Raw genomic sequence first — 144179 nt, forward strand, 5'->3', positions numbered from 1 at the left:
TTACCGGACTCTGCTACATCACCCGATCACTGTCTTGCTTGTGCCTCTTCTCCCGACATTGTTCGTGCAGGGAGATCGACAAGGATTTGGATGCGAGTATAAGTAGAACATGGTGAGCATTTGTGCCTCTGTCCTGTTTCCCATTTGATTTCTGACGATGGTATTCATTTGATCTCTATATGGAGCCTAGATCTGATTCATAGTATTTTAGCATTTTGAATTCTTGTCAAATTGATCAAGAAGTGTTTATTGATAGGGTGGCTGCAGTATGGTGGGAGATTTTTGGATAAACTTAAGGATAGGGTAAGCATTGATTACCTAAATTATGATCTGATCTAAGTCTTGCTACTGGGAATTTGGACTTGAATCGGATACTAATATAGATCATATCGAATGATGGAATAATTAGGGTTCCGGGTAAATGAAGAATTAGGTTTAGCGATTTTGGTTTACAATAAAACTTAGCTAAACCATATGATTTATTACAGGATTCGGATTCAGGACAAGCACTTCGACATAGAGGTTGATTAGCTCGATCTACATCGGAAGGCGGGTACCTCTTGACTTATCATTTATGATATTGTCTTTGGATATGCATAGTACTTTATAACTACAAGCAATGAACATGTTTGTCTTTGGTATGTCACTGTTTGATATCCATAGCATGTTAGGTTTGTCGCCTGTGATGTATTCGTGCTTATATCACATGATTTGTTGCCATGAGTATCTTATTGCCATGAGTACTTTATTACCTTATATATCTTAGTTTCTAGAGTAACTGACATACCATGCTTTACCGAGGTTAGGACTAGGCTCTGGATTTTTGTTTCTGGCATGTGTATCCAAATTATCTGATACTTAGGTTTTTAATGTCATGCCTGGATGGTGTATTTCTATTGGTATTATCATATATGATTCGTGTACCTAGACCTTGTGACTTTGAACCGTGCATATTGTTGGTACATATGCTATGGAAGGGGGATATGTTTAGGATCTAGGTTGTTATATCATAGAGGACCTCTATACCCTAGATCTGTGGATTTGACCTACTGATACTGTGGTACCCATATTATATATATATGAATTTTTCTATGCTGATCAGGATATACCATACTTGTTATGTTCGGGACATATGTTTTGATATTCTATCTGACCTGTGTACTCTAGATTTTGGTATGTGACCATCGCTTTTACAGTACCCATTTTGTATATATGGATATGGTTATGTGGATCAGTTTTTGCTATGTATAGTGACATGCATCATGATTGCATGCTGTGCGATTGTCGGCTCCACTATTGTTGAGCTCATCGCCAGTTACATGTACTGCACACACCCCCACTCATGGTTTAGTGGTATATCATGCGGGTGTGTGGCGGTTCTGCTGTTTGGCTCCGTTGGTCATATGACTCAGCGTGGTAGCCGGCAGTCAGTTCCGCTCTGTTTGGCTCCGCTGGCATTTAGTGTAGCAGCGTGGTAGCCGGCAGATGGTGGACTCTGTTTGGCTCCGTTGGTCAGGTGACTCAGCGTGGTAGCCGGCAGAGATTTCCTCCCCGTCATCGTGTACCGGGAGATGAGAGCATTGAGCTCCCCCATTTATGATTTAGGGTCACAGGACAGGAGTACTCCGACAGCATCCCGTCCACTCGGTCACTCATCAGGAGCAGTGACGACAGAGTGCACGGTTGTCACAGCCCTACCCACTCGGTCTCGCCATTTGTGTGTGAGAGGACTGACTGGCGTCAGGGGTGACCAGGATGCATCATTAGCATCATATGCATTGATTGCCTTTATTTGTTTGTGTTTGCTGCACTTATATGCTGCATTTTGGTGGATGCATTTGTTTGACATGCATACAGGAGACATATTGATACCCTTTAGATCAGGATAGAAGTTCCTGGTGAGTACAGCTTCCTCAGTTATTTTTTCAGTTTTGCATCTTTCCTATATATATGATTAGGAAGCTGTATTCCATGTTTATTGTTGTTAGATATATCTTACTAGGCATGTCTATTGGTATTCGCTGTGTTGTTGAACTCACCCCCGTGGACACTATCTTTTCAGGTACCAGGTTATTTATGGTGTCGCTTGGAGCATCCTGTCTGCTGGTCCCCGCGTCTCATCAGAGACATATCGCTGCCTTTCTGTTGTTTTATCTTGGTATATGAAATTTCTGTATTTCGATTTGTGTTCTGATTTTGTTTCCGGGTGTTATGTTGTTGGTTGTGTAAGCCTAGCCGGCTAGCAGTTTTGTGTTTGGTTGTATTTGGTTTCTGTCAGTTTTTGTTGTGTTTTGGTTTTGGTGCAGCCGAGTGGGCTGCTTTACTTTTAACTGCGTGGTTGTGTCAGCCAGAGGCTGAATTTGATATTAACTGCGTGGTGTTTGTTTTCTTTTATTGTTATGATTCCAGCCGCATGTGGCTGAGGTATATTATGCCTATAGAAGTGCTTCAGATTGTCACCCGTACAGGGGAGGTGCTGTCGAAATTTCTTCGGACAGAGACTCACTCGGGGCGTGACAATTTAGTGGTATCAGAGCAGGTATACGATACTTGCTTTGTGTTTTGGATTTTCGAGATTTATCTAATACCAATTTATTTGGTATCAGAGCTCGGCTTACGAGTCTTATTTTCCCTGTGTTTCGGATTTCGTGATTTGGTTTTCTCGATGTGACTTTTCGGGTTTTGGGACCTGGCAGCAGCAGGACATCTCCAAGCTATAGGAGGTATGTTGGTATACTGCTATCCTACCTTTTTGTTAGTATATGCACCGTTGACTATTACAGTTTATGACATGTATTAACACTCTTTACTTGTACCTGTTTAGTTGAGATAGCATATATTTTATGTATTAGGTAAAACTCTGATGATGATCGACCTTGATAGAGATTAAGGGTTACAGATTCTGGTGATTTATCATATCATACACCAGTAGTTTTTTTAGCTGCTGTTACTATTAGTTGGTTAGCAGATTGAGGCACATACCAGCCTCTGCTATTATTAGCTGTGTAGTGGGTAGTATCTACATATTCATGTTGACTTAGCCAGTAGTATATCATTTTATCTTAGTTAATTTTTTCAGTAGATAATTGATTTACTTTTGTTAGATCGGTCAGTAGGAGACTGATTTACGTTTGTCGACTTGAGTAGTCGTGGATTGATATACTTTAGCTGCTGGTAGAGAATTAATGTAATCTTGATTAGTTAGTAGATGACTGATTTAGTTTTGTTGGTTTGATCAGTAGGGGACTGTCATACTCTATTTTTAGAGGTTCGAATCTTTTGATTATTTGTGCTTAGTTAGATATCTAGAGTACATTTGGGTACATGACTTGTACTGATGTGGAAAAGACTGAATTAGCCATATACCATTATCGGTTTGGTCAGTCTATAGAGGATCGATGTATCCTATTCCATGTGGACTTTTATTTTAGACTGTATGCACCTAGTTGGATAACATAGAAGGTAGCATATGGAATATCAAGTTGATTGGATTAAATATGCTGATTCTGCATATCTATGTGATGTACATATGATTATTATGTGTTGTAGGAGTGTTATGATGGATGGTTTAAATTGCATGTAGTGGGTGTATATTTGTCCAGATGATGATTATTGTGGGTATACTTTTCCAGTCTGATTGTTGTGGGGTTCTAGTAGATTGTACCCGTGTCTGATTGTTTTACTGGAGGTATCTTATCGTTTTAAATCTGTGTCGTGGTATGTGCACATGGGTGTGAGTGTCTTATTGGAAGTATTTTGTTGATTAGGTTTGATTTGTGAGTGCACCTGAGTTTAGTATGCTTTACTGGAAGTATATGTTGATTATACTCTTGGCATAGGTGTATATATGTCAAGTGAATGTTGTTTGAGGTGTATTCTCGATTATACCTATATTGATATGTGCACACGGGTTCGGTATGCATTGTTGGAGGTATCACGATGGTTTATACCTTTGTTATGAGTATGTTTGGTGTGTACTAAAAGGAGGATTATGTCGATCATACATATGTTGTGTGTGCACGTGTGCCAGGTGTATGGTAGGTAGCATCATGATGAGTCTACTTATGTGGAATGTAGAATGTTAAATGTCTATATTATGACATTGGTTGTATTACCTTGTCAACTAATTCTCCTATTAGTGGGTGACCGACCCACTAGGAGGATGATAGAGTTGACTATGGATTTGATTTGCTTACTGGGTGGTTATACCCTAGGCTACCCACAGTGATCTGTGGTAGAGAGATCTTGTGCAGTCTCTAGCTAGATAGTTAGGTGCTTTGGGCACTTAAGTATTGTTGTGGTAGAGCGTAGCTCCCACATGTTATGGATCGTTTGTGGTAGAGCGTAGCTTCCACATATTCTGGATTCCCACATATTTAGGGATTGTTTTGTAGTGGAGCGTTGCTCCTACATATTGCGGATTGTTTGTAGCGGAGCATTGCTCCCATATTTATTGTGGATACATATTTTGGATTATTTGTGGTGGAGCGTTGCTCCCACATATGGAGGATTTCTTGTGGTAGAGCGTTGCTCCCACATATGTGGTATTTCGTGTGATAGAGCATTGCTCTCACACTGGAGGTTCAATTCTTTGGTGATTATATATCGTTGGTGATTAGATCTGTTTATTGTTCAGGATCTTATGGTTAGGAATGTCTGTGATACGGACATTATGTGTCTTGGTTTTACCATTAGTGCTTGTGGTGCCCTAGATGTTATCATGGACTCAATGATTTGGGTATCCCTAGAATGTTTGGATCGGTTTCCATTGTCTTTGTTGACGATGTTGTGATTTATTACGGATCTGAGGTGAGTCACGTGCACCACATTTGCATAGATCTAGAGATGATTCGACGAGAATATCTATATGTGATTATCAGTAGTGCTGATTTGGATTATCTTTTGTGATGATGTTTGGGACACACGGTCACCAGTAGGAGTGTACCGTGGATCCACAGGAGATAGAGGTTGTTACCGTTGGGAACAGCCGAAATCAGTGTAGGAGATCCGCAGTCTTTTGTGACTCACAGGATATTATAGACCTTTCGTCGAGGGTTTCTTCCGCATAGCTATGCTACTTTCACGCGTGACCATGAAAGGCGTGAAGTTTACTTGGACTGAGGATTTCAAGACCAGCTTCTAGGAGCTGAAGCGGAGACTAGTGTCGGCTTCGATTTTTGGATTTTATCTTCTGGGGAGGACGGATTTGTCCTCTACACCGACGCATCTATTCAGGGTTTGAGCGCTGTTCTATTGCAGCACGATAGAGTAGACTCCTATGCTTCTCGTCGGTTGAAGGAACATGAGAAGAACTACTCTGTACATGATCTGGAGCAAGTCGTCATTATGTTTGCCATGAAGATTTGACGACATTATTTATATAGCGTTACATTTGAGATTCTCATTGACCATAAGAGTCTCAAATATCTATTCACTTAGAAAGAAATTTAATCTCCGACTGAGGAGAAGGATGGAATTCCTGAAAGATTACTATTTGTACCATTAGCTATCACACATGGGGAAAAGCTAATGTGGTTGCCGATGCACTTAGCCGGAAGTCTAGAGGGACTTTAGCTTGCCACCGAGTTGTGGTCACAGACTTGATTCAAGGTTTCTCCGATTTGGGCCTTGAGGGGATAGGACAGACAAAGCAGGGTACTCTGGTTACCATGGTTGCTCAGTCGTCGATCAGGACGAGGATCCGAGAGCCTTAGGCTGCTGATCAGTATTTGCAGTTTATTTGCAGCCAGATAGCTTCCGGGTAGCAGACCGAGTTCACACGAGACGAGGAGGGTGTTATACACTTCGGAGGCAGATTATGCGTACTTCAGTCTCATCCGGTCTTATAGGAGTTACTTCCGGAGGCTCATCGCTCATGGTTTGCTGTCCATCCAGGCGGTACCCGTGTATACCAAGATTTGAGGCGTTCCTATGGTGGGACGGTATGAAGGGAGACATCGCGGATTTAGTAGCTAGATGTCTTGTTTGTTAGCAGGTGAAGGTTGAGCACTAAATACCTGCCGGATTGTTTCAGCAGGTTCTTGTTCCTGAGTGGAGATGGGAACACATTACCATGGACTTTGTGGTAGGATTGTCGAGGACACGACGAGGCATGACGCGATTTGGGTTATCGTCTATCGATTAACTAAATCAGCGCACTTCTTAGCGATCCGGAGGACTGATTCCCTAGATCGATTGGCAGACCTGTATTGTCGGGAGATCATCAGATTACATGATGTTCCTTTGACTATCATTTCAGATGGAGACCCCGGATCACATCTCGTTTCTGGCAGAGTTTGTAGCAGGCCTTAGGCACACAGCTCCAATTCAGTACAGTTTTCCATCCGCGGACAGATGGACAGTCGGAGCGGACTATTCAGACTCTAGAGGACTTGCTGAAGTCTTGTGTATTGGATTTTGGAGGCAGTTGGGAGGACCATTTGTCATTGGTAGAATTCACCTACAACAACGGTTTGCATTTGGCTGTCCAGATGGCACCATTTGAAGCGTTGTATGGTAGGCCTTGTCGGACACCCACTCTCTGAGATGAGGTTGGGGAGGCCCAATTGTTGGGACCTCATAGAGCTCAGCATGAGACAGAGTTGGACCGTACTATCAGACGGAGGATGTCAGGGTCGCAAGACGGCCAGAAGGGTTATGTTGATCAGAGACGTAGACCCTTAGAGTTCTTTATTGGCGACCATGTATTTCTGTGAGTTTCACCCACGAAAGGGGTGAAGAGATTTGGCCTCAGAGGTAAGCTAGCTCCGCGGTACATTGGCCCTTTTGAGATCTTGGAGAGGATCGGAGCGGTAGCTTACCGGTTAGCACTACCACCGTCCCTGTCAGGCGTACATGATATATTCCACGTATCGATGCTGAGGAGATACGTACATGACCCGATACATGTACTGACAGATATTCCAGTTTCCTTTTTAGCCTGGTGTTACCTATGAGGAGGTTCCGGTACAGATTTTAGACCGGAAAGAGCGTTAGTTGTGGAACAAGACTATCCGGCTGGTTAAAGTCGGATGGCAGCATCATACGGATGAGGAGGCTGCTTGGGAGCTCGAGGTTACTATTCGAGCTCGATACCCCCATATGTTCATATGAGGTATGTGGTTAAATTTACCGTTCAGTATCTATACTCTTTGCCTGTTGTTAGTATTTGCTGATGGTAGATAATAAAATTTGGGGACCAAATTTTTATTAGTGGGGGAGAATGTAAAATACCGAAAAATGGCGAACAACGATAGGGGAATTTTCCGGTATTTTTAGGAATTTTCTGGGAATTTTTCGGAGCACGTACGTCAGGTTTAGAGGGGACAAATTTATGGGTACGAATAAAGCCTGTTTAGGATACCCGTTTAAGTGAGGAAATGTTTTATTTATAAATACATTTTCTTTGTTTTTTCTTATTTCCTCTAAACGCCGTTTCCTTTCCCCAAACCCGCGCCCCTTTTCCTCACTGATCCATGCCCTACGGCGCCGCCGTCGCCCAATCGGCGCCGCAAACCCACTGCCACCCTCTCCTCTGCCGACGCCGACGACGCCACTGCCGCTGCCCTCTCCGGCCACTCCTTCCGTGTGCCCTAGATCCACCGCCGGCCACAGGAACCCCGGACCCGATCGCTCCTCTTCTCGCCGACACTCAAGTTGTCGCGTGACCTAGCCTCTCCACCGTCGCATACTTTCCTTTCCTCTCTTCCCCTCTGCCCTAGCCTCCAGGACGTGCCCTAGTTTGGGTTCACAATCACCGACGCCGAAGACTCCCTTCCTCCTCTGACGGTGGACCTGATCGGAGGCTGACAGAGGTGCTGGCTGGTTGTAGGTTTCCTTTTCTCGAGCCTAGACTTGATCTTCTGTCACGTCTCTGTACGTCGCAACTCCTATTACCGGACTCTGCTACATCACCCAATCAATGTCTTGCTTGTGCCTCTTCTCCCGACATTGTTCGTGCAGGGAGATCGACAAGGATTTGGATGCGAGTATAAGTAGAACATGGTGAGCATTTGTGCCTTTGTTCTATTTCCCATTTGATTTCTGACGATGGTATTCATTTGATCTCTATATGGGGCCTAGATCTGATTCATAGTATTTTAGCATTTTGAATTCTTGTCAAATTGATCAAGAAGTGTTTATTGATAGGGTGGCTGCAGTATGGTGGGAGATTTTTGGATAAACTTGAGGATAGGGTAAGCATTGATTACCTAAATTATGATCTGATCTAAGTCTTGCTACTGGGAATTTGGACTTGAATCGGATACTAATATAGATAATATCGAATGATGGAATAATTAGGGTTCCGGGTAAATGAAGAATTAGGTTTAGCTATTTTGGTTTACAATAAAACTTAGCTAAACCATATGATTTATTACAAGATACGGATTCAGGACGAGCACTTCGACATAGAGGTTGATTAGCTCGATCTACATCGGAAGGCGGCTACCTCTTGACTTATCATTTATGATATTGTCTTTGGATATGCATAGTACTTTATAACTACAAGCAATGAACATGTTTGTCTTTGGTATGTCACTGTTTGATATCCATAGCATGTTAGGTTTGTCGCCTGTGATGTATTCGTGCTTATATCACATGATTTGTTGCCATGAGTGTCTTACTGCCATGAGTACTTTATTACCTTATATATCTTAGTTTCTAGAGTAAGTGACATACCATGCTTTACCGAGGTTAGGACTAGCCTCTGGATTTTTGTTTCTGGCATGTGTATCCAAATTATCTGATACTTAGGTTTTTAATGCCATGCCTGGATGGTGTATTTCTATTGATATTATCATATATGATTCGTGTACCTAGACCTTGTGACTTTGAACTGTGCATATTGTTGGTACATATGCTATGGAAGGGGGATATGTTTAGGATCTAGGTTGTTATATCATAGAGGACCTGTATACCCTAGATCTGTGGATTTGACCTACTGATACTGTGGTACCCATATTATATATATATGGATTTTTCTATGCTGATCAGGATATACCATACTTGTTATGTTCGGGACATATGTTTTGATATTCTATCTGACCAATGTACTCTAGATTTTGGTATGTGACCATCGCTTTTACAGTACCCATTTTGTATATATGGATATGGTTATGTGGATCAGCTTTTGCTATGTATAGTGACATGCATCATGATTGCATGCTGTGCGATTGTCGGCTCCACTATGGTTGAGCCCATCGCCAGTTACATGTACTGCACACACCCCCACTCATGGTTTAGTGGTATATCATGCGGGTGTGTGGCGGTTCTGCTGTTTGGCTCCGTTCGTCATATGACTCAGCGTGGTAGCCGGCAGTCAGTTTCGCTCTGTTTGGCTCCGCTGGCATTTAGTGTAGCAGCGTGGTCAGCGTGGTAGCCGGCAGAGATTTCCTCCCCGTCATCGTGTACCGGGAGATGAGAGCATTGAGCTCCCCCATTTATGATTTGGGGTCACAGGACAGGAGTACTCCGACAGCATCTCGTCCACTCGGTCACTCATCAGGAGCAGTGACGACAGAGTGCACGGTTGTCACAGCCCTACCCACTTGGTCTCGCCATTTGTGTGTGAGAGGACTGACTGGCGTCAGGGGTGACCAGGACGCATCATTAGCATCATATGCATTGATTGCCTTTATTTGTTTGTGTTTGCTGCACTTATATGCTGCATTTTGGTGGATGCATTTGTTTGACATGCATACAGGAGACATACTGCGTATCGGTTTGATGACCCTTTAGATCAGGATAGGAGTTCCTGGTGAGTACAGCTTCCTCAGTTATTTTTCAATTTTGCATCTTTCCTATATATATGATTAGGAAGCTGTATTCCATGTTTATTGTTGTTAGATATATCTTACTAGGCATGTCTATTGGTATTCGCTGAGTTGTTGAACTCACCCCCGTGGACACTATCTTTTCAGGTACCAGGTTATTTATGGTGTCGCTTGGAGCATCCTGTCTGCTGGTCCCCGCGTCACATCAGAGACATATTGCTGCCTTTCTGTTGTTTTATCTTGGTATATGAAATTTCTGTATTTCGATTTGTGTTCTGATTTTGTTTCCGGGTGTTATGTTGTTGGTTGTGTAAGCCTAGCCGGCTAGCAGTTTTGTGTTTGGTTGTATTTGGTTTCTGTCAGTTTTTGTTGTGTTTTGGTTTTGGTGCAGCCGAGTGGGCTGCTTTACTTTTAACTGCGTGGTTGTGTCAGCCAGAGGCTGAATTTGATATTAACTGCGTGGTGTTTGTTTTCTTTTATTGTTATGATTCCAGCCGCATGTGGCTGAGGTATATTATGCCTGTAGAAGTGCTTCAGATTGTCACCCGTACAGGGGAGGTGCTGTCGAAATTTCATCGGACAGAGACTCACTCGGGGCGTGACATTTTTTCTAACAAAATTAAACAAATAAACTACCCTAAATAACCTAATCAAATTTAAAATTTTAATTAAATTACTTTAAAATTCATCTAAGAAAACATCAATTTATTCAATTCTAATTTTAAAATTTCTTATTCAAAAACTGTAAATAATAATTAAATCATTAAAAAAAATCCATAATTTTTATGTGTTTTGTATTTATTTTTAAATATATAAAATTTTAAGATTTAATTTCATGGACTGTAATTAATAATTTAAAAATAAACTTAATTTAATATAAAAAATTAATTTAACTTGGTCGGGTGCGTCAAACCCCTACAAAAGTGCAACACAGGGATAACACGTGAAGGATCCAGTAGCAAGCTATTGTAATGATCCCTCCCCAAAACAAAAATTAATTTAATATCATAGTGAACCAATGGTCCACGTATCAGATATTAAACTGACAAAAACAGATACTACACTTGATCTTAGCCAAAAGGACGAGAAAGGTATGAATAAAATAGAACCATAACCTTTTCTTTTATTGCACTAGTTCCACTCCGTCAATAAAAACAAACGATATGAGACTAAATTCTAAACCCTAAACTCTAAACTTCATTTAGTATAAAAGGCCATTACAGTAGTTTTTTTTTTTTGCAAGAAGAGGCGAGAGTACAAGTCCACCTGGTCTAAATGGCCATTAGAGTTGTTTTTAAGAAGAGGCGAGACTACATTGCAAACCGTGATATTTCTCAAGTCTCCTTCTCCTTGGTCGCGGAAAAGAAAGGAGAGTCTTGTTGCTTTCGATTTTGTTTTGGAGGCAGTTAAGGTTTGTTGCTTCGCCACTGCAACTGCGTCGACGAGCAGGACCTCTCCTCCGTCGCTCACCCTCTCATCGCCTCGCTCCCTCATAAGCTGATCGAATTTTCCGCCGAAGCCGTTTGTGGACCTCTCCTCCGTCGCTCACCCTCTCTCCGCCTCGCTCCTTCATATGGTGATCCAATTCTCCGCCAAAGCCGTTTGTGGGTTTGATCCCCTGATTCGCTCGGCTCGTCACTAGGAGTTGCATAACAACAATTTAGGTATGTGCTACAAATATTTTTAAATGATTTTAATAATTTAAATTAATTTTAATAAAATTTAAATGATTTTGACCAAGTAATATTTTAATATAAGAGTATTATATAAATAATAAATTTGATTAAAATTAAATAATTGATTAGGTTGTAGTAGATATAAGAGGAGCTTATATACTCTTATGTGATTGTTGAGATATGTCTCTCGATAACCATGTGACACACTATACTTCACTATGGACATACAATCTGAATGTACATTGATCACATGCAAATTTTTTTACTCAAGATATGCATGTGTCACGAACAATCATAACAAACAAGAAAAAAGTCACTTAGCAATGATAACAATGCTCAATGATCATGGGAGATTACAAGAAAAGATGAACTAAAAGTATTACTATCTAAATCAACACATCAACATATTTTTCACTGCTTGTTCTCAGGGCAAGCTCATGTGATTTTTCTTGCAGAATAGATGAATGTAGTTTTTTTTCTTGTATAATGTAAACAAAACATCATGAGATTTTCATATGTCCTCTAAGACTATAGAGATCATCTGAGCAGACCAACCAACGAATATCATTTGATATTATCGAACCTTGTGGAAGACACCTCGGTACAGGAGAGGTATTCTTTATATGTTCAAAAGTATTATGTAGCCTATAAAATCCAAATAATAAAGGAAATTTTCATTTCTTCTTCTTGAAGTTTACCTCCCTTTTCAAAATGCTCTGGGAATATCCAAGGGTGGGTTTTCAAACTATGGCATTTCACACTAGTCATTAATATCATCAATGGAAAAGAGGTGTGGCACACACATGGCATGTCAACCAAGATAAAGTGATGGTGGTAATGATTAAGGAATGAATCGATAAGAGTTTGAAAATCTCTAAGATATTTTGAAACTATAAGGGGGATTTCAATTCCTTCTCATGTTATTATGAGGCACTCCATGTAATGCCCGAAAATTCTCAAAATAATTATTAGAAATATCCTAGTATTTTTCTGGAATTTTAGTATATTTTTACAGAATTTTTAGAATAGCAGAGGTAGCAAAAATAAATGGAATCATAAAATAGCCTACGCGGGAATTGAACCCGAGACCTATTGGATCCTACGACTTTTAGCGGACTCCAGTAACCAAGTGAACCCAGTAGGGTCGTGCTGAAAGAAAAGGGAGGCAATTAAATTTATATTAGAGTTGGGCGAAATTAACCACTTAATATAAATATGGAATTAATAAGTGAAGAGTTATTTTTAACGTAACTTTTCCTCACCCTCACACTAGCCACGCCGCCCCCCCCCTTCTCCTCTTCTTCTCTCGGCGCTAACCACAAGCACACCTAGGGTTCCGTCCCTAGGGCCATAGGGGTACTTTCCGGCGACGACTCCGACACGAGGACGCTCCCCTCCGCGAGAGGAATGCATAGACGTGAGAAGAACGTCGAAGAGATCTCTCCTCCGGAAAACCTAGCGATTAGATTTGTAAGAAAGTCCGAACAGGAGGTAAGAAACCCCTCACCTGCAGTATAAGTAGCTTTCGTATGAATTTATGCTTCAGTTTAATAGTATGTAGATTTCCGGCACAAAGGATGCGAATTAGCGCACACCAGGTGTCCGATTAAATTGTTAGCACAGTTAAAATGCAACTTAGGCATTTTGGTAGCTTAGATAAATGCCATAGCAGCATTTTTATAGCTCATTTAGTCTTGCTACAACTATTACAGGACTAGATGTCCAATGGGTGGGCTCCCACAGTCGCCTCTAGGTTTAGATAACCTAGTTTTGGGTTTAGACAACCTAGTAAAAGCAATACAAGAATTATTAGCTTATGTTCAGTATTTTACTTTCTTAGTGGCACTGTACTGGATTAGATATCCATTGGGCTGGGCTCCCATAGTCATCCCTAGGTTCAGATAACCTAGTAACCCTACTAAATTCGGGACTTGCAAACCCGGGTCTAGTTAGGGATGCGCGTATAGCACGTACAGTTGTCGGGCCCAAACAGTAGCATGATTATTATTTTAATCTATTTATGAAAATAGTTTTCAAAACTTCACAAATAGTTATGTTGATTCAGTACAGCTTTAGCATTAGTTTAGAATTAACTTAGTTCAGTTTGTGTATCAGTTCAGTTTTCTATTGATACAATATGCTAGTTTATGTTAGCACTTATTGCCATGACTAGTTTGTTTGTATGCCATGCTATGCCCTTACATGTTCAGTATTCGTATGTTTCAAATTGCATGTTTTAAAAACATAAATTGCATCGTATGCATGTTTTAGTGAGGTAGATGGTTTCTTACTAAACTCTCAAGCTTACAAATACAATTTTCCTTATACTGTAAATAAAGGTAAAGGGAAGATGGACTAGCGGAGGCTGGAGGTCAATGCAACGATGAAGATGTGTGTGGATGGAACCTGGAATAAAGATCTTGGAGAAATTAGCAAACTAAGACTTTAGTTTTCATATAATGTTATTTTCTGCATTTCTAGTTATTTTAATGCCTTGACTCATGAAAGACTTGCTTAGATTGTTAGTATTTATGCTCATAATCCTAGTTATGTGTTATTAGTATGTTTCCCAGTTGTTTTAGAACTTGTATGTGTGATTGAGGCACGAAACAGTGCTGAAATCAGACTTCTGGTACGAAATCAGAAACCCCAATCGATCGGCCGATCGATTGAGAAGTTCGTACCGCGAACAGTAAGCTCCTGGATCGATCAGCCGATCGATCCGGATGCCTTCTGTCGCGAACAGAAAGCCCTGGGATCGATCACTGGATCGATTGGCCAGTTTGGATCGATCAGCCGATCGATCCAGAATATTGCCCCGAGCACAGTAGCGTGCTGGATCGATCACTGGATCGATCCAACCTAAGTTCCGCATACAGTAGCATGCTGGGTCGATCACTGGATCGATTAGACCATTCCAATCGATCCATGGATCGATTGGGAGGCCTGACAACAGCCGGAAGACCCTTAGTTCAGTTCCTTGACCATGGGGGATGTAAAATATGTCATGAATAGTTAGATTACACCCCTTAGCACATATAGAATAAAGAAATGATAAGAGCTTAGCAAAGTTTTAATTAGTACAGCTTCCGCATCTAGATTTAGTGATAGTCATGGATATAGTTTAGCACAGCATAATGTGACGGTCCGACCTTACAGCTTAGTTAGAAGGCGGGTCTTTACAGAGTGGTATCAGAGCTGGAAGTTCCATACTCCCTTCACATACATCAGCATTGAACCTGCAGCTTCTAAGTAAGAACGCCTCTCCTCTTACTTATGTTTTCTTACTGTCATGTTTATAGATAGCTAAAACATGTTGATATATGATAGTGTTTAACATGGTTGATTATAGTAAATAGTTAAATGTGATAGTATTAGTTATCTATGTCCTCTTTTCCCGTATAAATGGCAAGAGGACGCCCAGCTAGAAGGGCACCAGCTACTGAGCCCCAGCATGAGGCAGGCAGTTCAGTGCCTCCCCCAGACCTTACAGCATTAGTGGCTCAGTTACAGCAACAGCTAGCTGAACAGCAACAGGAAGAATACTCCCACAGTCACCTCGGAACCAAACTTAGCAACGCCAGAAGTCTTAGAGGTTCCACCAGTCCAGCCTACAGCACCAGTAGCCCCAGCAATAGAGGCAAGAAGAGAAGTCTATCTGAACCAGTGGCAGAGAGTCAAGACAGAGAATTTCTCAGGAACTAGTGAACCATGGGATGCTCAGGCCTGGTTCAAAACACTAGAGAGTACGATGGAGCTTCTGGACTGGCCAGAACATGAGAAGGTGAAGTGCGCCTCCTTCTGCTTGACAGGAGATGCACGTATGTGGTGGGAGAGAATTAGAGCGAAGCGCCCAGTAAACCAGATGACATGGGCTGACTTCGAGAAAGAATTCTTCGAGGAGTTCTTTCACATGCGGGTCACGAACCGCCACTACGACGAGTTCACTGAGTTTCGTCAGGGCAACCTATCAGTTGAGGAAGCCGTGAAGAAATTCAATAGATTGGCTCGTCTATGCCCTGAACTAGTCAGCATAGAAAAAGAACGAGTTCGGTTGATGCTTAAGATGCTGAGGCCGGAAATAGCAATGAACGTGGCTGGCGGCGTTCATAGGCCGCAAACCACCGAGGAACTAGTCAGCAGTGCTCTGACCACCGAGCACTACCAGAATAATATCAAGCAGCAGAAGCAAGTCCTCTCAGAGTCCAAAGGGCAAGGAGGCTCAAGTACTCAGAAACAACAGGGCCATAGCTCTAACTGGAAAGGGAACTCCAGCAACAAACGCAAACCAGGGAGTTATCTAAAGGGAGGACCAGCCAGCAAATAGCCTAGTTATCCCAAATGTGCTACTTGTGGGAAATTTCACCCAGGAGTTTGTCGCAAGGGAACACGAGGATGCTTTGAATGTGGACAAGAAGGGCATATGGCTAAGCAATGCTCGAACAAGACAAGTCTTCCTCAACCACAGCCGATACAGTATGGAGGCCAGCCAGCACAGCTACATCAGATGCAGGTCGTTTTAGATGGTCCACACATCAGCCAGGGCAGACTAGAAGCCCCTCCAGCTACGACCAATGCGAGGATTTACCCACTCACCAGAGAGGACGTAGCGAATGCCTCGACAGTTGTTACAGGTCAGATTAGTATACTACAGCAAAGTACAACTGTCTTATTCGATACTGGGGCAACCCATTCTTATATATCCAGGGCATTTGTCGAGAAGTTAGCGATACCTCCAGAGGTACTCAGTAGCCAATTTTTGACGATGCTACCTTCAGGAGAAATTATGACATCCACGCACTGGCTCAGAGCAGTGCCAGTCATTATAGCAGACAGAGAACTCTTTTGTGATCTGATAGTGCTAGAAATGACTGATTATGATGTCATCTTTGGAATGGACTTCCTGATCAGATACAGTGCCTCTATAGAGTGCCGTAAACAGAAAGTCGTATTCCAACCGGAAGCAGAAGTACAGTTCGAGTACATCGGAGAACCAAAGAGAAAGGCCAAGAAGTTTCTCTCAGCTCTAAGAGCACAGAAATTAATGGATTCAGGATGTACGGGATTCCTAGCACATGTAGTCAATACCAGACATGACAAGGACCAACAGCTAGCAGAGGTCTGAGTCGTATGTGACTACCCAGCAGTCTTCCCTGAGGAGTTACTAGGTCTAGCACCAGACAGGGAGATTGAATTTGAGATAGAACTCATTCCCGGTACAAATCCTATCTCCAAGGCACCCTACTGCATGGCTCCAGCAGAACTGAAGGAACTTCATGAACAACTACAAGAGCTACTTGACAAAGACTTCATACGTCCTAGTCACTCACCATGGGGGGCGCCTGTATTGTTCGTGAAGAAGAAGGACGGGAGCATGCGCCTGTGTATAGATTACCGGGCACTGAATCAAGTCACAATCAAGAACAGGTATCCTCTTCCCATAATTGATTACCTGTTTGATCAGCTAAAGGGAGCAGCAGTGTTTTTGAAAATAGACATCAGATCAGGTTATCATCAGGTGAAAGTTAAAGAAGGGGATATACCCAAGACAGCATTCAGGACTAGATACGGACACTACGAGTTCGTAGTCATGCCCTTTGGCGTGACAAATGCTCCAGCTACTTTCATGGACCTCATGAACAGGGTATTTAGAGAATACCTAGATAAGTTTGTTATCGTATTCATCGATGACATCCTTATCTATTCAGGAACTCAGGAAGAACACGCCGAGCACCTGAGAATAGTATTGCAGACCCTTCAGCAGAACCAGCTGTACGCTAAGTTCACGAAATGTGAATTTTGGTTAGATCAGGTGTCTTTCCTGGGTCACATCATCTCAATGGATGGTATCAGGGTAGACCCCAGTAAGATAGAAGTTGTGAGTAGTTGGAAAAGACCCAAGAACGCCAGTGAGATCATAAGCTTTCTGGGATTAGCAGGTTATTACAGAAAGTTCGTAGAAGATTTCTCTAGGATAGCCTCCCCACTGACAGCTCTTATCAGAAAGAACAGAAGGTTTCAGTGGACAGAGGACTGTGAGAACAGCTTTAGCGAGCTAAAGAGGAGATTGATCAGTGCACCTATTCTGACTCTACCAGAAAATACAGGCAGCTTTGACATTTATAGTGATGCCTCTAAATTGGGACTAGGAGCAGTGTTGATGCAAAATGGCAAGGTGAACGCCTATGCCTCCAGACAACTCAAAGACTATGAGAGGAACTATCCTACTCATGATCTTGAGCTTACAGCAGTCGTGTTCGCTCTCAAAATTTGGAGGCATTACCTGTATAGAGCTCAGTGTAGAGTGTATACAGATCATCAGAGTCTAAAGTATTTCTTCACTCAGAAGGATCTGAATATGCGACAGCGCAGATGGCTAGAGCTGGTCAAGGACTATGACATAGACATCCTCTACCACCCAGGAAAAGCTAATAAGGTAGCAGATGCACTTAGCAGAAAGTCCAGTGCTACCTTACTATCCCTAGCAGCCATGTCACCACCCCTACAGAAGGAGATCACAGATTTCGGTCTCGAACTCATAGTGGGACAGCTCTCTACTATGACCTTAGCATCTATCCTGCTTGGTGACATCCAGATAGCTCAGGAACAGGATCCTGAAATTCAGAAAATCAAGCAAGGGTTAGCGGAATCAGAAAGTGGAGAGTTCAGAATGACCAATAGTGGGGTATTGTACTTTGGTGACAGACTTTGTGTTCCAGATCAGGAGGAACTACGCATGAAGATCTTAGATGAGGCTCACAGAACTCCTTATGCGATGCATTCTGGCTCCACCAAGATGTACCAAGACCTGAAGAGACGTTTTTGGTGGACTGGGATGAAGAGAGACATCGCTAGATATGTTAGCACCTGTCTGACCTGTCAAAAGGTCAAGGCAGAATACCAGAGACCAGGAGGAGTTCTGCAGCCTAACCAGATTCCAGAATGGAAGTGGGAAGATATTTCCATGGACTTCATAGTGGGACTACCCAGAACCACGAATGGTTTTGATACCATCTGGGTAATAGTCGACAGATTGACTAAATCAGCCCACTTCTTAGCTATCAGGATATCCTACTCCATGGAGCAGCTAGCTCAGTTGTATCTCAAGGAGATCGTTAGATTACATGGAGTCCCACGAACCATCATTTCATACAGAGACAGTAGATTCACATCACACTTCTGGGAGTGTGTACAGTCAGCATTGGGCACTAAGTTGAAATTTAGCAAAGCTTTCCATCCTCAGACAGATAGTCAGACGGAGCGAGTAAATCAGGTACTCGAAGATATGCTCCGAGCATGTGCCCTAGGATTCAAGGGAAGTTGGTGCAAATATCTGAGCTTAGCAGAATTTGCATACAACAACAGCTATTAGGCCACTATCGGCATGACACCTTACGAGGCTCTCTATGGGCGGAGGTGTAGATCTCCAATCTGCTGGTATGAGAGTGGTGAACAGAAGGAACTAGAACTCCAGACAGATCTAGTAGCAGACACCACAGCAGCTATACAGCAGATCCGCCAGAGGATAGAGACAGCTCAAAGCCGCCAGAAAAGCTATGCTGATACACGGCGCAGACCCTTAGAGTTTTCAGTTGGGGATTCAGTGTTCCTCAGAGTGGCTCCCATGAAGGGAGTAATGCATTTTGGGAAGATGGGCAAACTAAGTCCCAGATATGTGGGACCATACCTTATCAGCAGAAGAGTTGGCAAGGTAGCATATGAGCTAGAGCTACCCCAGGAAATGTCAGTTGTTCATAATGTATTTCATGTCTCTATGCTGAAGAAGCATATCCCAGATGCCACCCAGGTGATTGAGCCTCAGTCGGTACAAGTCCGTGAAGACCTCAGCTATGATAGTCGGCCTACTCAGATAGTAGATCGAGCAGTTAAGAAATTGTGGAACAAGGAGGTACCATTAGTAAAAGTCATTTGTCAAAATCACACAGCAGAAGAGGCAACATGGGAGACAGAAGCCAGCATGAGACAGAAGTACCCAGAGTTATTCTAAGTTAGAGGATGAACTTTTAATAAGGTATGGGGGATTGTAATGCCCAAAAATTCTCAAAATAATTATTAGAAATATCCTAGTATTTTTCTGGAATTTTAGGATATTTTTACAGAATTTTTAGAGTAGCGGAGGTAGCAAAAATAAATGGAATCATAAAATAGCCTACGCGGGAATTGAACCCGAGACCTATTGGATCCTACGACTTTTAGCGGACTCCAGTAACCAAGTGAACCCAGCAGGGCCGTGCTGAAAGAAAAGGGAGGCAATTAAATTTATATTAGAGTTGGGCGAAATTAACCACTTAATATAAATAGGGAATTAATAAGTGAAGAGTTATTTTTAACGTAACTTTTCCTCACCCTCACCCTAGCCACGCCGCCCCCCCCCCCCCTTCTCCTCTTCTTCTCTCGGCGCCAACCACAAGCACACCTAGGGTTCCGTCCCTAGGGCCATAGGGGTACTTTCCGGCAACGACTCCGACACGAGGATGCTCCCCTCCGCGAGAGGAACGCATAGACGCGAGAAGATCGTCGAAGAGATCTCTCCTCCGGAAAACCTAGCAATTTGATTTGTAAGAAAGTCCGAACAGGAGGTAAGAAACCCCTCACCTGCAGTATAAGTATCTTTCGTATGAATTTATGCTTCAGTTTAATAGTATGTAGATTTCCGACACAAAGGATGCGAATTAGCGCACACTAGGTGTCCGATTAAATTGTTAGCACAGTTAAAATGCAACTTAGGCATTTTGGTAGCTTAGATAAATGCCATAGCAACATTTTTATAGCTCATTTAGTCTTGCTACAACTATTACAGGACTAGATGTCCAATGGGTGGGCTCCCACAGTCGCCTCTAGGTTTAGATAACCTAGTTCTGGGTTTAGAGAACCTAGTAAAAGCAAGATAAGAATTATTAGCTTATGTTCAGTATTTTACTTTCTTAGTGGCACTGTACTGGATTAGATATCCATTGGGCTGGGCTCCCATAGTCGTCCCTAGATTCAGATAACCTAGTAACCCTACTAAATTCAGGACTTGCAAACCCGGGTCTAGTTAGGGATGCGCGCATAGCACATACAGTTGTCGGGCCCAAACAACAGCATGATTATTATTTTAATCTATTTATGAAAATAGTTTTCAAAACTTCACAAATAGTTATGTGGATTCAGTACAGCTTTAGCATTAGTTTAGAATTAACTTAGTTCAGTTTGTGTATCAGTTCAGTTTTCTATTGATACAATATGCTAGTTTATGTTAGCACTTATTGCCATGACTAGTTTGTTTGTATGCCATGCTATGCCCTTACATGTTCAGTATTTGTATGTTTCAAATAGCATGTTTTAAAAATATAAATTACATCGTATGCATGTTTTAGTGAGGTAGATGGTTTCTTACTAAGCTCTCAAGCTTACAGATACTATTTTCCTTATACTGCAGATAAAGGTAAAGGGAAGATGGACTAGCGGAGGCTGGAGGTCAATGCAATGATGAAGATGTGTGTGGATGGAACCTGGAATAAAGATCTTGGAGAAATTAGCAAACTAAGACTTTAGTTTTCATATAATGTTATTTTCTGCATTTCTAGTTATTTTAATGCCTTGACTCATGAAAGACGTGCTTAGATTGTTAGTATTTATGCTCATAATCCTAGTTATGTGTTATTAGTATGTTTCCCAGTTGTTTTAGAACTTGTATGTGTGATTGAGGCACGAAACAGTGCTGAAATCAGACTTCTGGTATGAAATCAGAAACCCCAATCGATCGGCCGATCGATTGGAGGCTTCTCAATCGATCGACCGATCGATTGAGAAGTTCGTACCGCGAACAGTAAGCTCCTAGATCGATCAGCCGATCGATCCGGATGCCTTTTGTCGCGAACAGAAAGCCCTGGGATCGATCACTGGATCGATTGGCCAGTCTGGATCGATCAGCCGATCGATCCAGAATATTGCCCCGAGCACAGTGGCGTGCTGGATCGATCACTGGATCGATCCAACCTAAGTTCCGCATACAGTAGCATGCTGGGTCGATCTCTGGATCGATTAGACCATTCCAATCGATCCATGGATCGATTGGGAGGCCTGACAACAGCCGGAAGACCCTTAGTTCAGTTCCTTGACCATGGAGGATGTAAAATATGTCATGAATAGTTAGATTACACCCCTTAGCACATATAGAATAAAGAAATGATAAGAGCTTAGCAAAGTTTTAATTAGTACAGCTTCCGCATCTAGATTTAGTGATGGTCATGGATATAGTTTAGCATAGCATAATGTGACGGTCCGGCCTTACAGCTTAGTTAGAAGGCGGGTCTTTACACTCCATGTCTCATGATATTGGCAAAGTTGCTAACTTATAGGGATCATCGTACTGTCAAATATTTTGAGGAGGAAGTCTTAATTCATGCATCTAACTCTTGCAGTTTTGGTGGTTCTCATATGATATGCATCTTACTCTTGAAGTTTTGGTGGTTTGCCCTATTGAACTCATTTCGTTTCTTTTATATCTACTTGCAATAACCGGAAGGGAAGAGATGTGGAAAGCCGATCTTACTTTGGCCTTTATGCTTCCTTCTCCCATTGCAAAATATATTAAAGAACTTTGTTGCCTACTTTCCCAACTCTGTTGCTTCCTAGTTTGAAAGTGCCTTAACATGTTAGTTAATCTAATCCACAAGCTAATCACCCCTCAAGTTATTCTCCTATAGTTTGGGATCTCCATAGACCATAGGGTTAGGGTTTTCCCATGGTCTTTCATTTGGTTAGTTCTTTTGGTGTGATCAAACAATCTACTTATCAGTTTGACTAAGCGAGTCTGTTTATCCAAAGCATTGGTCTGGAGTTGGTTCAAGATCATCGAGATGGTAACAACATTGTGCTCTCGGTACATATCCCAAGCATATCGGATAGGGCGGTAAATGAACCAATGGTTCAGAAATAAGTTTAGTGTTCTACTAGATACGGAACTATTTATATTCATGCAATACACACGATTTTAATTAATTGGACAAGCTAGAACAACTTACGAATAAACTTGAACATGTATATTGGTGAATAAACATCATCAATAAATTTTTTATAAACTTGTAAAATAAATAAATAAATAAAATAAGTTTGAATTATTAAATTTAACAACTAGTTGAATAAGTTTTAAACAATCAAATAAGGTTGTTCTAGTTGTAATGGTACAACTGTAGGGTACTTTTTTAGTTTCCCAAATATTTAAGGACCGAGTTTCAGTTTTGATGAATTAACAGATGAATTATCTCTAATAGACGGTTGATTTAAGAACGCTGGACTGATGGACCGATGGGAAATTTACATGGGTCAAATTGGTCATCCTAGGATTAGTCGGAGAAAGTTGAATACTTGGTACCAACTAAATTGAAAACTTGATAACATCTAAACGCACCAACCTCAAGCCAAACTTGAACCAAACTCTTCCCCTGCAGTGTAGCCAATTTGGTATTCTGGTAGTATAGGTGTTTCATTCTCCGGGGTTCATTCCCTAAGGATTAAATATCCTCCCTCTTAGAAAGTTGTTCGGTATGTGATTTACTTTTTTTTTCTGGTTCTGGAGTCGATGATGATGTTGGTGCAATATCCCTGGGTTAAGGTTGATCAAGTTGACTAAGCTTGAGTTGGCTCAAGCTTGAGTCTTGATGTTTGAGTTTTGATATTTGGTAATATATGGAAATTGTAGGTGCAATCATCCAATTGGGGAAATTGTTGGTGCAAATCTCCTCTGGTCAAAGTTTGACAAGTTTGATGTGAAAAAGAGTCAAGTAGGTCAATGTTGACTGGTTACTTGACTGGGAAAGTTCTAACTGGAGATTTGGCAAAGACAAGTCCAACAGGAAGGTTGGTAGAAAGGAAAATCCAAGTGAGTCAGTGTTGATCGGACACTTGGTGGTGAAAGTCTTGGTGCGTGAAGCTAGGTAGTTGAAAGTCCTGGTGAGTAAAGCCAAGCAAGTGAAAGTCCCGGTGAGTGAAACCAGGTGAAAATCCTAGTGGGTGAAGCTAGGTGAAAATCCTGGTAAGTGAAGTCAAGCAGATGAAAAGTTCTAGTGAGTGAAGCTAGGCAGATGGAACGACCTGGTGAGTGAAGCCAGGCACGTGGAAATCCAAGTGGGTCAAGGTTGACCGGACACCTGGTGTTGAGAAGTCCAAGTAGGTCAAAGGAGTGATCGGATACTTGGCACAAGGAAATCTAGATGGGTCAAGGGTGACCGGACATCTAGTGGAAGGAAGTCCAAGTGGGTCATGGGGGATCGAACACTTGGCACGAGACGGTAAGTCCAAGTGGGTCAAAGTTGACCTATCACTTGAACGAGGAGAAGAGTTCAAGTGGGTCAAAGAATTGACATGACACTTGGTGAAGAAGTCCCAGTAGGTCAAGGTTGATAGAATGCTAGGCATGAGGAGTCCCAACAGGTCACGGTTGACTGGACGTTGAATTTGGGAACCCTTGGGCTTGAGTTAAGCAAGTCAAGGGTGGTCAATCGATTAGCCAATCAATTGAACCGAAGCCCAATCGATCAACCGATCGATTGGGAAAGTGTTGCGATAAACAGCAGCCCAATCGATCATCCGATCAATTGGGAGCTTGAATCGTGAGTACAGAAGCATCCCCAATCGATCAACCGATCGATTGGGGTTGGAAATCTCACACGACGAGAGAAAGGATGAATCGATCGACCGATCGATTCAAGCCTTTTCGAGTGAGAACACAAAGACGCTCTAAATCAATCAGCTGATCGATTCAAGTCTCCCCAATCGATAGACCAATCAATTGTGATATGACCGTTGCACAAGTAGCAAGCTTTGGACGGCTAGGATGGCGCGGATCTCACATGGCAATCGATTAGGAGCAAGCCTAATCGATTGGGGGCCCTAGAGGCGCAATGTATAAAGCTGTGGCGAGCTTTCTTCTCAGTAGTTCTACTCGAGCCTTCTTCCAGCGCTCACGTGATATTCTTAACTACTCACCGCCGGACTTAGAGCTTGGAAGAGAGGTGTTGTTGCACTTTCCAAAGGGTCCAGAGGCGTCTTCATCAACAAGAGATCAAGCAAGAAGAAGTTTTTCATTTGTATTCTTGTAGTTACTTCTTGCTTAGAGTTGTATCTTGTTGTGTGAGTTTGTACGAGTTTTCTCCACCTCCGGTAGTTACCGAGAAGAAGTATTTTTCATAGTGGAGAGCGTGTCGTGTATGGATTCTTGGATTAGTCACCTCTTCTTGAAGTGGATACCAAGTAAATCCTTGTGTTTGTGTTGTGAGTTTTGCTTAGAGTTCTATCCGCTGCATATCCTCATCACGAATCAAGCCAATGAAGCATGAAGAGCTATTCACCCCCCCTTCCCCCTAGCTATAAATTGACCCTAATAGATGAGAGATGTTTGGGTGGAGTAAAATCACTTTTTCTAACCAAATTCAAAAAATAAACCACCCTAATTGAATAAACTAATCAAATTTAAAATTTTGATTAAGTTATTTCAAAATTTCATTAAAAAAATAATGATTTATTCCATTTATTCAATTCTGAAAATAAATGAAAGCAAAAAATTAAATTGGTTAAAAAATTTGATTATTTAAACACTATTATAAGTTATAGTATGATTTATGTTTATTTTTAATCCTAATTAAAAAAATTCTAAACACTATTATAACTGCAATTTATATTGATTTTTAATCCCAATTAAATTTAACCCAATGCTCATGATTTTGATAAATTTTTATATTTATTGATTTAAAAAAATTATTTTCAAATATTATAATTAATAATTTAATTATTATACTCGTGATAGTATCAAGCTAGAATTTATCTCCGCCTCGCTCCCTTGTAAGCACATCAAATTCTCCACTGAATTCTCTGGGTTTGATCCCCTGATTCGCTCAACTCATCACTAATCGACTTCAGATGTCGATCCTTCGAGCTGCGTAGCAATCGTTACGGGGGGTGTCGATGTGACTGCAACCCGGGATGCCCTTGATGGCGTCCGTGTCTTCACGACGAGCACTAGAGAGTTCGTGTTCCTCATGAGACAATATGAGCAGCAAATCCTAACTACTTGTCAAAGTAACAACCTTATGTTAAAGAATATTCTTCCAAAACCTTTCTGGGGGATTATCATGTTTATCATCAACCGACCACTTATGACAGCATATTCCTTTAACTACCTCATCAATGGCATAAGTTATAAACAACAAAAGAGATACACATGTGGGTAAGGGAAGATTCCTTGGAAAATTATTGCACAAGTTTTTTACTTTCCATTATCAACCTCTGACATTCTTCATCACCTCATGATTACGAGGTTATGAGAGGTGGTATAAAAAGGGAGCCCTCTCCGTTGCCAAAGTATGTTTTGTTCAACATCTCAAGCTTACTCTCACATAAACGTTCTCTACTGTTCTTCACTCACCCATTCGGAATTTTTACTGATTTGAGCGTCGAAGGCCCTTCTCCAAAGACTTCCACTGATTTCTGGGCACTAACATTTTGTTTGTTTGTTTTAGTGTGTGTGGGATCAAAGGAAAACCTTGTCTCAGAGGAAAAAGTCTTATTCAAACCAATAACCAAGTCACCATTGCTAGCACACCCTCCTTTCAATTTTCAGACATGATCAATCGTATTGTCAAATATTTTGAGGAGGCAGTCTCAATTCATGCATCTTACTCTTGAGGTTTTGGTGGTTCTCATTTGATATGCTAGGTTCATCCTATTGAACTCGTTTTGTTTCTTTTATATCAACTTGCAATAGCCTGAAGGGAAGAGATGTGGAAAGTCAATCTTACTTTGGCCCTTCTGCTTCCTTCTCTCATTGCAAAATATATTAAAGAACTTTGTTGCCTACTTTCCCAACTCTGTTTCTTCCTAGTATGAAATCGCATTAACATGTTAGTTAATCTAACCTGGAAGCTAATCACCCCTCGAGTTATTCTCCTATAGTTCGGGCCCTCTGTAGACCGTAGGGTTAGGGTTTTCCCATGGTCTTTCATTTGGCCAATTCTTTCGGTGTGATCGAACAATCTACTTATCAGTTTGATTGAGCGAGCCTGTTTATCCAAAGCATTGGTTTGAAGTTGGTTGAAGATCATCGAGATGGTAACAACATTGTGCTCTCGGTACACTTCCCACGCATGCCCTATCATTGTCTCCTTGTTGCATATCCCAAGCATGCCGGATAGGGCGGTAAATGAACCAATGGTTCAAAAATAAGTTTAGTGTTCAGTTTAATACGGAGTTATTTATGTTCGTTCAATACACACAATTTTAATTAATTGGACATGCTTCAATAACTTACGAATAAATTTGAAAAATTATAATGGTGAATAATGATCATCAATAACTTTTTTATAAACATGCTAAATAAATAAAATTAAATAAGTTTAAATTATTAAATTTAATAACTAATTGAATAAGTTTCAAGCAATAAATAAGTTTGTTCTTGTTTAATAGTACCACGGTAGGGCACTTTTTTTAGTTTCCCAAATATTTAAGGATCGAGTTTAAATCTCGGTGAATTAACGGATGAATTTTCTCTAATGGATGGTTGATCTAAGAAAACTCGATTGATGGACCGGTGGAAAATTTTCATGGCTTGATTGATCAACCCAGGATTAGTCAACGAAAGTTGAATACCAACTAAATTGAGAACTTGATAACATCTAAACGAACCAAACTCTGTCCTCACGGTGTAATCAAATTGGTATTCCCTAAGGATTAAATGTCATCCCACTTAGAAAGTTGTTTGGTATGTGATTTATCTTTCTTGGGCGGAGTAAAATTATTTTTTATAACCAAATTAAAAAAAAAAATAAACTACCCTAATTATGGTTCTTCAATTATATTTGAATAAGCTAATCAAATTTAAAATTTTAATTAAATTAGTAAAAAAAATTCAATTATTTTTGTAATTTTAATTATTTTTAAATATATAAAATTTTAAGATTTAATTTCATGGACTATAATTAATAATTTAAAAATAAACTTAATTTAATATAAAATTTTAATTTAACTTGGTCGGGTGCGCCGAACCCCTGCAAAAGTGCAACACAAGGACGACACGTGAAGGATCTAGTAGCAAGCTATTGTAATGATCCCTCCCCAAAACAAAAATTAATTTAATATCATAGTGAATCAATGACCCGGATCTAGTAGCCAGCTATTGTAATGATCCCTCCCCAAAACAAAAATTAATTTAATATCATAGTGAATCAATGATCCACGTATTAGATATTAAACTGATAAGAACAGATACTACACTTGATCTTAGCCAAAAGGCCGAGAAAGGTATGAATAAAATTGAATCATAGCCTCTTCTTTTATAGCACTAGTTCCACTCCGCCAATAAAAACAAATGATATGGGACTAAATTCTAAACCCTAAACTCTAAACTCCATCTAGTATAAAAGGTCATTACATTAGTTTTTTTGTTTTTTTGCAAGAAGAGGCTAGAGTACAAGTCCACCTAGTCTAAATGGCCATTACAGATTTTTTTTAAGAAGAGGCGAGAGTACATTGCAATCCGTGATCTTTCTCATGTCTCCTTCTCCTTGGCCGCGGAAAAGAAATGAGAGTCTTGTTGCTTGCGATTTTGTTCTGGAGGCTGTTAAGGTTTGTTGCTTCGCCGCTGCAGCTGCGTCGGCGAGCAGGACCTCTCCTCCGTCGCTCACCCTCTCTCCGCCTCGCTCCCTCGTAAGCTGATCGAATTTCCCGCCGAAGTCATATGTGGGTTTGATCTCCCAATTCGCTCGGCTCGTCACTAGGAGTTGTATAACAACTTCTTAGGTAGGTGTTACAAATATTTTAAAATGATTTTAATAATTTAAATTAATTTTAATAAAATTTAAATGATTTTGACCAAGTAATATTTTAATATAAGAGTATTATATAAATAATAAATTTGATTAAAATAAAATAATTGATTAGGTTGTTGTAGATACAATAATATCGAAAAAAGTATATTTTTATATAAAATATCTTTATAGGATGTTTTTTTTTAATATTCATTTGATGATATATTGAATATGGGATCTCCTTTTATTTGTAATTTTAATTATTTTTAAATATATAAAATTTTAAGATTTAATTTAATGGACTATAATTAATAATTTAAAAATAAACTTAATTTAATATAAAAATTTAATTTAACTTGGTCGGGTGAGCCGAACCCCTGCAAAAGTGCAACACAAGGATGACACGTGAAGGATTTAGTAGCAAGCTATTGTAATGAACCCCTGGTATAAATGGCCATTAGAGTTTTTTTTTTAAGAAGAGGCGAGAGTACACTGCAAACCGTGATCTTCCTCACATCTCCTTCTCCTTCGCCACGGAAAAGAAAGGAGAGTCTTGTTGCTTGTGATTTTGTTCTGGAGGCAGTTAAGGTTTGTTGCTTCGTCGCTGCAGCTGCGTCGACAAGCAGGACATCTCCTCCGTCGGTCAACCTCTCTCCGCCTCGCTCCCTCGTAAGCTGATCAAATTCTTTGCCTAAGGTGTCTGTAGGTTTGATCCCCCGATTCGCTCGGCTCATCACTAGTCGGTTTCAGATGTTGATCCTATAGGAAATGGGAACGTAGGAGCATGCCCACGTTCCCCACTACTATTAATGGAAAAGTCCAATATATCCTTGAGTTATTTTCCTTTATAAGGGGTGCGTCCAAGGATCATGGCGGATGATTCACAATGTAGAGAAAGAGACAACGAGAGAGTGAGAAGAATATCTGAGACGGTGAGATTTGGTTCGTGGAATTGTGGAGAGCTTTCCAATCCTATGATTGCTCTTCCGGCAGCAAGTCCAATCGTCGTTGATTGTAGATCTGTGGGAGATTGTTGTAAGTGTTTACCATTTTAATTCGTTTTGATTCGTGCATTTAGAGTATCAACAATGGTATCATAGCACATAGTTAGTTATAAATGCATGACAAATCTCCTGCTTAAAATTTCTACCCCTTCCTTTTGCTCTCTTTTCCTGCCGCTCCGATCGATTTTGTTGCCTGCTGCCAACACATGGAAAAATAGTGTCCATGTCGCAAACTTCCCCAATTGCCGACGTCGTAGGCCTTGTGGAACACCCACAAAGTTTGCTCTGATATTGGCCGGTGGTTGTGCTCATGGCCGTCACTCGTAGAGGCTTTGCGTCATTAGCGTTGGAGGGCTATCGCCAAAGACTTCCCCTAGTTTCTGGTCACTAACATTATTTTTTGCTTGTTTTAGTGTGTGCGAGATCAAAGGAAAACTTTTTCTCATAGTAAAAAGTCTTATTCCAATCAATAACCAAGTAACCATTGCCAGCATGCCCTCTTTTCAATTTTCAAACATAATCAATCGTAACCCAATGCTCATGATTTCGATAAATTTTTAAATTAATTGATTTAAAAAAATTATTTTCAAATATTATAATTAATAATTTAATTATTATACTCGTGATAGTATCAAGCTAGAATTTATCTCCGCCTCGCTCCCTTGTAAGCACATCAAATTCTCCACTGAATTCTCTGGGTTTGATCCCCTGATTCGCTCAACTCATCACTAATCGACTTCAGATGTCGATCCTTCGAGCTGCGTCGCAATCGTTACGGGGGGTGTCGATGTGACTGCAACCCGGGATGCCCTTGATGGCGTCCGTGTCTTCACGGCGAGCACTAGAGAGTTCGTGTTCCTCATCAGACAATATGAGCAGCAAATCCTAACTACTTGTCAAAGTAACAACCTTATGTTAAAGAATATTCTTCCAAAACCTTTCTGGGGGATTATCATGTTTATCATCAACCGACCACTTATGACAGCATATTCCTTTAACTACCTCATCAATGGCATAAGTTATAAACAACAAAAGAGATACACATGTGGGTAAGGGAAGATTCCTTGGACAATTATTGCACAAGTTTTTTACTTTCCATTATCAACCTCTGACATTCTTCATCACCTCATGATTACGAGGTTATGAGAGGTGGTATAAAAAGGGAGCCCTCTCCGTTGCCAAAGTATGTTTTGTTCAACATCTCAAGCTTACTCTCACAAAAACGTTCTCTACTGTTCTTCACTCACCCATTCGGAATTTTTACTGATTTGAGCGTCGAAGGCCCTTCTCCAAAGACTTCCACTGATTTCTGGGCACTAACATTTTGTTTGTTTGTTTTAGTGTGTGTGGGATCGAAGGAAAACCTTGTCTCAGAGTAAAAAGTCTTATTCAAACCAATAACCAAGTCACCATTGCTAGCACACCCTCCTTTCAATTTTCAGACATGATCAATCGTATTGTCAAATATTTTGAGGAGGCAGTCTCAATTCATGCATCTTACTCTTGAGGTTTTGGTGGTTCTCATTTGATATGCTAGGTTCATCCTATTGAACTCGTTTTGTTTCTTTTATATCAACTTGCAATAGCCTGAAGGGAAGAGATGTGGAAAGTCAATCTTACTTTGGCCCTTCTGCTTCCTTCTCTCATTGCAAAATATATTAAAGAACTTTGTTGCCTACTTTCCCAACTCTGTTTCTTCCTGGTATGAAATCGCATTAACATGTTAGTTAATCTAACCTGGAAGCTAATCACCCCTCGAGTTATTCTCCTATAGTTCGGGCCCTCTGTAGACCGTAGGGTTAGGGTTTTCCCATGGTCTTTCATTTGGCCAATTCTTTCGGTGTGATCGAACAATCTACTTATCAGTTTGACTGAGCGAGCCTGTTTATCCAAAGCATTGGTTTGAAGTTGGTTGAAGATCATCGAGATGGTAACAACATTGTGCTCTCGGTACACTTCCCACGCATGCCCTATCATTGTCTCCTTGTTGCATATCCCAAGCATGCCGGATAGGGCGGTAAATGAACCAATGGTTCAAAAATAAGTTTAGTGTTCAGTTTAATACGGAGTTATTTATGTTCGTTCAATATACACAATTTTAATTAATTGGACATGCTTCAATAACTTACGAATAAATTTGAAAAATTATAATGGTGAATAATGATCATCAATAACTTTTTTATAAACATGCTAAATAAATAAAATTAAATAAGTTTAAATTATTAAATTTAATAACTAATTGAATAAGTTTCAAGCAATAAAGAAGTTTGTTCTTGTTTAATATTACCACGATAGGGCACTTTTTTTAGTTTCCCAAATATTTAAGGATCGAGTTTAAATCTCGGTGAATTAACGGATGAATTTTCTCTAATGGATAGTTGATCTAAGAAAACTGGATTGATGGACCGGTGGAAAATTTTCATGGCTTGATTGATCAACCCAGGATTAGTCAACGAAAGTTGAATACCAACTAAATTGAGAACTTGATAACATCTAAACGAACCAAACTCTGTCCTCACGGTGTAATCAAATTGGTATTCCCTAAGGATTAAATGTCATCCCACTTAGAAAGTTGTTTGGTATGTGATTTATCTTTCTTGGGCGGAGTAAAATTATTTTTTCTAACCAAATTTAAAAAAAATAAACTACCCTAATTATGGTTCTTCAATTATATTTGAATAAGCTAATCAAATTTAAAATTTTAATTAAATTAGTAAAAAAAATTCAATTATTTTTGTAATTTTAATTATTTTTAAATATATAAAATTTTAAGATTTAATTTCATGGACTATAATTAATAATTTAAAAATAAACTTAATTTAATATAAAATTTTAATTTAACTTGGTCGGGTGCGCCGAACCCCTGCAAAAGTGCAACACAAGGACGACACGTGAAGGATCTAGTAGCAAGCTATTGTAATGATCCCTCCCCAAAACAAAAATTAATTTAATATCATAGTGAATCAATGATCCACGTATCAGATATTAAACTGATAAGAACAGATACTACACTTGATCTTAGCCAAAAGGCCGAGAAAGGTATGAATAAAATTGAACCATAGCCTCTTCTTTTATAGCACTAGTTCCACTCCGCCAATAAAAACAAATGATATGGGACTAAATTCTAAACCCTAAACTCTAAACTCCATCTATTATAAAAGGTCATTACAGTAGTTTTTTTGTTTTTTTGCAAGAAGAGGCTAGAGTACAAGTCCACCTAGTCTAAATGGCCATTACAGATTTTTTTTAAGAAGAGGCGAGAGTACATTGCAATCCGTGATCTTTCTCATGTCTCCTTCTCCTTGGCCGCGGAAAAGAAATGAGAGTCTTGTTGCTTGCGATTTTGTTCTGGAGGCAGTTAAGGTTTGTTGCTTCGCCGCTGCAGCTGCGTCGGCGAGCAGGACCTCTCCTCCGTCGCTCACCCTCTCTCCGCCTCGCTCCCTCGTAAGCTGATCGAATTTCCCGCCGAAGTCATATGTGGGTTTGATCTCCCAATTCGCTCGGCTCGTCACTAGGAGTTGTATAACAACTTCTTAGGTAGGTGTTACAAATATTTTAAAATGATTTTAATAATTTAAATTAATTTTAATAAAATTTAAATGATTTTGACCAAGTAATATTTTAATATAAGAGTATTATATAAATAATAAATTTGATTAAAATAAAATAATTGATTAGGTTGTTGTAGATACAATAATATCGAAAAAAGTATATTTTTATATAAAATATCTTTATAGGATGTTTTTTTTTAATATTCATTTGATGATATATTGAATATGGGATCTCCTTTTATTTGTAATTTTAATTATTTTTAAATATATAAAATTTTAAGATTTAATTTAATGGACTATAATTAATAATTTAAAAATAAACTTAATTTAATATAAAAATTTAATTTAACTTGGTCGGGTGAGCCGAACCCCTGCAAAAGTGCAACACAAGGATGACACGTGAAGGATTTAGTAGCAAGCTATTGTAATGAACCCCTGGTATAAATGGCCATTAGAGTTTTTTTTTTAAGAAGAGGCGAGAGTACACTACAAACCGTGATCTTTCTCACATCTCCTTCTCCTTCGCCACGGAAAAGAAAGGAGAGTCTTGTTGCTTGTGATTTTGTTCTGGAGGCAGTTAAGGTTTGTTGCTTCGTCGCTGCAGCTACGTCGACAAGCAGGACATCTCCTCCGTCGGTCAACCTCTCTCCGCCTCGCTCCCTCGTAAGCTGATCAAATTCTTTGCCTAAGGTGTCTGTAGGTTTGATCCCCCGATTCGCTCGGCTCATCACTAGTCGGCTTCAGATGTTGATCCTATAGGAAATGGGAACGTAGGAGCATGCCCACGTTCCCCACTACTATTAATGGAAAAGTCCAATATATCCTTGAGTTATTTTCCTTTATAAGGGATGCGTCCAAGGATCATGGCGGATGATTCACAGTGTAGAGAAAGAGACAACGAGAGAGTGAGAAGAATATCTGAGACGGTGAGATTTGGTTCGTCGAATTGTGGAGAGCTTTCCAATCCTATGATTGCTCTTCCGGCAGCAAGTCCAATCGTCGTTGATTGTAGATCTGTGGGAGATCGTTGTAAGTGTTTACCATTTTAATTGGTCTTGATTCGTGCATTTAGAGTATCAACAATGGTATCATAGCACATAGTTAGTTATAAATGCATGACAAATCTCCTGCTTAAAATTTCTACCCCTTCCTTTTGCTCTCTTTTCCTGCCGCTCCGATCGATTTTGTTGCCTGCTGCCAACACATGGAAAAATAGTGTCCATGTCGCAAACTTCCCCAATTGCCGACGTCGTAGGCCTTGAGGAACACCCACAAAGTTTGCTCTGATATTGGCCGGTGGTTGTGCTCATGGTCGCCACTCGTAGAGGCTTTGCGTCATTAGCGTCGGAGGGCTATCGCCAAAGACTTCCCCTGGTTTCTGGTCACTAACATTTTTTTTTTGCGTGTTTTAGTGTGTGCGAGATCAAAGAAAAACTTTTTCTCATAGTAAAAAGTCTTATTCCAATCAATAACCAAGTAACCATTGCCAGCATGCCCTCTTTTCAATTTTCAAACATAATCAATCGTATTGTCAAATATTTTGAGGAGGAAGTCTCAATTCATGCATCTTACTCTTGAGGTTTTGGCGGTTCTCGACTATGTGAAAAACGACTTTTTACTTCGTTGATTACCTGAAGTAAAAGACCTGTTTTTACCGAAGTAGACACGCGTGTAGTAAAAAGATTCATTTTACTTCGGATAAACTCCGAAGTCATAGGCCCAGAAAAAATGAAGTCGTATTGGGTGTCGGGTTCGGACATATTACGAAGTAAAAAGTGCATATAACTTCGTCGGTTTTTAAAAACACCGATGTAATTAATCCTTTTCGACTTCATCGTATAGTATTTGTTGTGAAGTAATATACCTACTTTAACTTCGGTTAAAAATAAAGTAATGGATTACTTTTACTTCGTCATATATCATTAATTTCTGAAGTAATTATCGATTAAATTACATTTAGCTTCGTTCTAGATCGAAGTAATAGATAGATACGACTTTGAAATTTTTGGTAATAACTGAAGTAGTTGATACTATTTTACAGCAACAAATTGTGAATTCAAATTTTGAATTTGAAATGACGTGCCTTGACTGAATTTTGTTGGCTGAATTCAATTTTCGACTTTCAAATGCCGCAAATGCCATGTCTTGACTGAATTTCTTTGACTGAATTCAAATTTCAAAATTTCAAATGTCGTGCCTTGACTGAATTGCTTAGAATGAATTCAAATTTTGTATTTCAAATGTCGTGCCTTGACTGATCTCTACTTTGGAAAATGCCGTGCACAGCTCCAGCGGTGACGTGCCATTCTTGAAACCACCGCCCTCCCTGTTCATTTTGACTTTCGGGGCACAAAATTTGAATGCAACCTCTCTTGCCTTGCTGGCCACGGTTTCCAAGGTTGCCACACTCTTCTTCCCCAAGACTTCACCGGAGAAACCTTTGAAGGTCTGTGGGCCACCAGAAGCAGTTGCCGTCGCCGGAAATTTGTGTTCCTTGCCTTCCCACTGACCAGTGAGGACTATGGCAGCCCCCACCACTGGTCTCATCACGATCCACAACAACAAACCAAATAAAGAACAACCGAAAACAGAAGTATCTACTCCAAAAAAGCATCATGAATCAGCCCTTTAGGTAATGACCTCATAAACATAGAGACTGAAAAAAAAAGCAAAAAAAAAAGTCCAAACACTTGTCTTTGTTGGAAGAATAGCACCAAACCTACAACAAATTGGAGACCGTCTAAAACATGATTTTGCAAAATAAAGGAGGAGAAAAAGAAGAAGAATAAGAAAAAGAAATCGAAGGAAAGAAACCTGGACCTCAGCCTTCCACCAGCTCTATCAAATTGAAAACATACGGTATATCTCAAACACTTGCAACCTAAACCCTGCGTAAGAAAGTTCAAGTTGCCAAACCTTATTTCGGAAGCCCTAACGAGGAAACCTTCATCTCTGTTGCCTAAGACTCCAAATCGGAAGCCCTAACGAGGGGGAACGGAGAGGACTGAAATGAAGGGGAAGGAAGAGGAGGTCCAAAAAATCAATTTCGGCAGAGGGAAGCCCTAACCCAAGAAAACGAAAAAGTGGGGGGAAATAAAAGTGGTCTCAAAATAAAAGTTAACTCTTGTACTATTACTTCAGAGTAAACACTAAAAATTGTATTCACGACGTTACTACTTCGGTATTTAACAACTTTCCGAAGTAATAGCTTTTTTCAGTTTAAAGCGAAGCCCGTGTTTTTAAATCTGCGAAGTCTATATTTGTATATACTTCGTCGGTTTTTTCAGCGAAGTTGCTTATACACTTTTACTTCGTATATTTAAATTGACGAAGTAAATTGTGGCGAAGTAAAAAGTCATTTTTCACATAGTGCTCATTTGCTATGCTGAGTTCATCCTATTGAACTCGTTTTGTTTCTTTTATATCTACTTGCAATAGCCTGGAGGGATGAGATGTGGAATGTCAATCTTAGTTTGGCCTTTGTGCTTCCTTCTCCCATTGCAAAATATATTAAAGAACTTTGTTGCCTACTTTCCCAACTCTGTTGCATCCAGGTATGAAAGCGCCTTAAAATGTTAGTTAATCTAACACACAAGCTAATCACCCCTCGAGTTATTCTCCTATAGTTTGGGCCCTCCATAGACCGTAGGGTTAGGGTTTTCCCATGGTCTTTCATTTTGCATGTTCTTTCAGTGTGACCGAACAATTTACTTGTCAGTTTGACTGAGTGAGACTATTTATCCAAAGCATTGGTCTGGAGTTGGTTCAAGATCATCGAGATGGTAACAATATTGTGCTCTCGGTACACATCCCAAGCGTGCCCTATCATTGTGCCCTCGTTGCATATCCCAAGCATGCCAGATAAGGCAGTAAATGAACCAATGGTTCAAAAATAAGTTTGGTGTTCAATTTAATATGAAATTATTTATGTGCGTTCAATACAACACTATTTTAATTAATTAGACATGCTTCAAAAATTTATGAATAAATTTGAACAAGTATATTGGTGAATGATGATCATCAATAACTTGTTTATAAACATGTTTAAAAAAATAAAATAAAATAAAATAATTAAATTTAATAAATAATTGAATAAGTTTCAAACAATAAATAAGGTTGTTCTTGTGTAATAGTACCATGATAGGACACTTTTAGTTTCCCAAATATTTAAGGATCGAGTTTAAATCTCGGTGAATTAACGGATGAATTTTCCCTAATAGACGATTGATCTAAGAACATTGGATTGATGGACCAGTGGAAAATTTTTATGTCTAGATTGACCATCCCAGGATTAGTCAGCGAAAGTTGAGTACTTGATACCAATTCAATTGAGAACTTGATAACATTTAAACGAACCAACCTCAAGCCAAACTTGAACCAAACTCTACCCCCACGGTGTAGCCAAATTGGTATTCAGGTAATTAAATAATAAATTTGATTAAAATAAAATAATTGATTAGGTTGTTGTAGATACAATAATATTGAAAAAAGTATATTTTTATATAAAATATCTTTATAGGATGTTTTTTTTAATATTCATTTGATGATATATTGAATATGGGATCTCCTTTCATTTGTAATTTTAATTATTTTTAAATATATAAAATTTTAAGATTTAATTTAATGGACTATAATTAATAATTTAAAAATAAACTTAATTTAATATAAAAATTTAATTTAACTTGGTCGGGTGCGCCGAACCCTTGCAAAAGTGCAACACAAGGATGACACGTGAAGGATCTAGTAACAAGCTATTGTAATGATCCCTCCCAAAACAAAAATTAATTTAATATCATAGTGAACCAATGGTCCACGTATCAGATATTAAACTGATAAGAACAGATACTACACTTGATCTTAGCCAAAAGGCCGAGAAAGGTATGAATAAGAAAGTGTCATAGCCTCTTCTTTTATAGCACTAGTTCCACTCCGTCAATCAAAAACAAAAGATATGGGACTAAATTCTAAACCCTAACATGTAAACTCCATCTAGTATAAAAGGTCATTGCAGTTTTTTTTTTGTTTGTAAATAGAGGCGAGAGTACAACTCCACCTGGTCTAAATGACCATTAGAGTTTTTTTTCATAAGAGGCGAGAGTACACTACAAACCGTGATCTTTCTCATGTCTCCTTCTCCTTGGCCGTGGAAAAGAAAGGAGAGTCTTGTTGCTTGCGATTTTGTTCTGGAGCTAGTTAAGGTTTGTGGCTTCGCCGCTGCAGCTGCGTCGACGAGCAGGGCCTCTCGTCCGTCGGTCACCCTCTCTCCATCTCACTCCCTCGTAAGCTGTTCAAATTTTTCACCGAAGCTGTCTGTGGGTTTGATCCCCCAATTCGCTCATCTCGTCAATAGTCGGCTTCAGATGTCGATCCTATAGGAAATGGGAACGTGGGAACATGCCCACGTTCCCCACTACTCATAATGGAAAAGCCCATCATATCCTTGGGTTATTTCCCTTTATAAGGGGTGCGTCCAAGGATCATGGGGGACAATTCACGGTGTAGAGAAAGAGACAGCGAGAGAGTGAGCAGAACATCTGAGACGGTGGGATTTGGTTCGTGGAATTGTGGAGAGCTTTCCAATCCTATGATTGCTCTTCCGACCGCAAATCCAATCTTCGTCGATTGCAGATCTGCGGGAGACCGTTGTAAGTGTTTACAATTTTAATTCGTTTTGATTCATGCATTTAGAGTATCAACAATGGTATTAGAGCACATAGTTAGTTATAAATGCATGACAAATCTCCTGCTTAAAATTGCTACCCCTTCCTTTTGCTCTTGTTTGCTGCCGCTCCGATCGATTTTGTTGCCCGCTGCCAACACATGGAAAGATAGCGTCCATGTCATTAACTTCGCCAATTGCCGACGTCGTAGGCCTTGAGGGACACCCACGGAGTTTGTCTCCGATTTGGCTGGTGGCTTTGCTCATGGCCGCCACTCGCTGAGGCTTTCCGTCATTAACATCAGAGGGCTATCGCCAAAGACTTCCCCTGATTTCTGGGTACAAACATTTTTTTTACTTGTTTTTGTGTTTGCGAGATCAAAGGAAAACTTTTTCTCATAGTAAAAAGTCTTATTCCAATCAATAACAAGTCACCATTGCCAGCATGCCCTCTTTTCAATTTTCAGACACGATCAATCGTACTATCAAATATTTTGAGGAGGAAGTCTCAATTCATGCATCTTACTCTTGATGTTTTAGTGGTTCTCATTTGATATGCTGGGTTCATCCTATTGAACTCGTTTTGTTTCTTTTATATCTACCTACAATAGCCTGGAGGGAAGAGATGTGGAAAGTCAATCTTACTTAATTTGGTCGTTGTGCTTCCTTCTCCCATTGCAAAATATATTAATGAACTTTGTTGCCAACTTTCCCAACTTTGTTGCTTCCTGGTATGAAAGTGCCTTAACATGTTACTTAATCTAACCCGCAAGCTAATCACCCCTCGTGTTATTCTCCTATAGTTCGGGCCCTCCGTAGACTGTAGGGTTAGGGTTTTACCATGGTCTATCATTTGGCATGTTCTTTCAGTGATCCATTTATCAGTTTGACTGAGCGAGCCTATTTATCCAAAGCATTGGTCTGGAGTTGGTTCAAGATCATCAAGATGGTAACAACATTGTGCTCTCGGTACACATCCCATGTGTGCCCTATCATTGTGCCCTCGTTGCATATCCCAAGCGTGCTGGATAGGGCGGTAAATGAACCAATTGTTCAAAAATAAGATTGGTGTTCAATTTAATAAGGAATTATTTTTGTTCGTTCAATACAACACAATTTCAATACCTTACGAATAAATTTGAACAAGTATGTTGGTGAATAATGATCATAAATAACTTTTTTATAAACATGTTAAATAAATAAAATAAAATAAAATAATTAAATTTAGTAAATAGTTGAACAAGTTTCAAACAATAAATAAGGTTGTTCTTGTGTAATAGTACCACAGTAAGGCACTTTTTTTAATTTCCCAAATATTTAAGGATTGAGTTTAAATCTCGATGAATTAACGAATGAATTTTCTCTAATGGACGATTGATCTAAGAACACTGGATTGATGGACCGGTGGAAAATTTTTATGGTTGGATTGACCATCCCAAGATTAGTAAGTTGAATACTTGAATTTTCTCTATTGGACGATTGATCTATGAACACTGGTTTGATGGACCGGTGGAAAATTTTTATGGTTGGATTGACCATCACAGGATTAGTAAGTTGAATACTTGAATTTTATCTATTAGAAAGTGTTAGGATCGATGGTCCTCGGCTAGAGAGGGGGGGTGTGAATAGCCGCCCCAAATCGTTCGTTTCTTTCTACAAACCAGGTTAGCGCAGCGGAAAATAAACCAATAGAAACGAAAATAAGGAAGAGCAAACCTCAAACTCGAACTCGACTATGTAACGAGGCTCGGAGATGAAACTCCTACTCCTCGGCGTGTCCGTAAGGTGGACGAGCCCTTTCAATCCGTCGGTGGATGAGTCCCCGGAAAACCGGCTAAAACAAACTCCTTCTGGGTGGAGAAACCTCGCCACAATACTTTCTTGCAGCAGCAAGATCAGAGTGTACAAGAATACAGCAAGAAACTAAGTACAATACAAAAGTAATAACCCTAGCTTGCCTTCTTGTCGACTGGATGAAGCAGCAACTTCACGAGACGCCTACAACAGCAGGAACCAGCCGATGAAGCTCACACGAAGCTTCAATCAGAAGCGAGCTCAGCAAAACTCAAATTACAACAGTCAGAAGAACAGCAGCTCAAGGAGGAAGAAGAAGTAGCAAGAGCGCACTGTAGAAATCCTTGAACTTCTTTTATAACCTGCGAAGAAGACACAGCAGAAACTAGCCGTTGCTACGCAACGGCTAGGACCTGGACCGATCAGGCTGGGGCCTGATCGGTCCAGGGAACCTCTGATCGGTCTTGGGTACTGATCAGGCCCCAGTCTGATCGGTCCCCGGACCGATCCCACCTCTCTTCCAGAGAGGTGGCTACATCTCTGATCGGTCGTGGAGACCGATCAGACTCCCTGCTGATCGGTCTCCAGACCGATCAGTTCACTCACAGTAGGTTGGCTCAACTCATCTGATCGGTCTCCAGACCGATCAGATGACTTATAGAACCCTTCTGTTTGTTATCTGATCGGTCACCAGACCGATCAGATACTCAGGCGTATCGCTGGATCGGTCACCAGACCGATCCAGGTTTAGAGCTCCAGCCCTAAACCCTAAATGGTCCTGAGAACGAGCTACCGAGCCCTCTCCGACTTCGTCCGGTCCAGAGAACGAGCTACCGAGCCCTCTCTGACCACAGTCCGGAGAACGAGCTACCGAGCCCTCTCCGGCTTTCCGTGCCAAGTCTCCAACTTGGTCTTCTCCGTGCCAAGTCTCCATCCTTGGACTTTTCCCGTGCCAAGCTCCCTGCTTGGACTTTTCACCAGATGTCTGGTCAACCTTGACCCATCTGGATTTCCCTTGCCTGGCTTCACTCATCAGGACTTCCAAACTGCCTAGCTTCACTCACTAGGTCTTTCCCTTGCCTGGCTTCACTCACCAGGACTTTCACCTGGCTTCACTCACCAGGATTTCCACACTGCCTAACATCCCAGTTAGGACTTTCTCACTGCCTGGCTTCACTCACCAGGACTTTCCAACTGCCTAACATCCCAGTTAGGACTTTCCCACTTCCTGGCTTCACTCACCAGGACTTTCCATACTGCCTAACATCCCAGTTAGGACTTTCCCACTGCCTGGCTTCACTCACCAGGACTTTCCACCTGCCTAACATCCCAGTTAGGACTTTCTCTCGTGCCAAGCTCCCTGATTGGACTTTTCGCGTGCCAAGCTCCCTGCTTGGACTTTTCCAGTGCCAAGTTCCCTGCTTGGACTTTTTCCGTTGCCAAGTCTCCATACTTGGACTCTTTCCCGAATTAGGTCAACCAGGTCAACCTTGACCTACGTTGCACCAATAATCTCCCAAACATTTGTCCCATATCAAGAATACAACTCTTCCACGAGTGTCAAACATCAAAATACAACTTAACTAGGTCAACCTTGACCTAAGGTTGCACCATCAATCTTCCTAAGTCAAACATCAAAATACAACTCGAGTCAGGTCAACTCGAGTCAGGTCAACCAGGTCAACCTTGACCTAAGGTTGCACCAACAATCTCCCCCTTTTTGATGTTTGACAAAACCATAATCAAGTTAGGTTAATCCGATAACCTAACTTAGGTTTCCCAATGTTCTTCAATGTTCTTCCTTGAACATTATCTAGAACATTCTCCCATTCTCCAACACTCTCCCCCTTTTTGACACACATCAAAAAGAGAGAGTCAAGGTCAAGAGTTTCCTCCTAATGAAAGTCCCATACCTTTCATTGAAACTCTTAATTTCCCCCTTGATACTAAACTCAACAATCAACTTAGTGACAATCCTATGTCACTAATCCTTAAAAGTCTTAAGGAGTAAAAACTCCCCCTAAGAGTCAACTCCCCTTGACAATTAGGTAAAAACTCCCCCTAAAGGTCAACTCCCCCTTGACCATTGCACCAACAATGTCTTGAAGAGTTTCAAACCTTTAGAAATCCAAAACACCAACTCCCAGCTGAAATTTCAGACAAAACAGTCGAAAAATCAGCATTTGGCACGCCCTGATCAGACCGATCAGGGATTCCCTGGATCGGTCACAGTGACCGATCCAGCATCCCCTGGACCGATCAGGCAACCTCCTGATCGGTCCACAAGTCTGATATCAGATTTCTGATTTCTTCTCCCGAAATTCAGAAACCTCTAGAAAATCACAGAAAATTTCAAAAATTGTAAAATTTTAAGGATACATTCCTCATAACATACACTATCATGGAAAAATAATTTTCGATGAAAATAACTTCCATTTTCAAATCTTGATACAAAGTTTAAAAACTTTTAAATAGTTCAAGTTTAACTCAACTTTGTATCACAATGTTCAATGATGAATGCAATCACTAAGATGTCTTCATCAAGGTTTTCCAAATCAATTTCAAAATGATTTTAAACCTTTTAATTTAGGACCATAATCTTAGGGCTAAATGTACATGACTTGTACACAAGCTTTCCCTATGATCCTCCATTTCTTGAATTAGGCTCATCTAGGTACAAGAACTATGCACCTTGATCCTAATTCATGATCCTAATATCTCACACACATCTAAAGTGTATCAAACACATCCATGGCAATTTTAATGTGAGATATGGGTTTAGGTATCTTAGACTAAGGTCTCATGCATTTTCTAAACATAAATTTGATCTCAATATCAAAATGTGTTTTTCATCCTTAAATCAATTCAATTGATTATTAATGCAAGAGATGATGACATGGCATAAAATGGTATCATAAATGAAAACATGTGCCAAAGTCATGATGTCATGGCATAAAGTTTGAAACTTAAATAAACATGACATAAAAACTAGCCTAAGCATTATCATGACATTTCAAATGATAATAAAACTAAACATGATGTCATGACATGTGAGGGCAAACAATCATGGCAAGATTTAGCATAAATAAATATACCTAGATTACCTATCTAAGTATCCTTAACCACTTGGCTAACTTCAAATTTAATCCTAGATTGCCCCAAAATGCCAAAATCCTAATTTTGACACTTCTTGAACTCTAGATTAATTCATGCCACTTAAAGATCAAATTTATCCTCAAAACTTGGCATGTTTCATTTTTTTTTCGAGAGTTCTCTAGATTTTCCCAAATTATGCCAATTGAGATTAAAAATGAAATTTCCAATCTTTAGGCACATTTAACTCTTCAAAGGAGTAAATGATAATTCCATTTCATTTTCAAAAGTTCTCAAAACCTTGAAAATGCTCCTTGAGTGTCAATTTCCTCAAAGTTGGGTTAACTACCCTTCTAATCGGAGTTGACACTCTCTAACCCATCTATGGGGTAGAGAAGATGCTCCTAGGAACCCAATACCTATTAGAGCTCATTGGGTTCACTAAATATTCACTAGGGATAACTTTCCTAGCAACCCTCCTAATGACCCTCTTAGGCTTTAAAGCCTTGGTCATTTGGGTCTCATCAATGTCAACTATAGGGGTGACTCCCCTTGTGACCTTGGTAATGGTCTTCCTAGCCCTAGGTTTTGTTCCATAATCGAATGAAACATTATGATAAGTGGGCTTGACCAATTGGGACTTAGGTTTGTGACCCAAACCTTTCTTGTCCTTGGACTTGGGTTTTTGACCCCTAGAACCTAGAGTCAAATCCTTAAGAGCCTTTTCTAGAGAGTCAAGTCTTGACCTCAAGACTTGATTTTCTTTCTCTAATACCTCAAGTTTTGATTTATCATTTTTCTTTGAGGTATTCCTAGGCATGTGTCTAGATGATTTGGGATTTCTATCTAGATTTTCCTTAGCCTTAGATGAGTTAATTCTAGGGTTAGCATTTCTAGAATTGTTCTTATCTAGGCTAACATGCTTGGCTCCTAAGCACATGTATCGATTTCTAGTGTTAACATGCTTATCATTATTGACAATGGCAATAAGACTACTAGCATGCATCCTACTAGAATTGCAAGAATGAGCTTTAAATGTTACCTTAGGGTTTGCCTTAGCTCCCCCTTTACACGTGTTTGGCCTCTTGTCCTTGTGAGGTTGCCTCCCCCTTGGACATTGACTCCTATAGTGTCCTCGTTGCTTGCATTGGAAGCACACCACGTGCTTCTTGCTCTTGCATGTCGGGACTCCGGCTTTCTTGACCTTTGGCGCCGGTGGGGTCTTTCTAACCCTCTTTGGACACTTACTCTTGTAGTGCCCAAATTTCCTACACTCAAAGCACATTATGTGTAATTTGCTAGAAATTAAAATGCTTGAGTTACCTAGGTTTGAGGATGGATGGATGCTCTCTTCTTCATCCCTCCTGGAGGTAGAAGCTTCTTCTTCGTACTCCGATCTTGGAGAAGAACTCACCTCCTCTTCTTCTTTAGATGTTGAGTAGCCCTCAACTTCTAATTCCTCACCTCCACGATGTGAGCTACTTGGCTCACTAGGCTCCTCTTCATGGCTTGAAGTGGGGCTCTCCTCATGGAGTTTGGCCAAGTTGTTCCACAACTCCTTGGCATTATTGTATCCTCCTATCTTACACAAAATATCATTAGGTAAAGAAAATTCAATGATTTTCGTTACCTCATCATTGATTTCGGATTGTCGGATTTGCTCTTTCGTCCACTCCTTCTTCTTAATAAGTTTTCCTTCCTCATCCATCGGAGGGGAAAACCCTTCTTGTACACAGAACCAATTTAACATATTAGTCCTAAGAAAATACATCATCCTTACCTTCCAATATGTGAAGTTGTCGTGAGACTCGTAGAAGGGTTGAATCGTGACATCTTCTCCATAGAGATCCATCTCTAGCCCGTGCTCCCCCGGGTGTTGATCCGTCGAAGAGCGGCCTCGCTCTGATACCACTTGTTAGGATCGATGGTCCTCGGCTAGAGAGGGGGGGGGTGTGAATAGCCGCCCCAAATCGTTCGTTTCTTTCTACAAACTAGGTTAGCGCAGCGGAAAATAAACCAATAGAAACGAAAATAAGGAAGAGCAAACCTCAAACTCGAACTCGACGATGTAACGAGGTTCGGAGATGAAACTCCTACTCCTCGGCGTGTCCGTAAGGTGGACGAGCCCTATCAATCCGTCGGTGGATGAGTCCCCGGAAAACCGGCTAAAACAAACTCTTTCTGGGTGGAGAAACCTCGCCACAATACTTTCTTGCAGCAACAAGATCAGAGTGTACAAGAATACAGCAAGAAACTAAGTACAATACAAAAGTAATAACCCTAGCTTGCCTTCTTGTCGACTGGATGAAGCAGCAACTTCACGAGACGCCTACAACAGCAGGAACCAGCCGATGAAGCGAGCTCAGCAAAGCTCAAATTACAGCAGTCAGAAGAACAGCAGCTCAAGGAGGAAGAAGAAGTAGCAAGAGCGCACTGTAGAAATCCTTGAACTCCTTTTATAACCTGCGAAGAAGACATAGCAGAAACTAGCCGTTGCTACGCAACGGCTAGTACCTGGACCGATCAGGCTGGGGCCTGATCGGTCCAGGGAACCTCTGATCGGTCTTGGAGACTGATCAGGCCCCAGTCTGATCGGTCCCCGGACCGATCCCACCTCTCTTCCAGAGAGGTGGCTGCATCTCTGATCGGTCGTGGAGACCGATCAGACTCCCTACTGATCGGTCTCCAAACCGATCAGTTCACTCACAGCAGGTTAGATGACTTACAGAACCCTTCTGTTTTGTTATCTGATCAGTCACCAGACCGATCAGATACTCAGGCGTATAGCTGGATCGGTCACAAGACCGATCCAGGTTTAGAGCTCCAGCCCTAAACCCTAAATGGTCCTGAGAACGAGCTACCGAGCCCTCTCTTGACCTAGTCCGGAGAATGAGCTACCGAGCCCTCTCCGACTTCGTCCGGTCCAAAGAACGAGCTACCGAGCCCTCTCTGACCACAGTCCGGAGAACGAGCTACCGAGCCCTCTCCGGCTTTCCGTGCCAAGTCTCCAACTTGGTCTTCTCCGTGCCTAGTCTCCATCCTTGGACTTTTCCCGTGCCAAGCTCCTTGCTTGGACTTTTCACCAGATGTCTGGTCAACCTTGACCCATCTGGATTTCCCTTGCCTAGCTTCACTCATCAGGACTTCCAAACTGCCTAGCTTCACTCACTAGGTCTTTCCCTTGCCTGACTTCACTCACCAGGACTTTCACCTGGCTTCACTCACCAGGATTTCCACACTGCCTAACATCCCAGTTAGGATTTTCTCACTGCCTGGCTTCACTCACCAGGACTTTCCAACTGCCTAACATCCCAGTTAGGACTTTCCCACTTCCTGGCTTCACTCACCAGGACTTTCCATACTGCCTAACATCCCAGTTAGGACTTTCCCACTGCCTGGCTTCACTCACCAGGACTTTCCACCTGCCTAACATCCCAGTTAGGACTTTCTCTCGTGCCAAGCTCCCTGATTGGACTTTTCGCGTGCCAAGCTCCCTGCTTGGACTTTTCCAGTGCCAAGTTCCCTGCTTGGACTTTTTCCGTTGCCAAGTCTCCATACTTGGACTCTTTCCCGAATTAGGTCAACCAGGTCAACCTTGACCTACGTTGCACCAATAATCTCCCAAACATTTGTCCCATATCAAGAATACAACTCTTCCACGAGTGTCAAACATCAAAATACAACTTAACTAGGTCAACCTTGACCTAAGGTTGCACCATCAATCTTCCTAAGTCAAACATCAAAATACAACTCGAGTCAGGTCAACTCGAGTCAGGTCAACCAGGTCAACCTTGACCTAAGGTTGCACCAACAGAAAGTTGTTTGGTACATGATTTATCTTTCTTCGGCGGAGTAAAATCATTTTTTCTTACCAAATTAAAAAAAAACACTAATTAAGTTATTTCGATTAAATTGAAGGACCTAATTAAATTATTTCAAAATTTAATCTAAGAAAACATCAATTTATTCAATTCTAATTTTAAAATTTCTTATTCATTAACTGAACATTAATAATTAATTCAGTAAAAAAATTCAATTATTTTTATGTGTTTTATATTTATTTTTAAATATATAAAATTTTAAGATTTAATTTCATGCACTATAATTAATAATTTTAAAAAAACTTAATTTAATATAAAAATTTAATTTATCGTGGTCGCGTGCGTCGAACCCCTACAATAGTGCAAAATAGGGATGCCACGCGAAGGATCCAATAGCAAGCTACTGTAATGATCCCTCCCCAAAATAAAAATTAATTTAATATCATAGTGAACCAATTGTCCATGTATCAGATATTAAACTGATAAGAACAGATACTACACTTGATCTTAGCCAAAAGGCCGAGAAAGGTATGAATGAGAAAGTGTCATAGCCTCTTCTTTTATAGCACTAGTTCCACTCTGTCAATTAAAAACAAACGATATGGGACTAAATTCTAAACCCTAAACTCTAAACTCCACCTAGTATAAAAGGTCATTACAGTTTTTTTTTGTTTGTAAATAGAGGCGAGAGTACAACTCCACCTGATATAAATGGCCATTAGAGTTTTTTTTTTAAGAAGAGGCGAGAGTACACTGCAAACCGTGATCTTTCTCACGTCTCCTTCTCCTTGATCGTGGAAAAGAAAGGAGAGTCTTGTTGCTTGCGATTTTGTTCTCGAGGCAGTTAAGATTTGTTGCTTCACCGCTGTAGCTGCGTCGACGAGCAGGACCTCTCCTCCGTCGGTCACCCACTCTCCTCCTCGCTCCCTCGTAAGCTGATCAAATTCTTCGCCGAAGCTGTCTATGGGTTTGATCCCTCAATTCGCTCGGCTCGTCACTAGTTGGCTTCAGATGCTGATCCTACAGGAAATGGGGAACGTGGGAACATGCCCACGTTCCCCACTACTCTTAATGGAAAAGTCCATTATATCCTTGGGTTATTTTCCTTTATAAGGGGTACGCCCAAGGATCATTGGGGGGGGGGGGGTGATTCACGGTGTAGAGAAAGAGACAACGGGAGAGTGAGAAGAACATTTGAGACGGTGGGATTTGGTTCGTGGAATTGTGGAGAGCCTTCCGATCCTATGATTGATCTCCCGACATCAAATCCAATCGTTGTCGATTGTAGATCTGCGGGAGATTGTTACTAAGTGTTTACCATTTTAATTCATTTTGATTCATGCATATTGAGTATCAACAATGGTATCAGAGCATATAGTTAGTTATAAATGCATGACAAATCTCCTGTTTAAGATTGCTACCCCTTCCTTTTGCTCTTGTTTGCTGCCGCTCCGATCGATTTTGTTGCCTATTGCCAACACATAGAAAGATAGTGTCCATGTCGCGAACTTCCCCAATTGCCGACGTCGTAGGCCTTGAGGGACACCCACGGAGTTGTCTTCGATTTGGCCGGTGGCTGTGCTCATGGCCGCCACTCGCAGAGGCTTTGCGTCATTAGCGTCGGAGGGCTATCGCCAAAGACTTCCCCTGGTTTTTGGGCACTAACGTTTTTTTTTCTTGTTTTAGTGTGTGCGAGATCAAAGGAAAACTTTTTCTCATAGTAAAAAGTCATATTCCAATCAATAACCAAGTCACCATTGCCAGCATGCCCTCTTTTCAATTTTCAGACATGATCAATCATACTGTCAAATATTTTGAGGAGGAAGTCTCAATTCATGCATCTTACTCTTGAGGTTTTGGTGGTTCTCATTTGATATGCTGGGTTCATCCTATTGAACTCCTTTTGTTTCTTTTATATCTACTTGAAATGGCCTGGAGGGAAGAGATGTGGAAAGTCAATCTTACTTTGGCCATCGTGCTTCCTTCTCCCATTGCAAAATATATTAAAGAACTTTGTTGCCAACTTTCCCAACTCTGTTGCTTCCTAGTATGAAAGCACCTTAACATGTTTGTTAATCTAACCCGCAAGCTAATCACCCCTCGAGTTACTCTCCTATAGTTAGGGCCCTCCGTAGACCGTAGGGTTAGGGTTTCCCCATGGCCTTTCATTTGGCTTGTTCTTTGAGTGTGACCGAACAATTTACTTATCAGTTTGACTGAGCGAGCATGTTTATCCAAAGCATTGGTCTGGAGTTGGTTCAAGATCATCGAGATGGTAACAACATTGTGCTCTCGGTACATATCCCAAGCGTGCGCTATCATTCTGCCCTCGTTGCATATCCCAAGCATGCCAGATAGGGCAGTAAATGAACCAATGGTTCAAAAATAAGTTTGGTGTTCAATTTAATATGGAATTATTTATGTGCGTTCAATACAACACAATTTTAATTAATTGGGCATGTTTCAATAACTTATGAATAAATTTGAACAAGTTTATTAGTGAATAATAATCATCAATAACTTTTTATAAACATGTTAAATAAATAAAATAAAATAAGTTTAAATTATTAAATTTAATAACTAATTGAATAAGTTTTAAGCAATAAATAAGGTTGTTCTTGTGTAATAGTACCACGGTAGGGCACTTTTTTAGTTTCTCAAATATTTAAGGATCGTGTTTAAATCTTGGTGAATTAACGGATGAATTTTCTCTAATGGACGGTTGATCTAATAACACTGGACTGACAGACCGGTTAAAAATTTTCATGGCTGGAGGATTTGCAAGTTGAATACTTGATACCAATTAAATTGAGAACTTGATAACATTTAAAATTTAAAATGAATAACCTAATCAAATTTAAAATTTTAATTAAATTATTTCAAAATTTCATCTAAGAAAACATCAATTTATTCAATTATAATTTTAAAATTTCTTATTTATTAACTAAAAATTAATAATTAAATCAGTAAAAAAAATTTGATTATTTTTTATGTGTTTTGTATTTATTTTAAAATATATAAAATTTTATGATTTAATTTCATGGACTGTAATAAATAATTTAAAAATAAACTTAATTTAGGTGGTGTTAGAATGAGGAGAGAGAAAGTATAATGAGAGAGAACAAGGAGAGAAAATGAAATGAAAGAAAAATTAAACAAATATACTAAGGGTATTTTTGTCCAAAACTTAATTCCTATTCCTATTCCATCAAAACCTAAGGGAGGGGGTGGGTTTCATCCAGGTTTGGAAATGAATCCATTCCCTTATTTCCAAACCTCTAAACCAAACACCACCTTAATAGAAAAAGTTAATTGAACTTAACACACGAACCCTGCAATAGTACAACACAAGGATAACACACGAAAGATCTAGTAGATGATCTATCCCCAAAAACAAAAATTAATTTAATATCTTAGTGATCCAATGGTCCATGTATTAGATATTAAACTAATAAAAACAAATACTACACTTGATCTTAGCCAAAAAGCTGAGAAAGATATGAATAAATTAGAGCCATAGCCTCTTCTTTTATAGCACTAGTTCCACTCCGTCAATCAAAAACAAATGATATGGGACTAAATTCTAAACCCTAAACTCTAAACTCCATCTAGTATAAAAGGTCATTACAATTTTTTTTTTGTTTGTAAGAAGAGGCGAGAGTACAACTCCACCTGGTCTAAATGGCCATTAGAGTTTTTTTTTTAAGAAGACGCGAGATTACATTGCAAACTGTGATCTTTCTCACGTCTCCTTCTCCTTGACAGCGGAAAAGAAAGGAGAGTCTTGTTGCTTGAGATTTTGTTCTGGAGGTTGTTAAGGTTTGTTGCTTCGCCACTGCAGCTGCGTCGGCGAGCAGGACCTCTCCTCCGTCGCTCACCCTCTCTCCGCCTCGTTCCCTCGTAAGCTGATCGAATTCTCCGTCGAAGCCATCTGTGGGTTTGATCCCCCGATTCACTCGGCTCGTCACTAGTCGGCTTCAGATGCTGATCCTTCAAGTTGCGTCGCATGGTTCCTCTGTCGCAATCGCTACTAGCGGCGTCAATGAGACCGCAACCCGGGATGCCCTAGATGGTATCCGTGTATTCGCAGCGGGGGCACTGGAGAGCCCTGTTCCTCAGCGATCTCTGGGACCAAAACGAAATATCAAATTGCTTCCTTTTTTCCCTTCTCCCGTTCATACTAACTACTGATTTTCTAAATCTTTCTTCTCTAGATCTGATTACCACTTGCTCTTAGTTTGTTCGATTAGGCAATTGTTAGCTGTTCTGTTTCATTGTCCTAGCAGATTGATTGATACATGATCAACTACTTTTGTGTGGATTAGTGTGTTTTAGTGGTTGCACTCTTGAGGCATTTTGGATGTTTTTGTTGGTGAGTTTAGCTCTTCTCTTTTGATACTTGCAAACTCATCCAAATTTGATGCAGCAAGAGTTAAACTAATTGCAGTTGGTGTTGGGACTCCTGGCAAAGCTTGCGTGCTTGTTGAACGGGTAATGATTCAATTTTGCAGTTAACTTTGATTGTAGTAATTTGTTGTTTTACAATAGTGTGTTTGTTCTATGTTTCACAAGAGAATGTATCTCCTGAAACATGGAGATTTCCGGTTTCCTTTGCTTATGATCATTGATCTCCTTCATGAGAAATTTACAAGGATCATTCGCTGCAGAACAATTCACGCGCCTAGAATTGATCCAAGCATCTCAATTTTTTTTTAAAATTTATTCCTTTAAATTGTAAATCCTAAACACCCAAAATATACATATATTATATAACCCATGGGTACTTAAAATTTTTTAATTTTAATTTTTTTAGCTTGAACACTAAAATCCAACTCCTAAACCCTAAAGTTTAAATCTAATCGGCTTAACTCAGGAGCTAAAAGAAATAAATTTTAAAAAATAAATCTAATACAAGATGGGCACCTATATATATATCGTTCGCGGTGGAACAGTCCACAACTCTTTTGTCGGGCTCATAAATTAGGATAGCGAAAATTGTCGACAGAATAACTTTTCCCTCGGTATATATTTACTGACGGAACTAGTTATTCCATCGGTAAATGTACCGACGGAACAGTAATTCGGTCAGAGTATAATTTTCCGACGAATTTTACACCGACACTTTATTTTCCGTCGGTGAATGCCTCTACCAACAGAACTACGACGGAATATTCCGTCGGTAATGCTGTTTTTTTGTAGTGGAACAGTCCACAACTGTGTTGTCGAGCGCATAGAATTGATCCAGACACCCCAATTAAATTACATGTGTTATTTTTTTTTTAAGCTCCGAGTTTAAACTAATTAGATTTTACCTTTAGTGTCTATATATGTTAAATTATAATGTTCAAATTAAACAAAATTAGATACTCACGGGTATAATATATATATATATATATATAGGATATTTTTTTTAGCTCCGATTTATGGATTTTTTTTAATTTTAAAAAATAAAAAAAATTGAGATGCCTTGATCAATTCCAGGTGCCTCTACCAATCAGGCACGGACGATCGCATAACATACTATACACACACGGATGCAAGCCTAGGCGACATTCGTGGGCAGCACATAGAATCAACGAAATATGAATTTTTTTAGCTCCACTTATGTCAATAAGAGTTGGTCTTTTGAGTGTAGGATTTGGATTATAGTATTAAGCATAACAAAAAATTAAATTTAAAAAACAAATTGGATACTCAAGAGATGTGCAGAGTACGGTATGCAGAATATCAAAATTGTATTTATAGTGTTTTGTTATCATGCACACCCATGTATACGCAAATCATGATCATTTAGGGTGTGTTTTGTTGGAAGTATTCTTGATAACCTTGGTTATCGATCCAAGATCATCAACGAAAACCTGTTAAAAAATAATGTTCACTTTTTTAACCTAAACTTTAAAAAAAAATTAACACTATTGTATGTTCATGAATTTCTCATAAATGAGTAGCTAGAATAATAAAATTATATATAAAGAGTTTTATTACTTTCACATACAAAATAAAAAACATAAACTAATAAAATATTTTATGGAGATGTGGGGTATCGATCCCCATATCTCTTGCATGCTAAGCGAGCGCTCTACCATCTGAGCTACATCCCCATTAATAAGTTTTAATGTATATTCTCAAATATCATTACAAAATTAGTTCGTCTCGTAGATTGATGAATTTAGTGAACCACACCTCGGACTCTCACCGTTATGGCGATTCTTCGGTTCCAACGGCACCTCGTCGTATAACTCTTCCTCATCTCTGCCGCTGCCCTCGCGCTCCTTTGGGTTGCCTTCTCCTCTGCGATCCCTGCTTCCTCCGCGTCGTCGAGGGAAGCCGCCAAGGCGGTGGTGGAGAGCAAGTACTTGTATTGGGGCGACCGCATTGATTGCCCCGGAAAGCACTGCGACACCAAGAGTCCAGCCTCTGATGCACCCTCCAAGAAGCCCTCTTCCTCGGAAGGTCCTATCAATTTCTCTTCTGGTCTACTACCTTGCTTTAATATTCCATCACTATTGTTGATGAGTGGCTCATATTTGGATGAAGGGATATCATGGAAGAAAAATCTGTTAAGATTTTTCGTAATAAAATTCTGTTAAGATTTTATATAACAGAATTTTGTTATGTTTTTCATAACAAATTCTGTTACGATTTTACCGGGTCTGGGGGTTTAGCAGTATTTATAGGGATCATTGTAAACCCATTGTAGATGAGACAACACAAGAATCATTAGATGTGATTCTCTTGTGTAGAAGAGAATTCTAATAAAGTTTCGGCCATTTTGTGGAGTAGGCAAGTCGCCGAACCACGGTAACTCTTTTTCTTTCTCTTCTTCTTCTCCTTCCTGGTGTTTGCTCTCTTTTGTGCGTCTTTGTCTTGTTGTTCCGCGCGATCTCTTTTCTCTCTTCCTCTTCTTCCGCGGTTCAGAAAGGTTGAGAGGTATTGCCCTCTCTTTGCACAACAATTGGTATCAGAGCTCCAGGTTTTTGGCAGATTTCTTCAACATGTCGGGGACGACTTCTGCGAAGTTTGATATGGTGAAGTTTGACGGAACCGGAAACTTTGGATTATGGCAGAGAAGGGTCAAGGACTTGTTGGTGCAACAAGGCATGGTGAAGGCGCTAGGAGAAAGAAAACCGGAAAGCATGGAGAAATCAGATTGGGAAGAACTTCAGGCGAAGGCAGTAGCAACAATCAGGCTTTGTCTTACGGATGACGTGATGTACCATGTCATGGACGAGGAGTCACCGGTGACAGTTTGGCAAAAGCTGGAAAGCCGGTACATGTCAAAATCATTGACAAACAAGCTGTATCTCAAGCAGAAATTATTCGGGCTGAAGATGACAGAAGGAACCGATCTGAGCCAGCACATCAACGTATTCAACCAGATTGTAAGTGATCTGAAGCGGATTGATGTGAAGATCGAAGACGAAGACAAGGCGCTGATGTTGTTGAATTCTCTACCTTCATCTCCTACGTACGAGAATTTGGTTACTACTTTGATGTGGGGTAAGGAAACTCTCAAATTGGAGGAGATCACAAGTGCGTTGCTAGGTTTTCACCAAAGGAAGAAAACAAGCGATGAAATTTCTCAAGGAGAAGGACTTGTGGTAAATAGCAACCAAGAGCGTGGTAGGAGCAAATCTCGACATGGATATGACAACAACAACAAGACTCGTTCTAAGTCGAGAAGGAAGAAGGTGATCACGTGCTACAAATGTGGAGGTAAAGGTCATATCAAGAGAAATTGTCCAGAGATAAAGAAATATGTTGCAGAGAACAAAAGTAGTTCGGTAAAGTCTGCAAACATAGTTGAAGAAGAAAATTCAGAAAGCGGTGATGGAGATATGCTATCAGTTATGTCAAGTTCGGAGCAGCTGACGGATGCATGGATTTTAGACTCTGCATGTTCATATCACATGACTCCAAACAAGGATTGGTTTGACACCTATAGGGCAGTGGATTATGGTTCAGTGTTGATGGGAAACGATGCATCATGCAAGGTTATCGGCATAGGGAATGTCAGAATCAAGATGTTTGATGGTGTGATCAGAACTTTATGTGATGTCAGATATATACCAGAGCTAAGGAAGAACTTGATCTCACTAGGCACACTGGATGGTATTGGTTGTAATTACAAATCAGTGAGCGGGGTGATGAAAGTCAGCAAGGGAGCTCTGATGGTAATGAAAGGACAAAAGGTAGCAGGAAACATCTACAAGTTGATAGGGACTACAGTTGTAGGTGGAGTCGCCTCGGTGGAGTCTGAATCAGATAGTACTGTCTTGTGGCATATGCGGCTAGAGCATATGGGTGAACGTGGGATGCTAGAACTTCACAAGAGAGATTTGTTGAAGGGTGTCAAAACGTGAAAGCTTGAATTTTGCAAATTCTGTGTTCTTGGGAAACAGAGCAAAGTGCAATTTAAGACGGCAAAAAACAAGATGGAGGGGATTCTGGACTACGTACATACGGATCTCTGGGGACCGACCAGTGTAGCATCACGTGGAGGGCACTTGTATTTTGTGAGTTTTACTGATGATTTCTCACGAAAGGTATGGGTATACTTTATGCGTCACAAGTCAGAAACTTTTGCAAAGTTTAAATTGTGGAAAACTGAAGTAGAGAACCAGACCGGAAGGAAGATCAAATGCCTTAGGTCAGATAATGGGACTGAGTACACAGATTCAAAGTTTCAGGAATTCTGTGAGCAGCATGGGATAATGAGGCACTTCTCGGTTCGCAGGACACCTCAGCAGAATGGGGTAGCGGAAAGGTTGAACAGGACAATCATTGAGAAGGCAAGATGTCTCAGGCTGAATGCAGGGCTTGTAAAGAATTTCTGGGCGGAAGCAGTTAATATGGCATGTTATCTCATTAATAGATCACCAAGGGCAGCACTAGAAGGTAAAGTATCAGAGGAAGTATGGACAGGGAATCAAGTAGAATACTCTCATCTTCAAGTTTTTGAATGTCCAGTCTATATGCACATATCTAGTGAGGAAAGATCAAAGCTGGATGCAAAGTCAAAGCAATGCATTTTTCTGGGCTATCAGAAAGGAGTTAAAGGCTTCAAGCTTTGGGATCCTAAGGCAAACAAGGTGGTGATCAGCAGAGATGTGGTGTTTGATGAGAAAGCTATGTTACAACGTACTCAGGAAGAAGGAAAGGAAACACCACAAAGCAACAAAGAGAAAGATATTGTGCAGGTGGAGCTAGAGACTCATGACTTCGATGATTCTAGCTCAGAGCACATGGAGCATCGCACTATAGCTAGTGGTAGAACGAGACGAGTCGTAAAACCACCCACTAGATACGGATTCGAAGACTTGGTATCTTATGCACTTACCACTAGTAGCGGAGACCCTACATCTTTTCAGGAGGCAATACATAGCTCTGAGAAGGACAGGTGGACGGGTGTTATGGCAGAGGAGATGGAGTCGTTGCATAAGAACCAAACGTGGGATCTAGTGGAACTTCCTGAAGGAGAGAAAGCTATAGGGTGCAAGTGGATATTCAAGAAGAAAGAAGCAATGTCAGAGGGAGAAGAAGTGAAGTTTAAGGCTCGGTTGGTAGCAAAGGGTATTCACAAAGAAAGGGGATTGACTATGAAGAAATTTTCTCTCCAGTGGTAAGACATACGTCAATTAGAGCGGTATTGGCTTTGGTGGCACATCACGATTTGTATTTGGAGCAAATGGATGTGAAGACGGCATTTCTTCATGGAAATTTGGAGGAGCAGATTTTTATGTCACAACCTGAGGGATTTAGTCAGTCCGGACAAGAGCAGTTGGTTTGTAAGTTGAAGAAATCGCTCTATGGACTGAAACAATCTCCTAGGCAATGGTACAAACGTTTTGATTCATACATGATTCAAAACGGATATAGGAGATGCGAGTATGACTACTGCATATATGTGAAGGGCCTTGAAGATGAATCACTGATTTTCTTACTACTATACGTAGATGACATGCTCATTGTTGCGAAGAAGATGAGAGAGGTTGACAAATTGAAGAGGCTACTGAGCAAGGAATTTGACATGAAAGATTTGGGAGAGGCCAAGAAGATTCTTGGGATGGAGATTCACAGGAATAGAGTTGCAGGGAGATTATGGTTGTCTCAACGTAGCTATGTGGAGAAGGTGTTGGATAGGTTCAACATGAAGAATGCAAAGTCGGTGAGCACACCCCTGGCGCATCACTTCAAGTTATCCAGTACACAGTGTCCAAAGACGGATGACGAGATCCAAGAGATGTCAAAGGTTCCTTATGCCAGTGCAGTTGGTTGTCTGATGTATGCCATGGTTTGCATGAGACCAGATTTGGCGCAAGCAGTTAGTATGGTAAGCAAGTTTCTCTCAAATCCTGGTCGACCACATTGGGATGCAGTGAAATGGATTTTCAGATACTTGAGAAATACAACTAATTATGGCATCATGTTCAGTAGACAATCGGAATATCCTTTAGTTGCTGGGTACGTAGATGCAGACTATGCAGGAGATTTAGATAACAGGAGGTCTACTACAGGATACGTATTCACTGTGGCAGGAGGACCTATTTGTTGGAAATCTATGATACAATCTATTGTTGCATTGTCTACTATGGAATCCGAGTACATGGCAGCAGCTGAAGCAGCGAAGGAAGCTTTATGGCTTACAGGGTTGGTCAGAGAACTGGGTGTTCAGCAAGGTGGAGTCAAGTTGTTATGCGATAGTCAGAGTGCTATCTATTTGGCGAAGAATCAGGTGTATCATGCGAGAACCAAACACATTGATGTGAGGTTTCACAAGATCAGAGAGTTGATTGCTTCCGGGGAAATTCAACTTGAGAAGGTTCACACTGCAGACAATGCTGCAGATATGCTGACAAAGCCAGTGACCACAGAGAAGTTTAAGCATTGCTTGAACTTGATCCATATCTCTAGATCCTAGAGGAAGGACGCCCAGACCCAAAGATCCAGATGGAGTTTTGTCCAGATATTCGTATTCTTCGAAGGGGTGAATATTCGCCAAGGTGGAGATTGTTGACGAGTGGCTCATATTTGGATGAAGGGATATCATGGAAGAAAAATCTGTTAAGATTTTTCGTAATAAAATTCTGTTAAGATTTTATATAACAGAATTTTGTTATGTTTTTCATAACAAATTCTGTTACGATTTTACCGGGTCTGGGGGTTTAGCAGTATTTATAGGGATCATTGTAAACCCATTGTAGATGAGACAACACAAGAATCATTAGATGTGATTCTCTTGTGTAGAAGAGAATTCTAATAAAGCTTCGGCCGTTTTGTGGAGTAGGCAAGTCGCCGAACCACGGTAACTCTTTTTTTTTCTCTTCTTCTTCTCCTTCCTGGTGTTTGCTCTCTTTTGTGCGTCTTTGTCTTGTTGTTCCGCGCGATCTCTTTTCTCTCTTCCTCTTCTTCCGCGGTTCAGAAAGGTTGAGAGGTATTGCCCTCTCTTTGCACAACAACTATTGTGGATGATCTTCTTTGATTCGTTGAATTGGAATTAAGAACACTCCAAGTTTCTGGGATTATGAAGATTTGCCTTTGAGCATTTGATTTGGGTGTTAAAGTTCATTCCTTGCGTATAAAAAATTTGTAGGAAGAATTCTAGATGGAGGAATTAATTAATAGTTGTTTTGTACTGACATTATGCTTGTTTAAAAAATTTGCAGAGTATTTGTGATGCCTTCTAGAATGTGCATCAATCCAACACATAACAAGAAGGGGATCCTGCACCAAAGCGGAAATCCAAATACAGATGGAATGTAAAATTACTCAACTCCTGTTACATTATTTGATAAGTCACAGACATTATTTTTGTGTTTTTCTAAAACTTTAATGAAGCATTGTGCAAATTGTTCCTTTTTTATTTAATCAATAGCGGGTAAACTTATGCTCATATACTCTTTCATGTAGCTTTCTGCATCTTTCCCCTGGATCATATACTCTTTCTGATAGGTTGTGCAGTGGGTTCCATTCCACTTTGTCTAATGTATGTTTTGTTAATATTTAATTTCTTTAGCAATTTGACATAGCTAGATTGTCACTTTGATATCAAATCTACTTGTAACTTGAAAGATATGCACATTCCTCTCTATATTTAAAATCGAATGAAAATTGTGCAGCTGTTTTCGTGTTTTAGTTAGACTAAGAGACTGGAATCTGAGCCAGTCTTTTTGTGCAAGATACCTTAATTTTTTAGTGTATAGTGAATTTAAGAATATTAGAGATGTCATTTCAATGACTCGTATGAAACCTTGTATGGCTTTTTGTTTGAAATGCTTTCATTTATCAAGCTCCCTTTGAATATCTTCTTCATCAAATGCACTTTCTAGATTCATTATCCTTTTCTCTTTATCTTTCAATTAGTGTCCTGGGCCAATTTTCTTTTAGGAATTCTTATCCCGACTATGCTTTATGTGCTTGTCTTTACATTTTTGCACTGATATCGGTTCAATCAATGCAATTGGTTATGGTCACTTGATTTTTTTAGTTGGGCTACAAGTTCTTCTTCTCTTGATTCTTTATAGGATTTGGATCTCATTTCAAGTAAAATAGGAGTGATTTCGGACAACTCAAAGGCATGGTCACACATATTGTCAACAAATTCGAAATTAAGAAGAAAAGGAGTGATTCACGTGAATGGAGTTAGCAGGAGTGATCTCAACGAAAATAATCACTACTCCAATGTGCTACTAATTAACCGCACTGCGAGTCCTCTTGCATGGTAAGTAATCCGCACATGAAATTTTCTTTATTTCCCAAGATGTCGCCATGGTTAAATGGTCCGATACTTTGCTAGGTGATCTTTGAATCTTCAAGCTCTAGTCTTGACCATGATGAACATCCAGGTTTATGGAGTGCAAGGATCAAACCAATCACAGCTCTGTTTTGCTACTGATCCGGCGGTAAGAACAGGGACCCCCCTCTGAGAGAATTCAACGCCACGTGAAGTTAAAGGGTCAAACGGCCGACCGGAAAAGGGGAGACCGGTCGGCCGAACGGAGTCTCAGCGGAATCAAACCCGACGGGGAGTCGGGTCTCCAATGCTCATGGGGAACAAGGTCGCCGGGCCGATCGGGGAGCCCACTCGGCTGAAGGCATAAAGTAGCATTACTGTGAACAGTCAGCAGAGTACACGACCGGGAATCTCCCGAGCGGACCAGCACATACGACCGGCCGGACGTGAGGAGACTGCCGACCGGCCAGACGCTCGGCATGGGTAAGAAGAGACAAAAGGACAAGGGAACATCTTCTGACAGCGGGTATGCTCAACGACCAGGTCATACGCAGGATCTTACGACAGAGGGTTCCGCTGTCCCATCAGAGATGTGCTCGGACTGTAGCAGTATGGTGTCAGGTAATCTCTTCTGATATACCCATACTGAGGTATGGTTAGAGGACACGTATTCGCCTCGGTATGTGTGCGTGAGCCTCTTCACAGCTCTATATAAGGGGCCTCACACTTCGCCAGAGGTACGCATTCGCCCTTATTCGAAGCCACTTGCCTCTTGCCTGACTTGAGCGTCGGAGGGTCGTCGCCGGGAACCCCTTCCCGGCCCGACTTCTTTGCAGGTTCGCTGAAGACTCGTGCGACCGGTCTGAGATCCACGTCAGCAGTTCGGAGGCCGCCACGTGCCCAGCGTCCGTTGAGTCAGCATTCGGACAGGATCAATTTGGTGTCGTCTGTGGAAACGCACCTGCATCCGAGCGGACGCAATGGACGAAGCTGGACGACCGCACTCGGTGATGCTCTCCATAGAGGAGTTCGACGCTCTGATCGAGACAAGAACAGCTAAGCTTGTGGAACAACAAAGGCAGAAGTCGCAAGCCGAGCGGATTGAGCAGCAAGCGACATCAGCATCAGGGGGACGAGCGGAAGCACCGCATGCCACGGTTCCATTTCATCGGGCCCTATTCCGCACGCCTCCTGAAGCCGCAGCAGGTAATCGTGATCGAGAATTTTCATCAGATGAAGTACCAATACGAGACAACAGAAAAGGCAAGGCCCCCCGAGCGGACGCCTCCCCCGAGCGGATCAACCATCAATTCTCAGAGGCCAACCTGTGGGACCCTCTGCCAAAGCACTATGTGCCCCCGGCGATCGGTGAATACAATGGAACCACCGACCCGGACGATCATTTGGGTAAGTTCGACAACACAGCTACCTTCATCAATACACAGATGGAGTGAAGTGTCGGGTTTTCCTTACCACCCTCTCGGGATCGGCTCAACGGTGGTTTCGGAGGCTGCCTGACAGTTTCAAAGACTTCCGCACAACCTTCCTCCACCACTTTGCAAGCAGTCGACGTTATCAGAAAACAAGTGTCAGCCTGTTCGCCATCAAGCAAGAGCCCAGAGAGCCACTCAGAGCTTATATCCAGCGATTCAACCAGGTGGCCATGGACATTCCAACGGCCACCTCAGAGACAATGATGAACGCATTTACGCAAGGCCTCGTGGACGGTGACTTCTTCCGTTCGCTCATTCGGAAGCCACCCCGAGACTACGATCATATGTTACACCGGGCCAATGAATACATCAACGTGAAGGAAGCCCAAGCGGCCTGAAGAAAAGAGGTTCCAACTGAGCGGCCAGCCCCTGCCGAGCGGAAGGCTGTCACTCGCCAGGAGCCACCCAGAGGACCGCGGGCCGAAGCAGTCCTCTCTCACCATGTGAGGTCCCATGTCCAAGAGGTAGCTGCTGAGCGTCCCAAACCAAAGAAAAAGGTATGGACCCCCATGTTCTGCTCATTCCATCGGACCGACACGCATAACACAAGAGATTGCCGAAACCTTCCTATGATCGCTCACCCCGTTCCCCGGAGTGGACGCCGTCGATCGCCATCATCTGACAGGCGACAGCGACATCATGAAGCCGATCGGATGGTATCCGACCGATGACAAAGACAGATTCCCGAGCGGCATCATACTCCGAGGCGTGAGGACAATCCCCGGAGGCCTAGGGAGCAGCCTAGGACGTCCACGCGGGAAGAAGAAAATAGAAGTAATACTTCCCGAGGCAAAATCAACATTATCGCTGGCGGACCGACCGGAGGTGACTCCAACAGAGCAAGGAAAGCAAGCGTCAGGCAGCTTCAGATCCACGCGGTCAGCTACAGCCAAGAACGGGTGAGCGGGTCCGAAATCAGTTTCAGACCCAGGGACTTGGAGGGAGTTGAAGTGCCACATGACGACGCTCTCCTCATCAAAGCGGTAATAGCTAACTACACTATTCACCACGTTTTCATTGGTACAGGAAGCTTGGTCAATATTATATTCAAAAAGGCCTTCGACGAACTACAAATTGATCGAGCCGAGCTGCTGCCCATGACAACCCCCCTCTATGGGTTTACGGGCAATGAGGTTCTGCCGGTCGGACAGGTCTAACTGGCTATTTCGCTGGGAGAAGAGCCGCTCAGGAGGACGCGAACGGCAAACTTCGTAGTGGTCGACTCTCCCTCAGCATACAATGTTATCTTGGGGCGACCGGCGCTCAGCGAGTTCCGAGCGGCCGTCTCCACCTTCCACCAGAAAATCAAGTTCCCGGTGGAAGATAAAGTGGGAGAAGTGTGAGGAGACCAGCTGGCAGCTCGGCGATGCTACGTCGAGATGGTCCGAGCTAAACTAAATTCTGCTCGGAAGGCGCCACGGATCGAGGTAAACGCCATAACCGAGAAACCGCCCTCTTTGGTGTATGAAGAAAAAGAGGAAGTACAGATTCACCCGACCCGATCGAAGGCCACCACATTCATTGCGGTCGATCTGGAGGCGAGCCAGAAAGAGGAAGTGATCAAATGCCTCCAGAGAAACTGTGATGTCTTCGTTTGGTCGACGCACGAGCTGCCCAGAATTTCACCAAGTATAGCGTAGCACGCGCTCCATGTCCGACCGGACGCACGACCGGTGAAGCAAAGGAAGAGAGACTTCAGCGCTGAACAAAATGCTATCATCCGGGCGGAGGTCGAGAAGCTCCTGGAAGCCGGCCACATACACGAGGTCCTGTTCCCGAGCTGGCTGGCGAACGTGGTACTAGTCTCCAAGCCGGGCAACAAGTGGAGAGTGTGCATTGATTTTCGCGATCTCAATAAAGCATGCCCAAAGGATTTTTATCCTCTGCCCCGAATTGATCAACTGGTGGACTCCACAGCCGGCTGCGAGTTGATATGCATGCTCGACACCTATCAGGGCTACCATCAAGTGTCGCTCGCCCGAGAAGATCAAGAGAAGGTCAGCTTCGTTACAGCAGACGTCACTTACTGCTACAATGTGATGCTGTTCGGACTGAAGAACGCGGGGGCAACCTACCAGCGCTTAATGAACAAAGTGTTCAAGGAGCAAATCGGACGCAATTTGGAAGTGTACGTGGACGATATTCTCATCAAGTCCGTCCGATCGGCCGATCTCTTTAAAGACATGGAGGAGACTTTCCGAACGCTGAGGAAGTATGGAGTTAAGCTGAATCCTGGGAAGTGTCTGTTCGGGGCAAAAGGCGGGCATTTCCTGGGCTACATAGTGACCAAGCGGGGCATCGAGGCAAATCCCAGCAAGGTGAAAGCACTACAAGATATGCCGCCCCCAAGAAATCTGAGGGAAGTACAGCGCTTGACCGGTCAGATAATAGCATTGTCCATATTCATCTCAAAGACAGCTGATCGGAGCCTCCCGTTTTTCAAAATCTTGCGCAAAGCCACTAAGTTTCATTGGGATGAAGATTGCGATCGGGCGTTTGAAGAACTGAAGGCATATCTGAACTCTCTGCCTGTGCTAGCCAAGCCAGCTGTGGGTGAGCCGCCCTGTATTTACTTATCTTCGACCGAGCAAGTAGTAGGCTCGGCATTAGTGAGGGCGAGCGGAGAAGAACCCGTGTATTTCTTAAGCCATATTTTAAAAGACACTGAATCTCGCTACACTGGACTCGAGAAGCTGGCTTTTGCTTTGGTCCTCGCCGCTCGGAGACTTCGCCCCTATTTCTTGGCACACACTATCATCGTCCGGACAAATAGCCCTTTGGGAAGAGTGCTGTTGAACTCAGAAGCGTCCGAATGGCTCATCAAATGGACAACAGAGTTGAGCGAATTTGAATTTGACATTCAGTATCAACCTCGCTCGGCGATAAAGGCGCAGTCCTTGGCGGATTTTATCACCGAAGTGCAAAGGCCAGAGCCCGAAGCTATGTGGAAAATATTTGTGGACGGATCATCCACTCGGCTCGGGAGCAGGATTGGCGTGCTATTACTCTCTCCCCAAGAAGAAAGGATGCACTTATCCACTACAAAAATAGTTGCGAATAATGACTGAATATTCCGTCGGCATTCTGTCGGTAAATGAGCTTTCCGACGGAATACCGAAGGAATTTTTGATATCGGGAAGAATTGGGTCGGGGCTCAATTTACCGACGGAAAATATATTCAGTCGGAATTTACCGACGGAATGTATGAATTCCGTCGGTATACGTTAACGACAGAAAACTCACCCGTCGGCAAAGGGCAAACGGCGTGTAACGGAGCTTACCGACTAAACCATATTCCGTCGGTAAATCACCGACGGAATCCAATATTCCGTCGGGAATCACCGACGGAAATTTAAATTTCCGTCGGTGATTACCGACGGAATATTGGATTCCGTCGGTGATTCCCGACGGAATATTGGATTCCGTCGATAATCACCGACGGAATTTAAATTTCCGTCAGTGATTACCGACGGAATTAACATTTCCGTCGGCAATGTATCGTAAATACCCTGATGCAGTTCGATAGATTACCGACAGAATGTGAAATTCCGTCGGTAATTTCCAGTAAAAATTTTGAAATGTCTGCTCTGCATTTCCCTCTTATCATATATACAATTTTTATACAATAAAAACCATCACAAACAATGGTAACACAAACACAAATCATATATAATCACAATACACACAATCAACAACCAACACAACATACAATATGCTCACAAACAAATGATAAAACTGTTTTAAAAACAATACAAAACATACTAACATGTGGTCATATCTCCAAAATTCAATACAAAATAAAACATAACCAAATATCAAGTACTGACAATCACAAACATCCAAAAGTACTGACAAGTCAACGTCAAATACAAAATATCCAAACTTATCATGATACATCACCTACACATATATCCAAATATAATCCTGTAAAAGTCAAATATAAGATATTATAATCAGACTGAATAGATATAAATGTAATATATAACTCAAGAATTGTAATATATAACTAATTTTGCATGTAATAAAATACCTGTATTATATTGTAGATATCCAATGATAATACGGTGGTGAATGTATCAATATGGACTCCTGCAAAATGCAATACAATTTAAGATAAATATCTAAATTTGTTAAGTATCTGAAACCTAATAAGAATCTGAAATTGTAATGGCTACTCTATCTTATAAGAGATAAGGAATCAATGAATCACATTCAAGCATAGGGGAAAGCAAGATGGATGCAACATGCTCATGGTAGTATGAGCTTTATTTTCAGCATGCATTTGGTATTTGGAATATGAAAATACACTAGACGAAACAAAAACTTAGAAGTGCCCAGCAGACATACAATAGTGCAGGAACAAATGATGAGAAGAGAGCAATATAGCAACAAACTGAAAGTTGAAAGTGCACTGTGGGAAAAGATGAGAAGTAGATGGAATGCACAACTCATGCTTTATCTAAAAATGAAACTTAAGTTGTACACTGCACATGAGTAGAACATGAGAAGAAAAATTAAAAATACAATAAAGGAACATTAGAATAAGACAAATGACAGAAAAAAAATAATAAAGTAAATAAGAATGAAATTAAAAATAAACTTGAACAAGTAAAAAATAGAGGACTAGAAAAAACATTAAAAAAATAAGGTAGATGATAAAAAAAATAAAAAAAAAATTATAACAAAAGCAATACAAAAATAATTAAAATAAAGGATGAAAAAGTATGGTGAATTAATAAGAAAAAAATCAAACATATTAGAGAAGAACAAGAGAAAGAGACTAAGCAAAAGTTGTGAGAAGTGTTTTTATAGAAATGTTCATTCTTAATAGTTAATACTAGAATTTAAAAATATAAATAATTAATCCAAATGGTTATGCAATGGTTATGAGAAATTTTATGATGGAGAAAGTAAACCAGATGTAGTACCAGCAATGCAGACTCTTTCTTTAAATTTTTTTGTAATGTATGTGGATACTCGATGGTCGTCAGGAGTAAATCTGCATATAAACAATTTTAAAACATAAGCTATATGTTTAGAAAAAGAACATGAATTACTAATAATGAAAAAATACTTATGACTCTCCAACAACCCTAAGAACTATAGATCCATGAAGTGGTGGTGTTGGATGATCTGCCATGAGATATATATCTACAAAATGACATTACAACACATCATAATAAAGTTTACAAACATGATAATGCGAAACAAGTTACATTTCATAGGAAGAAGAATCTCTAGTACTATGAGATTTCAGCAAAGAGCAATTAAAATTTTGATAAGCCGTTCCTTTATCTTGCCAGAAAACTTGCAGGGTTAATATGATTTGGTTCTGATATCAATTAAAGATTATCTAATCAAGAATTAGAAGTAATGATAAATGTGGTTCCAGGGACCCTAACCTTCACTTTGTCGAATCACCGACACTGGCACCTCCTGAAGTTCAGATTGACTTGGCTGCACAGCAACAATATGTTCAATTATATGTTTCTGTCTAAAATTTTGTTTCCCTATCTACATTGTGATTCCAAGAACTTTTTGATTATTGCTTGCGATATTAAGTTTGGTTTTTATATTTTTGGAGGTTTCTTGGATTTTTTTTGTAGGTGGATGATGATAAATGTATACATTCAATTGCCATATACTCAACTTAGGTTTGCTTATGTTATACAACATAGAGAATGATCCATATGAACTCATTATAGGACCAAATTTACATTGTTATTATTGGCAGATCTGGTTTTCTATTACAAAAAAATTGACTTAGATGTGCAAGTAGTTGATGATCCTTGTTTGTGTAATAAGTAGATAACTGTTGCATCCATGAACTGGCATGTTCTTTGTGCAAACATCAATTGTAATAGCATATCGTTTGATTTATGCCCAATGAAAATAGGGCCCTGCGGCGCCGCCGACCTGCAGTGAACAGGGCCCTGCGGCGCTGGCCAGCAGTAAGCAGGCGCCAACGGTGGACGGCTGCCGCGAGTAGGCGCCTGGGGAGCAGCCACCGGCGGAGCACACGCCTGGGGAGAAGGCGTCGACGTAGCAGGCGGCGTGCGCGTCAAACAGAAGAGAAGAGGGAGGAGAGGAGCATACCAGAGTCGTCTGTTGCTGATCACCGAGAACGGGAGAGGACATGAGGCTAGACGCCGAGATCGCCGGTTGCCGAACGCCGAGGATGCGGAGAGGAGAGGAGAATGAGTTCGCGCGGAGAGGAAAGTCGCACCGTGCCCTAATTTTTACTCTGTTTTACCGACGGAATTCAATTCCGTCGGTAATTACCGACGGAATCACAATTTCGTCGGTAATTACTGACGGAATGTTACAATCCGTCAGTAACCCCTAACACTAATCGGAGCAGCCGAATACTGGTATTTACCGACGGATTTAATATTTCGTCGGTAAACATCAATACCCGAACCCGTTAAAAGATTTGTCGACTAAATATTATATTCAGTCGGTAAATACTGACTGAAATATATATTCAGTCGGAATATTACCGACTGAATTAAATTCAGTCGGAATATTACCGACTGAATTAAATTCAGTCGATAAATACCGATTGAATTAACTTCAGTCGATAAACACCGACTGAATTAAATTTCAGTCGGTATTTCCCGACTGAATTAAATTCAGTCGGTAATGTCGTCGGTATTTACAGGTTTTTTTGTAGTGATCCGTCCGGCTGGATTACAGAGCCACGAATAATGAAGCGGAGTATGAGGCGCTCATAGCCGGATTGCAGGCCGCCCGGCATGTAGGGGTCGGTCGGGTAATACTTCATTCAGACTCTCAGCTTGCCGCCCAGCAGCTCTCAGGCACTTTTGAGATTAACAACGCTTGGCTCAAACACTATGCTGAAGCCTTCGAAAAGCTCAAGACCAATTTCAGAGAAGTCATTATCCAGAAGATACCCCGAGCGGAAAACCAGGCGGCAGATGAGTTAGCCAAACTCGCAAGTTCGATAACGCCGATCGTCATCTAGCAGCCAATTGAACAAGTATCTTTGGTGGCACACGTCGACCGGATGGAGGGCCTCGCGTTTCCGAGCAATTGGAGGACAACCATCATAGAGTTCCTGCGTTCAGGTGCGACACCGTCCGATCGGGAGGCTGCCCAGCTATTAAGAAGGAAAGCCGGTCGGTTCACACTCATTGGAGACCAACTCTACAAGAAGGATTTCTCCCGCCCGCTTTTGAAATGTGTGAGCTCGGAAGACGCGGCGTACATCCTCCAAGAAGTGCATCAAGGATCGTGCGGAGGGCATCCGGGCGGACGATCACTGTCTAGGAAGATCCTGCTGGCCGGATACTATTGGTCAACCCTGCAAGCAGAAGCCGCTCGAACCGTTGCAACGTGCCTTTCCTGTCAGAGGTATCACAACTTCTCCCACCGACCAGCGGAGGAAATGAAAGTAGCTACTGTATCCTGTCCGTTCGATCAGTGGGGAATGGATATTGTGGGTCCATTTCCTATGGCAACCGGACAACGGAAGTTTCTACTAGTGGCGGTCGACTACTTTTCCAAATGGGTGGAGGCCGAGCCACTAGCCAAGATCACCAAGCAGATGGTCAAGAAGTTTATCTGGCAGCATATAATCTGTCGTTTCGGCATCCCTCGCCGGCTCGTATCTAATAACGGACGGCAGTTCTCCGGGAAGCAGCTCGAAGACTGGTGCAAAAGTTATGGCATTGAACAACACTTTACTTCCGTGGCGTATCCCCAAAGCAACGGCCAAGCGGAAGTAACCAACAGAGAAATCCTTAGAATTCTTCGGGCTCGACTTGAGCACATGGGAGGAAGCTGAGTGGACGAGCTGCCAGGCGTTTTATGGGCTATCCGCACGACCCCAAAGGAAGGAACAGGCGTCACGCCGTTCCATTTAGTGTACGGCGGCGAAGCTGTTATCCCAATTGAAGTTGGTGTGGAGTCCGTCCGGATCCAGCACTATGATGATGACAATGCCGAGCGGAGGAACATGGAGTTGGACTTGATCGATGAAGACCGAGACAAGGCGGTCGTCCGGCTGATGGCGTACCGACAGCGGATGAAGTAAAATTACAACCATCGCGTAATCCCCTGAGCATTCAAGGTCGGCGACCTAGTGTGGAAGAAAGTAAAACCGGTCGGGGACATGGGCAAGCTGGAGGCTCCTTGGGTGGGCCCCTTCAAAGTCATTGAAAAGCTCCGCTCGGGTGCTTATTATTTGGAGGATGAAGACGGACGGCGGCTGGATCGACCATGGAGCGCGAATCATCTCCAGCCATACCGAGCTGGGTGAGAGGTGCGCTGATGTAATTTTATATATGTTTTGGTCGCCTATGTCCTTGTAATGCAGGAAGCAAAATGATATAAGATGGCAAATATCTCCGCCGAACAGCTGTGTTAAAATTAGTCTTAAAGGCCGTCGAGCTCCGACGTTAAAAATCGAGAGTCGAGCCGGCGACTATAAACCCTCCGAGCGGAAGACCGTCGAGCTCCGACGTTAAAAATCGAGAGTCGAGCCGGCGACTATAAACCCTCCGAGCGGAAGACCGTCGAGCTCCGACGTTAAAAATCGAGAGTCGAGCCGGCGACTATAAACCCTCTGAGCTGAAGACCGTCGAGTTCCGACGTTAAATATCGAGAGTCGAGCCGGCGACTATAAACCCTCCGAGCGGAAGACCGTTGAGCTCCGATGTTAAAAATCGAGAGTCGAGCCGGCGACTATAAACCCTCCGAGCGGAAGACCGTCGAGCTCCGACGTTAAATATCGAGAGTCGAGCCGGCGACTATAAACCCTCCGATCGGAAGACCGTCGAGCTTTGGCGTTAAAAATCGAGAGTTGAACCGGCGACTATAAACCCTCCGAGCGGAAGACCGTCGAGCTCTGACGTTAAAAATCGAGAGTCGAGCCGGCGACTATAAACCCTCTGACCGGACGAAGGCAATATAGATAGGACTTGTGAGCAAGTACCCAAAAATACTCGCCGTCAACACCCTTTGACCATCTATACTCGCCGATCGGCCAAGTACCCAAAAGTACTTAGTCAACATCCAGCGAACAACCTCTTCTGTCGAAACAAGATATATTCATCCGAGTGGACTAGCTACACAAAATACTTCGTAAAAATCCCTTTCGAACACAAGAAAGGTGGCAGGAAAGGCGAATAACGAGGAGAATTAAGGAAATACAAACAACGGTAGTTGGAAATCCGAGCGGCCAGCATACATACTGATTAATAAGTGAAAAAGCAAGCGGAAGGATGGCATTTAAGACATTAAGGCCGAGCGCCTGAATTACAAAAAAGTGATCGTTTTTAGCCGAGCGGCTAGATTACATATAAACTTCTATTCTAAATACTCGTAGAGATCCTTCGGGATGTTGTTGAGGAGTGTTGCCTGGTCCTGAGCGGGGATAACGGCGGAATCGGGAAGTTTCCCTTTGGACTTCAAATATTCTGTCGTGGCATTCATGGCAAGTTCAAAGGCCATGTACATGCGCTCGTAAACTTTCTCCGAAAATTCGGCCGAGCGGATGTAATTCTGTCTCAGGGCGGCGACCCGACTTGGCTCGGCCTCTTGATATTCTTTAAGTGCAGCTCGGGAAGCATCGGCAGCTGCCTGATGTTCTTGTAAAATAGCCTCGAGTTTCGTCACCTCATCCGAGCGGGCAGTCTTCTTGTTGGCCAGTTGGTCCATCAACTCTTTAACTTTTTGCTCCAGCCCCCGAGCCTCTACGTTCTTCTTCTCCAGATCGGAGATAGCCGTTTTCTTCCGCTCGGTGGCCAGGCTTATCTTGCGATCCAGTGATTTGTTCAGGCGATCAAGTTCAGCCAGATTGTGCGCTTGGTCGGCCGTCTTCTTCCGCTCGGCCTCCAGTAAATCTTGAGTCTTTTTGAGCTCTTTTTGCAGCTCGGCGTAGGATGGACCTTGTGAGCCGGAAGGGCCGCCCGGAGCCTTCAACCTCTTTAATTCTGCGCCCACCATCGCCAGACGACTGCAAACGGCGATCTCCTCCACCCATCTCTAGCACGAGCAAAGTTGTTAGTCGCCGGTCGGAAAGAATGCGTAAAGGACTTGAGAAAACAAACTTACCCCAGTGGCCTGTTGCATGTGGCTGTTGGCCAGATTACTGAGGGGAATCATTGCGACGCGTGCCCGAGCGTCGGCCCACATTTCAGCTAAGGGCCCTTTCATTGTGATCAGGTGCTCGGGCGTTGTTGGCCGATCGGCTTCGGGCATTAGTTCCCCGGTGGGGAGATGCAGGGAAACTCGGATGGTGTGACGCCGATCGGGCGTTGTCTGGGCGGAAGTCGGGGAAGGATCAGAGGTCAGCGCCGAAAACTGCGACAAAATCGCTGAACGTTGGACTTTGCGGGGAGCAGGTGGAAGGGCGCTGATCGGAACGGCCTTAAGGGGGTCCGCAGACGCGTCTAGTTGGGAGGGCGTCCGATCGGAGGAGATCGCCTCTACCGCCACTTTGTGGCGAGAAGCGAAGGTGGTCCGCTCGGATGGATGGACCGCAGATGTAGCTGAGCGGAGTGGCGTTTCCGCTCGGCGCCTCTTTTGTCGGAGGGGGCGCTCTTCCTCTTGAGCCGAGCCCTCCTCTCGAACAGAAGGCTCTTGACTAGCAGTTGCGCCAGCCGCTGGCTCCGGGAGAGAAGCCTGGGTGGCCGACTCCCTAGCATTTGTCCCGCTCTCCCCCTCATTAGAGCCGACCGACTGGATGCCGAGCGTCTCCATTTCTTTAGCCGCCGCGGCTTCGAGCGCCGCCGCCTTCCTCTTCAAAATGCCAGCCATCATCGACTCTATGACAATGTTCGCTGCAAAGGAAAATAGAGAAAATCAGTTAGCAATTAAAACGAATGCACAAAGTAAAATTCTTACCGAAGCCGCTCGGAAGGGGGGTCCTGATCGGACTCAGACCGAATATATACATCAACCCTTCAGGCAGGAATTTGTTGATGTCAAACGTCAGACCGGCCAGCATGTTGGCGGCATGAAGATAGTCCGGTCGGGTTTTGAACCTTTTGAGCTCTGGTGAGGTTGGTGGTCCGATCTGCCACTTCGTTAGGAAGGGGGCCCGCTCAGGCATACGAAGGTAGAAGTAGAATTCTTTTTAATGCTTATTGGAAGAAGGAAGTTTATTGAAGAAAACTAAACCGGGCTGAGCCTGGAACATATATGTGCCCAGCTCGGACTGTTTAGGGTAATAAAAATAATAGAAAACCTCCGGTCGGAGGGGGATGTGGTGGATTTTGAACAGGACAACGCCGCCGCATAAAAGGCGGAAAGTATTGGGGACTAGGCTTCCGAGTGGAATGCCGAAAAATTGCAGACTTCAACGATGAAAGGATGAATGGGAAATCGCAGACCGGCTGTAAACTGGTCGCGGAAAACACAAAAGGCTCCGCGCGGCGGTTTGTGAGGCCGAGCGGAGGAAGTGGGTAAGATAATTTCGAAGTCAGATGGGATGTCAAAATTATCCATCAAAATATCGGCGTCGCGCCGATCGAAGCGCGACTCCATGGTAGTATACCATGGGCCGAGGGATTGGTCTAGAGGTTGGGAGGAGCTAGCCATTGGCCGAGCGGACGAAATCAAAAAAAGGCAAAGGTGGAGGATAGGAGAAAGAAGATAGCAAACGAAAAGAGGCCCCGAGGATCGAAACTCGGAAAAGAGAGGCAACGAAAACACAAGAACCAGAGATAGAACAGAAAAAGGGCCTTACAGAGAAGAAGGAGGATCGACGAAGAACGTGGGATCACCGGAAAGGGAGAATCGAAGTCGCCAGAGCACTGAAACGCCGAAGCTTCTGGGCACGCGAGAGCAGAAATGCGACGAAGGTGGAGAAAGCGAAGGCTTTATAGGGTTGAGCCCGAGCAGCCTCCACCGTCGGATTCAGGTCGCAAGAACCGAAGCACGCATCAGGCCGTCCATTTCAAATCGCCTCGGTCTTATCGCCTGCGACGCCGCCGCCGTACGATGACGACAGCAATGCCACGTGGCATTCCACCACGGGAGAGCATTTAATGAGCGCCTTATCGAGGAATAGAGCGCGTGCTTTGCCTTAATGACGGAGATTGGCACGAATTAGGAGGAGATCCGAGGGATGGTGGCGTTGACTGAGGTCGTAGTTAGCACCACATCGGCCGAGCGGAGTATGGTTTCTTGGATGAGCCGCTCGGCGAAACAATCGTCCGGTCAGTCGGACTAATCGCCTCCTTCGACTAGACTTGAATGGGAGGTAAGTGATCCGGAGGTAAGAATAGGGACCCCCCTCTAAGGGAAGTCAACGCCACGTGAAGTTAAAGGGTCAAACGACCGACCGGAAAAGGGGAGACCGGTCGACCGAACGGAGTCTCAGCGGAATCAAACCCGACGGGGAGTCGGGTCTCCGACGCTCATGGGGAACAGGGTCGCCGGGCCAATCGGGGAGCCCACTCGGCCGAAGGCATAAAGTAGCATTACTGTGAACAGTCAGCAGAGCACACGACCGGGAATCACCCGAGCGGACCAGCACATACGACCGGCCGGACGTGAGGAGACTGCCGACCGGCCGGACGCTCGGCATGGGGTAAGAAGAGACAAAAGGACAAGGGAACATCTTCTGACAGCGGGTATGCTCAACGACCAAGCCGTACGCAGGATCTTACGATAGAGGGTCCCGCTGTCCCATCAGAGATGTGCTCGGACTGTAGCAGTATGGTGTCAGGTAAGCTCTTCTGACATACCCATACTGAGGTATGGTTAGAGGACACGTATTCGCCTCGGTATGTGTGCGTGAGCCTCTTCACAGCTCTATATAAGGGGCCTCACACTTCGCCGGAGGTATGCATTCTCCCTTATTCGAAGCCACTTGCATTTCCTCTTGCCTGACTTGAGCGTCGGAGGGTCGTCGTCGGGAACCCCTTCCCGGCCCGACTTCTTTGCAGGTTCGCCGAAGACTCATGCGACCGGTCTGAGATCCACGTCAGCAGTTCGGAGAGCGCCACATGCCCAGCGTCCGTTGAGTCAGCATTCGGACAGGATCTGCTACCACATGATTTTCTTCCTACGATGGCTGCCAAAAGACTAAGGAATGTAGCAGATAAGGTATTGGTTCTCCAAATTTGTTATTTGACTTGCAAAATAGCTAATAACTATCTCATAATACAAGTAAAATATCTTTCAAGAGAAATTCACTTTTTGTTAGGGTTGTGATGTTTTATGACACAAACCCTTTTAGAGAAATTCACTTTTTTTGTCACGCCCCAGAGGAGTCCCTGTCCGAGAAAATTTCGGCAGCATCTCCTCTGTACGGTGGACAATCTGACACTTTCTACAAGCACTAAATACCTCAGCCACATGCGGCTGGAATAATAACAACAAAATAAACCATCACCACGCAGTTTATATAAGTAAACAGAAAGATAATACCCTGACTCGAAATCCACCCTACTCCACTACACTCGTAAAGCTCAAATCCGACGAACTCACCTCTTCTGCCGTCCAGGCAGGCATGTAGTAGAATAAAATCCAAATCATACCAAAAATCCATCAACATCTCAAAATCCATACAAAGTCCAAGTATCCAAACAAACCAAGTCTATAACATAGTCAAAAAGAAAACAAACAAAACCAGTAGATCCGTAAGTCTTCGGGTCTTCAGGGGACCAGCAACTAGAACTCTCTCCTGACAGCATCATCCTGAAATATAACAACAATGGAGGCGGGGTGAGTCCAACACTCAGCAGGTACAGTTGATATGCAAAGTAAAGAAATAACATCTAGCACTAATCATGCGTACAGTCTCCAGATAAAGATAAAGGTAAATGCAAACCGAAGAAGACAGGAGAGAATCTGTACTAACCAGGACCAGGTATAAGGACAAACAGTCCGAAAGGTATAGAAGACCTGTATGCATGTCAAACATAGGTATCCAAACAATATGCAGCATATAAATGCAACAATCACAATCACAAACAATAAATGCATCATGCATATGATGCCAATGTCATGGTCACCCCTGACGCCAGTCAGCCAACTCACTACATAAGTGGGACCAAGTGGGTAGGACTGTGACTACCGTGCACTCCGCAACACTACTCCTGATGAGTGATCGAGTGGACGGGATGCTGTCAGAGTACATACATACTCCTACCCCAAATCATAAATGTGGGAGCGCAATGCTCTCATCTCCCGATACACTATGACGGGGAGGAATCTCTAACGTGCTACACGCTGCGTCACACTACCCCTGAGCGGATCAACGGAGCACCGGAAGAGTCAAACTGACGTGCTACCACGCTGTGTCACGCTACCCATGAACGTCACAACGGAGCACCGAACAGTGATGAAAACTGGCAAAGTGCTCGACAATAATGGAGCAATCTATCGCACAGCATGCGATCATGCAAATGGTGCATGTCACTAAGCATGGTAATATACTAAACCAACCTCTGGGCATATAACAATGGGCACCATAGTGAATAGATCAAATCAAGACATACTGATCAAAAAGGTATCAAACCTAGGTCCTGAACATGTGAAACATGGTTATATCACTACCCATGAGCATGATAGATAGGGTACAAGATCAATACGAGATGCAAACAAACAATCAATCAAACAGGTAACATGTATTGGGCAGTGATTAACCGAAACAAATAGGAAACACAATTAATGTAACATATTATTTTCATTACTAAGCATATCAAAGACAATAAGTCAAAAGTACCCGCCTCCAATAGAAAAGTCCAGTTGGATCCAAATCGGACGTCGAGATACTCGTCTCGCGTCAAAGTCCTGAAATACCAATACACAGATATTTTATTTAGCTAAAATTCAAATAAATTGCTAAATAAAATTCTCAACACAATTTAGGGCAAAACCCTGAGTCATAATCATCGACCTACCTAATTTAACACATATAATTTAGTTACTCAACATATATTAAATAACTAAATCAAACTACTCACTCAATTAGGAAAACCCTAATTATTGATCAACCTTAACTGATAATCAATTAACTTATCCACATTAAGACCTAAATCCACAAACATTAAACCCAAAAACCTTACCTTTCACTGATCTCCTAGTTCAATCTGTATCACCAACTCCTGCAACCATTCTAACCAACATCTATAACGAAAATAAAAACCCTAAACCTTACCTAAATTTCCAATCCCAGTGACTGCGGGTGAGAGGTTGCTTGGCTGCTAGAATTTGATCAGAGTCGAAGGTAGAATCTAGGGCACAAGTGCAGCACAGTGAGCATAGAGGAATATCTAAGCCCAAATCATAACTGAGATCAACACTCACCTTCAAGGTCACCACATAGCAACGAAATGCTCTCCAAGATCGCAGCTAGGGCAGAGGAAAGATTGGCCGGAGCTAGGGCACGGGGTGGCCGGCAGTGGCGCCGACTCTGTCCGGTGCGGCGACGACACTCTGCAAAGGAAGAGGCGTCGGCGGTGTGGCTTAGATCCACCGCACAGTGGTCGGCGTTCGCTCTAGGGCACAGCTGGGCGGAGGGGAAGTGGGGTTCGGCTCGGTAGAGAAGAGAAGGAAAGGGGTGCGCGGCGGTGGAGAATCGGCTGTCGCTGCACTTCTTCGTGCGGGAAGAAATAACTCGGCCGGCGGCAGCGTCGGTAGAGAAGAAGATGATCGGGGTAGCTCGGTGCGTCGCCGGCGGCTAGGGCACAGGGGAAGGAGGTCGGCGTCGGCAGAGGAGAAGAAGAGATAGGAGAAGAGAGGCGTCGGCGCCGGGCGAGAGGGCTTGGCTTCACAAATAAGAGGAGAGGAGAGGAATTGAAACAGAATAAAAGGAGAAGAAGGGCGCGGGCGGTTAGGGCAAGGAGGAGAACGGCTCAGTGTCGAGGAGAAGATGTGAACGGCGACAACCAAAAACGAAGAAAAAGAAAATAAATAAAGAAAAAGGAATTAAGAAATTCCATTTTTCCTCATTTAAATAGGGTAGCCAAAACATGCTTTTCCAGACCCTATTTTTGTCCCCGTTAACTCGTCCGTACGAGCTCCGAAAAATTCCCGAAAAATTACCGAAAATTCCAGAAAATTTTCTTATTAAGATTCGCCTATTTTCCGGTATTTTACATTTTTCATGAGCTCTGATGTTTCTATGACATTCAAATGAATAATTGGTGTTGGACTCGTGTGACTCTTTCTTAGTTTCATTGCTCTACTTGCCACAAAAGTCTTGCAAACGTGTGACATGAGAACATTTGATGAATTTGTTCTTGTGGCAGATAAATGATGCATATTGAGATACCACTGGAGAATTTCTTCAACGCATATGGATAACTTTTCATTCTTGTTATTATTATAGAATGCAATAAGATTTAGTAGATTCATAAAATATGACAAGAATGAACTTTGATTACAACCCTCCTACTTCCATGTGTCTATCAATCTCTTAATCTATTTTCAAAGTGTTGTTTCTGTCATTCATAAGAATCTCTCTATTCTTTAAATTTATAATTTCTGGAATTTATGCTTTGTCTATCGAAATAAATAAACTTCTTTGCTTCATCTATTCGTGCAGCCTCTTGCAACGGTAAAATTGTTGTTTTGTGACCAAAAGGTCACGGATTCGAATCCTGAAAACAACCTCTTGCAAAAAAAATAAGATAAGGCTGCATACAATGGATCCTTCCTCGAGACCCCGCATAAAGGGAGCTTCGTGCACCGGACTACTTTTTGTTTTTTTTTTTTGCTTCATCTATTCGTGCACTTCTGCATTGGATATATGTTGGTTTTTGTATGTGAGTGCAAACTTTGTAACAGGTACAATTTGGCATGCTCATCAAACTTTACAAACATATTCGACTCGGTGGTCGAGAACAACTATCAGCTTTTTATGGTAAAAAGATTGATTTTGGCAAGTGCCGAAACATATGTGAAAACTTACAAGGAAGATGAAGATGATCTGAGTCTAATAAATGACCCAAAGAATAACAATAAGAACTGTCAAATCCCTGTTTATACCATAGATAATGAGGGAATTGATCGATAGATTCAAGATTTGGCAAATATTCAGATATATGGTCGAACAATAAATGCGTGGGAATGGACTGCTTTAAACATCTAACAAATTGAGTTCGCAGGTGGATTTCTTATCATTTTCATACGGTTAGAGAAGATTTCTAGTGATTGACTTGTATCTAAAATGTTTTTGTTTTAGTTCTTGTAATGCTGGTTGAAAAATCAAAATGATTGAGACAATAAGGGTTTTAGATGTGATGATATTGGTTCTACATCTTCCCAATGTTGTCTTGTAATGTTAAGCTAGTCTTAAAAATAATTAACCAGGCTGAGTAACGTCGAGCATGGGATGACCGATCCGGTCCCACGAAAGTTTTCCACCGGACACCAAGGTAAATCGGGAAGGGCTCGCAGCGGGCAACCTAGAAGCCCAACATCTTTTAGTTGTGTGCCCCATTTAGAGGAAAAATTCCTGCAAATTTGCCATAGCTGGGGCTCGAACCGTGGGTGCCTGGGTGATAACTTAGATGCCCTACCACTGCACCATAGCCTCGGAGGCTCTATGATTAGGTTGATTGAACACTAATGGCGATGGGATAAATCTCGTGACTCAAAAGTATTCTTCAACATTGCAAATATATACATTCATAAAAAATTATTAAATCATACTTCATAACTCAAATCCTCGCTATAATATTCCTATCAAATTAACTTACTTTTAGGGTGCAAATCTTAGATTTGTCAGTATCAATACAATAAAAAATGTATGATTTGAGCGAACCAATTCAAGACGCGATAAGGCATGCTAGAATTAGTTCAATCTTTGACATAGTGGGCAAAAATGGACTCATTGCTTGTACTCAACCTATCGAGATCATCTAATGGCAAAGATCTATTTGTTGGAGGAACTCGTCATTAACTTGTTAACTTCTTGTAATATATACAAAGAACATCTCTATCTCCAACATGGTAGTTAAATTCTAAGAGATTATTAGCTTTTTGGTTTTATGACATGTATACGAATTGCAAATATAAGTTTGTAACATTAAAAAATAATGGAAATTCTAAATTTATATGGCTTAAGTTAATTGTAAAAAAAAACTTGCACTCAATAAATTAAAACCATTGTAAAGGTAAATGAATGATTCAAAAACCATAAAGATGCATTCTAAAAAAATCGACAAATTATGAGGGATAACAATATTTTTTTTCGATTACAATAAGAAAAAAAAATCAAAATGATAGAAATTTCTCAGACTCATAAGTGTAACTGATTAAATGAGATCTAGAAATAACATCATAATTTTATCTTTTTTAAAATTCAAATACAATTTCCACTATCTATATATTCGATAACAAAAATAAATTAAACATTTATGAGAAAATTTAGTGTTTAACTCCGTCACGCCCCAGAGGAGTCCCTGTCCGAGAAAATTTCGGCAGCATCTCCCTTGTACGGTGGACAATCTGAAACTTTTCTACATCTCACAAATACCTCAGCTACAGGCGGCTGGAATAATAACAACAAAATAAAACATCACCACGCAGTTATATATAATCTATTTAGCCTCTAGCTGTCACAACCACGCAGTTAAGATAATTAAACAGTAAAATAATACTCTGACTCGAAATCCACCCTACTCAACTACACTCGTAAAGCTCAAATTCGACGAACTCACCTCTTCTGCCGTCCAGGCAGGCATGTAGTAGAATAAAACCAACTCATACCAAAACCATCAACTATAAGAATCCATACACAATCCATAAGTAAAACCAACACAAGACTAAGTCCAAAACATAGTCAAATAAGAAACAAAACAAAATCAAAAGACAACTACAGCTGGTGGTCTGCAGGGGACTAGCAACTGGAACTCTCTCCTGACAGCATCATCCTGAAATATAACAACAATGGAGGCGGGGTGAGTCCAACACTCAGCAGGTACAACTGATATACAAAGTAGGGAAATAACACCTAGCACTAATCATGCGTACAGTCTCCTGATGAAATAAAGATAAATGCCAAACTGGGTAAACAGGAGACAACTGTACTAACCAGGACCTGAGTATAAGATCAAACAGTCCGAGTGATATAGAAATCCTGTATGCATGTCAAACATAGGTATCCAAACAATATGCAGCATATAAATGCAGCAACCACAAACACAAACAAATAATGCATCATGCATATGATGCCAATGATGCGTCCTGGTCACCCCTGACGCCAGTCAACCATCTCATACAATAGTGAGGCCGAGTGGGTAGGGCTGTGACAACCGTGCACTCTGTCGTCACTGCTCCTGATGAGTGACCGAGTGGATGGGATGCTGTCGGAGTACACCTATCCTCCTACCCCAAATCATAAATGGGGGAGCGCAATGCTCTCAACTCCCGGTACACGATGACGGGGAGGAATCCCTGCCGGATAACACGTTGTGTCACACTACCCATGAGCGGACCAACGGTGCCTAACAGAGTCCCTGCTGCAACACACTCTGCCTGAATCGACCACTAACCCATGAGTGGTGGTGTGTGCAGATCCATGTAACTGGCGATGTGCTCAACAATAATGGAGCGGACTATCGCACAGCATGCAATCATGCAAATGGTGCATGGCACTAACCATAAAAACATCCTGACCTAATCCATATATATAGAAAAGTGCACCCTTGGTCAACGAATCATATCGAACAAAGGTACACAGAAGGTATAAAAACCTAGGTCCTGAACATGGTGAAGCATGGTATATCACTACCCCCTATAAGCATGTATAAACAAATAAAGTATACATGGGATGCAAATCAAGCAATCAATCAATCATGTATCAGATATTGGGTAGTGACTAACCGAAACAAATAAAGGACATAATTAATGTAACTTGTTAAATTCACTACTATGTATATCAAATGACATAAGTCAAAAGTACCCGCCTCCGATAAGAAATGTCCAATATGGTACAATCCGACGTCGAGATACTCGTCTCGCATCAAAGTCCTGTGTCACCAATATACGTACATTTATTTAGCTAGAACTCAACGAATAGCTAAATAAAATCTCAACGACCAATAAGATATGATCCTAATCAACCTATACATGATCAACAGCATAAATCAAAACCCTATGCTTACCTCAATTCACAGCGGAACAAGTTACTAGAACAAAGTGGATGTTGCTGTCAAGGAATAAATGGCTATCCGGAGGTAGCTCTTGCTGAAGATCTAGTAATGGTGCTACTATAAAGTTACTACAAACAACCCCAGTTAGCACAAATAATTCTTACGAGAATTAAGCCCCAAAACACTACAACCTTACCTAAATTCGAAGCCTCAGCAGGTGTTCCACCGTCGGACAACTTGCTGCCAAATGAAGTAATTGCTGTTGGAAAACAAGCACAAATTCCATATCACAAACGAACCAACTCATAGCTAGGAACAACTACACTGTTCGGAGCAGAATATCCCAAACCAACAATAACCTTATTCAAGAACAAAATCTACTCATCTTACCTCAACATCTCAGTCGTTCTTGCTACTGAAATCAAAGAGAGTAGCTAGATGGAGTTGCTGCCGGTACCAGGAACAGCCCACAGAAACCTAAATTTCTAAATCCACTGAACATCACAACCCACTGGAATCAATCAACTCAAGGAAAGAATCAAGTGTGAAGATGACTAGAAATCCAATAGATCTTCTACCTCCAAGATCATTGCTAGACGATTTCGTGCCCACATCGTCAGCCAGGGAAGATGATCGGTAATAATCGAGAAACCGGCAGAAGCAGAGGTGAGGCGGCATAGTGAGGCTTGGCAGATTTAGGGCAAGGAGCTTGGTCGACTGTGGCCCAAATCTAGGACAGAGGGCGTCCGAGAAGAACCGGCTGAAAAATCTCGGAATGAAGGAAGAAGAGAGATGGCCGGCACTGCTCGGCGTCGGCGGAGGCACTAGGGCACAGACGCTCCTGCGGTGGATCGGCAGTGGCGTCGGCGTCGCAGGAAGGGAAGGAGAATTGGGTTCGGCGTCGGCAGAGAAGAGGAAATCTTCTGTGGGTGTCGGCGCCGTCGACTTGGAAACTAGGGCACAGCCGACGGCTTGACCAGCAGTGGCTCGCGCTCGTCGGCGCTTGGGCAGACTCCGAGGACGAAGAAACCGCCGGACCGGCGGTTAGGGCACGGCGTCGGGAAGAAGAAGGGAAGAGTTGCGGGGATGGCTCGGGTTCGGCGAGGTGAGGAATAAGAAGAGGAATTAAAGAAATAAAAAGAAATAAAAGAAAAGGAAATGTAAATATAAACATTTCCTCGCTTAAACGGGGTAAACTAAACAGGCTTTTCCGGCCCCGTTTTTATCCCCGTTAACTCGTCCGTACGAACTCCGAAAAATCCCCGAAAAATGTCCAAAAATTCTGGAAAATTCCCTTATTCATATTCGCATATTTCTGGTATTTTACATTCTCCCCCACTAATAAAAATTTGGTCCCCAAATTTCGTTATCTACCATCAGCAAGTACTAACAACAGACAGAAAGTATAAATGCTGAACGGTAAACTAAATCACATACCTCAAGTGAAAAGATGGGGATATCGAGCTCAGATAGTATCCTCGAGCTCCCAAGTAGCCTCCTCATTTGAATGATGTTGCCATCCGACTTTAACTAGCCGGACAGTCTTGTTCCGCAACCGACGCTCTTTCCGGTCAAGAATCCGTACCGGAACCTCCTCATATGTAATGTCAGGCTGAACTGGAACTGGAATATCTGCCAGCACATGTGTCAGATCAGGTACGTATCTCCTCAGCATCGATACGTGGAATACATCATGAATGCCTGACAGGGACGATGGTAGTGCCAGTCGGTAAGCTACCGCTCCGATTCTCTCCAAGATCTCGAAAGGGCCAATGTACCGCGGAGCTAGCTTACCTCTGAAGTCAAATCTCTTCACCCCTTTCGTGGGTGAAACTCGCAGAAATACAGGGTCGCCAACAGAGAACTCTAGTGGTCTGCGTCTCCGATCTGCGTAACTCTTCTGGCGGTCCTACGCCTCTGACATTCTCTGTCTGATAGTATGGACCAACACTGCATCATGCTAAACTCTATGAGGTCCCAACTACTGGGCCTCTCCACCCTCATCCAAAGGGTGGGTGTCCGACAAGGCCTACCCTACAACGCCTCAAACGGTGCCATCTGGATAACCGAATGAAAGCTGTTGTTGTAAGCAAACTCTACTAACGGCAGATGGTCCTCCCAACTGCCTCCGAAATCCATAACACATGACCTCAGCAGATCCTCTAAAGTCTGAATGGTCCGCTCTAACTGTCCATCTGTCTGTGGATGGAAAGTTGTACTGAAACGGAGCTGTGTGCCCAAGGCCTGCTGCAGACTCTGCCAGAAACGAGACGTGAACCGTGGATCTCTTTCCGAAATGATACTCAATGGAACACCATGTAGTCTGATAATCTCTCGGCAATACAGATCTGCCAATCGATCCAGGGAATCAGTCCTCCGAATCGCTAAGAAGTGCGCGGATTTGGTTAATCGATCTACGATTACCCAAATCGCGTCATGGCCTCGTCGTGTCCTCGGCAATCCTACCATAAAGTCCATGGTAATGTGATCCCACTTCCACTCAGGAATAAGAATTCGTTGAAGTAATCCTGCAGGTCTCTGGTGTTCAGCCTTCACCTGCTGACAGACAAGACATCTAGCTACGAAATCCGCGATGTCTTTCTTCATGCCTTCCACCAGTAGGAACGTCTCAAGTCTCGATACATACGGGTCCCGCCTGGATGGATCGCAAATCGAGAATGGTGTCCCTCCTGAAGTAGCTCCTGTAAGACCGGATGAGACTGAGGTACGCATAATCTGCCTTGGAAGTATATAACACCCTCCTCATCTCGTGTGAACTCGGTCTGCTGCCCGGAAGCTATCTGACTGTAAATAAACTGCAAATACTGATCAGCAGCCTATGGCTCTCGTATCCCTGTCCTGATCAACGACTGAGCACCCATGGTACCAAAGTACCCTACTCTGTCTGTCCTTACCCCTCAAGGACCAAATCGGAGGAACCTTAAATCAAGTCTGTGACCACAACTCGGTGGCAAACTAAAGTCCCTCCGGACTTCCTGCTAAGCGCATCGGCAACCACATTAGCTCTCCCCGGGTGATAGCTAATGATACAATCATAATCCTTCAAGAACTCCATCCATCTCCTCCGTCGGAGATTAAGTTCCTTCCAAGTAAACAGATATTTGAGACTCTTATAGTCAGTGAGAATCTCAAATGTAATGCCATATAAATAATATCGCCAAATCTTCATGGCAAAAATAATGACGACTTGCTCCAGATCATGTACAGGGTAGTTCTTCTCATGTTCCTTCAATCGACGAGAAGCATAGAAGACTACCATATCGTGCTGCATCAGAACAGCGCTCAACCCTGAATAGATGCGTCGGTGTAGAGGACATATCCGTCCTCTCCAGAAGGTAACACCAAAATCGGAGCCGACACTAGTCTCCGCTTCAACTCCTAGAAGCTGGTCTTGTCATCCTTAGTCCAAGTGAACTTCACGCCTTTCCAGGTCAGACGTGTCAGTGACATAGCTATCCGAAGAAACCCTCAACGTATCTCCGGAAGTATCGAGCCAAACAAAGGAAGTTGCGAGCCTCTTCTATAGACTCCGTCTACTCCCAACGGTAACAACCTCATCCTCCTGTGGAACCACGGTATACTCCTACTGGTGACCGTGTGTCTCAAACATCTCACAGAAGACAACCAAAATACACACTACTGAACTTCACACAAAGACGTTTCCATCGAAACATCTCTAGAACTATGCAAAGATAGTGTACGTGATACACCTCATATCAGGAATAAAACACCACATCATCAATAACGATAACGAATTCTGATCCAATATCCTAGGGATACCCAAATCATCTAGTCCATGAAAACATCTAAGGCTCCGCAAGCCCTAATGGTAAAACCAATACACATAATGTCCGTATCACAGACATTCCCAATCCATAAGATCCTCGACAATAAATCTGAAATATGATCACCAACGATATAAAACATCTAAGCATAGATCCTCCAGTGTGAGAGCAACGCTCCATCACAGAAAATACCACATATGTGGGAGCAACGCTCTACCACAAGACATCCTCAATATGTAGGAGTAACACTCCACTACAAATAATCTGAAATATGTATCGCAATAAATATAGGGGCAATGCTTCACTACAAGCAATCCGTAATATGTGGGAGCAACTCTCCACCACAAAATAATACATAAGTACCCCAAGGAACCTAACTATCCAGCTAGAGACTGTACAAGATCTCTCTACCATAAATCACTGTGGTTAGCCTAGGCTATAACAACCTAGTAACCTAATCAAATCCATCATCAACTCTATCAGCATCCTAGTGGGTCATCCACTGATAGGAGAATTAGTTGATGAGTTAATCCAACAAATGACATAATGCAGTCACTCCACATTCTGCATTCAGCATAAGTGGAATCATCATGCTGCCACCAATATATACCTAGCACACGTGCTCACACAACATATGTACATATCACAACTCAGATTAAATCGACAAAATGCCTCCATCAAAACACCACCGATGTACTATACTACAACTCGGATTTAATCGACAATATCTTCAATAATACATCTAGATACATACACCGAACTACATATCTATGATCCACAAGGAACCTTCAAACCATATCAGAACATGGATACATATACTACTTGCAAATGGACCGTCCACCATAGGACTCCTACAACACATAACAATCATAATATACATGCAACATAGACATGCAAAATCAGCATACCAGCTCAACCAAAGAGACCAACCTTATGCTACCAACACTCATGGGTTACGGGTATATCTAAACAAAATTCATGCATATGTATCAAGCATGAATACATCAATCAAAAGCAACCCAAAATAAAGCAGTCTAATCATCCAGTAACAACCCTGCTCTAGGTTCAAAGGAACTAATATCGGACAAGGAAGATATACACCATGGTATAACATTGCAAGTCAATGTCGTACACTACCAAGACTATATCTAATGGGGAAATTTTTATCATCTTAAATCCAAATGTACTCTCCCAGTATACACTAGTAATGATTGTATCCCATAAGTGTTAAGCAATTAGCTCTACACTTCCTTACATCAGCGGGGTCACATATCCAAATGCACTTTCTGAGTCATCCAACCGGGTATATACAGTCCATGGTCAAAGTCTTCATGGAATAGGATACATCGATCCTCTATAAACTATCCAAGCCGACAATGGTATATGGCTAAATCAGTCCTTTCCACCTGATCACCAACTATAATCATCAAACCTGTGAACATCAAACATGACACTCACTATGTCACCATCAACGACAACCCAAATAATAAATCATCAAAATAGTTATCCACTAATAGATCATCAAACAACCACATAACATTTACTCTCATAAATCATTAGAAATCAACACATCACAATATCTGATCTCCCAATATTCCTCAACCTCAAATCATTCTCAACAATGATCAAACATGGTAACTCCCAATGAAACAATTTTCATCGTATCAGGTACCCTAATATCCAAAAGATACAAGTATAAAAACTCTACTGGCTAAGTCCACAGGAATATATAGGTATCATCCATTACCCAGCTAACAATAGCAGAGGCTGGTATGTGCCTCCAACTCCTACTAGTAGTAACAGAAACTAAAACTACTGGTGGAATGATATGAAAAATCACCAGAGACTATAATCCTTGATCTTTATTAGGGTCGACCATGATCAGTGGCTAACCCATCACATGTAATATGGCTACAACAACCAGACAGGTAATAAAGATAAAGTGCTAATAGATGTCATAACTATCATAAAATAAACATCATACCTATTTGCCGTCTGGAGATGTTCCATCGCTGTCCAGTCCCCAACTTCTGACCTCAAAATTCCGAACGAGAAAATCGCCGAAAATCCATATAAATCCGAAACGAAAATCCGAAACATAACCATATCGAAAATCCAAAAATGCCCAGTTTGACTCGCAAACCTGGCTAACCAAATATCCAGAATACCAACAACAGGTATCCGATAAATCTCCAGAACACCAAAAGCAGGTATCATAACCCGCTCTGATACCAAATAAATTGGTATCAGATAAATCTCGAAAATCCATAATACAAAAATCCAACAAGTATCGCCAAACTTGGCGCTCTGATACCAAGTAAATAAATTGGTATCAGGTTATCCCAAACATCCTAAATACGAAAACAAAAGATCGTAAAACTGTGCTCTGATACCACTAAATTGTCACGCCCCAGAGGAGCCCCTGTCCGAAGAAATTTCGGCAGCACCTCCCCTGTACGGCGGACAATCAAAAATTTCTACATCTCAAATACCTCAGCCACAGGCGGCTGGAATAATAACAACAAATTAAAACATCACCACGCAGTTTATATATCTATTTAGCCTCTGGCTGTCACAACCACGCAGTTAAGATAATTAAACAAAATAATACTCTGACTCGAAATCCACCCTACTCCACTACACTCGTAAAGCTCAAATCCGACGAACTCACCTCTTCTGCCGTCCAGGCAGGCATGTAGTAGAATAAAACCAACTCATACCAAAACCATCAACGATAAGAATCCATACACAATCCATAAGTAAAACCAACACAAGACTAAGTCCAAAACATAGTCAAATAAGAAACAAAACAAAATCAAAAGACAACTACAGCTGGTGGTCTGCAGGGGACTAGCAACTGGAACTCTCTCCTGACAGCATCATCCTGAAATATAACAACAATGGAGGCGGGGTGAGTCCAACACTCAGCAGGTACAACTGATATACAAAGTAGGGAAATAACACCTAGCACTAATCATGCGTACAGTCTCCTGATGAAATAAAGATAAATGCCAAACTGAGGTAAACAGGAGAGAAACTGTACTAACCAGGACCTGAGTATAAGATCAAACAGTCCGAGTGATATAGAAATCCTGTATGCATGTCAAACATAGGTATCCAAACAATATGCAGCATATAAATGCAGCAACCACAAACACAAACAAATAATGCATCACGCATATGATGCCAATGATGCGTCCTGGTCACCCCTGACGCCAGTCAACCATCTCACACTATAGTGAGGCCGAGTGGGTAGGGCTGTGACAGCCGTGCACTCTGTCGTCACTGCTCCTGATGAGTGACCGAGTGGACGGGATGCTGTCGGAGTACACCTATCCTCCTACCCCAAATCATAAATGGGGGAGCGCAATGCTCTCAACTCCCGGTACACGATGACGGGGAGGAATCCCTGTCGGATAACACGTTGTGTCACACTACCCATGAGCGGACCAACGGTGCCTAACAGAGTCCCTGCTACAACACACTCTGCCTGAATCGACCACTAACCCATGAGTGGTGGTGTGTGCAGATCCATGTAACTGGCGATGTGCTCAACAATAATGGAGCGGATTATCGCACAGCATGCAATCATGCAAATGGTGCATGGCACTAACCATAAAAACATCCTGACCTAATCCATATATATAGAAAAGTGCACCCTAGGTCAACGAATCATATCGAACAAAGGTACACAGAAGGTATAAAATCCTAGGTCCTGAACATGGTGAAGCATGGTATATCACTACCCCCTATAAGCATGTATAAACAAATAAAGTATACATGGGATGCAAATCAAGCAATCAATCAATCATGTATCAGATATTGGGTAGTGACTAACCGAAACAAATAATGGACATAATTAATGTAACTTGTTAAATTCACTACTATGTATATCAAATGACATAAGTCAAAAGTACCCGCCTCCGATAAGAAATGTCCAATATGGTCCAATCCGACGTCGAGATACTCGTCTCGCGTCAAACTCCTGTGTCACCAATATACGTACATTTATTTAGCTAGAACTCAACGAATAGCTAAATAAAATCTCAACGACCAATAAGATATGATCCTAATCAACCTATACATGATCAACAGCATAAATCAAATCCCTATGCTTACCTCAATTCACAGCGGAACAAGTTACTAGAACAAAGTGGATGTTGCTGTCGAGGAATAAATGGCTATCCGGAGGTAGCTCTTGCTGAAGATCTAGTAATGGTGCTACTGTAAAGTTACTACAAACAACCCCAGTTAGCACAAATAATTCTTACGAGAATTAAGCCCCAAAACACTACAACCTTACCTAAATTCGAAGCCTCAGCAGGTGTTCCACCGTCGGACAACTTGCTGCCAAATGAAGTAATTGCTGTTGGAAAACAAGCACAAATTCCATATCACAAACGAACCAACTCATAGCTAGGAACAACTACACTGTTCTGATCAAGAGCAGAATATCCCAAACCAACAATAACCTTATTCAAGAACAAAATCTACTCATCTTACCTCAACATCTCAATCGTTCTTGCTACTGAAATCAAAGAGAGTAGCTAGATGGAGTTGCTGCCGGTACCAGGAACAACCCACAGAAACCTAAATTTCTAAATCCACCGAACATCACAACCCACTGGAATCAATCAACTCAAGGAAAGAATCAAGTGTGAAGATGACTAGAAATCCAATAGATCTTCTACCTCCAAGATCATTGCTAGACGATTTCGTGCCCACGTCGTCAGCCAAGGAAGATGATCGGTAATAATCGGGAAATCGGCAGAAGCAGAGGTGAGGCGGCATAGTGAGGCTCGGCAGATTTAGGGCAAGGAGCTTGGTCGGCTGTGGCCCAAATCTAGGACAGAGGGCGTCCGAGAAGAACCGGCTGAAAAATCTCGGAATGAAGGAAGAGGAGAGATGGCCAGCACTGCTCGGCGTCGGCGGAGGCACTAGGGCACAGACGCTCCTGCGGTGGATCGGCAGTGGCGTCGGCGTCGCAGGAAGGGAAGGAGAATTGGGTTCGGCGTCGGCAGAGAAGAGGAAATCTTCTGTGGGTGTCGGCGCCGTCGACAAGGAAACTAGGGCACAGCCGACGGCATGACCAGCAGTGGCTCGCGCTCGTCGGCGCTTGGGCAGACTCCGAGGACGAAGAAACCGCCGGACCGGCGGTTAGGGCACGGCGTCGGGAAGAAGAAGGGAAGAGTTGCGGGGATGGCTCGGGTTCAGCGAGGTGAGGAATAAGAAGAGGAATTAAAGAAATAAAAAGAAATAAAAGAAAAGGAAATGTAAATATAAACATTTCCTCGCTTAAACGGGGTAAACTAAACAGGCTTTTCCGGCCCCGTTTTTATCCCCGTTAACTCGTCCATACGAACTCCGAAAAATCCCCGAAAAATGTCCAAAAATTCCGGAAAATTCCCTTATTCATATTCGCATATTTCTGGTATTTTACATTTAATCATTTATTTATATTTATTCGATATGAATTAAATAAATAAGCTTGAATAATTCATTAAATAAATAAATAAATTTCTTAAAAACAAAGATTTTAAATTATTCAAAAATTATATTCACAAACAAAACTTGTAAACTATATTTATTAACAAACTTGTTATTAAATTTGTAAATAAATTTTTTTTAAAAAAAACTGTAATATTAAACTCATTAATTAAATAAATAAACTTTAAAATATAAAAATTTTAACCAATCAATTTCAAATTAAAAATGTAATAATATCTAAATATATATAGATTTTGTTTGGCCTGACATGATATATATTTTGTGTTTATATAAATTTTATAATAACATACACATTGGGCTGGTAGCTGAGTTGTGTGGGTATATAGTAGAACTAGGAACAAAATTTCATTAAATTTTCTTAATAATTTATAATTAGGGATGTCAAAAATAAATCTTATCCGTAAATCCAAGTCAACCCAAAAAATATCCAACTTGAATTAGAAATTTTCATATTCAGATCGGAGGATTTTTAAGTTGTACTAGGATTGGATCGGAGTCCAGATTGACTAGGATTGGCCTAAATTTAGGATTTAATAAATCTTTTTAAAATTAAATCAAATTTTATTTTTAAAATTATGAATATCAATATTAAAGCAAGTATAATAATGATAAATTATTGAGATAAAAATAAAAAATTATAATAAAAATAACAAGCAAAAAATTATTGTTAATTAAGTTATTCAAGTTGGTCGAATTATTTAGATTCATATTTAAAGATTCCGAATTGTATTCAGATTGGGGTTAGGTTCGAATTAATTTTTTTTATAAAATCTTTTCTTCAAGCCGAATTAATTGGTATTCGAGTGATAGGTGTTTTATGTGTTTTATTCCCTAAGGATAAAATGTCCTCCATATTAGAAAGTTGTTTGGTAAGTGATTTATCTTTTCTTGGGCGGAATAAAATCATTTTTTATTACCAAATTAAAAAAAAACACTAATTAAGTAATTTCGATTAAATTGAATAACTTAATAAAATTTAAAATTTTAATTAAATTATTTCAAAATTTCATCTAAGAAAACATGAATTTATTCAATTCTAACTTTAAAATTCCTTATTAATTAAATTCAATTATTTGTATGTGTTTTGTATTTATTTTTAAATATATAAAATTTTAAGATTTAATTTCATGGATTGTAATTAATAATTTAAAAATAAACTTAATTTAATATAAAAATTTAATTTAACTTGGTCGGGTGCGCCGAACCCCTACAATAGTGCAACATAGGGATGACACGCGAAGGATCCAATAGCAAGCTACTGTAATGATCCCTCCCCAAAGAAAAATTAATTTAATATCATAGTGAACCAATGGTCCACGTATCAGATATTAAACTGATAAGAACAGATACTACACTTGATCTTAGCCAAAAGGCCGAGAAAGGTATGAATGAGAAAGTGTCATAGCCTCTTCTTTTATAGCACTAGTTCCACTTTGTTAATAAAAAACAAACGATATGGGACTAAATTCTAAACCCTAAACTCTAAACTCCATCTAGTATAAAAGGTCATTACAGTTTTTTTTTGTTTGTAAATAGAGGCGAGAATACAACTCCACCTGGTCTAAATGGCCATTAGAGTTTTTTTTTTTAAGAAGAGGTGAGAGTACACTGCAAACCGTGATCTTTCTCATGTCTCCTTCTCCTTGGCCGTGGAAAAGAAAGGAGAGTCTTGTTGCTTGCGATTTTGTTCTGGAGGCAGTTAAGGTTTGTTGCTTCGTCGCTGCAGCTGCGTCGACGAGCAAGACATCTCCTTCGTCGATCACCCTCTCTCCGCCTCGTTCCCTCATCAACTAATCAAATTCTTCGGCGAAGCTGTTTTTGGGTTTGATCCCCCGATTCGCTCGGCTCGTCACTAGTCAGTTTCAGATGTCGATCCTATAGGAAATGGGAACGTTGGAACATGTCCATGTTCCCCACTACTCTTAATGGAAAAGTCCATTATATCCTTGGGTTATTTTCCTTAATAAGGAGTGCATCGAAGGATCATGGGGAACGATTCACGGTGTAGAGAAAGAGACAACAAGAGAGTGAGGAGAACATTTGAGACGGTGGGATTTGGTTCGTGGAATTATGGAGAGCTTTCCAATCCTATGATTGCTCTTCCGACAGCTAGTCCAATCGTCGCCGATTTTAGATCTGTGGGAGATCGTTGTAAGTGTTTACCATTTTAATTCGTTTTGATTCATGCATTTAGAGTATCAACAATGGTATCAGAGCACATAGTTAGATATAAATGCATGACAAATCTCCTGTTTAAAATTGCTACCCCTTCCTTTTGCTCTTGTTTGCTGCCGCTCCGATCGATTTTGTTTCCTGTTGCCAACACATGGAAAGATAGCATCCATGTTGTGAACTTCCCCAATTGTCGACGTCGTAGGTCTTGAGGGACACCCACGGAGTCTGCCTCTGATTTGGGCGGTGGCTGTGCTCATGGCCGCCACTCGCAGAGGCCTTGCGTCGTTAGCATCGGAGGCCTATCGCCAAAGACTTCCCCTGGTTTCTGGGCACTAACATTATTTTTTGCATGTTTTAGTGTGTGCGAGATCAAAGGAAAACTTTTTCTCATAGTAAAAAGTCTTATTCCAATCAATAACCAAGTCACCATTGCCAGCATGCCCTCTTTTCAATTTTCAAACATGATCAATCGTACAGTCACATATTTTGAGGAGGAAGTCTCAATTCATACATCTTACTCTTGAGGTTTTGGTGGTTCTCATTTGATATGTTGGGTTCATCCTATTGAACTCGTTTTGTTTCTTTTATATCTACTTGCAATAGCCTGGAGGGATGAGATGTGGAAAGTCAATCTTACTTTGGCCTTTGTGCTTCCTTCTCCCATTGCAAAATATTTTAAAGAACTTTGTTGCCTACTTTCCCAACTCTGTTGCTTCCTGGTATGAAAGCGCCTTAACATGTTAGTTAATCTAACCCACAAGCTAATGACCCCTCGAGTTATTCTCCTATAGTTCGGGCCCTTCGTAGACCGTAGGGTTAGGGTTTTCCCATGGTCTTTCATTTGGCCTGTTCTTTCAGTGATCTATTTAACAGTTTGACTGAACGAGCCTATTTATCCAAAGCATTGGTCTAGAGTTATTCATGATCATCGAGATGGTAACAACATTGTGCTCTCGGTACACATCCCAAGCGTGCCCTATCATTCTGCCCTCGTTGCATATCCCAAGCGTGCCGGATAGGGCAGTAAATGATCCAATGGTTCAAAAATAAGTTTGGTGCTCAATTTAATATGGAATTATTTATGTTCGTTCAATACAACACAATTTTAATTAATTGGACATGCTTCAAAAACTTATGAATAAATTTGAACAAGTATATTGGTGCATAATGATCATCAATAACTTTTTTATAAACATGTTAAATAAATAAAATAAAATAAAATAATTAAATTTAATAAATAATTATATAAGTTTCAAACAATAAATAAGTTTGTTCTTGTGTGATAGTACAACGGTAGGGCACTTTTATAGTTTCCTAAATATTTAAGGATCGAGTTTAAATCTCGGTGAATTAATGGATGAATTTTCTCTAATGGGCGATTGATCTAAGAACACTGGATTGATGGACCGGTGGAAAATGTTTATGGCTGGATTGACCATTTAAACAAACCAACCTCAAGCCTAACTTGAATTAAACTCTACCCCACGATGTAGCCAAATTGGTATTCGGATGATACAGGTGTTTTTCCTGTTTTATTCCCTACAGATTAATTAAAAGTCCTCCCTAGTATAGAAAGTTGTTTGGTACGTGATTTATCTTTCTTGGGCAGAGTAAAATCATTTTTTCTTACCAAATTAAAAAAAAAACACACTAATTAAGTTATTTCGATTAAATTGAATAACCTAATAAAATTTTAATTAAATTATTTCAAAATTTCATCTAAGAAAACATCAATTTATTCAATTCTAATTTTAAAATTTCTTATTCATTAAATGAAAAATAATAATTTAATCAATAAAAAAATTCAATTATTTTTATGTGTTTGTATTTATTTTTAAATATATAAAATTTTAAGATATAATTTCTTGCACTATAATAAATAATTTTAAAAAAAACTTAATTTAATATAAAATTTAAATTTATCTTGGTCGGGTGCGTCGAACCTCTACAATAGTGCAACACAGGGATGACACGCGAAGGATCCAATAGCAAGCTACTGTAATGATCCCTCCCCAAAATAAAAATTAATTTAATATCATAGTGAACCAATGGTCCACGTATCAGATATTAAACTGATAAGAACAGATACTACACTTGATCTTAGCCAAAAGGCCGAGAAAGGTATGAATGAGAAAGTGACATAGCCTCTTCTTTTATAGCACTAGTTCCACTCCGTCAATCAAAAACAAACGATATGGGACTAAATTCTAAACCCTAAACTCTAAACTCCACCTAGTATAAATGGTCATTACAGTTTTTTTTGTTTGTAAATAGAGGCGAGAGTACAACTCCACCTGGTATAAATGGCCATTAGAGTTTTTTTTTTAAGAAGAGGCGAGAGTACACTACAAACCGTAATCTTTCTCACGTCTCCTTCTCCTTGGCCACGGAAAAGAAAGGAGAGTCTTGTTGCTTATGATTTTGTTCTGGAGGCAGTTAAGGCTTGTTGCTTCCTCGCTGCAGCTGCGTCGACAAGCAGGACATCTCCTCCGTCAGTCAACCTCTCTCCGCCTCGCTCCCTCGTAATCTGATCAAATTCTTTACCTAAGGTGTCTATAGGTTTGATCCCCCGATTCGCTCGGCTCGTCACTAGTCGGCTTCAAATGTCGATCCTATAGGAAATGGGAACGTAGGAGCATGCCCACGTTCCCCACTACTCTTAATGGAAAAGTCCATTATATCCTTGAGTTATTTTCCTTTATAAGGGGTGCGTCCAAGGATCATGGGAGATGATTCACAGTGTAGAGAAAGAGACAACGAGAGAGTGAGAAGAATATTTGAAACGGTGAGCTTTGGTTCGTGGAATTGTGGAGAGCTTTCCAATCCTATGATTGCTCTTCCGACAGCAAGTCCAATCGTCGTCGATTGTAAATCTGTGGGAGATCGTTGTAAGTGTTTACCATTTTAATTCGTTTTGATTCGTGCATTTAGAGTATCAACAATGGTATCATAGAACATAGTTAGTTATAAATGCATGACAAATCTCCTACTTAAAATTTCTACCCCTTCCTTTTGCTCTCTTTTCCTGCCGGTCCGGTCAATTTTGTTGCCTGCTGCCAACACATGGAAAGATAGCGTCCATGTCGCAAACTTCCCCAATTGCCGACGTCGTAGGCCTTGAGGAACACCCACAAAGTTTGCTCTGATATTGGCCGGTGGTTGTGCTCATGGCTGCCACTCGCAGAAGCTTTGCATCATTAGCGTCGGAGGGCTATTGCCAAAGACTTCCCCTGGTTTCTTGTCACTAACATTTTTTTTTGCTTGTTTTAGTGTGTGCGAGATCAAAGGAAAACTTTTTCTCATTGTAAAAAGTCTTATTCCAATCAATAACCAAGTAACCATTACCAGCATGCCCTCTTTTCAATTTTCAAACATAATCAATCGTATTGTCAAATATTTTGAGGAGGAAGTCACAATTCATGCATCTTACTCTTGAGGTTTTGGTGGTTCTCATTTGCTATGCTGAGTTCATCCTATTGAACTCGTTTTGTTTCTTTTATATCTACTTGCAATAGCCTGGAGGGATGCGATGTGGAATGTCAATCTTAGTTTAGCCTTTGTGCTTCCTTCTCCCATTGCAAAATATATTAAAGAACTTTGTTGCCTACTTTCCCAAGTCTGTTGCATCCAGGTATGAAAGCGCCTTAACATGTAAGTTAATCTAACCCATAAGCTAATCACCCATCGAGTTATTCTCCTATAGTTTGGGCCCTCCATAGACCGTAGGGTTATGGTTTTCCCATGGTCTTTCATTTGGCATGTTCTTTCAGTGTGACCTAACAATTTACTTGTCAGTTTGACTGAGCTAGACTATTTATCCAAAGCATTGGTCTGGAGTTGGTTCAAGATCATCGAGATGGTAACAACATTGTGCTCTCGGTACACATCCCAAGCGTGCCCTATCATTGTGCCCTCGTTGCATATCCCAAGCATGCCAAATAAGGCAGTAAATGAACCAATGGTTCAAAAATAAGTTTGGTGTTCAATTTAATATGAAATTATTTATGTGCGTTCAATACAACACTATTTTAATTAATTGGACATGCTTCAAACATTTATGAATAAATTTAAACAAGTATATTGGGGAATAATGATCATCAATAACTTGTCTATAAACATGTTAAATAAAATAAAATAAAATAAAATAATTAAATTTAATAAATAATTGAATAAGTTTCAAACAATAAATAAGGTTGTTCATGTGTAATAGTACCATGATAGGACACTTTTAGTTTCCCAAATATTTAAGGATCGAGTTTAAATCTCGATGAATTAACGAATGAATTTTCCCTAATGGACGATTGATCTAAGAACATTGGATTGATGGACAAGTGGAAAATTTTTATGGCTGGATTGACCATCCTAGGATTAGTCAGCGAAAGTTGAGTACTTGATACTAATTCAATTGAGAACTTGATAACATTTAAACTTGAACCAAACTCTACCCCCACGGTGTAGCCAAATTGGTATTCGGGTGATACAGGTGTTTTACATGTTTTATTCCCTAAGGATTAAATGTCCTCCCTATTAGAAATTTGTTTGGTATATGTTTTATCTTTCTTGGGCGGAGTAAAATCCTTTTTTCTAACCAAATTAAAAAAATAAACCACACTAATTATGTTATTTCAATTCAATTGAATAACTTAATAAATTTAAAATTTTAATTAAATTATTCCAAATTTCATCTAAGAAAACATCAATTTATTCAATTCTAATTTTAAAATTTCTTATTCATTAACTAAAAAATAATAATTTAAACGGTAAAAAATTCAAATTTTTTATTTGTTTTGTATTTATTTTTAAATATTTAAAATTTTAGATTTAATTTCATGCATTGTAATTAATAATTTAAAAATAAACTTAATTTAAAATTTTAATTTAACTTGGTCAGGTGTACCAAACCCTTGCAATAGTGCAACACAGGGATGACACGTCAAGGATCCAATAGCAAGCTACTGTAATGATCCCTCCCAAAACAAAAAATTAATATAATATCATAGTGAACCAATGGTCCACGTATCAAATATTAAACTGATAAGAACAGATATTACACTTGATCTTAGCCAAAAGGCCGAGAAAAGTATGAATAAGAAAGTGTCATAGCCTCTTCTTTTATAGCACTAGTTCCACTCCGTCAATCAAAAACAAAAGATATGGGACTAAATTCTAAACCCTAACATGTAAACTCCATCTAGTATAAAAGGTCATTACAGTTTTTTTTTGTTTGTAAATAGAGGCGAGAGTACAACTCCACCTGGTCTAAATGACCATTAGAGTTTTTTTTTCAGACGAGGCGAGAGTACAATACAAACCGTGATCTTTCTCATGTCTCCTCCTTGGCCGCGAAAAAGAAAGGAGAGTCTTGTTGCTTGCGATTTTGTTCTGGAGCTAGTTAAGGTTTGTTGCTTCGCCGCTGCAGCTGCGTCGACGAGCAAGGCCTCTCGTCCGTCGGTCACCCTCTCTCCATCTCACTCCCTCGTAAGCTGTTCAAATTTTTCACCGAAGTTGTCTGTGGGTTTGATCCCCCGATTCGCTCATCTCGTCACTAGTCCGCTTCAGATGTCGATCCTATAGGAAATGGGAACGTGGGAACATGCTCACGTTCCCCACTACTCTTAATGGAAAAGTCCATCATATTCTTGGGTTATTTCCCATTAGAAGGGGTGCGTCCAAGAATCATGGGGAATGATTCACGGTGTAGAGAAAGAGACAACGAGAGAGTGAGCAGAACATCTGAGACGGTGGGATTTGGTTCGTGGAATTGTGGAGAGCTTTCCAATCCTATGATTGCTCTTCTGACCGCAAATCCAATCTTCGCCGATTGCAGTTATGCGGGAGATCGTTGTAAGTGTTTACCATTTTAATTCGTTTTGATTCATGCATTTAGAGTATCAACAATGGTATCAAAGCACATAGTTAGTTATAAATGCATGACAAATCTCCTGCTTAAAATTGCTACCCCTTCCTTTTCCTCTTGTTTGTTGCCGCTCAGATCGATTTTGTTGCCCGCTGCCAACACATGGAAAGATAGCGTCCATGTCACGAACTTCGCCAATTGCCGACGTCGTAGGCCTTGAGGGACACCCACGGAGTTTATCTCCGATTTAGCCGGTGGCTTGGCTCATGGCCGCCACTCGCTGAGGCTTTCCGTCATTAACATCAGAGGGCTATCGCAAAAGACTTCCCCTGATTTCTGGGCACTAACATTTTTTTTTACTTGTTTTTGTGTTTGCGAGATCAAAGGAAAACTTTTTCTCATAGTAAAAAGTCTTATTCCAATCAATAACAAGTCACCATTGCCAGCATGCCCTCTTTTCAATTTTCAGACATGATCAATCGTACTATCAAATATTTTGATGAGGAAGTCTCAATTCATGCATCTTACTCTTGATGTTTTAGTGGTTCTCATTTGATATGCTGGGTTCATCCTATTGAACTTGTTTTGTTTCTTTTATATCTACCTACAATATCCTGGAGGGAAGAGATGTGGAAAGTCAATCTTACTTTGGCCTTTGTGCTTCCTTCTCCCATTGCAAAATATATTAAAAAACTTTGTTGCCTACTTTCCCAACTCTGTTGCTTCCTGGTATGAAATTGCCTTAACATGTTACTTAATCTAACCCGCAAGCTAATCACCCCTCGAGTTATTCTCCTATAGTTCGGGCCCTCCGTAGACTGTAGGGTTAGGGTTTTACCATGGTCTATCATTTGGCATGTTCTTTCAGTGATCCATTTCTCAGTTTGACTGAGCGAGTCTATTTATCCAAAGCATTGGTCTGGAGTTGGTTCAAGATCATCAAGATGGAAACAACATTGTGCTCTCGGTACACATCCCATGTGTGCCCTATCATTGTGCCCTCGTTGCATATCCCAAGCGTGCTGGATAGGGCGGTAAATGAACCAATTGTTCAAAAATAAGATTGGTGTTCAATTTAATAAGGAATTATTTTTGTTCGTTCAATACAACACAATTTCAATACCTTACGAATAAATTTGAACAAGTATGTTGGTGAATAATGATCCTCAATAACTTTTTTATAAATATGTTAAATAAATAAAATAAAATAAAATAATTAAATTTAATAAATAGTTGAACAAGTTTCAAACAATAAATAAGGTTGTTCTTGTGTAATAGTACCACGGTAAGGCACTTTTTTTAATTTCCCAAATATTTAAGGATTGAGTTTAAATCTCGATGAATTAACGAATGAATTTTCTCTAATGGACGATTGATCTAAGAACACTGGATTGATGGACCGGTGGAAAACTTTTTTGGTTGGATTGACCATCCCAGGATTAGTAAGTTGAATACTTGAATTTTCTCTATTAGAAAGTTGTTTGGTACGTGATTTATCTTTCTTCGGCGGAGTAAAATCATTTTTTCTTACCAAATTAAAAAAACCACACTAATTAAGTTATTTAGATTAAATTGAAGGACCTAATTAAATTATTTCAAAATTTAATCTAAGAAAACATCAATTTATTCAATTCAAATTTTAAAATTTCTTATTCATTAACTGAACATTAATAATTAATTCAGTAAAAAAATTCAATTTTGTTTTGTATTTATTTTTAAATATATAAAATTTTAAGATTTAATTTATTGCACTATAATTAATAATTCAAAAAATAACTTAATTTAATATAAAATTTTAATTTATCTTGGTCGGGTGCGCCGAACCCCTACAATAGTGCAACACAGGGATGACACAAAGGATCCAATAGCAAGCTAGTGTAATGATTCCTCCCCAAAATAAAAATTAATTTAATATCATAGTGAACCAATGGTCCACGTATTAGATATTAAACTGATAAGAACAGATACTACACTTGATCTTAGCCAAAAGGCTGAGAAAGGTATGAATGAAAAAGTGCCATAGCCTGTTCTTTTATAGCACTAGTTCCACTCCGTCAATCAAAAACAAACGATATGGGACTAAATTCTAAACCCTAAACTCTAAACTCCACCTAGAATAAAAGGTCATTATAGTTTTTTTTGTTTGTAAATAGAGGAGAGAGTACAACTCCACCTGGTATAAATGGCCATTAGAGTTTTTTTTTTAAGAAGAGGCGAGAGTACACTGCAAACCGTGATCTTTCTCACGTCTCCTTCTCCTTGGTCATGGAAAAGAAAGGAGAGTCTTGTTGCTTGCGATTTTGTTCTGGAGGCAGTTAAGATTTGTTGCTTCACCGCTGTAGCTGCGTCGACGAGCAGGACCTCTCCTCCGTCGGTCACCCTCTCTCCTCCTCGCTCTCTCGTAAGCTGATCAAATTCTTCGCCGAAGCTGTCTATGGGTTTGATCCCTCGATTCGCTCGGCTCGTCACTAGTTGGCATCAGATGCTGATCCTATAGGAAATGGGGAACGTGGGAACATGCCCACGTTCCCCACTACTCTTAATGGAAAAGTCCATTATATCCTTGGGTTATTTTCCTTTATAAGGGGTGCGTCCAAGGATCATTGGGGGGTGATTCACGGTGTAGAGAAAGAGACAACGGGAGAGTGAGAAGAACATTTGAGACGGTGGGATTTGGTTCGTGGAATTGTGGAGAGCCTTCCGATCCTATGATTGATCTCCCGACAGCAAATCCAATCGTCGTCGATTGTAGATCTGCGGGAGATTGTTGTAAGTGTTTACCATTTTAATTCATTTTGATTCATGCATATTGAGTATCAATAATGGTATCAGAGCATATAGTTAGTTATAAATGCATGACAAATCTCCTGTTTAAAATTGCTACCCCTTCCTTTTGCTCTTGTTTGTTGCCGCTCCGATCGATTTTGTTGCCTATTGCCAACACATAGAAAGATAGCGTCCATGTCACGAACTTCCCCAATTGCCGACGTCGTAGGCCTTGAGGGACACCCACGGAGTTGTCTTCGATTTGGCCGGTGGCTATGCTCATGGCCGCCACTCGCAGAGGCTTTGCGTCATTAGCGTCGGAGGGCTATCGCCAAAGACTTCCCCTGGTTTTTGGGCACTAACGTTTTTTTTTCTTGTTTTAGTGTGTGCGAGATCAAAGGAAAACTTTTTCTCATAGTAAAAAGTCATATTCCAATCAATAACCAAGTCACCATTGCCAGCATGCCCTCTTTTCAATTTTCAGACATGATCAATCATACTGTCAAATAGTTTGAGGAGGAAGTCTCAATTCATGCATCTTACTCTTGAGGTTTTGGTGGTTCTCATTTGATATGCTGGGTTCATCCTATTGAACTCCTTTTGTTTCTTTTATATCTACTTGAAATGGCTTGGAGGGAAGAGATGTGGAAAGTCAATCTTACTTTGGCCATCGTGCTTCCTTCTCCCATTGCAAAATATATTAAAGAACTTTGTTGCCAACTTTCCCAACTCTGTTGCTTCCTAGTATGAAAGCACCTTAACATGTTTGTTAATCTAACCCGCAAGCTAATCACCCCTCGAGTTACTCTCCTATAGTTAGGGCCCTCCGTAGACCGTAGGGTTAGGGTTTCCCCATGGCCTTTCATTTGGCTTGTTCTTTCAGTGTGACCGAACAATTTACTTATCAGTTTGACTGAGCGAGCATGTTTATCCAAAGCATTGGTCTGGAGTTGGTTCAAGATCATCGAGATGGTAACAACATTGTGCTCCCGGTACATATCCCAAGCGTGCGCTATAATTCTGCCCTCATTGCATATCCCAAGCGTGCCGGATAGGGCAGTAAATGAACCAATGGTTCAAAAATAAGTTTGGTGTTCAATTTAATATGGAATTATTTATGTGCGTTCAATACAACACAATTTTAATTAATTGGGCATGTTTCAATAACTTATGAATAAATTTGAACAAGTTTATTAGTGAATAATAATCATCAATAACTTTTTATAAACATGTTAAATAAATAAAATAAAATAAGTTTAAATTATTAAATTTAATAACTAATTGAATAAGTTCTAAGCAATAAATAAGGTTGTTCTTGTGTAATAGTACCATGGTAGGGCACTTTTTTGTTTCTCAGATATTTAAGGATCGTGTTTAAATCTTGGTGAATTAACGGATGAATTTTCTCTAATGGACGGTTGATCTAAGAACACTGGACTGACAGACCGGTTAAAAATTTTCATGGGTTGAGGATTTGCAAGTTGAATACTTGATACCAATTAAATTGAGAACTTGATAACATTTAAAATTTAAAATGTATAACCTAATCAAATTTTAATTTTTAATTAAATTATTTCAAAATTTCCTCTAAGAAAACATCAATTTATTCAATTATAATTTTAAAATTTCTTATTTATTAACTAAAAATTAATAATTAAATCAGTAAATAAAATTGATTATTAAATTATATAGAATTTTATGATTTAATTTCATGGACTGTAATAAATAATTTAAAAATAAACTTAATTTAGGTGGTGTTTGGTTCTCTCCTAGGAATCGGAATGAGAATAAGTATCATAGTATTGTGGAATGGGAATGAGTGTGAGCTTGGGTATCATTCCTAAAAGTAATGTTTGGTTAGTTGAATATTTTCAATCGGAATGAACTTAAATTTACTTTTTTACCCTTAGAGGAAAATAAGAGAAAAAATTAGATGGAAAGTAAAATTGAATGTGAGAGACACATATGATGAGAGAGAAAGTGTGATGGGAAAAAATGAAGAGAGGGAAAGTATGATGAGAGAAAATGAGGAGAGAGAGCTTGATAGGAGAGATTGAGAAGAGAAAAAGTATGATGAGAGAGAAAGTGTGTTGAGAGAGAAAGAGTAATTGAAAAAAATAAAGAGAGAGAAAGTGTGATGAGAGAAAGTATGATGAGAAAATGTGATGAGAGAGAATGTGTGATGGGAAAAAATGAAAAAAGGGAAAGTGTGATGAGAGAAAATGAGGAGAGAGTGTGTGATGGAAAAGAATGAAGAGAGAGAATGTGGGATGAGAGAAAATATGGAGAGAGAGTATGGTAAGAGAGATTGAGGAGAGAGAAAGTATGATGAAAAAATGAAGAGAGATAAAATAATGAGAGAGAATGATGAGAGAGAATACAAAGAGAAAATGGTAGAGAATGTGTGATGAGAGAGAGAGAGTGATGGAAGAGAATGAAGAGAGAGAAAGTGCGATTAGATAAAATATGGAGAGAGAGTATGGTAAGAGAGATTCAAGAGAGAGAACGAATGATGAGAGAAAAAGTATGATGAAAAAAATGAGAGAATGAAGAGAGAGAAAATAATGAGAGAGAGTCTATGATGAGAGAGAAAATTGTAAAGAATGTGTGATGAGAGAGAATAAGAAGAGATAAAATATGTTGAAAGAAAAAATATGATGATAGAATGAGGAGAGAGAAAGTATGATGAGAGAGAACAAGGAGAGAAAATGAAATGAAAAAAAATTAAACAAATATACTAAGGGTATTTTTGTCCAAAACTTAATTCTTATTCTCATTCCATCAAAACCTAAGGGAGGGGGTGGGTTTCATCCAGGTTTGGAAATGAATCCATTCATTTATTTCCAAACATCTAAACCAAACACCACCTTAATATAAAAATTTAATTGAACTTAACACACGAACCCTGCAATAGTACAACACAAGGATAACACACGAAAGATCTAGTAGATGATCTCTCCCCAAAAACAAAAATTAATTTAATATCTTAGTGAACCAATGGTCGACGTATTAGATATTAAACTGATAAGAAGATATACTACACTTGAACTTAGCCAAAAGGCCGAGAAAGGTATGAATAAATTAGAGCCATAGCCTCTTCTTTTATAGCACTAGTTCCACTCCATCAATCAAAAACAAACGATATGGGACTAAATTCTAAACCCTAAACTCTAAACTCCATCTAGTATGAAAGGTAATTACAATTTTTTTTTGTTTTTAAGAAGAGGTGAGAGTACAACTCCACCTGGTCTAAATGGCCATTAGAGTTTTTTTTTTAAGAAGAGGCGAGAGTACATTGCAAACCGTGATCTTTCTCACGTCTCCTTCTCCTTGACCACGGAAAAGAAAGGAGAGTCTTGTTGCTTGAGATTTTGTTCTGGAGGTTGTTAAGGTTTGTTGCTTCGCCACTACAGCTGCGTCGGCGAGCAGGACCTCTCCTCCGTCGCTCACCCTCTCTCCGCCTCGCTCCCTCGTAAGCTGATCGAATTCTCTGCCGAAGCCATCTGTGGGTTTGATCCCCCGATTCACTCGGCTCGTCACTAGTCGGCTTTAGATGCCGATCCTTCAAGCTGCGTCGCATGGTTCCTCTGTCGCAGTCGCTACTAGCGGCGTCAATGAACCGCAACCCGGGATGCCCTTGATGGTATCCGTGTATTCGCAGCGGGGGCACTGGAGAGCCCTGTTCCTCAGCGATCTCTGGGACCAAAACGAAATATCAAATTGCTTCCTTTTTTCCCTTCTCCCGTTCATACTAACTACTGATTTTCTAAATCTTTCTTCTCTAGATCTGATTACCACCTGCTCTTAGTTTGTTCGATTAGGCAATTGTTAGTTATTCCGTTTCATTGTCCTAGCAGATTGATTGATACATGATCAACTACTTTTGTGTGGATTAGTGTGTTTCAGTGGTTGCACTCATGAGGCATTTTGGATGTTTTTTTTGGTGAGTTTAGCTCTTCTCTTTTGATACCTGCAAACTCATCCAAATTTGATGCAGCAGGACTTAAACTAATTGCAGTTGGTGTTAAGACTCCTGGCGAAGCTTGCGTGCTTACTGAACGGGTAATGATTCAATTTGGCAGTTAACTTTGATTGTAGTAATCTGTTGTTTTACAATAGTGTGTTTGTTCTATGTTTCACAAGAGAATGTATCTCCTGAAACATGGAGATTTCCGGTTTCCTTTACTGATGATCATTGATCTTCTTCATGAGAAATTTACAAGGATCATTCGCGGCAGAACAATTCACGCGCCTAGAATTTATCCAAGCATCTCAATTTTTTTTAAAATTTATTCCTTTAAATTGTAAATCCTAAACACCCAAAATACATATATTTTATACCCCATGTCTACTTAAAATTTTTTAATTTTAATTTTTTTAGCTTGAACACTATAATCCAACTCCTAAACCCTAAAGTTTAAATCTAATCGGCTTAACTCAGGAGCTAAAAGAAATAAATTTTAAAAAATAAATCTAATACAAGATGGGCACCTATATATATATCGTTCGCGGTGGAACAGTCCACAACTCTGTTGTCGGGCTCATAGATTAGGATAGCGAAAATTGTCGACAGAATAACTTTTCCGTCGGTATATATTTACCGACGGAACTAGTTATTCCATTGGTAAATGTACCGACGGAACAGTAATTCCGTCGGAGTATAATTTTGCGACGAATTTTACTCCGACACTTTATTTTCCATCAGTAAATGCCTCTACCGACAGAACTACGACAGAATATTCCGTCGGTAATGCTGTTTTTTTTGTAGTGGAACAGGCCACAACTGTGTTGTCGAGCGCATAGAATTGATCCAGACACCCCAATTGAAATACATGTGTTATTTTATTTTATTTTTTTAAGCTCCGAGTTTAAACTAATTAGATTTTACCTTTAGTGTCTATATATGTTAAATTATAATGTTCAAATTAAACAAAATTAGATACTCACGGGTATAATATATATATATATATATATATATATATATATATATATATAGGATATATTTTTTTAGCTCCGATTTATGGATTTTTTTAATTTTAAAAAATAAAAAAAATTTAGACGCCTTGATCAATTCCAGGTGCCTCTACCAATCAGGCACGGACGATCGCATAACATACTATACACACACGGATGCTAGCCTAGGCGACATTCGTGGGCCGCAAATAGAATCAGCTAAATACGAATTTTTTTAGCTCCACTTATGTCAATAAGAGTTTGTCTTTTGAGTGTATGATTTGGATTATAGTATTAAGCATAAAAAAAAAATTTGTAAAATACCGAAAATAGGCGAATATGAATAAGGGAATTTTTCGGAATTTTTGGACATTTTTCGGGAATTTTTCGGAGCTCGTACGGACGAGTTAACGGGGATAAAAATGAGGCCGAAAAAGCCTATTTAGGCTACCCCGTTTAAGCGAGGAAATGTTTATATTTACATTTCCTTTTCTTTTATTTCTTTTTATTTTCTTTATTACCTCGCCGAATTCCCTCTCATCCTCGCCGAGACCCCCCCCCCGCGTGCCTCTCTTCCCTTCTCCTGTCACGCCCGACACCTTCCTTCTTCTCTTTGCCCTAACCGCCGGCCACGGCAGTTTCCTCCGCCGCTACATCTTCTTCTCCTCTGCCGACGCTGACCCCCTTCCCCTGTGCCCTAGCCACCAGCCGCTGATCTTTTCTTCCTCCCTGTCCAAGCGCCGGCGACGCGCGAGCACAGCCGATCCGAGCCCTCTCTGCCCTAACGTCGGCCGCCGTCGAGCCCTAGTCTCACCTTCCGTGCCCTATTTTGGGTTCACAGTCAGCCGAGCTCTCCTCACAGCAGCGCCGCCGATCTCCATCTTGTGTGCCCTAGATTTGGATTGTGCCGCCGCCGAGTTTGCTTCGCCGACGCTGTGCCCTAGCATTGTCGCCGGCCACAGGTTCGGTCCATCACAGATTTTAGGCTCTGTACCCTAGCTTTGATTGGAATTGGGTTGATTTTGGATTTTTATTGTTCTTGATTTGTGGTCAGTGAAGTAACCAGCAAGGAGTTTGGGTTTGTGGATGATTTTGGGTTCCGGCAGCTATCCCATTTAGCAGCCTACTTAATTGTCAACAGCAACACACTTTGCGACCGGGAATCAAGAAAACCACAGGCTGTGAATTTAGGTAAGATTTATGGTTTTGATCTTTGTGTTAGATTATTGCTAGTTGTGTTAGCAATAATTATTGATTTAGGTTTAGAAGTTGTATAACGGTATAGTTGGGGTTAATGAAACTAACCCTAACGGGTCAATGGATTAGAAATTAGTTTAGCTATTTGTTTATAATTAAATTAGCTAAACTGTGCGATTTAACACAGGACTTTGACGCGAGACGAGTATCTCGGAGTCAGATTGGACCTTTCTATTTTCGGAGGCGGGTACTTTTGACTTATTGTCTTTGATATGCTTAGTAGTGAAATTAACAATTTGCATTAATTGTGTTTTCTTATTTGTTTTGGTTAATCACTGCCCGATACATGTTACCTGCTTGATTGATTGTTTTGTTTCTTATTTGACTATGTTTGAACTTAGTCTTGTGTTGGTTTTACTTATGGATTTTGTACGAATTCTTATAGTTGATGGTTTTGGTATGATTTGGTTTTATTCTACTACATGCCTGCCTGGATGGCAGAAGATGTGAGTTCGTCGGATTTGAGCATTTTGAGTGTAGTTGAGTACACCAACATACTTGTTCAAATTTATTCGTAAGGTATTGAAATTGTGTTGTATTGAACGAACAAAAATAATTCCTTATTAAATTGAACACCAATCTTATTTTTGAACAATTGGTTCATTTACCGCCCTATCCAGCACGCTTGGGATATGCAACGAGGGCACAATGATAGGGCACACATGGGATGTGTACCGAGAGCACAATGTTGTTTCCATCTCGATGATCTTGAACCAACTCCAGACCAATGCTTTGGATAAATAGACTCGCTCAGTCAAACTGATAAATGGATCACTGAAAGAACATGCCAAATGATAGACCATGGTAAAACCCTAACCCTACAGTCTACGGAGGGCCCGAACTATAGGAGAATAACTCGAGGGGTGATTAGCTTGCGGGTTAGATTAAGTAACATGTTAAGGCACTTTCATACCAGGAAGCAACAGAGTTGGGAAAGTAGGCAACAAAGTTTTTTAATATATTTTGCAATGGGAGAAGGAAGCACAAAGGCCAAAGTAAGATTGACTTTCCACATCTCTTCCCTCCAGGATATTGTAGGTAGATATAAAAGAAACAAAACGAGTTCAATAGGATGAACCCAGCATATCAAATGAGAACCACTAAAACATCAAGAGTAAGATGCATGAATTGAGACTTCCTCCTCAAAATATTTGATAGTACGATTGATCATGTCTGAAAATTGAAAAGAGGGTATGCTGACAATGGTGACTTGGTTATTGATTGGAATAAGACTTTTTACTATGAGAAAAAGTTTTCCTTTGATCTCGCAAACACAAAAACAAGTAAAAAAAAATGTTAGTGCCCAGAAATCAGGGGAAGTCTTTGGCGATAGCCCTCTGATGTTAATGACGGAAAGCCTCAGCGAGTGGTGGCCATGAGCCAAGCCACCGTCCAAATCGGAGACAAACTCCGTGGGTGTCCCTCAAGGCCTACGACGTCGGCAATTGGCGAAGTTAATGACATGGACGCTATCTTTCCATGTGTTGGCAGCGGGCAACAAAATTGATCGGAGCGGCAGCAAACAAGAGCAAAAGGAAGGGGTAGCAATTTTAAGCAGGAGATTTGTCATGCATTTATAACTAACTATGTGCTCTAATACCATTGTTGATACTCTAAATGCATGAATCAAAACGAATTAAAATTGTAAACACTTACAACGATCTCCCGCATAACTGCAATCGGCGAAGATTGGATTTGCGGTCAGAAGAGCAATCATAGGATTGGAAAGCTCTCCACAATTCCACGAACCAAATCCCACCGTCTCAGATGTTCTGCTCCTCTCTCGTTGTCTCTTTCTCTGCGGTGAATCGTACCCCTTATAAAGGAAAATAACCCAAGGATATAATGGACTTTTCCATTAAGAGTAGTGGGGAATGTGAGCATGTTCCCACGTTCCCCATTTCCTATAGGATCAACATCTGAAGCCAACTAGTGACGAGCCGAGCGAATCGAGGGATCAAACCCATAGACAGCTTCGGCGAAGAATTTGATCAGCTTATGAGGGAGCGAGGAGGAGAGAGGGTGACCGACGGAGGAGAGGTCCTGCTCGTCGACGCAGCTACAGCGGTGAAGCAACAAATCTTAACTGCCTCCAGAACAAAATCGCAAGCAACAAGACTCTCCTTTCTTTTCCACGGCCAAGGAGTAGGAGACGTGAGAAAGATCACGGTTTGCAGTGTACTCTCGCCTCTTCTTAAAAAAGAAACTCTAATGGCCATTTATACCAGGTGGAGTTATACTCTCGCACCTATTTACAAACAAAAAAAGTTGTAATGACCTTTTATACTAGATGGAGTTTACATGTTAGGGTTTAGAATGTAGTCCCATATCTTTTGTTTTTTATTGACGGAGTGGAACTAGTGCTTTAAAAGAAGAGGCTATGACACTTTCTTATTCATACCTTTCACGACCTTTTGGCTAAGATCAAGTGTAGTATCTGTTCTTATCAGTTTAATATTTGATACGTGGACCATTGGTTCACTATGATATTAAATAAATTTTTGTTTTGGAAGTAATCATTACAGTAGCTTGCTATTGGATCCTTGACGTGTCATCCCTGTGTTGCACTATTGCAAGGGTTTGGCGCACCTGACCAAGTTAAATTAAGTTTATTTTTAAATTATTAATTACAATGCATGAAATTAAATCTAAAATTTTAAATATTTAAAAATAAATACAAAACAAATAAAAAATTTGAATTTTTTACCGATTTAATTATTATTTTTTAGTTAATGAATACGAAATTTTAAAATTAGAATTGAATAAATTGATGTTTTCTTAGATGAAATTTGGAATAATTTAATTAAAATTTTAAATTTATTAAGTTATTCAATTGAATTGAAATAACATAATTAGTGTGGTTTATTTTTTTAATTTGGTTAGAAAAAAGGATTTTACTCCGCCCAAAAAAGATAAAACATATACCAAACAACTTTCTAATAGGGAGGACATTTAATCCTTAGGGAATAAAACATGTAAAACACCTGTATCACCCGAATACCAATTTGGCTACACCGTGGGGGTAGAGTTTGGTTCAAGTTTGGCTTGAGGTTGGTTCGTTTAAATGTTATCAAGTTCTTAATTGAATTAGTATCAAGTACTCAACTTTCGCTGACTAATCCTGGGATGGTCAATCCAGCCATAAAAATTTTCCACCGGTCCATCAATCCAATGTTCTTAGATCAATCGTCCATTAGGGAAAATTCATTCGTTAATTCACCGAGATTTAAACTCGATCCTTAAATATTTGGGAAACTAAAAGTGTCCTATCATGGTACTATTACACAAGAACAACCTTATTTATTGTTTGAAACTTATTCAATTATTTATTAAATTTAATTATTTTATTTTATTTTATTTTATTTAATATGTTTATAGACAAGTTATTGATGATCATGATTCCCCAATATACTTGTTCAAATTTATTCATAAATGTTTGAAGCATGTCCAATTAATTAAAATAGTGTTGTATTGAACGCACATAAATAATTTCATATTAAATTGAACACCAAACTTATTTTTGAACCATTGGTTCATTTACTGCCTTATTTGGCATGCTTGGGATATGCAACGAGGGCACAATGATAGGGCACGCTTGGGATGTGTACCGAGAGCACAATGTTGTTACCATCTCGATGATCTTGAACCAACTCCAGACCAATGCTTTGGATAAATAGTCTAGCTCAGTCAAACTGACAAGTAAATTGTTCGGTCACACTGAAAGAACATGCCAAATGAAAGACCATGGGAAAACCCTAACCCTACGGTCTATGGAGGGCCCAAACTATAGGAGAATAACTCGAGGGGTGATTAGCTTGTGGGTTAGATTAACTTACATGTTAAGGCGCTTTGATACCTCGATGCAACAGACTTGGGAAAGTAGGCAACAAAGTTCTTTAATATATTTTGCAATGGGAGAAGGAAGCACAAAGGCTAAACTAAGATTGACATTCCACATCTCATCCCTCCAGGCTATTGCAAGTAGATATAAAAGAAACAAAACGAGTTCAATAGGATGAACTCAGCATAGCAAATGAGAACCACCAAAACCTCAAGAGTAAGATGCATGAATTGAGACTTCCTCCTCAAAATATTTGACAATACGATTGATTATGTTTGAAAATTGAAAAGAGGGCATGCTGGCAATGGTTACTTGGTTATTGATTGGAATAAGACTTTTTACTATGAGAAAAAGTTTTCCTTTGATCTCATACACACTAAAACAAGCAAAAAAAAATATTAGTGACCAGAAACTAGGGGAAGTCTTTGGTGATAGCCCTCCGACGCTAATGACGCAAAGCCTCTGCGAGTGGTGGCCATGAGCACAACCACCGGCCAATATCAGAGCAAACTTTGTGGGTGTTCCTCAAGGCCTACGACATCGACAATTGGGGAAGTTTGCGACATGGACGCTATCTTTCCATGTGTTGGCAGCAGGCAACAAAATCGATCGGAGCGGTAGGAAAAGAGAGCAAAAGGAAGGGGTAGAAATTTTAAGCAGGAGATTTGTCATGCATTTATAACTAACTATGTGCTATGATACCATTGTTGATACTCTAAATGCACGAATCAAAACGAATTAAAATGGTAAACACTTACAACGATCTCCCACAGATTTACAATCGACGATGATTGGACTTGCTGTCGGAAGAGCAATCATAGGATTGGAAAGCTCTCCACAATTCCACGAACCAAAGCTCACCGTTTCAAATATTCTTCTCACTCTCTCGTTGTCTCTTTCTCTACACTGTGAATCATCTCCCATGATCCTTGGACGCACCCCTTATAAAGGAAAATAACTCAAGGATATAATGGACTTTTCCATTAAGAGTAGTGGGGAACGTGGGCATGCTCCTACGTTCCCATTTCCTATAGGATCGACATTTGAAGCCGACTAGTGACGAGCCGAGCGAATCGGGGGATCAAACCTATAGACACCTTAGGTAAAGAATTTGATCAGCTTACGAGGGAGCGAGGCGGAGAGAGGTTGACTGACGGAGGAGATGTCCTGCTTGTCGACGCAGCTGCAGCGAGGAAGCAACAAGCCTTAACTGCCTCCAGAACAAAATCATAAGCAACAAGACTCTCCTTTCTTTTCCGTGGCCAAGGAGAAGGAGACGTGAGAAAGATTACAGTTTGTAGTGTACTCTCGCCTCTTCTTAAAAAAAAAAAATTCTAATGGCCATTTATACCAGGTGGAGTTGTACTCTCGCCTCTATTTACAAACAAAAAAAACTGTAATGACCTTTTATACTAGGTGGAGTTTAGAGTTTAGGGTTTAGAATTTAGTCCCATATCGTTTGTTTTTGATTGAGGTGGAACTAGTGCTATAAAGAAGAGGCTATGTCTTTCTCATTCGTACCTTTCTCGGCCTTTTGACTACAAGGTCAATGTATTATGTTCTTATCGGTTTAATATGACTGTCTTATGGAGGAAATTAACTTTGGAGTGCATCCGAAATGCTAAATTATTATAATTGGTTTTAATTAAGTTTAAATATTTGTAAATAAATTTGATTAAGTTGATAAAAAATAGTTTATGCATAATATTTTTGATAAAATTAAATCAACTTATATACTTTTAACATATTACATCTGTAACTAATTACTAACTCTTAAATTTTATATATTTAAATAATACAAAAACACAATAATTGAATTTTTTTGTTGATTATTCTTTTCATTTAATGAATAAATTTTAAAATTAGAATTGAATAAATTGATGTTTTCTTAGATGAAATTTTGAAATAATTTAATTAAAATTTTATTAGGTTATTCAATTTAATCGAAATAACTTAATTAGTGTGGTTTTTTTTTTAATTTGGTATGAAAAAATGATTTTACTCCGCCATGAAAGATAAATAATATAACTTAGCTTTCTATACCTAGGGAGGACATTTAGTGTCATGAGATAAAACAAGAAAAACACTGTATCGTCAGGAATACCCGTTTGGATACATCGTGGGGTAGAGTTTAATTCAAGTTAGGCTTGAGGTTGGTTTGTTTAAATGGTCAATCGACCATAAACATTTCCACCGGTCCATCAATCTGGTGTTCTTAGATCAATCGCCCATTGAAAATTCATCCATTTAATTCACCGAGATTTAAACTCGATCCTTAAATATTTAGGAAACTATAAAAGTGCCCTACCGTTGTACTATCACACAAGAACAAACTTATTTATTGTTTGAAACTTATATAATTATTTATTAAATTTAATTATTTTATTTTATTTTATTTATTTAACATGTTTATAAAAAAGTTATTGATGATCATTATGCACCAATATACTTGTTCAAATTTATTCATAAGTTTTTGAAGCATGTCCAATTAATTAAAATTGTGTTGTATTGAACGAACATAAATAATTCCATATTAAATTGAGCACCAAACTTATTTTTGAACCATTGGATCATTTACTGCCCTATCCGGCACGCTTGGGATATGCAACGAGGGCAGAATGATAGGGCACGCTTGGGATGTGTACCGAGAGCACAATGTTGTTACCATCTCGATGATCATGAATAACTCCAGACCAATGCTTTGGATAAATAGGCTCGTTCAGTCAAACTGTTAAATAGATCACTGAAAGAACAGGCCAAATGAAAGATCATGGGAAAACCCTAACCCTACGGTCTACGGAGGGCCCGAACTATAGGAGAATAACTCGAGGGGTGATTAGCTTGCAGGTTAGATTAACTAACATGTTAAGGCGCTTTCATACCAGGAAGCAACAGAGTTGGGAAAGTAGGCAACAAAGTTCTTTAATATATTTTGCAATGGGAGAAGGAAGCACAAAGGCCAAAGTAAGATTGACTTTCCACATCTCATCCCTCCAGGCTATTGCAAGTAGATATAAAAGAAACAAAACGAGTTCAATAGGATGAACCCAACATATCAAATGAGAACCACCAAAACCTCAAGAGTAAGATGCATGAATTGAGACTTCCTCCTCAAAATATGTGACAGTACGATTGATCATGTCTGAAAATTGAAAAGAGGGTATGCTGGCAATGGTGACTTGGTTATTGATTGGAATAAGACTTTTTACTATGAGAAAAAGTTTTCCTTTGATCTCGCACACACTAAAACATGCAAAAAAAATGTTAGTGCCCAGAAACCAGGGGAAGTCTTTGGCGATAGGCCTCCGATGCTAACGACGCAAGGCCTCTGCGAGTGGCGGCCATGAGCACAGCCACCGGCCAAATCAGAGGCAAACTCCGTGGGTGTCCCTCAAGGCCTACAACGTCGACAATTGGGGAAGTTCACAACATGGACGCTATCTTTCCATGTGTTGGCAACAGGAAACAAAATCGATAGTAGTGGCAGCAAACAAGAGCAAAAGGAAGGGGTAGCAATTTTAAACAGGAGATTTGTCATGCATTTATATCTAACTATGTGCTCTGATACCATTGTTGATACTCTAAATGCATGAATCAAAACGAATTAAAATGGTAAACACTTACAACGATCTCCCACAGATCTACAATCGGCGACGATTGGACTAGCTGTCGGAAGAGCAATCAGAGGATTGGAAAGCTCTCCATAATTCCACGAACCAAATCCCACCGTCTCAAATGTTCTCCTCACTCTCTTGTTGTCTCCTTCTCTACACCGTGAATCGTTCCCCATGATCCTTGGATGCACTCCTTATTAAGGAAAATAACCCAAGGATATAATGGACTTTTCCATTAAGAGTAGTGGGGAAGTGGACATGTTCCAACGTTCCCATTTCCTATAGGATCGACATCTGAAACTGACTAGTGACGAGCCGAGCGAATCGGGGGGATCAAACCCACAAACAGCTTCGCCGAAGAATTTGATCAGTTGATGAGGGAACGAGGCGGAGAGAGGGTGATCGCAGCTGCAGCGACGAAGCAACAAACCTTAATTGCCTCCAGAACAAAATCGCAAGCAACAAGACTCTCCTTTCTTTTCTGCGGCCAAGGAGAAGGAGACGTGAGAAAGATCACGATTTGCAGTGTACTCTCACCTCTTCTTAAAAAAAAACTCTAATGGCCATTTAGACCAGGTGGAGTTGTACTCTCGCCTCTATTTACAAACAAAAAAAACTGTAATGACCTTTTATACTAGATGGAGTTTAGAGTTTAGGGTTTATAATTTAGTCCCATATCGTTTGTTTTTGATTAACGGAGTGGAACTATTGCTATAAAAGAAGAGGCTATGACACTTTCTCATTCATACCTTTCTCGGCCTTTTGGCTAAGATCAAGTGTAGTATCTGTTCTTATCAGTTTAATATCTGATACGTGGACCATTGGTTCACTATGATATTAAATTAATTTTTCTTTGGGGAGGATGCATGCGGTAACTAGCTGTTGGTCCTTAAAGCGTGTCATCCTTATGTTGCACTATTATGGGGTTTGAGCTTTGAGTTAAATTAAATTTTTATATTAAATTAAGTTTATTTTTAAATTATTAATTACAATCCATGAAATTAAATCTTAAAATTTTATATATTTAAAAATAAATACAAAACACATACAAATAATTGAATTTAATGAATAAGGAATTTTAAAATTAGAATTGAATAAATTCATGTTTTCTTAAATGAAATTTTGAAATTATTTAATTAAAATTTTAAATTTTATTAAGTTATTCAATTTAATCGAAATTACTTAATTAGTGTTTTTTTTAATTTTGTAATAAAAAATGATTTTATTCCGCCCAAGAAAAGATAAATCACTTACCAAACAACTTTCTAATATGGAGGACATTTTATCCTTAGGGAATAAAACACATAAAACACCTATCACTCGAATACCAATTAATTCGGCTTGAAGCAAAGATTTTATAAAAAAAATTAATTCGAACCTAACCCGAATACAATTCGAAATCTTTAAATATGAATCTAAATAATTCGACCAACTTGAATAACTTAATTAACAATAATTTTTTGCTTGTTATTTTTATTATAATTTTTTATTTTTATCTCAATAATTTATCATTATTATACTTGCTTTAATATTGATATTCATAATTTTAAAAATAAAATTTGATTTAATTATAAAAAGATTTATTAAATCCTAAATTTAGGCCAATCCTAGTCAATCTGGACTCCGATCCAATCATAGTACAACTTAAAAATCCTCCGATCTGAATATGAAAATTCCTAATTCAAGTTGGATATTTTTCGGGTTGACTTGGATTTACGGATAAGATTTATTTTTGACATCCCTAATTATAAATTATTAAGAAAATTTAATGAAATTTTGTTCCTAGTTCTACTATATACCCACACAACTCAGCTACCAGCCCAATGTGTATGCTATTATAAAATTCATATAAACACAAAATATATATCATGTCAGGCCAAACAAAATCTATATATATTTAGATATTATTACATTTTTAATTTGAAATTGATTGGTTAAATTTTTTATATTTTAAAGTTTATTTATTTGATTAATGAGTTTAATATTACAGTTTTTTTTAAAAAAATTTATTTACAAATTTAATAACAAGTTTGTTAATAAATATAGTTTACAAGTTTTGTTTGTGAATATAATTTTTGAATAATTTAAAATCTTTGTTTTTAAGAAATTTATTTATTTTTTTAATGAATTATTCAAACTTATTTATTTAATTCATATCGAATAAATATAAATAAATGATTAAATGTAAAATACCAGAAATATGCGAATATGAATAAGGGAATTTTCCGGAATTTTTGGACATTTTTCGGGGATTTTTCGGAGTTCGTACGGACGAGTTAACGGGGATAAAAACGGGGCCGGAAAAGCCTGTTTAGTTTACCCCGTATAAGCGAGGAAATGTTTATATTTACATTTCCTTTTCTTTTATTTCTTTTTATTTCTTTAATTCCTCTTCTTACCCTCTCCCCGCCGAACCCGTGCGTGCCCTAACCTCCTTCCCCGATCCCGAGCGGTTTCTCCTTCTTCTTCTCCTCTGCCGCCACATCCTCTGTCCCTGCTTAAGTGCCGGCGAGCACGAGCCACCTTGCTCCGCCACATCGCCGAGCCCTAGTGCCTCGTAGGCCAGGCGTTGCCGACCATCTCTCCTCTCCCCCCATTCCGAGATTTTCCAGCCGGTTCTTCTCGGACGCCCTCTGTCCTAGATTTGGGCCACAGTCGACCAAGCTCCTTGCCCTAAATCTGCCAAGCCTCACTATGCCGCCTCACCTCTGCTTCTGCCAGTTTCTCGATTATTACCGATCATCTTCCCTGGCTGACGATGTGGGCACGAAATCGTCTAGCAATGATCTTGGAGGTAGAAGATCTATTGGATTTCTAGTCATCTTCACACTTGATTCTTTCCTTGAGTTGATTGATTCCAGTGGGTTGTGATGTTCAGTGGATTTAGAAATTTAGGTTTCTGTGGGCTGTTCCTGGTACCGGCAGCAACTCCATCTAGCTACTCTCTTTGATTTCAGTAGCAAGAACGACTGAGATGTTGAGGTAAGATGAGTAGATTTTGTTCTTGAATAAGGTTATTGTTGGTTTGGGATATTCTGCTATTGATCCGAACAGTGTAGTTGTTCCTAGCTATGAGTTGGTTCGTTTGTGATATGGAATTTGTGCTTGTTTTCCAACAGCAATTACTTCATTTGGCAGCAAGTTGTCCGACGGTGGAACACCTGCTGAGGCTTCGAATTTAGGTAAGGTTGTAGTGTTTTGGGGCTTAATTCTCGTAAGAATTATTTGTGCTAACTGGGGTTGTTTGTAGTAACTTTACAGTAGCACCATTACTAGATCTTCAGCAAGAGCTACCTCCGAATAACCATTTATTCCTCGACAGCAACATCCACTTTGTTCTAGTAACTTGTTCCGCTGTGAATTGAGGAAAGCATAGGGATTTGATTTATGCTGTTGATCATGTATAGGTTGATTAGGATCATATCTTATTGGTCGTTGAGATTTTATTTAGCTATTCGTTGAGTTCTAGCTAAATAAATGTACGTATATTGGTGACACACGAGGAGTTTGACGTGAGACGAGTATCTCGGAGTCGGATTGGACCTTTCATTTTCTTATCGGGTACTTTGACTTATGTCATTTGATATCGTAATAGTGAATTTAACAAGTTCTAATTATGTCCTTTATTTGTTTAGGTTAGTCACTACCCAATATCGATACATAGTTGATTGATTGTAATTGCATCCCATGTATACTTTATTTGTTTATACATGCTTATAGGGGTAGTGATATACCATGCTTCACCATGTTCGAGGACCTAGATTTTTTATACCTTACGGTACCTTTTGTTCGATATGATTCGTTGACCTGGGTGCACTTTTCTATATATATGGATTAGGTTAGGATGTTTTTATGGTTAGTGCCATGCACCATTTGCATGATTGCATCTTTGTCACGATAATCCGCTCCATTATTGTTGAGCACATCGCGATTACATGGATGCACACACACCACCACTCATGGGTTAGTGGTCGATTCGGTGCAGATGTGTTGTACTTGAGGACTCTGTTGAGGCTCCGCTGGTCCATTTCGTGGGTAGTGTGACCTGACGTGTTATCCGGCCGGTTCCTCCCGTCATCGTGTCTGAGTTGAGAGCATTCGCTCCCCATTTATGATTTGGGTAGGAGGATAGGTGTACCGGACAAAGACATCGATCCACTCGGTCCTGTCCCGGGAGCGATGACGGCAGTGCACGGTTGTCACTGATTTCTACCCACTCGGCCTCACTATTGTGAGATGGTTGACCGCGTCGGTGACCAGACGCATCACAGCATCATATCACGTGATGCATTATTTGTTTGTGTTTGTAGTTCTTTGTCGCATATTGTTTAGATACCTATGTTTGACATACATCTGAGATTTCTATATCACCGCTTTGATCTTATACTCGAGTCTGGTTAGTACAGTTTTCTCTCCTGTTTACCTCAGTTTGGCATTTATCTTTATTTCATCAGGAGACTGTACGCATGATTAGTGCTAGGTGTTATTTCCCTACTTTGTATATCAGTTGTACCTGCTGAGTGTTGGACTCACCCCGCCTCCATTGTTGTTATATTTCAGGATGATGCTGTCAGGAGAGAGTTCCAGTTGCTAGTCCCCTGCAGACCACCAGCTGTAGTTGTCTTTTGATTTTGTTTTGTTTCTTATTTGACTATGTTTTGGACTTAGTCTTGTGTTGGTTTTACTTATGGATTGTGTATGGATTCTTATCGTTGATGGTTTTGGTATGAGTTGGTTTTATTCTACTACATGCCTGCCTGGACGGCAGAAGAGGTGAGTTTGTCGGAGGGTGGATTTCGAGTCAGATTATTATTTTACTGTTTAATTATCTTAACTGCGTGGTTGTGACAGCCAGAGGCTAAATAGATTATATATAACTGCGTGGTGATGTTTTATTTTGTTGTTATTATTCCAGCCGCCTGTGGCTGAGGTATTTGTGAGATGTAGAAAAGTTTCAGATTGTCCACCGTACAGGGGAGATGCTGCCGAAATTTTCTCGGACAGAGACTCCTCTTGGGTGTGACAATTTAGTGGTATCAGAGCACAGTTTTACGATCTTTTGTTTCGTATTTTGGATGTTTGGGATAACCTGATACCAATTTATTTACTTGGTATAGCGCCATGTTTGGCGATACTTGTTGGATTTTTGTATTATGAATTTTGAGATTTATCGATACATTTATTTGGTATCGGGCGAATATGAATCCGCTTTTGGTGTTACGGAGATTGATCGGATACTGTTGTTGGTATTCGGATATTTGGTTAGCCGAGGTTATGAGTCAAACTTGGCATTTTGGATTTTCGATATGGTTATGTTTGATTTCCGTTTCGGTTTATATGGATGCGATTTTCTCGTTCGGAATTTTGAGGTCAGAAGTTGGGGACTGGACAGCGATGGAACATCTCCAGACAGCAAATAGGTATGATGTTTATTTTATGATAGTTATGACATCTATTAGCACTTTATCTTTATTACCTGTCTGGTTGTTGTAGCCATATTACATGTGATGGGTTAGCCACTGATCTTGGTCGACCCTAATAGAGATCAAGGATTATAGTCTCTGGTGATTTTTCATATCATACCATCAGTAGTTTTAGCTTCTGTTACTACTATTAGGAGATGGAGGCACATACCACCTCGATATTTGCGGGTAATGGATGATACCTATATATTCCTGTGGACTTAGCCAGTAGAGTTTTTATACTCGTATCTTTTGGATATTAGGGTACCTGATACGATGAAAATTGTTTCATTGGGAGTTACCATGTTTGATCATTGTTGAGAATGATTTGAGGTTGAGGAATATTGGGAGATCAGATATTGTGATGTGTTGATTTCTAATGATTTATGAGAGTAAATGTTATGTGGTTGTTTGATGATCTATTAGTGGATAACTATTTTGATGATTTATTATTTGGGTTGTCGTTGATGGTGACATAGTGAGTGTCATGTTTGATGTTCACAGGTTTGATGATTATAGTTGGTGATCAGGTGGAAAGGACTGATTTAGCCATATACCATTGTCGGCTTGGATAGTTTATAGAGGATTGATGTATCCTATTCCATGAAGACTTTGACCATGGACTGTATATACCCGGTTGGATGACTCAGAAAGTGCATTTGGATATGTGACCCCGCTGATGTAAGGAAGTGTAGAGCTAATTGCTTAACACTTATGGGATACAATCATTACTAGTGTATACTGGGAGAGTACATTTGGATTTAAGATGATAAAAATTTCCCCATTAGATATAGTCTTGGTAGTGTACGACATTGACTTGCAATGTTATACCATGGTGTATATCTTCCTTGTCCGATATTAGTTCCTTTGAACCTAGAGCAGGGTTGTTACTGGATGATTAGACTGCTTTATTTTGGGTTGCTTTTGATTGATGTATTCATGCTTGATACATATGCATGAATTTTGTTTAGATATACCCGTAACCCATGAGTGTTGGTAGCATAAGGTTGGTCTCTTTGGTTGGTGGTATCTTTGATTTTGCATGTCTATGTTGCATGTATATTATGATTGTTATGTGTTGTAGGAGTCCTATGGTGGACGGTCCATTTGCAAGTAGTATATGTATCCATGTTCGATATGGTTTGAAGGTTCCTTGTGGATCATAGATATGTAGTTCGGTGTATGTATCTGGATGTATTATTGAAGATATTGTCGATTAAATCCGAGTTGTAGTATAGTACATCGGTGGTGTTTTGATGGAGGCATTTTGTCGATTTAATCTGAGTTGTGATATGTACATATGTTGTGTGAGCACGTGTGCTAGGTATATATTGGTGGCAGCATGATGATTCCACTTATGCTGAATGCAGAATGTGGAGTGACTGCATTATGTCATTTGTTGGATTAACTCATCAACTAATTCTCCTATCAATGGATGACCCACTAGGATGCTGATAGAGTTGATGATGGATTTGATTAGGTTACTAAGTTGTTATAGCCTAGGCTAACCACAGTGATTTATGGTAGAGAGATCTTGTACAGTCTCTAGCTGGATAGTTAGGTTCCTTGGGGTACTTATGTATTATTTTGTAGTGGAGAGTTGCTCCCACATATTACAGATTGCTTGTAGTGAAGCATTGCCCCTATATTTATTGCGATACATATTTCAGATTATTTGTAGTGGAGTGTTACTCCTACATATTGAGGATGTCTTGTGGTAGAGCGTTGCTCCCACATATGTGGTATTTTCTGTGATGGAGCGTTGCTCTCACACTGGAGGATCTATGCTTAGATGTTTTATATCGTTGGTGATCATATTTCAGATTTATTGTCGAGGATCTTATGGATTGGGAATGTTTGTGATACGGACATTATGTGTATTGGTTTTACCATTAGGGCTTGTAGAGCCTTAGATGTTTTCATGGACTAGATGATTTGGGTATCCCTAGGATATTGGATCGGAATTCGTTATCGTTATTGATGATGTGGTGTTTTATTCCTGATATGAGGTGTATCACGTACACTATCTTTGCATAGTTCTAGAGATGTTTCGATGGAAACGTCTTTATGTGAAGTTCAGTAGTGTGTATTTTGGTTGTCTTCTGTGAGATGTTTGAGACACACGGTCACCAGTAGGAGTATACCGTGGTTCCACAGGAGGACGAGGTTGTTACCGTTGGGAGTAGACGGAGTCTATAGAAGAGGCTCGCAACTTCCTTTGTTTGGCTCGATACTTCCGGAGATACGTTGAGGGTTTCTCTCGGATAGCTATGTCACTGACACGTCTGACCTGGAAAGGCGTGAAGTTCACTTGGACTAAGGATGACAAGACCAGCTTCTAGGAGTTGAAGCGGAGACTAGTGTCGGCTCCGATTTTGGTGTTACCTTCTGGAGAGGACGGATATGTCCTCTACACCGACGCATCTATTCAGGGTTGAGCGCTGTTCTGATGCAGCACGATATGGTAGTCTTCTATGCTTCTCGTCGATTGAAGGAACATGAGAAGAACTACCCTGTACATGATCTGGAGCAAGTCGTCATTATTTTTGCCATGAAGATTTGGCGATATTATTTATATGGCATTACATTTGAGATTCTCACTGACCATAAGAGTCTCAAATATCTATTTACTTGGAAGGAACTTAATCTCCGACGGAGGAGATGGATGGAGTTCCTGAAGGATTATGATTGTATCATTAGCTATCACCCGGGGAGAGCTAATGTGGTTGCCGATGCGCTTAGCAGGAAGTCCGGAGGGACTTTAGTTTGCCACCGAGTTGTGGTCACAGACTTGATTTAAGGTTCCTCCGATTTGGTCCTTGAGGGGTAAGGACAGACAGAGTAGGGTACTTTGGTACCATGGGTGCTCAGTCGTTGATCAGGACAGGGATACGAGAGCCATAGGCTGCTGATCAGTATTTGTAGTTTATTTACGGTCGGATAGCTTCGGGCAGCAGACCGAGTTCACAGGAGACGAGGAGATTATGCGTACCTCAGTCTCATCCGGTCTTACAGGAGCTACTTGGAGGCACACCATTCTCGATTTGCGATCCATCCAAAGGACCCGTATGTATCGGGACTTGAGGCGTTCCTATTGGTGGAACGGTATGAAGAAAGACATCGCGAATTTCGTAGCTAGATGTCTTGTCTGTCAGCAGGTGAAGGCTGAACACCAGAGACCTGCAGGATTACTTCAGCGGATTCATATTCCTGAGTGGAAGTGGGATCACATTACCATGGACTTTGTGGTAGGATTGCCGAGGACACGACGAGGCCATAACGCGATTTGGGTAATCGTAGATCGATTAACCAAATCCGCGCACTTCTTAGCGATTCGGAGGACTGATTCCTTGGATCGATTGGCAGATCTGTATTGCCGAGAGATTATCAGACTACATGGTGTTCCATTGAGTATCATTTCGGATAGAGATCTACGGTTCACGTCTCGTTTCTGGCAGAGTCTGCAGCAGGCCTTGGGCACACAGCTCCGTTTCAGTACAGCCTTCCATCCACAGACAGATGGACAGTCAGAGCGGACCATTCAGACTTTAGAGGACCTGCTGAGGTCATGTGTTATGGATTTCGGAGGCAGTTGGGAGGACCATCTGCCGTTAGTAGAGTTTGCTTACAACAACAGCTTTCATTCGGTTATCCAGATGGCACCGTTTGAGGCGTTGTAGGGTAGGCCTTGTCGGACACCCACCCTTTGGATGAGGGTGGAGAGGCCCAGTAGTTGGGACCTCATAGAGTTTAGCATGATGCAGTGTTGGTCCATACTATCAGACAGAGAATGTCAGAGGCGTAGGACCGCCAGAAGAGTTACGCAGATCGGAGACGCAGACCACTAGAGTTCTCTGTTGGCGACCCTGTATTTCTGCGAGTTTCACCCACGAAAGGGGTGAAGAGATTTGACTTCAGAGGTAAGCTAGCTCCGCGGTACATTGGCCCTTTCGAGATCTTGGAGAGAATCGGAGCGGTAGCTTACCGACTGGCACTACCATCGTCCCTGTCAGGCATTCATGATGTATTCCACGTATCGATGCTGAGGAGATACGTACCTGATCTGACACATGTCTTGGCGGATATTCGATTCAGTCGACTGACATTACATATGAGGAGGTTCAGGTGCGGATTCTTGACCGGAAAGAGCGTCGGTTGCGGAACAAGACAGTCCGCCTGGTTAAAGTCGGATGGCAACATCATTCAAATGAGGAGGCTACTTGGGAGCTCAAGGATACTATCTGAGCTCGATATCCCCATCTTTTCACTTGAGGTATGTGATTTAGTTTACCGTTCAGCATTTATACTTTCACATGTGTTGTGAGTACTTGCGATGGTAGATAACGAAATTTGGGGACCAAATTTTTATTAGTGGGGGAGAATGTAAAATACCAGAAATATGCGAATATGAATAAGGGAATTTTCCAAAATTTTTGGACATTTTTCGGGGATTTTTCGGAGTTCATACGGACGAGTTAACGGGGATAAAAACGGGGCCCGGAAAAGCCTGTTTAGTCTACCCCGTTTAAGCGAGGAAATGTTTATATTTACATTTCCTTTTCTTTTATTTCTTTTTATTTCTTTAATTCCTCTTCTTATTCCTCACCTCGCCGAATCCGAGCCATCCCCGCAACTCTTCCCTTCTTCTTCCCGACGCCGTGCCCTAACCGCCGGTCCGGCGGTTTCTTCCTCCCCGGAGTCTGCCCAAGCGCCGACGAGCGCGAGCCACTGCTGGTCAAGCCGTCGGCTGTGCCCTAGTTTCCTTGTCGACGGCGCCGACACCCACAGAAGATTTCCTCTTCTCTGCCGACGCCGAACCCAATTCTCCTTCCCTTCCTGCGACGCCGACGCCACTGCCGATCCACCGCAGGAGCGTCTGTGCCCTAGTGCCTCCGCCGACGGCGAGCAGTGCCGGCCATCTCTCCTCTTCCTTCATTCCGAGATTTTTCAGCCGGTTCTTCTCGGACGCCCTCTGTCCTAGATTTGGGCCACAGTCGACCAAGCTCCTTGCCCTAAATCTGCCGAGCCTCACTATGCCGCCTCACCTCTGCTTCTGCCGGTTTCCCGATTATTACCGATCATCTTCCCTGGCTGACGACGTGGGCACAAAATCGTCTAGCAATGATCTTGGAGGTAGAAGATCTATTGGATTTCTAGTCATCTTCACACTTGATTCTTTCCTTGAGTTGATTGATTCCAGTGGGTTGTGATGTTCGGTGGATTTAGAAATTTAGGTTTCTGTGGGCTGTTCCTGGTACCGGCAGCAACTCCATCTAGCTACTCTCTTTGATTTCAGTAGCAAGAACGACTGAGATGTTGAGGTAAGATGAGTAGATTTTGTTCCTGAATAAGGTTATTGTTGGTTTGGGATATTCTGCTCTTGATCCGAACAGTGTAGTTGTTCCTAGCTATGAGTTGGTTCGTTTGTGATATGGAATTTGTGCTTGTTTTCCAACAGCAATTACTTCATTTGGCAGCAAGTTTTCCGACGGTGGAACACCTGCTGAAGCTTCGAATTTAGGTAAGGTTGTAGTGTTTTGGGGCTTAATTCTCGTAAGAATTATTTGTGCTAACTGGGGTTGTTTGTAGTAACTTTACAGTAGCACCATTACTAGATCTTCAGCAAGAGCTACCTCCGGATAGCCATTTATTCCTCGACAGCAACATCCACTTTATTCTAGTAACTTGTTCCGCTGTGAATTGAGGTAAGCATAGGGATTTGATTTATGCTGTTGATCATGTATAGGTTGATTAGGATCATATCTTATTGGTCGTTGAGATTTTATTTAGCTATTCGTTGAGTTCTAGCTAAATAAATGTATGTATATTGGTGACACAGGAGTTTGGCGTGAGACGAGTATCTCGACGTCGGATTGGACCATATTGGACATTTCTTATCGGAGGCGGGTACTTTTGACTTTATGTCTTTGATATGCTTAGTAATGAAATTAACATATTGCATTAATTATGTCCTTTATTTGTTTCGGTTAGTCACTACCCAATATCTGATACATGATTGATTGATTGCTTGATTTGCATCCCATGTATACTTTATTTGTTTATACATGCTTATAGGGGGTAGTGATATACCATGCTTCACCATGTTCAGGACCTAGGTTTTTATACCTTCTGTGTACCTTTGATTCGATATGATTCGTTGACCTAGGGTGCACTTTTCTATATATATGGATTAGGTCAGGATGTTTTTATGGTTAGTGTCATGCACCATTTGCATGATTGCATGCTGCGATAATCCGCTCCATTATTGTTGAGCACATCGCCAGTTACATGGATCTGCACACACCACCACTCATGGGTTAGTGGTCGATTCAGGCAGAGTGTGTTGCAGCAGGGACTCTGTTAGGCACCGTTGGTCCGCTCATGGGTAGTGTGACACAACGTGTTATCCGGCAGGGATTCCTCCCCGTCATCGTGTACCGGGAGTTGAGAGCATTGCGCTCCCCCATTTATGATTTGGGGTAGGAGGATAGGTGTACTCCGACAGCATCCCGTCCACTCGGTCACTCATCAGGAGCAGTGACGACAGAGTGCACGGTTGTCACAGCCCTACCCACTCGGCCTCACTATTGTGTGAGATGGTTGACTGGCGTCAGGGGTGACCAGGACGCATCATTGGCATCATATGCATGATGCATTATTTGTTTGTGTTTGTGGTTGCTGCATTTATATGCTGCATATTGTTTGGATACCTATGTTTGACATGCATACAGGATTTCTATATCACTCGGACTGTTTGATCTTATACTCAGGTCCTGGTAAGTACAGTTTCTCTCCTGTTTACCTCAGTTTGGCATTTATCTTTATTTCATCAGGAGACTGTACGCATGATTAGTGCTAGGTGTTATTTCCCTACTTTGTATATCAGTTGTACCTGCTGAGTGTTGGACTCACCCCGCCTCCATTGTTGTTATATTTCAGGATGATGCTGTCAGGAGAGAGTTCCAGTTGCTAGCCCTTGCAGACCACCAGCTGTAGTTGTCTTTTGATTTTGTTTTGTTTCTTATTTGACTATGTTTTGGACTTAGTCTTGTGTTGGTTTTACTTATGGATTGTGTATGGATTCTTATCGTTGATGGTTTTGGTATGAGTTGGTTTTATTCTACTACATGCCTGCCTGGACGGCAGAAGAGGTGAGTTCGTCGGATTTGAGCTTTACGAGTGTAGTGGAGTAGGGTGGATTTCGAGTCAGAGTATTATTTTACTGTTTAATTATCTTAACTGCGTGGTTGTGACAGCCAGAGGCTAAATAGATTATATATAACTGCGTGGTGATGTTTTATTTTGTTGTTATTATTCCAGCCGCCTGTGGCTGAGGTATTTGTGAGATGTAGAAAAGTTTCAGATTGTCCACCATACAGGGGAGATGCTGCCGAAATTTTCTTGGACAGGGACTCCTCTGGGGCGTGACAGAGTTAAACACTAAATTTTCTCATAAATGTTTAATTTATTTTTGTTATCGAATATATAGATAGTGGAAATTGTATTTGAATTTTAAAAAAGATAAAATTATGATGTTATTTCTAGATCTCATTTGATCAGTTAAACTTATGAGTCTGAGAAATTTCTATCATTTTGATTTTTTTTTCTTATTGTAATCGAAAAAAAATATTGTTATCCCTCATAATTTGTCGATTTTTTTAGAATGCATCTTTATGGTTTTTGAATCATTCATTTACCTTTACAGTAGTTTTAATTTATTGAGTGCAAGTTTTTTTTTACAATTAACTTAAGCCATATAAATTTAGAATTTCCATTATTTTTTAATGTTACAAACTTATATTTGCAATTCGTATACATGTCATAAAACCAAAAAGCTAATAAGCTCTTAGAATTTAACTACCATGTTGGAGATAGAGATGTTCTTTGTATATATTACAAGAAGTTAACAAGTTAATGACGAGTTCCTCTAACAAATAGATCTTTGCCATTAGATGATCTCGATAGGTTGAGTACAAGCAATGAGTCCATTTTTGCCCACTATATCAAAGATTGAACTAATTCTAGCATGCCTTATCGCGTCTTGAATTGGTTCGCTCAAATCATACATTTTTTATTGTATTGATACTGACAAATCTAAGATTTGCACCCTAAAAGTAAGTTAATTTGATAGGAATATTATAGCGAGGATTTGAGTTATGAAGTATGATTTAATAATTTTTGATGAATGTATATATTTACAATGTGGAAGAATACTTTTGAGTCGCGAGATTTATCCCATCGCCATTAGTGTTCAATCAACCTAATCATAGAGCCTCCGAGGCTATGGTGCAGCGGCAGGGCATCTAGGTTATCACCCAGGCACCCACGGTTCGAGCCCCAGCTATGGCGAATTTGCAGGAATTTTTCCTCTAAATGGGGCACACAATTAAAAGATGTTGGGCTTCTAGGTTGCCCGCTGTGAACCCTTCCCGATTTACGTTGGTGTCCGGTGGAAAACTTTCGTGGGACCGGATCGGTCATCCCATGCTCGACGTTACTCAGCCTGGTTAATTATTTTTAAGACTAGCTTAACATTACAAGACAACATTGGGAAGATGTAGAACCAATATCATCACATCTAAAACCCTTATTGTCTCAATCATTTTGATTTTACAACCAACATTACAAGAACTAAAACAAAAACATTTTAGATACAAGTCAATCACTAGAAATCTTCTCTAACTGTATGAAAATGATAAGAAATCCACATGCGAACTCAATTTGTTAGATGTTTAAAGCAGTCCATTCCCACGCATTTATTGTTCGACCATATATCTGAATATTTGCCAAATCTTGAATCTATCGATCAATTCCCTCATTATCTATGGTATAAACAGGGATTTGACAGTTCTTATTGTTATTCTTTGGGTCATTTATTAGACTCAGATCATCTTCATCTTCCTTGTAAGTTTTCACATATGTTTCGGCACTTGCCAAAATCAATCTTTTTACCATAAAAAGCTGATAGTTGTTCTCGACCACCGAGTCGAATATGTTTGTAAAGTTCGATGAGCATGCCAATTTGTACCTGTTACAAAGTTTGCACTCACATACAAAAACCAACATATATCCAATGCAGAAGTGCACGAATAGATGAAGCAACAAAAAAAACAAAAAGTAGTCCGGTGCACGAAGCTCCCTTTATGCGGGGTCTCGAGGAAGGATCCATTGTATGCAGCCTTATCTTATTTTTTTTGCAAGAGGTTGTTTTCAGGATTCGAATCCGTGACCTTTTGGTCACAAAACAACAATTTTACCGTTGCAAGAGGCTGCACGAATAGATGAAGCAAAGAAGTTTATTTATTTCGATAGACAAAGTATAAATTCCAGAAATTATAAATTTAAAGAATAGAGAGATTCTTATGAATGACAGAAACAACACTTTGAAAATAGATTAAGAGATTGATAGACACATGGAAGTAGGAGGGTTGTAATCAAAGTTCATTCTTGTCATATTTTATGAATCTACTAAATCTTATTGCATTCTATAATAATAACAAGAATGAAAAGTTATCCATATGCGTTGAAGAAATTCTCCAGTGGTATCTCAATATGCATCATTTGTCTGCCACAAGAACAAATTCATCAAATGTTCTCATGTCACACGTTTGCAAGACTTTTGTGGCAAGTAGAGCAATGAAACTAAGAAAGAGACACACGAGTCCAACACCAATTATTCATTTGAATGTCATAGAAACATCAGAGCTCATGAAAAATGTAAAATACCGGAAAATAAACGAATCTTAATAAGGGAAATTTCTGGAATTTTCGGTAATTTTTCGGGAATTTTTCGGAGTTCGTACGGACGAGTTAACGGGGACAAAAACAGGGTCTGGAAAAGCCTGTTTTGGCTACCCTATTTAAATGAGGAAAAATGGAATTTCTTAATTCCTTTTTCTTTATTTATTTTCTTTTTCTTCGTTTTTGGTTGTCGCCGTTCACATCTTCTCCTCGACACCGAGCCGTGCTCCTCCTTGCCCTAACCGCCCGCGCCCTTCTTCTCCTTTTATTCTGTTTCAATTCCTCTCCTCTCCTCTTATCTGTGAAGCCAAGCCCTCTCGCCCGGCGCCGACGCCTCTCTTCTCCTATCTCTTCTTCTCCTCTGCCGACGCCGACCTCCTTCCCCTGTGCCCTAGCCGCCGGCGACGCACCGAGCCACCCCGATCATCTTCTTCTCTACCGACGCTGCCGCCGGCCGATTTATTTCTTCCCGCACGAAGAAGTGCAGCGACAGCCGATTCTCCACCGCCGCGCACCCCTTTCCTTCTCTTCTCTACCGAGCCGAACCCCACTTCCCCTCCGCCCAGCTGTGCCCTAGAGCGAACGCCGACCACTGTGCGGTGGATCTGAGCCACACCGCCGACGCCTCTTCCTTTGCAGAGTGTCGCCGCCGCACCGGACAGAGCCGGCGCCACTGTCGGCCACCCGTGCCCTAGCTCCAGCCAATCTTTCCTCTGCCCTAGCTGCGATCTTGGAGAGCATTTCGTTGCTATGTGGTGACCTTGAAGGTGAGTGTTGATCTCAGTTATGATTTGGGCTTAGATATTCCTCTATGCTCACTGTGCTGCACTTGTGCCCTAGATTCTACCTTCGACTCTGATCAAATTCCAGCAGCCAAGCAACCTCTCACCCGCAGTCACTGGGATTGGAAATTTAGGTAAGGTTTCGGGTTTTAATTTTCGTTATAGATGTTGGTTAGAATGGTTGCAGGAGTTGGTGATACAGATTGAACCAGGAGATCAGTGAAAGGTAAGGTTTTTGGGTTTAACGTTTGTGGATTTAGGTCTTAATGTGGATAAGTTAATTGATTATCAGTTAAGGTTGATCAATAATTAGGGTTTTCCTAATTGAGTGAGTAGTTTGATTTAGTTATTTAATATATGTTGAGTAACTAAATTATATGTGTTAAATTAGGTAGGTTGATGATTATGACTCAGGGTTTTGCCCTAAATTGTGTTGAGAATTTTATTTAGCAATTCATTTGAATTTTAGCTAAATAAAATATCTGTGTATTGGTATTTCAGGACTTTGACGCGAGGCGAGTATCTCGGCGTCCGATTGGACTTTTCTATTGGAGGCGGGTACTTTTGACTTATTGTCTTTGATATGCTTAGTAATGAAAATAATATGTTGCATTAATTGTGTTTCCTATTTGTTTCGGTTAATCACTGCCCAATACATGTTACCTGTTTGATTGATTGTTTGTTTGCATCTCGTATTGATCTTGTACCCGATCTATCATGCTCATGGGTAGTGATATAACCATGTTTCACATGTTCAGGACCTAGGTTTGATACCTTTTTGATCAGTATGTCTTGATTTGATCTATTCACTATGGTGCCCATTGTTATATGCCCAGAGGTTGGTTTAGTATATTACCATGCTTAGTGACATGCACCATTTGCATGATCGCATGCTGTGCGATAGATTGCTCTATTATTGTCGAGCACTTTGCCAGTTTTCATCACTGTTCGGTGCTCCGTTGTGACGTTCATGGGTAGCGTGACACAGCGTGGTAGCACGTCAGTTTGACTCTTCCGGTGCTCCGTTGATCCGCTCAGGGGTAGTGTGACGCAGCGTGTAGCACGTTAGAGATTCCTCCCCGTCATAGTGTACCGGGAGATGAGAGCATTGCGCTCCCCCATTTATGATTTGGGGTAGGAGTATGTATGTACTCCGACAGCATCCCGTCCACTCGATCACTCATCAGGAGTAGTGTTGCGGAGTGCACGGTAGTCACAGCCCTACCCACTTGGTCCCACTTATGTTGTGAGTTGGCTGACTGGCGTCAGGGGTGACCATGACATTGGCATCATATGCATGATGCATTTATTGTTTGTGATTGTGATTGTTGCATTTATATGCTGCATATTGTTTGGATACCTATGTTTGACATGCATACAGGTCTTCTATACCTTTCGGACTGTTTGTCCTTATACCTGGTCCTGGTTAGTACAGATTCTCTCCTGTCTTCTTCGGTTTGCATTTACCTTTATCTTTATCTGGAGACTGTACGCATGATTAGTGCTAGATGTTATTTCTTTACTTTGCATATCAACTGTACCTGCTAACTGTTGGACTCACCCCGCCTCCATTGTTGTTATATTTCAGGATGATGCTGTCAGGAGAGAGTTCTAGTTGCTGGTCCCCTGAAGACCCGAAGACTTACGGATCTACTGGTTTTGTTTGTTTTCTTTTTGACTATGTTATAGACTTGGTTTGTTTGGATACTTTGACTTTGTCTGGATTTTGAGATGTTGATGGATTTTTGGTATGATTTGGATTTTATTCTACTACATGCCTGCCTGGACGGTAGAAGAGGTGAGTTCGTCGGATTTGAGCTTTATGAGTGTAGTGGAGTAGGGTGGATTTCGAGTCAGGGTATTATCTTTCTGTTTACTTATATAAACTGCGTGGTGATGGTTTATTCTGTTGTTATTATTCCAGCCGCATGTGGCTGAGGTATTTAGTGCTTGTAGAAAGTGTCAGATTGTCCACCGTACAGAGGAGATGCTGCCGAAATTTTCTCGGACAGGGACTCCTCTGGGGCGTGACAAAAAAAGTGAATTTCTCTAAAAGGGTTTGTGTCATAAAACATCACAACCCTAACAAAAAGTGAATTTCTCTTGAAAGATATTTTACTTGTATTATGAGATAGTTATTAGCTATTTTCCAAGTCAAATAACAAATTTGGAGAACCAATACCTTATCTGCTACATTCCTTAGTCTTTTGGCAGCTATCGTAGGAAGAAAATCATGTGGTAGCATATCCTGTCTGAATGCTGACTCAACGGACGCTGGGCAGGTGGCGCTCTCCGAACTGTTGACGTGGATCTCAGACCGGTCGCACGAGTCTTCGGCGAACCTGCAAAGAAGTCGGGCCGGGAAGGGGTTCCCGGCGATGACCCTCCGACGCTCAAGTCAGGCAAGAGGAAATGCAAGTGGCTTCGAATAAGGGAGAATGCGTACCTCCGGCGAAGTGTGAGGCCCCTTATATAGAGTTGTGAAGAAGCTCACACACACATACCGAGGCGAATACGTGTCCTCTAACCATACCTCAGTATGGGTATGTCAGAAGAGCTTACCTGACACCATACTGCTACAGTCCGAGCACATCTCTGATGGGACAGCGGGACCCTCTATCGTAAGATCCTGCGTACGGCTTGGTCGTTGAGCATACCCGCTGTCAGAAGATGTTCCCTTGTCCTTTTGTCTCTTCTTACCCCATGCCGAGTGTCCGGCCGGTCGGCAGTCTCCTCACGTCCGGCCGGTCGTATGTGCTGGTCCGCTCGGGAGATTCCCGGTCGTGTGCTCTGCTGACTGTTCACAGTAATGTTACTTTATGCCTTCGGCCGAGTGGGCTCCCCGATTGGCCCGGCGACCCTGTTCCCCATGAGCGTCGGAGACCCGACTCCCCGTCGGGTTTGATTCCGCTGAGACTCCGTTCGGTCGACCGGTCTCCCCTTTTCCGGTCGGCCGTTTGACCCTTTAACTTCACGTGGCGTTGACTTCCCTTAGAGGGGGGTCCCTATTCTTACCGCCGGATAACTTACCTCCCATTCAAGTCTAGTCGAAGGAGGCGATTAGTCCGACTGACTGGACGATTGTTTCACCGAGCGGCTCATCCAAGAAACCATACTCCGCTCGGGCGATGTGGTGCTAACTACGACCTCAGTCAACGCCACCATCCCTCGGATCTCCTCCTAATTCGTGCCAATCTCCGTCATTAAGGCAAAGCACGCGCTCTATTCCTCGATAAGGCGCTCATTAAATGCTCTCCCGTGGTGGAATGCCACGTGGCATTGCTGTCGTCATCGTACGGCGGCGGCGTTGCAGGCGATAAGACCGAGGCGATTTGAAATGGACGGCCTAATGCATGCTTCGGTTCTTGCGACCTGAATCCGACGGTGGAGGCTGCTCGGGCTCAACCCTATAAGGCCTTCGCTTTCTCCGCCTTCGTCGCATTTCTGCTCTCGCGTGCTCAGAAGCTTCGGCGTTTCAGTGCTCCGGTGACTTTGATTCTCCCTTTCCGGTGATCCCACGTTCTTCGTCGATCCTCCTTCTTCTCTGTAAGGCCCTTTTTCTGTTCTATCTCTGGTTCTTGTGTTTTCGTTGCCTCTCTTTTCCGAGTTTCGATCCTCGGGGCCTCTTTTCGTTTGCTGTCTTCTTTCTCCTATCCTCCACCTTTGCCTTTTTTTGATTTCGTCCACTCGGCCAATGGCTAGCTCCTCCCAACCTCTAGACCAATCCCTCGGCCCATGGTATACTACCATGGAGTCGCGCTTCGATCGGCGCGACGCTGATATTTTGATGGATAATTTTGACATCCCATCTGACTTCGAAATTATCTTACCCACTTCCTCCGCTCGGCCTCACAAATCGCCGCGCGGAGCCTTTTGTGTTTTCCGCGACCAGTTTACAGCCGGACTGCGATTTCCCATTCATCCTTTCATCGTTGAAGTCTGCAATTTTTTCGACATTCCACTCGGAAGCCTAGTCCCCAATACTTTCCGCCTTTTATGCGGCGTCGTTGTCTTGTTCAAAATCCACCACATCCCCCTCCGACCGGAGGTTTTCTATTATTTTTATTACCCTAAACAGTTCGAGTTGGGCACATATATGTTCCAGGCTCGGCCCAGTTTAGTTTTCTTCAATAAACTTCCTTCTTCCAATAAGCATTGGAAAGAATTCTACTTCTACCTTCGTATGCCCGAGCGGGCCCCCTTCCTAACGAAGTGGCAGATCGGACCACCAACCTCACCAGAGCTCAAAAGGTTCAAAACCCGACCGGACTATCTTCATGCCGCCAACATGCTGGCCGGTCTGACGTTTGACATCAACAAATTCCTGCCTGAAGGGTTGATGTATATATTCGGTCTGAGTCCGATCAGGACCCCCCTTCCGAGCGGCTTCGGTAAGAATTTTACTTTGTGCATTCGTTTTAATTACTAACTGATTTTCTCTGTTTTCCTTTCCAGCGAACATTGTCATGGAGTCGATGATGGCTGGCATTTTGAAGAGGAAGGCGGCGGCGCTCGAAGCCGCGGCGGCCAAAGAAATGGAGACGCTCGGAATCCAGTCGGTCGGCTCTAATGAGGGGGAGAGCGGGACAAATGCTAGGGAGTCGGCCACCCAGGCTTCTCTCCCGGAGCCAGCGGCTGGCGCAACTGCTAGTCAAGAGCCTTCTGTTCGAGAGGAGGGCTCGGCTCAAGAGGAAGAGCGCCCCCTCCGACAAAAGAGGCGCCGAGCGGAAACGCCACTCCGCTCAGCTACATCTGCGGTCCATCCATCCGAGCGGACCACCTTCGCTTCTCGCCACAAAGTGGCGGTAGAGGCGATTTCATCCGATCGGACGCCTTCCCAACTAGACACCCCCCTTGAGGCCGTTCCGATCAGCGCCCTTCCACCTGCTCCTCGCAAAGTCCACCGCTCAGCGATCTTGTCGTAGTTTTCGGTGCCGGCTTCTGATCCTTCCCCGGCTTCCGCCCAGACATTGCCCGGTCGGCGCCGCACCATCCGGGTTTCCCTGCATCTCCCCACCGAGGAATTAATGCCCGAAGCCGATCGGCCAACAATGCCCGAGCACCTGATCACAATGAAAGGGCCTCTGGCCGAAATGTGGGCCGACGCTCGGGCGCGCGTCGCAATGATTCCCCTCAGTAATCTGGCCAACAACCACATGCAATAGGCTACTGGGGTAAGTTTAGTTTCTTAAGTCCTTTACGCATTCTTTCCGACCGGCGACTAACAACTTTGCTCGTGACAGAGATGGGTGGAGGAGATTGCTGTTTGCAATCGTCTGGAGATGGTGGACGCAGAATTGAAGAGACTGAAGGCTGCAGGCGGTCCGCCCGGCTCCCAAGGCCCTTCTTACTCTAAGCTGCAGAAAGAGCTCAAGAAGGCCCAAGACTCGTTGGAGGCCGAGCGGAAGAAGACGGCCGACCAGGCTCACAATCTGGCCGAACTTGATCGCCTGAACAAATCACTGGATTGTAAGATAAGCCTGGCCACCGAGCGGAATAAAATGGCTATCTCCGATCTGGAGAAGAAGAATGTAGAGGCTTGGGGGCTGGAGCAAAAAGTTAAAGAGTTGATGGACCAACTGGCCAACGAGAAGACTGCCTGCTCGGATGAGGTGACGAAACTCGAGGCTATTTTACAAGAACACCAGGCAGCCGTCGATGCTTCCCGAGCGGCACTTAAAGAATATCAAGAGGCCGAGCCAAGCCGGGTCGCCGCCCTGAGACAGAATTACATCCGTTCGGTCGAATTTTCGGAGAAAGTTTGCGAGCGGATGTACATGGCCTTTGAACTTGCCATGAATGCCACGACAGAATATTTGAAGTCCAAAGGGCAACTTCCCGATTCCGCCGTTATCCCCGCTCAGGACCAGGCAACACTCCTCAACAACATCCCGAAGGATCTCTACGAGTATTTAGAATAGAAGTTTATATGTAATCTAGCCGCTCGGCTAAAAACGATCACTTTTTTGTAATTCAGGCGCTCGGCCTTAATGTCTTAAATGCCATCCTTCCGCTTGCTTTTTCACTTATTAATCAGTATGTATGCTGGCCGCTCGGATTTCCAACTACCGTTGTTTGTATTTCCTTAATTCTCCTCGTTATTCACCTTTCCTGCCACCTTTCTTGTGTTCGAAAGGGATTTTTACGAAGTATTTTGTGTAGCTAGTCCACTCGGATGAATATATCTTGTTTCGACAGAAGAGGTTGTTCGCTGGATGTTGACTAAGTACTTTTGGGTACTTGGCCGATCGGCGAGTATAGATGGTCAAAGGGTGTTGACGGCGAGTATTTTTGGGTACTTGCTCACAAGTCCTATCTATATTGCCTTCGTCCGGTCAGAGGGTTTATAGTCGCCGGCTCGACTCTCGATTTTTAACGTCGGAGCTCGACGATCTTCCGCTCGGAGGGTTTATAGTCGCCGGCTCGACTCTCGATATTTAACGTCGGAGCTCGACGGTCTTCCGCTCGGAGGGTTTATAGTCGCCGGCTCGACTCTCGATATTTAACGTCGGAGCTCGACGGTCTTCCGCTCGGAGGGTTTATAGTCGCCGGCTCGACTCTCGATTTTTAACATCGGAGCTCGACGGTCTTCCGCTCGGAGGGTTTATAGTCGCCGGCTCGACTCTCGATATTTAACGTCGGAACTCGACGGTCTTCAGCTCAGAGGGTTTATAGTCGCCGGCTCGACTCTCGATTTTTAACGTCGGAGCTCGACGGTCTTCCGCTCGGAGGGTTTATAGTCGCCTCGTCTCGATTTTTAACGTCGGAGCTCGACGGTCTTCCGCTCGGAGGGTTTATAGTCGCCGGCTCGACTCTCGATATTTAACGTCGGAGCTCGACGGTCTTGCGCTCGGAGGGTTTATAGTCGCCGGCTCGACTCTCGATTTTTAACGTCGGAGCTCGACGGCCTTTAAGACTAATTTTAACACAGCTGTTCGGCGGAGATATTTGCCATCTTATATCATTTTGCTTCCTGCATTACAAGGACATAGGCGACCAAAACATATATAAAATTACATCAGCGCACCTCTCACCCAGCTCGGTACGGCTGGAGATGATTCGCGCTCCATGGTCGATCCAGCCGCCGTCCGTCTTCATCCTCCAAATAATAAGCACCCGAGCGGAGCTTTTCAATGACTTTGAAGGGGCCCGCCCAAGGAGCCTCCAGCTTTCCCATGTCCCCGATCGGTTTTACTTTCTTCCACACTAGGTCGCCGACCTTGAATGCTCAGGGATTACGCGATGGTTGTAATTTTACTTCATCCGCTGTCGGTACGCCATCAGCCGGATGACCGCCTTGTCTCGGTCTTCATCGATCAAGTCCAACTCCATGTTCCTCCGCTCGGCATTGTCATCATCATAGTGCTGGATCCGGACGGACTCCACACTGACTTCAATTGGGATAACAGCTTCGCCGCCGTACACTAAATGGAACAGCGTGACGCCCGTTCCTTCCTTTGGGGTCGTGCGGATAGCCCATAAAACGCCTGGAAGCTCGTCCACCCAGCTTCCTCCCATGTGGTCAAGCCGAGCTTGAAGAATTCTAAGGATTTCTCTGTTGGTTACTTCCGCTTGGCCGTTGCTTTGGGGATACGCCACGGAAGTAAAGTGTTGTTCAATGCCATAACTTTTGCACCAGTCTTCGAGCTGCTTCCCGGAGAACTGTCGTCCGTTATCAGATACGAGCCGGCGAGGGATGCCGAAATGACAGATTATTGTTGGAACCCCGAGGTGTTTTGATGTGATCAAACAAGTTAAGTTAGGTCCTGCGTTGTTTAACCCTTGTGTCTAAGTGTGCAGGAACTTAGGAACACAGGAAGTCGAGCGGAAGACGCGACTAGCGAGAAGGACGGCACGGGAGAGAGCCGACGGGCTCGGTGCGTCCGAGGGACGAGGTGTCCGCGGAAGAGTACACCGGTGGACGAGAAGAACGTGCGCGGCGTTCGAGGGACGAGAAACCGGGAAGGAAGGCTGCTCGAGGAGAAGGCCGGAACTTGGGTTCGGGTGAGCCCTATTCCGGATGGCCGAGATCACCCAAGCTAGCGGAGCTGGAGAGAAAGACCCGGACCAAGACGAGCTGAACCGGAGCAGAGGTCCCGGACAAAGAAAAGTCAACTATGTTGACTTTCCTGGTCCGGGGGCCCGAAACCACTCCGGGCGCTCGGACCAGGATTTTGACCAAGATCACGTCAAACGCGATCTGATCATTGGGGGATAAAATTTTATCCCCCCTAGGGCGCCCGGAACCCCTTCGAAGCGCCCCGACCAGTGCTATAAATATAGCACTGATCTGCACAGTTAAATCAACTCACTTGTAATCAACTTCTGTGCTTTACTTTTCTTCTGTCGTTCAACGCTGTAAGAGGCTACTCCGCCCAGAGGAGAATCGGATAGTGCGCTCACATTCCTTGGATTAGCAATCCCCGATTGCAAACCAAGTAAAACTCTGGTGTTTGTTTTTCTTTACTTAGTCTCTTTTATTTATTTATTACAAGTGTTCATTATATAGTTGAAATCCGAGAAAGGTTCGTGTTTTAATTTGTAGGGCAATTCACCCCTCCCCTCTTGCCGGCCTCCAAAGGGACCAACAAGTGGTATCAGAGCGAGGACGCTTCAGGAGGACTAACCGTCGATCGAAGCAAGAAAGATGGCCGGACCAAGCATCGTTCCACCAAAATTCGAGGGGAACTTCACAGACTGGAAGCGTCGTATGGAGGTATTTCTAAAAACCGAGATTGAAATTTATTTTATTATGAAATACGGTTTTGTAGCTCCAACAAATCAGAACGGTGAAGAAAAAGAAGAAAGCAATTGGACAAAAAAGAGCAGAATGAGTTCGTAGCAAACAGCCGTGCGGAACATCACCTGCTAAGCGTATTACCGTCTCAGGAAGTAAACCGCATCGGAAGCTACTCATCAGCTAAAGAACTTTGGAAGAAGTTTCTAGAACTCCACGAAGGCACATCCAAAGCGAAGCTCGCTAGAAGGGACATCCTCCGAAACAAACTAATGAACATCCGCTTGGAGAAAGGTGAGAAAGTAGTCGGTCTACATGCAAAGGTAAAAGAACTAGTTACTGGTCTCGAGAACCTCGGTGAAACGGTAACAAATCGGGACGCCTTACGCTACGCACTCAACGCCTTTCCCAGAACTCCAGAGTGGACGTCAATCATCGACGCCTACTACATCTCAAAGGACCTGGAGGTAAGTACATTAGAGGAATGTTTTTCTACTCTTGAATTACACGAAACTAGATGTGCAGGAACGACAAAGGATACAACCCAGACTATAGCGCTGAACACAACTCAGAAGGATGAACTCGAGTCAGACTCCGAAGACGATCAAGAAGCGCACATGGTAAGAAATTTTAAAAAATTCTTTAGGTCTAATAAATTTAAAATGCAGAATAAAAAGAATCAAAAAGGAGGAAGAAAGGTGCGATGCTACCAGTGTCAGAAGGAGAGACACATAAGAGAAGACTGCCCAGAACTCAAAAAGGACAAAAGGAAGTCTCCCAAGAAACACAACCTAAAAGCAACTTGGGATGACACTTCTTCATCTGAATCAGAAGCTCAAGAATACGCCGGGATAGCACTGATGGCAAGCTACGATGGACAAAGTATATCAGAATCGAGCAACGATGAAGAGGGAGCGACCTCGGATGAAGGCAGCGAAGCAGGGGGAGATTCAGGCTTTAAGTCTGACATGGTAAGTGAGGTATGCCTCTTACCCCCTGATCAACTTTACTCTGGCATTAAGGCAATGACTAAATCCATGTATAAATTAGAAAAAGAAAATGCCAAATTAAAAAATGAAATTTTGGAAACAAAAGGAATTTTAGCAAAATCATGTCTAATAGAGGATTTTGATAAATTGAAAATTCACAATGAAAAACTAAAAGAAGAAATAGAAAGATTGAAAAAATATAAAAGTTCAAATATTTCTACTTTTAGAAATTATAGAGGTTTAAATTGGTATTATAGATTTCATCAAAGTCAAATTAGAAATATATCAAAAATCTATGTACCTAGGAAATACTTGGTTAACCCTGTAGGTAGGAACCTCTACTGGGTTCCAAAAACCTGTTTAATTTAACTTAGCATTTTCAGCAAGGAAATTAAACGACTAATTTCATTATGAGGCTTTGTCTAAGGAAGTGGTTGTTGCTCCAATAACCAAGAAGGCCTAGTGCCTCGCCACGACCTGGAAGCCAAGTATCGAAATGAAAAGTTTAATTGACTAACTGAAAAAGCATTAATTTAATTTACCTAATGCTTTAAAAGAGTTATTCAATTTATATAATTTATAATATTTTTTTTTGAAATTAATTTTTTTTAATTGACTTAGAAAATTTCTGAAAATTACTGACTTAGAAATTTTCTGAAAATTGACTTAGAAATTCTTTTTGGAAATCGACTTAAATCTTTTTAAATTAACTTAGATATTTTTTTTTAACTTAGGAATTTTTCTATGAATACTGTCTTAGACATTTTCCTTTGAAAATTGCCTTAGAAATCTTTTATAAAAATTCACCTTAAAATTTTCTGAATATTGACTTAGAATTTTTTTTACTAAATATTCTCTTTTGAAACATTGCCTTAGAAATTAATATTAATTGCCTTAGAAAGTTTTTATGAAAATTCACTTAAATTTTTTTTACCTTAGACTTGTTTAAAGAACCCCTATTTTTAATGTGATCAAAGGGGGAGAAGAATGTTAAGTCTAGGGGGAGGTATATAAACTTTTTTTTATGAAATATCTTTGGACTTAATTACAAATAAATTGTTTTTATTGCATCTGTTTTTCCCTAGCTTAACTTGGGTTGCTCACATCAAAAAGGGGGAGATTGTTGGAACCCCGAGGTGTTTTGATGTGATCAAACAAGTTAAGTTGTATTTAACCCTTGTGTCTAAGTGTGGAACTTAGGAACACGGAAGTCGAGCGGAAGACGCGGCTAGCGAGAAGGGCACGGGAGAGAGCTGATGGGCTCGGTGCATCCGAGGGCGAGGTGTCCGCGAAGAGTACACGGTGGAGGAAGAACGTCGCGACGTCGAGGGACGAGAACCGGAAGGAAGGTCGCCGAGGAGAAGGCGGAACATGGGTTGGTGAGCCCTATTCGGATGGCGAGATCACCCAAGCTAGTGGAGCCGGAACAGAAGACCCAGACGAGCTGAACCGAAGCGAGCGACAGACGGAAAAAGTCAACCAGAGTTGACTTTTGGGGTCCGGGCGCCCGGAACCATCCGGCGCCCGGAATGAGGTTTTGACCAGATCGAGTCAAACTCGATCTGAGCGTTGGGGATAAAGTTTTATCCCCCAGGGCCGGAACCCTTCCAGGCTATAAATATAGCCTTGGTCCAGAAGCAAATCAATTAATCAGAACGACGAACTTGTAATCAACTTCTGTGTGCTTTACTTTTCTTCTTGTACGTTCAACGCTGTAAGAGACTACTCCGCCCAGAGGAGAATCAGATAGTGCGCTTACATTCCTTGGATTAGCAATCCTCTGATTGCAAACCAAGTAAAACTCTGGTGTCTATTTTTCTTTACTTAGTCTCTTTTATTTATTTATTACAAGTGTTCATTATATAGTTGAAATCCGAGAAAGGTTCGTGTTTTAATTTGTAGGGCAATTCACCCCTCCCCTCTTGCCGGCCTCCAAAGGGACCAACAATTATATGCTGCCAGATAAACTTCTTGACCATCTGCTTGGTGATCTTGGCTAGTGGCTCGGCCTCCACCCATTTGGAAAAGTAGTCGACCACCACTAGTAGAAACTTCCGCTGACCGGTCGCCATAGGAAATGGACCCACAATATCTATTCCCCACTGATCGAACGGACAGGATACAGTAGCTGCTTTCATTTCCTCCGCTGGTCGGTGGGAGAAGTTGTGATACCTCTGACAGGAAAGGCACGTTGCAACGGTCCGAGCGGCTTCTGCTTGCAGGGTTGGCCAATAGTATCCGGCCAGCAGGATCTTCCTAGACAGTGATCGTCCGCCCGGATGCCCTCCGCACGATCCTTGATGCACTTCTTGGAGGATGTACGCCGCGTCTTCCGAGCTCACACATTTCAAAAGCGGGCGGGAGAAATCCTTCTTGTAGAGTTGGTCTCCAATGAGTGTGAACCGACCGGCTTTCCTTCTTAATAGCTGGGCAGCCTCCCGATCGGACGGGGTCGCACCTGAACGCAGGAACTCTATGATGGCTGTCCTCCAATCGCTCGGAAACGCGAGGCCCTCCATCCGGTCGACGTGTGCCACCAAAGATACTTGTTCAATTGGCTGCTAGATGACGATCGGCGTTATCGAACTTGCGAGTTTGGCTAACTCATCTGCCGCCTGGTTTTCCGCTCGGGGTATCTTCTGGATAATGACTTCTCTGAAATTGGTCTCGAGCTTTCCGAAGGCTTCAGCATAGTGTTTGAGCCAAGCGTTGTTAATCTCAAAAGTGCCTGAGAGCTGCTGGGCGGCAAGCTGAGAGTCTGAATGAAGTATTACCCGACCGGCCCCTACATGCCGGGCGGCCTGCAATCCGGCTATGAGCGCCTCATACTCCGCTTCATTATTCGTGGCTCTGTAATCCAGCCGGACGGATAAGTGCATCCTTTCTTCTTGGGGAGAGAGTAATAGCACGCCAATCCTGCTCCCGAGCCGAGTGGACGATCCGTCCACAAATATTTTCCACATAGCTTCGGGCTCTGGCCTTTGCACTTCGGTGATAAAATCTGCCAAGGACTGCGCCTTTATCGCCGAGCGAGGTTGATACTGAATGTCAAATTCGCTCAACTCTGTTGTCCATTTGATGAGCCGTTCGGACGCTTCTGGGTTCAACAGCACTCTTCCCAAAGGGCTATTTGTCCGGACGATGATAGTGTGTGCCAAGAAATAGGGGCGAAGTCTCCGAGCGGCGAGGACCAAAGCAAAAGCCAGCTTCT

The 144179-nt window shown here is 41.4% G+C and overlaps 2 long non-coding RNA genes, 10 other non-coding genes and 4 pseudogenes across 12 annotated transcripts in view; 5 read left to right on the top strand and 11 right to left on the bottom strand.

Annotated features, from left to right (window-relative positions):
• The window catches only part of LOC122044456, a 432-nt gene extending 138 nt beyond the window's left edge, over window positions 1–294 (top strand). Inside the window, exons 2-3 of the long non-coding RNA XR_006129561.1 lie at window positions 71–112; window positions 257–294. This is a non-coding gene — a long non-coding RNA (uncharacterized LOC122044456). The remainder of the gene's footprint in view (window positions 1–70; window positions 113–256) is intronic.
• Window positions 295–7841: 7547 nt separating this feature from the next.
• On the top strand, window positions 7842–8190 carry LOC122044457. The gene is made up of 3 exons (XR_006129562.1): window positions 7842–7875; window positions 7963–8004; window positions 8149–8190. It is a non-coding gene; the product is annotated as an uncharacterized LOC122044457 (long non-coding RNA).
• Window positions 8191–10670: 2480 nt separating this feature from the next.
• On the bottom strand, window positions 10671–10868 carry LOC122044817. Its single transcript, XR_006129816.1, has one exon. It is a non-coding gene; the product is annotated as a U2 spliceosomal RNA (small nuclear RNA).
• Window positions 10869–27577: 16709 nt separating this feature from the next.
• Window positions 27578–27752, bottom strand: LOC122044477 (annotated as a pseudogene).
• Window positions 27753–32103: 4351 nt separating this feature from the next.
• LOC122044534 lies at window positions 32104–32301 on the bottom strand. The gene has a single exon (XR_006129577.1). It is a non-coding gene; the product is annotated as a U2 spliceosomal RNA (small nuclear RNA).
• A 5193-nt stretch (window positions 32302–37494) lies between these two features.
• LOC122044557 lies at window positions 37495–37691 on the bottom strand. The gene has a single exon (XR_006129593.1). It is a non-coding gene; the product is annotated as a U2 spliceosomal RNA (small nuclear RNA).
• A 597-nt stretch (window positions 37692–38288) lies between these two features.
• Window positions 38289–78304, top strand: LOC122043587 (annotated as a pseudogene).
• LOC122044815 lies at window positions 47511–47708 on the bottom strand. The gene has a single exon (XR_006129814.1). It is a non-coding gene; the product is annotated as a U2 spliceosomal RNA (small nuclear RNA).
• LOC122044492 lies at window positions 50493–50677 on the bottom strand (annotated as a pseudogene).
• A 13679-nt stretch (window positions 78305–91983) lies between the features above and the next one.
• On the bottom strand, window positions 91984–92180 carry LOC122044546. The gene has a single exon (XR_006129584.1). It is a non-coding gene; the product is annotated as a U2 spliceosomal RNA (small nuclear RNA).
• Window positions 92181–94896: 2716 nt separating this feature from the next.
• On the bottom strand, window positions 94897–95094 carry LOC122044701. The gene has a single exon (XR_006129721.1). It is a non-coding gene; the product is annotated as a U2 spliceosomal RNA (small nuclear RNA).
• Window positions 95095–97855: 2761 nt separating this feature from the next.
• LOC122044820 lies at window positions 97856–98053 on the bottom strand. Its single transcript, XR_006129818.1, has one exon. It is a non-coding gene; the product is annotated as a U2 spliceosomal RNA (small nuclear RNA).
• Window positions 98054–100634: 2581 nt separating this feature from the next.
• Window positions 100635–100830, bottom strand: LOC122044824. The gene has a single exon (XR_006129822.1). It is a non-coding gene; the product is annotated as a U2 spliceosomal RNA (small nuclear RNA).
• A 3651-nt stretch (window positions 100831–104481) lies between these two features.
• LOC122044489 lies at window positions 104482–104666 on the bottom strand (annotated as a pseudogene).
• A 5533-nt stretch (window positions 104667–110199) lies between these two features.
• On the top strand, window positions 110200–110396 carry LOC122044828. Its single transcript, XR_006129826.1, has one exon. It is a non-coding gene; the product is annotated as a U2 spliceosomal RNA (small nuclear RNA).
• Window positions 110397–116002: 5606 nt separating this feature from the next.
• On the top strand, window positions 116003–116198 carry LOC122044830. Its single transcript, XR_006129828.1, has one exon. It is a non-coding gene; the product is annotated as a U2 spliceosomal RNA (small nuclear RNA).
• The last annotated feature ends 27981 nt before the right edge of the window (window positions 116199–144179 follow it).

Source organism: Zingiber officinale, chromosome 2A (genome assembly GCF_018446385.1).
Source record: "Zingiber officinale cultivar Zhangliang chromosome 2A, Zo_v1.1, whole genome shotgun sequence".
Lineage (NCBI taxonomy): Eukaryota > Viridiplantae > Streptophyta > Magnoliopsida > Zingiberales > Zingiberaceae > Zingiber > Zingiber officinale.